Here is a 121896-nt window from a genome sequence, read left to right on the forward strand (position 1 = left end):
TCCGTGGTCCTAATTGCTTTCGAACTTGAATCAACCAGATTGCAGCTCTTTCTAGACGACCACTTTCTTTTTTGCAAGTGGAATGGAGAATGTCCCAGGCAGAGTAGGCTAAGAGAAAAAGAAACTTCTCGTTCACATTTAAGTACAGATATATATTCAGAAATGAAGATGCCGTAGTAGTATCACGGCAAGAGACCATGCAATGTTACACCACTGAATGAATGATCTGTGTAAATTATGAGTTAATAAATCAGAATTGCAACAAACTGTAATTTTTGCGTGCAGAATATCCGATGTTTTTTCCATCGTAACCTTTGTCACTGGTGGTTCTATCCTTTACATGGGTAAGAGTGCTCTAAGACGACTGTTGCGTTGGAGGAAAGTCTCACTGAATTTTGCTGTTCAAATTAGAAATATTCATATTTTACACACTGCTATTTGCTGTTTCATGGCTACAGAGAGTTTAATTTTAATGCGGTTACAGCTATTTCAATGTTAGCAAATCTTTAGCTAGGAAATTACAAACCTGTCACTATATTTGTGCAAGTAATAATTCTGTATAACGTCAGTCTTCACAGAACTGTTAACTGATAAATTGTTTCCTTACCCGACTGTATAGTGGCTGTGCACAATCCTATCCATTTCTGTGGCAATAAACGTATTCATTTATTGTGTGTACTCATTATTCGATGCAGAAGCTCAAATAAACTAATCGTACAAATCCTGTGAACGTAATGTTAAACAAATAATTTCAATTCTGTTTCGTAAATAAAGCTATTTTGCGTTAAAAATTTTCATTTTCTCCCCTAATTAAATTTCATCACACAGATTATTTAAGCTTGAAATCTACATTTAAATTATACGCCAGTAGCGGAATGATCAGCAAATAATTCTTATTTACAAAATATTTTACCAAAAATCATTCTATATGTGTTATCTTTTGTTGAACAAAGCTCGTTAGCCGGATATCTTAAGCAAAACGTGGCTGTGAAAATGGACAACCGTGCAAACAGTCACAGAATCGTTTGGAATGATAATCTGAGAGGAATTGCAGCGAGATTTGCATGTGGGATACTGGAATACAATACACGTCAGGAATGATGCTGGCCATTGCTGGAGATACAGTGACTGTCACTGCCATTTCAGAATACTGCAGAAAGATAGCTAATCTTGAGCCATCAAACTGTTTAGGCCCTAGCGCAAGAAGATTTAACAATTTTGAGAGCTCCAGTTTGCAATAGTAATGTTAGGACTACATCAGGCGCTTGGAGTACAGTAAAACCTTTACAATCACTGAAAAAAGTTAGACGCTGCAAGTCTGATAGCTTCAGTCTGTCTCCAGTAGCTTCAGCGCTTTGTACCTTATGGACAAAAGCATTTAAACAACACAAAGGAGAAACAGTACGACAGTAGACTACATTTGCAAAAGCTACAAGGTAATCCTAACAAGAAAAAAATTCAGATAACCAAGGAAGGGGAATGATACGGGACTCTTTGAGAAGCGATTACTAGATAACCAATATTTGTAAGTCAGATTCACCTTTGACTTAGATTCTTTGGGGAAGGATCTTATCAAAGAGAGTCATGCACCGATAATAAGTGGTCCAGGCTAAAGTTTGGACCGCAACCTTCATTACACTACTGAGTATGATACCAGGCACATTGGCGAGACTGCTCCTCACACTAGTGTGACGAGTGTGTCACTCTTTAAGTGGTATGATTAGCCCTGTATGGCGCATTCTGTCGAACGTGTTTATGCAGAGCTTGAAAACTCACTTATGGTTGTGACTGATACATCGCCTTTCGATCGATCACAGCATACACTGCATGATTTCACCTAGATGTTTGTAATAAGACGATAGTTGGACTTACTAGTTGCAATTACTAGAAAACCGTATACTGCAGCATAGAACTAGCCAAGAATATATATATATATTTTAAAATGTACTCAGTGTCTTCCAACAAAACACCAGAAAACGGGAGGGGAGGGGGCGAGGGTAGGGAGTCGTTTACATCTGGTAGAAAGCGTAAATATCACAACATATGTCATGGCCTGAGAGATGGAGTAGCGAGCTATGAATGCGGCCGGAAATACTGTGGCGTTGTGACGATACTGAAACGGATACAACTGAATTTCCTATGTCAATTTGTATGAGCGCAAATGAATGAGCAGTGAGTCATGCAGATTCTATGGGCTGAAATTATAACACGACCATAATGAAACATTTCGTTGTCTCGCCATCTGGTGTGTTATTCATTCCATGGAATGGTAATTCGGCCGTATCTCTGCGCGCGGTCTCTCTCGCTCTCCCTCTTTCTCCCTCTCTCAGCATAGCTTTGGCCGTCTGCCGTGTTGTTGTGTTTGCCGATGCGGCAGGGGAAGCTGCAGCAGCGGATGGAAGTGACCTGCGGATAGGGCCGGATTTTACAGGCGCCAGCCGGTCGGAGCTTTATACGAGTACAAGGGACTTCTTCGTCACCAGCTCTGTCAGCCTCCGTTTCCACGCTTGGATTCATTGTGATCTGTACCGGTCAGGAGATCAATCAGACTATCTGATCACAAGCCGTGCTAGTTCATTTTGCGCTATCCAGGGTGCACCAGGATGATGCCAGCTATCTTTATAGGACAGCACTGCCCCATTTGGCTTAACAGCTTCCATGCTAAGAAAATAGACAACGAACTAAATCACCCGAGACGAATGATTTCTGGCACATTTAATAGTACTTCCCACTTACTGGCTACTAGTCCTAAGGCATTTACCTCCACTACAACTGCGAAAACAACAAGCACTTCTTAGAGAACTTAGAAATTTTCAGAACATTCAACAACTTCTTTTTTGCTCGCTCTCTGTTTACATAAATATTAAACGCTTCCACTCTAGAAAACCATTATTTCAAGAAACTATATGCTTAACACATGTCAAATGCGTTGCCGCAGCCGTAACACCCGATCCCGTCAGATCACCGAAGTTAAAGACTGTCCACTTAGGTGGATGCCGTCCTGGTTTGCCGAGCGCTGTTGGCAAGTGGCGTGTACTCAGTCCTTGTGTGGCCAGCTGAGGAGCTACTTGATGGAGAAGTAGTAGTTTCGATTACGAAACCTGACAACGCTCAGGAGAGTGTTGTACTGACGACATGTCCCCCCATATTCGCGTCCACGGAAGTCTATCAGCTGAGAATGAATGAATAATGTCCCGATCTGAAACAGCACTATTAACAGTTCAGAGGCGACCCCTGTGGAAAGTTCCAGGTAAAATGGTCTACAGTCCTGACTTCTAATCACCAAACCTTAACTGTTTGCATTAAAAACAGAAAATAATCTCTCCCCTTACCACACAGTTTCGTCAACATTACGGGTGGCACATATACAGTTACTTCCGTGAAATCTAAGCAATCCAAGACGGTGTAAAGTCCTCGCGAGTTCACTTCCTACTTTTACCGAAAATGCTTTTGGTAGCAGCTGGCTCTGATGTCAGCCGAGGCATAGCGCACACAGGCGTTTGACTGACGCAGGAGGATTGATATCTGGATGCAAAGTGTCCCTTCTCACTGCCTCTGTGGCTGTATTTATATATGGGCGCAGCGTACCACCGAACGGAACATCAACCGCTCTAGGCACAGATAGCAGCATCTAAATGGCCCCTCTCTCGAACACGTGTTAATTAATATCATTTAACAGTTTACAATCTTCTTAATTTTTAGTTGCTGAAAAAGTTTTAGATCGACTGCATTTAAACTTTCCCGGCTACAATTTTTAGAATGGAATCGACAGTAGAACATGGCCTCTGAACAGCCTCTCTAAGATTCCTTGTAGTGCTTATTATGTATAATAAAGTCTTGAAACAGTACAGCTTTATTATTTAATGAAGGTAATCATTCCTGTAATTAGAACTTTCTATCACAAATACAAATGATACTTAATCAATTGTGAGTAAGGATGTTTTCATTCCAGATTTGGTTTTTAGTAAATAATTTAAAAACTAATAGACGTAGCTTATTGGTGTCACAGATATAATATTCTTAGTTCAAACAAAGGTTACATACGAATTTTCATCTTTCTGCGCCTAATATGTAGCGCCTTCAATTTTTCGCAAAAACGCCGATTTTGACCAAAATGTTGGTTTGATCAAGTTGGGATTTGTATGTTTTAATTGTGACGTACATTTGCATATTGTGAACAGTTTTTAGCTTTCTAGCTTCATTATTTACCACCACTTATGTTTTTGTTAAAATAATATATTTAGTGAAACATATTCATCTTATCATTCTTAGACTTCGCAGAGTTAATAAGAATAATAATATTTATTCAATATCGAATAATCAGGTACAGTCCTTATAAACAGTTCAATTTCAGGACATCATACAGGTTATTCTTCTGAATACGTCAGTTTATAAAGTAACAAACTAAAGATTTTTTTGTATTAGTAAATTGTACGTTTTGATGCATTTTACATTTGGTACTATATAAATTATAATGTTGCAAACATCGTTGTTTTCAACATTACTTAAAACGATGAACTTGAGGTCTAGTAGAAGGCGCTGATTAACACGGGAGATGTGGAATTTAATTGACAAAAGGAGAAAATACAAAAATGAAGCAAGCGAAAGAGAGTACAGACACCTAAAATAGACGTGAGCATGATGTGCAAAGTAGCTAAGCAGGAATGGCTAGAGGACAAATGTAAATATATAGAAGCTTATGTCACTGGAGAAAAGATGGATACTGCCTTTAGCAAAGTTACATTGGTCGTTGCAGACAAGAGAAGCAGTTGTATGAATATCAAGAGCTCAGGTGGAAAACCAGTACTAAGGAAAGAAGGAGCAACTGAAAGGTGAAAGGAGTATATAGAAGTTCTATACAAAGGAAATGAGCCTGAATGCGAGGCGAAACAATCGCTGTATCGTCGTAAGAGGTGCAGAGACGAGCGAGTGGTCTGGGGCACACCTCAGTTCACCGCTACTAGCGCCACGTCATCGTAATGCGCCTGCGCTCAACAGACACCATAGTGTAAGTGTGAAATTAAAAATTAAAATAACTTTTTCAAACTTTGTAAGTTTATGCTTCAGTATATACAGAATAGACGGTACACACAGCGATAAAAATTGCTGCATTAACGTCATACTAACTGGAGAAATAACATTGACTTACTGTCCAATGACTCTAGCTCTAAAGAAAACTAATGCTAATACTAACTCAATTTAACTTAACGTTTCTCATAAACGAGCCCACTAGAGAGATCAATAGTATAAAGTCATGCATTGACAGCATTATAACAAACATTTACCGCTTTACATACAATTCATGAGTTCTGGAGATTGTGATTTCTGACCACCATGCCATACAGGTGTCTCCGTGTCAACAGCAAAAAGAAACAATATATAACAAAAACAACCACCCATGATGACCATGTTAAAGATCTCAATAGTTTGCTGAAAAGCTTACAATGGCGTGGAAAAAACAGCATTATTTTCAGTGAATTTGCATCAGATTTTTATTATTGCTTCAATGTTTCATGCCCACCTTTTCAATAAATGAGTGCAAAAAGATACAAAAAAGAAGTGGATAAATCATGAAGTAAAAAAACAAAGAAAATTTAGGCTTTTTCAATATGCAGTGCTAAATAATAAAAATAATAATAGACTAAAAGTAGAATTTGAAAACTATCATCATTGTTATAAAGACCTGCTACTAAAAACTAAAAGTAAATACGTAGCTACAATGCTAAGAAACTCTATTAACGCTGGCTTAGCTAGTTGGAATGTAATAAATAGCTTTAAGAATGGTAAGAACAAATCAACTAGTGATCTTGATATAAACATAAAGGACATATCATGAAATGTCAATATAAGACTACAGAAGTTTTAATGAGTACTTTTCTTGTGTTCGAAAATAGGTCAATGACCATTTCAACGTTCTTCTACATAGATATGAGGACATCCTAATGAAACAAACCATATTATTGTCACCAACTAATAGCAAGGAAATAAAAAACGTAGTAATGTCATTGAAAAGTAAAAAAATTTGCAGGCCATGATGGATTGCCTATCAACACACTGAAAAGATGCATAGACAACATATCTGATGCCATGGCCACAGCAGTATATGATGAAATTGCATCAGGTTGTTTCCCAGACACTCTAATGGTAGCAAAAGTAACTCTGATTCACAAGAAAAGTAATAAGTCTAAAACTGAAAACAATCGCCCCATCTCAATTTTACCTGCGTTTTCTAAGGTAGTTGAGAAAGATATTTGTACTATTCATCTCTTGGTCTCCCTCTACGATTTTTACCCTCCACGCTGCCCTCCAATAGTCAATTGGTGATCCCTTGATGTCTCAGAACATGTCCTACCAACCGATCCCTTCTTCTAGTCAAGTTGTGCCACAAACTTCTCTTCTCCCCAATTATATTCAATACCTCCTCATTAGTTATATGATCCACCCATCTAAACTTCAGCATTCTTCTGTAGCACCACATTTCGAAAGCTTCTATTCTCTTCTTGTCCAAGCTATTTATTGTCCATGTTTCACTTCCATACATGGCTACACTCCATACAAATACTTTCAAAAACAACTTCCTAACATTTAAATCTATACTCGATGTTAATAAATTTCTCTTCTTCAGAAACGCTTTCCTTGCCATTGCCAGTCTACATTTTATATCATCTCTACTTCGACCATCATCAGTTATTTAGCTCCCCAAGTAGCAAAACTCCTTTACTACTTTAAGTGTCTCATTTCCTAATCTAATTCCCTCAGCATCACCCGACTTAATTCGACTACATTCCATTATCCTCGTTTTGCTTTTGTTGATGTTCATCTTATATACTCCTCTCAAGACACTGTCCATTCCGTTCAACTGCACTTTCAAGTCCTTTGCTGTGGCTGACAGAATTACAATGTCATCCGCGAACCTTAAAGTTTTTATTTCTTCTCCGTGGATTTTAATATCTATTCCGAATTTTTCTTTTGTTCCTTTTACTGCTTTCTTAATAAACAGATTGAATAACACCAGAGAGAGGCTACAACCCTGTCATACTCCCTTCCCAACCACTGCTCCCCTTTCATGTCCCTCGACCCTTATAACTGCCATCTGCTTTCTGTACAAATTGTAAATAGCCTTTCGCTCCCTGTATTTTTATCCCTGCCACCTTCAGAATTTGAAACAGCGTATTCCAGTCAACATTGTCAGGTATGTCTTCAAATGTTAGAAACGTAGGTTTGCTTTTTCTTAATCTAGCTTCTAAGATAAGTCGTAGGGTCAGTATTACCTCATGTGTTTCAATATTTCTACGGAATCCAAACTGATCTTCCCCGAGGTCGGCTTCTACCAGTTTTTCCATTCGTCTGTAAAGAATACACGTTAGTATTTGCAGCCGTGACTTATTAAACTGATGGTTCGCTAATTTTCACATTTGTCAGCACCCGCTTTCTTTGGTATTGGAATTATTATATTCTGCTTGAAGTCTGAGGGTATTTCGCCCGTCTCACACATTTTGCTCACCAGATGGTAGAGTTTTGTCAGGACTGGCTCTCCCAAGGCTGTCAGTAGTTCTAATGGAGTGTTGTCTACTCCCAGGGCCTTGTTTCGACTTAGGTCTTTCAGTGCTCTGACAAACTCTTCACGCAGTATCAAATCTCCCATTTCTATTTTCATCTACATCGTCTTCCATTTCTATAATATTGTCCTCAAGTACATCTCCCTTGTAAACACCCTCTATATACTCCTTCCACTTTTCAGCTTTCCCTTTTTGCTCAAAAGTGGGTTTTCATCGGAGTTCTTGATATTCATACAAGTGGTTCTCTTTTCTCCAAAGGTCTCTTTAATTTTCATGTAGGCAGTATCTATCTTACCCCCTGTGAGACGAGTCTCTACATCATCACATTGTCCTCTTGCCATACCTGCTTAGCCATTTTGCACTTCCTATCGATCTCATGTTTGAAACGTTTGTATTCCTTCTTGCCTGCTTCATTTACTACTTTTTTTCATTTTTCCATTCATCAATTAAATTCAATATTTCTTCTGTCACCCCAGGATACCTCTTAGTATCTCCAGGTTTCTTCCATGTATACAACCTTTTTTCGTGATTCTTGAACCAAGTGTTAGCTATGGTTAAGTTATGCTCTGTGCAAAATTCTACCAGGCGGCTTCCTCTTTCATTTCTTACCCCCAGTCCATATTCACCTACTACGTTTCCTTCTCTTCCTTTTACTACTATCGAATTCCAGTCACCCATGACTATTATATTTTCGTCTCCCTTCACTATCTGAATAATTTCTTTTATCTCATCATATATTCCGTCCATTTCTTCGTCATCTGCGGAGCTAGTTGGTATATAAACTTGTACTACTGTAGTAGGCGTAGGCTTCGTGTCTATCTTGGCCACAATAATGCGTTCACTGTGCTGTTTGTAGTAGCTTACCCGCATTCCTATTTTCCTATTCATTATTAATCCTACTCCTGCATTACCCCTATTTGATTTTGTGTTTATAACCCTGTAGTCACCTGACCAGAAGTCTTGTTCCTCCTGCCACCGAACTTCACTAATTCCGACTATATCTAACTTTAACCTATCCATTTCCCTTTTTAAATTTTCTAACCTACCTGCCCGATTAAGGGATCTGACATTCCACGCTCTGATCCGTAGAACGCCAGTTTTCTTTCTCCTGATAACGACATTCTCTTGAGTAGTCCCCGCCCGGAGGTCCGAATGGGGGACTATTTTACCTCCGGAATATTTTACCCGAAAGGACGCTATCATCATTTAACCATATAGTAAAGCTGCATGCCCTCGGGAAAAATTACGGCCGTAGTTTCCCCTTGCTTTCAGCCGTTCGCAGTACCAGCACAGCAAGGCCGTTTTGGTTAATGTTACAAGGCCAGATCAGTCAATCATCCAGACCGCTGACCCTACAACTACTGAAAAGGCTGCTGCCCCTCTTCAGGAACCACACGTTTGTCTGGCCTCTCAACAGATACCCCTCCGTTGTGGTTCAACGGCTATCTGTATCGCTGAGGCACGCAAGCCTCCCCACCAACGGCAAGATCCGTGGTTCATGGAGGGGGGGCTGTAGAAATATGGGGTGCAAAACTCCAGCACATTGTTAACACTACAGAAAGAAGTTATCAGTATTATTTGTGGTGCTAAACCTAGAGAACCATTTCGAAACCTATTCTCAAAATTAGGTGTACTTACTGTTATATTAAAAGTTATATTGCTTGTGAAAACAATAAATCCAAATTTCAACTGCGACCTGCACCAGCATGACACAAAACAAAATTTCTGATATCATGTAAATAGCCACAGAACAGCTTTATATGAAAAAAATGCACTTTATGCAGGGCTGAAGCTAGTCAATGCCCTACCAAAAAGTTTCACAGCCTCTTCTACTAAAAAATTAAAAGACCAGCTAAAAAGATTCTAATTGAAAAATTTATAAGTTTGTCAAGTTCATAGTTTTAAGTAACTCACAACTGGCTTATTGTTGATAACAATGTTGGTAACGTTATTATTTGTATATTACACCTATTCAAAAAAGCAGATAAAAATTCACTTGACGCCTTCCTGAGAGACAATTCCAGTACTTCCAGATTAAAAATGTCAGTGTAGACCAGATGCGACTTGAAATCAAAGAAACAGTATCGACAGAAATTGAGAGCGTTACATCAAATAAATTAACAAACGAAGGAGCTGATCCTCAGTGGTACACAAAACACATCAGATCACTGTTACAGAAACAACGAAATAGCTAGCATGTCAAAATTAAACGAACGTAAAACCCCAAGATTGGCCATCATTTACAAAAGCTCGTTATTTAGCGCAGACTTCAATCCGAGATGCTTATAATAGTTTGCAGAACGAAACTTTGCCTTGAAAGAGTGGAATAATAGAGAATTATAGTGAAGGTGGATCGGTGAACCCTCTGCCAGGGACTTAAGTGGGATTTATAGAGTATCCATGTAGATGTAGATGTAGATCGTCTACATATCTGGAAAAAAAACACGCAGGTTTCAATGCCACCGACCCCAGGGTACATTCTTCGATATCTTTCATAAAAAGACTGTCCGAAATAGATGACAACGGATTCCCACTCGCAACTCCATCTGTCTCTTCATAGAACTGGCCATTGAATAGAAAGTAATTGGAAGTCAACACATGTCGAAGTATGTTCGTTAATTCAGCGCCAGGTTTAACTTGAGTCAATCCTGCAAACGTCGTCGAACTGTCCGTGCAGGTGGTTGTTGTCTTGCAAACATCCCCATCTGTTGACTCAGGGATCGAGACGTGGCTGCACGATCCGTTACAGCCATGCGGATAAGATGCCTGTCATCTCGACTGCTAGGGATACGAGGCCGTTGGGATCCAGCACGGCGTTCCGTATTACCCTCCTGAACCCACCGATTCCATATTCTGCTAAAAGTCGTTGGATCTCGACCAACGCGAGCAGCAATGTCGCGATACGATTAACCGCAATCGCGATAGGCTACAATCCGACCTTTATCAAAGTCGGAAACGTGATGGTACGCATTTCTCCTCCTTACACGAGGCATCATAACAACGTTTCACCAGGCAAAGCCGGTCAGCTGCTGTTTGTGTATGACAAATCGGTTGGAAACTTTCCTCATGTCAGCACGTTGTAGGTGTCGCCACCGGCGCCAACCTTGTGTGAATGCTCTGAAAATCTAATCATTTGCATATCACAGCATCTTATTCCTGTCGGTTAAATTTCGCGTCTGTAGCTCGTCATCTTCCTGGTGTAGCAATTTTAATGGCCAGTAGTGTAGTTTCTGTAAAATCGTTTGAGAAAGACTGCAGAGCGTGCGTTATTCTGAAAACCCTTCAATGAAAATAGCCAATTCCACTTTACATGTGATAACTGCTAATTGTCCTTACGTAGTCGTAAGTAATCGTTGATTGTTCGTTATTGTACGAGTAAATTCGAAATATTTTTTGCGACCTAGCAGCGCAGTAAAGTTTAAAAGTGTTGGCGACGTACTGTCAGTAGGCCCGCTTATATACTGGAAGCATATATCGGTTTAGTAATCTTAATGAAGTCTATCAGTGATTCAGTCACAAATTTCTTGATGATAATTCATGTTGACGTGAAAATGAAAACTACGAGCAACAATGTGCAGACCACACTGCAATAAAGCGTTAGCAGGAACATAAGCGCTTCCCGTATAATGCGGTTTACATTACGACAGGCTTAGTGCAGCTGATCACGTGGGTGCCGACACACGTCCCCCTGGAGGAGGAGATTAGTGTTTAACGTCCCGTCGACAACGGGGTCATTAGAGACGGAGCACAAACAAGCTCGGATTACGGAAGGATGGGGAAGGAAATCGGCCGTGCCCTTTCAAAGGAACCGTCCCGGCATTTGCCTGAAGTGATCTAGGGAAATCACGGAAAACCTAAATGAGGATGGCCGGACGCGGGACTGAACCGTCGTCCTCCCGAATGCGAGCCCAGTGTGCTGACCACTGCGCCACCTCGCTCGGTGCACGTCCCCCTGTTCGTTGCCTTGCGTCCCTGCAGGCGACACTGACCAGCCCTGGTGACAATGCCTCAAATCAAACTACATACAAGCGCTGGCGCGCTGTTTAAATATTCAAATATTGTGTAAGGTGGGATTACACCACGCTCATAGCTTGGCAATGATTTAAATGCCGAAACATGTCTGAGTCTGTAGTGAATATCATTACTGTCGGATTACGATATTGGCGATAAACACTGCAAACATAACAGTCACAAAATATGACAGAGTAAGCGCCCAGAGTGACGTAAAGTGGAATGACCGACCATACGGCACCAGTAGAAAAAGCGCCTGCTGGGTTGAAATTCATTAGAAGGATGTAGAGGACATAAAATGTATACACGAAAAGAGTGGTCCACGAAGCACTCGTTGAGCCGATTATTAGGCACCAGTAAACCCACAATCCCTTAAGGAATCGAACCCCCATGTACAAACAGCTTCAGACGTGTGATTTCTTGACAAATGAGGTAATTCGTTAAACATTTGACGTTGCGGATGTAAGCCATAAAAAGGTTGAAATTATACTTTAAGTGTGTCCGGAGTCGTTAAGTGATATCATTATGAAACACTAGATGAATATAGTCTGGGTAATTTGCAATACGGTGTAAGAAAAGCTAGTTTTTCACACATCTCAATGTTAATGAGCTCGTATCTCCTGAACTATGTGTCGTACAGTGATATAATTATGTAGGTACGTTCAGTGATATATAGAGTGATTCAGCTACCCCTACTTTCGCGTTTTATGCAATCCGCAGCGTCTTTAAAAACCACGTGCGAGATTTTCATATTCTCTTGCTCGCTACATGCGAAATATTAGTTCTAAAGAAAAAATAAATAGTATCCGCTTGCTGCCACAGCTTTTGAATTATTCAAGAAAAATGCATTTGAAAGTCACTTTTGTCTTTCTTGGATAATTCGAAACTACAGGCCATAGCGAAAACGCATCCCAGTACAAAAATGTTAAATTTCCTACAAAACAGTTCTGTTAATTTTTTTTCTGTAGGAATAACAGTTTACAAATAGCGAAGTTGATAACATGAAATTCTTGCTTGTGGTATTTGTAAGTTTTGCGGGTTACATAAAACCCATATGTCGGGGCAGCTGAATCATTCTGTACGTGATACTGCCTCCGCAGAGATTTGAGAATACGTAGTAAAGAAATAATAAATTAAAACGCCATACCTGATGTTTAAGTTTTACTACAAGCCATTTTAAGCAGAAGCTAGTTTTCCAGGTATCAAAATGTCTGTGAGGTCATATCTTCTTAACTACGTGCCTTACAGCGATATAATATTGCAGGTACATTCAGTCGTGTACTTGGATACTGCCTGTAATCTGCGTTGCCAATGGATTAAGTAGTAAAGAGTATTAAACTGTAAAGTCACCTCTGATGCTCAAGTTTTACTGCATGAAGAGCAAAAATGTAGTTAGCGATAAACTATTTTAGTTTCGTCATTTTGTGAGTGAGTGTCAGTGCGGAGAAATTCCTGGAAGGTTTGAAACTATGTGTAACATCCGTTGGTAGCAGCAAAGTGCTTTCATTCTTAAATATTGAATAAATAAATGTCTGGTATTTGTGTGCTATCAGGTACGCTGCCCCAATACAAACAAGCAGTTTCTAACTGTAATATTTGTCTTATTACGAGGGTTGCCCAGAAAGTTTTGTTCAACAATTTTTTATTGCAGATAATGAGAATTACACACACGAAAGAATGGTATTTTGTCTATACACCCTATTTTTCCACGTAATCTCCATCCCGTTCTTGGCCTTCCTCCTGTGCGAAACAAAGGCGTGTATGCCTTGTCGGTACCAATCCTTGTCCTGATGTTGGAGCCAATGCATTACAGTGTGAATCACCTCCTTATCGTTTAATGGCCCATACAAGTGGAAGGCTGAGTGGGCTACGTCAGGGCTGTAGGGCGGATAACACTGTCCAACCCAGTTTTGCGATGTGTTCACTAGTCCTCAGACTTGTGGGGGCCGAGCGTTATCGTGTAGCAGCAAAACATCTTATGGGTTGCTGTGACGCCGAAGTCGTCGGAAGCGCTTCTTGAGTTTTGTGAATGTGTTGAAATATGCTTCTGAATTAATGGTACCGCCTCTTGGCCTCACACCTCCACAGTCCCAGAACACGGCGATCATGACCTTACCGGGGGAAGCAGTTACTTTGAAATTTTTACTCTATGGGGAGTGGGAATGGCGCCATTCCATCCACTGTCGTTTTGATGTTTGAACAACATGGTTATGGAGTAGCAGCGATTAGTATAAATTAACGTAGTATTAAGAAAACAGTCTAAATCGCATTTTTTATTTAATAGTGCCGACCGGTTTCAGCCCATCGCAGGGGCCATCTTCAGGGCGAATATATGCTCTACTGATAGTAACGTCACGTCTACCAAGGTGCGGCAGGAGACAGTCTGCGATGAGCTGAAACCGGTCGGCACTAATTAAATAAAAAACGCGATTTAGACTGTTTTCTTAATACTGAGACTATCATTTTGTTTCGGGCTCAAAATGGTGAATCCAGGTTTCATCAGCTGTCACAATCCGGGACAAGAACGCCTCCACATCAGTTTCAAAACGTTATAGCAAACCAAGACAAGCGTTTTTATTCTGTGCGATTTGTGGTCCACCGTTAGACACCGTAGGACCCACCTTGCACACAATTTTGAATATCCAAGAGTACGGATAATTGCATCCAAAGCTCCTTTGCTGATTGAAAGATTCAGCACCAACTGCCGAGCTGTAATTCGTCTGTCCTCGCGAATGACACCAGCTCGCTGCAACACGTCAGGTGTGACCGCCGTGGATGGCCTCCCCAGCCGCTGCAAATCGTGGAGCTCCGCCGAACCGCCTACTGATGACCTCACCCTCCGTGCACAGCTACTAACTGTACTTCTGTCACGTCAGATGCCCCATACACTTTTCACAAGCGTTTGTGAATATTCCCCACAGTTTCTTTCTCTGCAGTGAGAAATTCAATGACGGCACGCTGCTTGTAACGTACATCGCCCACAGACACCATTTTGAAACTGTCCTGCACCTGTGCTATCTGTCGGAACTGATAGAAACTTGGCGAACTCACTCAGGAGACTTCAAATAACACACACATAAGGGTTCGCATTCGTAGCATTGTTTTCTGCTGAGAAAAAAATCCAGTGCATTACTTTCTGAGCAACCCTTGTATGTTAGACTTTTACTATAAAAGTATACTTCTTAATAAACAGATTATGACAAAATTTGAATTCTTTTTACTTCGGTCAATAATTGCGCGAAATATGGAAAATCAAAATTCTGTTGCCCCAAAAAACGTTAGATAAGCAACTTGCAAGTTAGACAGGTAACCTGCAACCTGCAACCTCCGTCTGGGGTCAGAGACAGTCGTTAGTAATACAGGGTGAGTTACTAACTATTGCCACCTAGAATAACTCAGAAAGTATGATAGAAGCTGAAAAGTTTGTGGGACAAATGCTAAGTGGGGTCGCGTCCGAGATATGGTCAACTTTGAAGTTTTTTTTTATGAAACGTTACAGTCTGGTACTTATTTTCTGATAGCAGCTATCGAGACGAATCCAATGATGTGTAACAGTAAGGTCTTTGAAGGTCAACGAAGGTCAAAAAGGTGGCAACAACGTCCATTTACAGAAGGTGTTCGAAGTGATGACCATTGGTATCAATGCAGTTCTGCAATCGTCTTTGATGTATTGAGTGGTATTCCTTATCACTTCGGCACTTATCGAAGCACATGCTCTGAAAAGTCTCTCTCGTATATCGTACAAATAGTAAATATGTAAACACCATTAGGCGGTTTCGCAATACAACACTAATAGGAACGGTAAGACTAGTATCGTCTAATCACGCGAATGTGATGATGTATTCAAAAATGGTTCAAATGGCTCTGAGCACTATGGGACTTAACACCTGAGGTCATCAGTCCCCTAGAACTTAGAACTACTTAAACCTAACTAACCTAAGGACATCACACACATCCATGCCCGAGGCAGGATTCGAACCTGCGGCCGTAGCGGTCGCTCGGTTCCAGACTGAAGCGCCTAGAACCGCTCGGCCACACCGGCAGGCTGATGATGGATTCCTTCGGAGAATAAGTCGATATGCTTCTCATTTACGGAGAATTCCAAGGAAATTCAGTGAGAGCTAGAGACCCATACGCTGAAAAATATCCTCAACGTACTCACCCTACACTTCGTACATTTAAATATGTGTATGATAAATTGAGAACAACTGGATCTTTAACGCGTCGGAAACTTATCCGGAAAAGGGAAGTTACTAACGAGGAAACGGAAATAGGTACTCTTGCCATTGTGGTTCGAGATCCTTGTGTTAGTTAGCGTCAAATCGCAAAGGAATCTGGCATGAGCCAGAGTAGTGTTGTTCGTGTTCTGCATCGCCATAAATATCATCCCCACCACATCAGCCTCCACCAAGAGTTAACTGGTACAGATTGTATGCGTCGCATTGAATTCTGCCGATGCGCTCAACTTTCATTTTATTTACTAACGAGGCTACATTCATGAAAATGTTAATTTGCGTAACATGCATTATTGGGTAACTGAAAATCCATGATGGCTGCGGCAAGTTGCACGCCAAAGACCGTGGTCGGTGAATGTATGGTGTGGGATTCTGGAGGACAGAATTAAGAGCCCCTACTTTATCGAAGTAAATCTTAATGGTAGGAAGTACACCACATTCCTGCAAGAAACATTAGGTCTGTTTTTGGAAGAAATACCTTTAGGAACAAGGAACAGAATGTGATATGATGGGTGTCCGGCACATTTTTCGCTGATGGCTAGAAATGAGTTGCAGAGACAATTCCCAAATCACTGGATTGGACGCGGAGGAATGTGTCGTGGCCGGCTCGTTCGCCAGACTTGACGCCTCTGGATTTTTTCTCGTGGGATTCGTAAAAGACATTGATTATAAAGACAGTCCAACTATACCTAAAGAAATGTGTGAGAGAATTGTCAGAGCCTGTATTTCGGTAAGTGCCGATGTGATAAGGAATACCCCTCAATCCATGATAAGAAGATTGCAGCACTGCATTGATACCACTTCGAACACTTTCTGTAAATTGATGCTCATGCCACCTTTGCGACCTTTGTTGACCTTCAAAGACCTTACTGTTACACATCACTGGATTCGTCTCGATAGCCGCTCTCAGAAAATAAGTACCAAACTATAGCAACCGATTTTAAAAAACAAGGTTGACCTTCATATCTCTGACGCGACCACACCTAGAAACAAAAAACCAACGTCATATTATGGCCCCCGTTGTCCCATGCAACTTCAATCCCATAAACTTTTCAGCTTCTGTCATACTTTCGGAATTATTCTTGGTGACAATAGTTGGTGACTCACCCTGTATACAGGGTGTAACAAAGCTCCCTTTACAGACCCTGAGGACAGGTTCCTTACACCAAAAAAAAAAAGAAAAAAGGCTAGTAAGCATGAGCTCTAAAATGCACACCTTAAGAGCCAAAAGAACTTGTTCAATGGAAGAGATGTGCTTCACAGTATCCAAGATAAGGAAGCACTCGTAGCTCTTAAGGTATGCACTTTAGTGCGCATGTTTCCTAGGCAATCTTTTTCTGTTTTGTTTTTAGGAACCTGTCCTCTAAGCCTGCGAAGGAAATTTCGTTACATCCTGTAGATTGCTCGTCATCTGCGTCCTTACGAGATTAGATTGATAGAAGAGATCTACTTCTACGTACAGACTCTCATAACACTGTGATGTGCTCTACCGACTGAGCTGATCAAGCTGCTCTCAGCACAGTTCTGCACCTGTCGGTACATCCTAGGTAGTCCCAGGTTCGAGTCCCGGTCCGGTACACAGTTTTAATTTGTCAGGAAGATCCAAATGACTCCACTGCAGAGTGAAAAGTCATCGTGGAAATCCGTGATCATTCGTGCCACCCTTTTCCGTATCTGCTCAGTATCGGCCGTTAGGCCTATCTGGTGTGAATCCCACATACTTCATCAATATTGTAAGATGGGGCGCACAAGCTGTTTGTAAGTAGACGCGAAAATCGAGCGAACAGTGGCGTATACTGACAGGTTTCGTTTAGCATGATCGAAAGCATTACGGAGATTCTCATCGAACTCTACTATTATTGAAGAGTCATTTATTACTCACACTCTGAGTACGAACATTCCAAGAAAAATAAGGCAACATACTACCCTCTCCCACATCCGTCTCGTGAAACGACTGCAACGAAAAAGTCAGGCCATATCGGAGGGACACCGATAGTAGTTATTCCGACCCACCGATCGTGAATGGAAGAGGGGAGGGAGGAAACGAAACCTGCCCTCGAAATATCGGTGGAATTTGCATGTAGGAGGCATAATATGCTTATATGTGTATTTGATGATTTTGCTGAAATCGAAAGAGTGTGATTCGTATTCTCACGTTCGATGTAACATCTCTGCAAAAGCTTTAGATAACGGATTTTGTGAAACAAATCTGAGAAAATCATTGAAGGACGTCAGTTTCATGAAATATATCTGCAGTGTTCGTTGTTACTTCTTGCTCCACTTATGTTTCATTCACACTGTAGTTCAGACATCGGCGCTAACATTGTGCAATATTTTGATGCGCATAAAAATACGTCTTTTTCATAAGATGTCTGACAAGCAAGTCCAGTGTTGGCAAAATTAGTTTCGGCCGTCCCTACATGACAGGTGAAAAGCCCCTACGTTCACCTTGGAAGTCGCTACGGACGCAAAAAATTCTTGAGTAACTAAAAAAAATTAATCATATATTAGGTAGCAACATTTCTCCGTTATTAACAATTTTGTACATTGAACGGTCACTGTTTTCAAACAAAATATTCAGAATGTTATTTGGGAAGCTTGCTGCTAGTAGTCTCTGCGCCACGTACACCATTTTGTGCTTCCTACTAAAGGCACCAAATGACGCAGCGAAATGGAGTCTTTCCTTTGGAAATAACGCCCTATTTCCGTTTATTCTTCGGTGGAGATATCTGAAAAGAAATGCCTGACTTTTAGCTTTAGTTTTTAGTGTTTCATAGAAGCGCGTTACAAAGACGTTCATGCACATCTGTCGTAACCTATTAGTCTTATTATGTAAGGTAAACAAGAAAGCAACAGCTGCTTTTTGTAGATTATTTTATTTTTTCATACCACCGGTTTCGGGTCCTGCTGAGCATCTTACGCACTGCGCTGACGTATATCTCGTGGTGAAACAGCAAGCACTTGACAACGTAAAGGTACGTCCACACGACGTATCTTTATTCGAGTGCAACTGCTGACGCACAGGAACAAAAGAGCACGCACAAAAACTAATAGAAAGAAAGCACGTAGGCGCGCGCGGTCTCGTGTCCATACGTTGGCTCTTTGTGCAAGCGCTGTGCTATGCATCTTTTACTTTGCAGGGCAATTTGTGTTGCGTTTTTTGCGATGAAAAGTAACAAAAAATGTAAACGCAAGACGACTATAGGTAAAATAGTATCTACACGGCAGAGGTACTAGAAATACAAAGTGACGCTGACGTTTTGTTCGCGTATTTCTAGGAAAGATGGCCATAGCGAGATTTACGATTTCCTGCTTAGAAAAACGTGGTAATAAGGCTTACTTCCGTGCGAAATTTGTACCTTAGGAGACAGCAGGTCGTCGGCAGGAGGAGCGCTTAAACAACATCACATCAGTCTTTTCCCCCTGCTATGTACCCTCATCAGGCAGTGACTAAAATATTTCCCTTCTGCACTTCTTTTCGTCCCTGAGCTAGGCTCTGATAGGCCAACGTTCCGAACGCAATGATGGCAGACGTACGTAACGTTCAAAATTTATGCAATTAGGCAACTTTTTCTTTTTTAATATCGTATTTTGTAAGTTTTCTTTCTTGAACAAGAAAGTCTTTACTTTTTACAGAGGGATCGAAATCCTCACTACATCCCTACATTTTGGAAAAAAGAGCCAAAAGTCGCTAAGCATAGGGACATGTCGCTATGGTTGGCAGCTAAGCAAGCAACCCCCTTCTTAGTTTTTCGCTGCCAAACGTGGTGCGTATTTCCAAAGTCGACAGAAATTTTATATATGGATTTATTTATGAAGGTCACCGATAATTGTTTAAATGTAGACAAAATCTCAAGCAGATGTTGGCAACTGTAACATCTCCACCTCTATGTAGTGATCAGATTCTATATAAGTAAAATTTAGCATTCCTTTTTTCAATAGCTTTAGCAATTCGATTAGGGTATTGTTGTCGACACTCCTAAATTTGTAATGTTTAATTTGTGATTAATTTATTTAATGATGTATTTTTTCTGTACACGACGTTTTAGGTGTTGAATATTGTGTTAGTGTTACAAAAATCAAAAACTGAAGTTGGTACCACTATTTGTGTGAATTAAGTGTGTTTCTAAAATTAGTTTTGAGACGCAGTTAAATATTTAACACTTGAATTTTATCAACGCTCAACAGTTTTGACATAAACTAAAATGCAATATGTTTACTCTTTCTTCTAAGGTTGTCACTGAGATTAGTGTAACTAACTGAGATTAGCTGTCGCAAGGTGATAACATTTTATAAATCAGTAAGTTTCGAAGCGAAGTTTCTCAACAGATTACTGTGTGTATCAGATTTCATTCTTTATTAATTTCGTTAGTTTTTCTATTTTTTATATAAGATATCGTCATTGTCGAAGTAAATCAAGCATTGGCCACAGTTTAATTGTTTTTAGGGTGTTATACATGGTGATCTAAAAACGAAGAGCAGTTTTCAACTTCTTATTACAGACAAACTATAAAAGATAGAAGTACATTGCGTGAAGCCACTCCATTGCTCCAGTGTAACGTGCATTCCGCCGACGATTCAACAAGCACCTTTGTGACTGGCACACAAAATTCTTGGAAGCTGGTTGCATATGCAGAGGGAAGAGCACATCCGATGAAAATATCAAGCGTGTCCGAGATGCGTTCACACGGAGATCTCCGAAGTCCACGAGGCGGGCAGGTCAGTAACTTCAACTTCCACAACAACGATGTGTTCTGAAACCATGTCTGCATATGAACCCTTACAAGTTACAGTTACTGTAGCAATCGTATCCCGGCGACCATAACAGAAGGTGCGAATTTTACGTTTCAGTTCTTCTGGGTGTCGCAGACGACACTTTTTCCGAACGACTCATCCTTCCTGACGAATCGACGTTTCATGCGTCGGGTAAAGTAAACCGCCATAATGTAGAAGCTGAAGCTCACAAAATCTTAGCGCCGTTGTCGTACTTGAATGAGAATTGCGGAAACTGAAGGTGTCTGGTGTCACTTCTGTTTGTAAAGTTTATGGACCTCTGGTTTTTGCGGAGGAATGTGTGATAGGCATGCCATACTGGACATGCTTGTTTCCCCAACACAGATTCCAATGACCGAGCGAGGCGGCGCAGTGTTTTTCACACTGGATTCGCATTTTGGAGGAGGATGGTTCAAACCCCGCGTCCGGTCATCCAGATTTAGGTTTTCAGTGAATTCCCTAAATTGCTCCAGGCAGATGTCTGGATGGTTCCTTTCAACAGGCACGGCCAATTTCCTACTCCAACCTTGACACAACCCGAGCTTGTGCTCCACTAATGATCTCGATGTCGACGGGACGTTAAACTCAATCTTCCTTCCAAGATTCCAATGATTTCATTTTTGTACATGACGGTCTCACTTTCACCTTGAAGTGCGACGTTATCATGACAACACCATTCAGCAACGTTGGATTAGAAGAGGTGAGGAGCAAGATCTTGTTCACTGCTTTTGACCTCCCATCTCACCAGACCTCACACCTTGCGATTTTTATCTGTGGGGCAAAGGCTTTGTCCCAGCTACGGCAGCTGCTCTTCAAGAGCTGAGAAATCGACTTCATGAAGCTCTCAATTCAATAAACAGGGACTTGTTGATTCGCGTGTGGAACGAAATGGACTACCGTTTCGATGTTTCTCGAGTAACGCATGGTGCTCCTGTTGAGTATACGGTATAAGGGTCTTTGCGAACAAGAACATTGAACCTTCCTCTATCCAGTAACATGTGCAATGTGTTTCTATCTTTCATCGTTTGCCTGTAATAAAAACCTGAAATCTGGTCTTTCAGTTTGAATCACTCTGTATTTATACATTTAGGTGGTCTCGAACGTGACTGTAATTAATAGTGAAGGGACTTCAAAAAATTAATTTATACATCAATATGTCAGGTCAAGTAACTTTTGCCGGCCAGAGTGGCCGAGCGGTTCTAGGCGCTTCAGTCCGGAACCGCGCGACCGCTACGGTCGCAGGTTCGAATCCTGCCTCGGGCATGGATGTGTGTGATGTCCTTAGGTTAGTTAGGTTTAAGTAGTTCTAAGTGTAGGGGACTGATGGCCTCCGATGTTAAGTCCCATAGTACTCACAGCCATTTGAACCATTTGAACCAAGTTACTTTGACTGAATGCTGTACTGAGCTTCAGAGTGACACAGATGCATGACACTGTTTTCCAAAATAGTCGTGTTTTCTGTAAACAATGGTCGGAACGCCCTAACAGTCGTTCAATTCCTGGACAACATAAAACCGCTCATTGGTCAAGATGCCATTCGAGACCCGTTGTGTAAGTGTTCTCGCCATTGGAAAATCTCTTTCCTCCCCATCAATTATTTCAGCTTGCCAAAAAGATACACTACTGGCCATTAAAACTGCTACACCACGAAGATGACGTGCTACAGTCGCGAAGTTTAACCACAAGGAAGAAGATGGAGTGATATGCAAATGATTAGCCTTCCAGAGCATTCATACAAGGTTGGCGCCAGTGGCGACAGCTACAACGTGCTGACATGAGGAAAGTTTCCAACCGATTTCTCATACACAAACAGCAGTTGACCTGCGTTGCCTGGTGAAACGTTGTTGTGATGTTTCGTGTAAGGAGGAGAAATGCGTACCATCACGTTTCCGACTATGATAAAGGTCGGATTGTAGCCTATCGCGACTGCGGCTTATCGTATCGCGACATTGCTGCTCGCGTTGGTCGAGATCCAACGACTGTTAGCAGAATATGGAATCGGTGGGTTCAGGGTGGTAAAACGGAACGCCGTGCTGGATCCCAACGGCCTCCCATCACTAGCAGTCGAGATGACAGGAATCTTATCCGCATGGCTGTAACGGATTTTACAGCCACGTCTCGATCCCTGAGTCAACAGATGAGGACGTTTGCAAGACAACAACCATCTGCACGAACAGTTCGACGACCTTTGCAGCAGCATGGACTATCAGCTTGGAGACCACGGCTGCGGTTACACTTGACGCTGCATCACAGACAGGAGCGCCTGCGATGGTGTAGTCGACGACGAACATGGGTGCACGAATGGCAAAACTTAACTTTTTTCGGATGAATCCAGGGTCTGTTTACAGCATCATGATGGTCGCATCCGTGATTGGCGACATCGTGGTGAACGCACATTGGAAGCGTGTATTCGCTATGTACCCAAATTGCGTGAAAATGTAATCACATGTCAGTTCTAGTATAATATATTTTTCCAATGAATACCCGTTTATCATCTGCATTTCTTCTTGGTGTAGCAATTTTAATGGCCATTAGTGTAGAAATAGCACAGCGCAAAATGTGGACATCCCGATCAGCATCAATTACGTTTGTGCGATTTTCGTGAAATTATTGTCACCACTTCAATACAGTTGGATGAGACACTGCATCTGATCATATACCGCCAGAATTTTACGCTGAATCAGTGCGCAATTCAGGCGTTTCGCCCACGAGTATCGTACTTTTCCACATTCTTCAACTTGGGGTACGTTTCCCGGAGCCTCGCCATTCCAGGTGCACACTGTGGTGCACTTGTTATCCTACGGCAGCAGCACTGTGCGTGCCGGAAACGTGAATAAAGTTTTTGCGGCAGTCCTTCGCTGTTGTTTCACAATGCTCTTAGCGTTGGACGACCTGTGTAACTTACTTTCTAAACTTTCTAGGGACTATATGACAGGATCCTTTCTTTTTTACCAGTATGCGAGAAGATAAAGTGTCTATGTAGCTATTTGTTAGCTTAAATATCTGATGTATATCTGTTTATCTATGGATTTCATTTACAGACATCTGAGCGTACAAAACTGTACTGAAATACTCCGTGCCATCCGCCATCAGATGGCTCCCGGAGCATACGTTAGATGAATTTTTAATTTTGGCAGAAATTACGTATTTAGTCTGTAAGATATTCTTAGTGGCTATACACTGTCTAGTCACATCAATATGACCACCTGTCAAAACCGTGAGTGAGGACCTTTTGCAGGATGATCGGCTGCGAGACGTGCAGTAAGAGAGTCAGTGAGGTGCTGGAAGGTACAGGCAGAAATACGGTGCCCAGCGCCGTGGGCAGCTGCGCGGTTCCTCGGTTGGGGATCCGCGGCGCGAATAGCCCGATCGAGGTGGTCCCACAGATTCTCGATCGGGTTTAAATTCAGCGATTTTAGTGGTCAGGGGGATTATGATAGCCGATAGGTGTCATTGTGCCGAGGAAAAAGAAACTGTATGTATGGGTGGACATGGTTTCCAAAGATGAATACTTCTGTTGATCCATTGAGTCTTCCAGAATGAGGAGATCACCCAGGGAACGCCAGAGAAATGTTCCACAGGCCATAACGCTCCCTCCACCAGCCCGGAACCTTGTCTTCCAGACGTTTCACGCAGTACACGTCAACAGCTCTCTGCCTGATGGAGTGTGTACGACACGATTCAGTCGAAATGGCCACCTGTGGCCACTCAGTGGACGTCCAGATCCGCTACCGGCGTGCAAATTCCGGCCTTCGTCGACGATGGACAACAGTCGGCACGGGTGCACAAACCAGGCACCTGCTGCAGAGGCCCATACGCAGCAACGTTCATAGAACAGTTCTCGAGGGGACCCTGTTTGTAGCCCCTTGCTTCATCAGGGCAGTCACCTGGTCAACAGTTGCACGTCTGTTCCCCCACACACATCTGTGCAGCTGTCGCTCACCCCTGTTATCTACTGCCCCTGGTCCAATACGACTACGACTGCACTCAAACTTCATGGTAGATTAAAACAGTGTGCCCGACCGAGACTCGAACTCGGGACTTTTGCCTTTCGCTGGCAAGTGCTCTACCGACTGAGCTACCCAAGCACTACTCACGCCTCGTCCTCACAACTTTACTTCTGCCAGTACCTCGTCTCCTACCTACCAAACTTTACAGAAGGCCTCCTGCGAACCTTGAAGAACTAGCACTCCTGAAAGAAAGGATATTGCGGAGACATGGCTTACCCACAGCCTGGGGGAAGTTTACTGAATGGGATTTTCACTCTGCAGCGGAGTGTGCGCTGATATGAAACTTCCTGGCAGATTAAAACTGTGTGCCGGACCGAGACTCGAACTCGGGACCTTCGCCTTCGTGGGCAAGTGCTCTACCATGCGAGCTACGCGAGCACGACTCACGCCCCTTCTCCACAGCTTTACTTCTGTCAGTACCTCGTCTCTTACCTTCCAGACTTTACAAAAGCTCTCCTGCGAGCCTTGCAGAACTAGCACTCCTGGAAGAAAGGATATTGCGGAGACATGGCTTAGCCACAGCCTGGGGGATGCTTCCAGAATGAGATATCCTCTCTTCCAGGAATGCTAGTTCTACGAGGTTCGCTTGGTAGGTAGGAGGCGAGGAACTGGCAGAATGGAAGCTGTGAGGAAGGGTAGTGACTCGTGCTTGGGTAGCTCAGCTGGTAGAGCACTTGCCTACGAAAGGCAAACATCCTTAGTTCGATTCTCGATCCGGCACACACTTTTAATCTGCCAGGAATTTTCACATCAGCGCACACTCCGCTGCAGAGTGAAAATCTCATTCTACGACTGCACCGTTTTCCGCGTCCCCTGACAAGGAGGGTGTTACAGAAAGGTACGGCCAAACTTTCAGGAAACATTCCTCACACACAAATAAAGAAAAGATGTTATGTGGACATGTGTCCGTAAACGCTTAATTTCCTTGTTAGAGCTCATTTTAGTTTCGTTCTTCCACCTTCACTCAATGGTGCACGTTATCATGGTTTCGTACGGGATACACTACCTGTGCTGCTAGAACATGTGCCTTTACAAGTACGACACAACATGTGGTTCATGCACGATGGAGCTCGAGCACATTTCAGTCGAAGTGTTCGTACGCTTCTCAACAACAGATTCGGTGACCGACGGATTGGTAGAGGCGGACCAATTCCATGGCCTCCACGCTCTCCTGACCTCAACCCTCTTGATTTTCATTTATGGGGGCATTTGGAAGCTCCTGTCTACGCAACCCCGCTAGAAAATGTAGAGACTCTTCGTGCTCGTATTGTGGACGGCTGTGATACAATACGCCATTCTCCAGGGCTGCATCACGCATCAGGGATTCCATGCGACGGAGGATGGATGCATGTATCCTCGCTAACGGAGGACATTTTGAACATTTCCTGTAACAAAGTGTTTGAAGTCACGCTGGTACGTTATGTTGCTGTGTGTTTCCATTCCATGATTAATGTGATTTGAAGAGAAGTGATAAAACGAGCTCTAACACGGAAAGTAAGCGTTTCCGGACACATGTCCACATAACGTATTTTCTTTCTTTGTGTGTGAGGAATGTTTCCTGAAAGTTTGGCCGTACCTTTTTGTAACACCCTGTATAACCGGGCGACTGCTAGTACTGCCACCAGCTGTCAGTGACGGTTATTGCATATTGACGTCGAACATATCCGGTGGTCACATCAATGTGACTGGACCGTGTAGAACCAGTGTACAGAAAATGTTTGAATGACTTACAGATACATTAATTCTCTACGACCCAATTGAACCGACTGCTGCAGGTACAGGGCACGACGGCTCGAGAAGCTCTGCAAACTACTGTTTCCCTCAAAGGTTCCCACCACCGTGCGGATACATCGGCCGCGCACGGCTAGCCTTGCTTGCAGAATCGCTGTACACGGAAATCTGACGTCAATCGGCGGAGATTGCTTAATTGGAACATACAGTGGCGCGCTGGAGATGTGACCGATAGCGGGTCTGCGGTTGCGACACGTGTATGTCGTGCCACGAGGGGGCGGGGTGGGTCACGCGACGGTGGGAAGCGCCCCGCAATATGACAGCGGCGCGGGCCGGCACAGGCGCACAGCGGCGGATCACCATGAGGGCGACAGCAGCGGCGGCAGTGACGGTGGCGGTGGCGGCGTGTCTGCTGGCGGCGGCCCGGGCCAGCGACGAGGTAACGCCTGCGAGCAGGCGGGCAGCTCGTCAGTTCTCACAAGTCAATACTCACTCATTAATGTTGTTCTTGTGGTTTTCAGTCCTGAGACTGGTTTGATGCAGCTCTCCATGCTACTCTATCCTGTGCAAGCTTCTTCATCTCCCAGTACCTACTGCAACCTACATCCTTCTCAATCTGCTTAGTGTATTCATCTCTTGGTCTCCCTCTACGATTTTTACCCTCCACGCTGCCCTCCAATACTAAATTGGTGATCCCTTGATGCCTCAGAACATGTCCTACCAACCGATCCCTTCTTCTAGCCAAGTTGTGCCACAAACTCCTCTTGTCCCCAATCCTATTCAATACCTCCTCATTAGTTATGTTATCTACCCATCTAATCTTCAGCATTCTTCTGTAGCACCACGTTTCGAAAGCTTCTATTCTCTTCTTGTCCAAACTATTTATCGTCCATGTTTCACTTCCGTACATGGCTACACTCCATACAAATACTTTCAAAAACGACTTCCTGACATTTAAATCTGTACTCGATGTTAACAAATTTCTCTTCTTCAGAAACGCTTTCCTTGCCATTGCCAGTCTATCTTTTATATCCTCTCTACTTCGACCATCATCAGTTATTTTGCTCCCCAAATAGCGAAACTCCTTTACAACTTTAAGTGTCTTATTTCCTAATCTAACTCCCGCAGCATCACCCGATTTAATTCGACTACATTCCATTATCCTCGTTTTACTTTTGTTGATGTTCATCTTATATCCCCCTTTCAAGACACTGTCCATTCCGTTCAACCGCTCTTCCAAGTCCTTTGTTGTCTCTGACAGAATTACAATGTCATCGGTGAACCTCAAGTTTTTATTTCTTCTCCATGGATTTTAATACCTACTCCGAATTTTTCTTTTGTTTCCTTTACTGCTTGCTCAATATACAGATTGAATAACATCGGGGATAGGCTACAACCCTGTCTCACTTCCTTCCCAACCACTGGTTCCCTTTCATGCCCCTCGACTCTTATAACTGCCATCTGGTTTCTGTACAAATTGTAAATAGCCTTTCGCTACCTGTATTTTACCCTTGCCACCTTCAGAATTTGATAGAGAGTATTCCAGTCAACATTGTCAAAAGCTTTCTCTAAGTCTATAAATGCCATCAACGTAGGGTTACCTTTCCTTAATCTATCTTCTGAGGTAAGTCTTAGGATCAGTATTGCTTCACGTGTTCCAACATTTCTACGGAATCCAAACTGATTTTCCCCGAGGTCGGCTTCTATCAGTTTTTCCATTCGTCTGTAAATAATTCACGTTAGTATTTTGCAACTGTGACTTATTAAGCTGATAGTTCGGTAATTTTCACATCTGTCAACACCTGCTTCCTTTGGGATTGGAATTATTATATTTTTCTTGAAGTCAGAGGGTATTTCGCCTGTCTCATTAATCTTGCTCACCAGATGGTAGAGTTTTGTCAGGACTGGCTCTCCAAAGGCTGTCAGTAGGTCTAATGGAATGTTGCCTACCTCCGGGGCCTTGTTTCGACCCAGGTCTTTCAGTGCTCTGTCAAACTCTTCACGCAGTATCATATCTCCCATTTCATCTTCATCTACATCCTTTTCCATTTCCACAATATTGTCCTCAAGTACATCGCCCTTACATAGACCCTCTGTATACTCCTTCCACCTTTCTGCTTTCCCTCCTTTGCTTAGAATTGTGTTTCCATCTCAGCTCTTGATATTATTTAAGAAGTGCCTTGAAAGCGACTGGTAAAATGTGTATGCCGGACCTCGAACCCTGAACTGTGCTTTTCGCAGCAAAGATACTACTGAATAAGCTATTTCTTATATTTTTTCCATTCTTCCTCGCTTTGCGAAATGGTGGAACCGGGTTACCTTCTGTGTGGAAGCAAACACCTAGAGTCCGTGCAGAATAACGTGGACTGTAGATGCACAGACCGCAAGGTGTGCACAGGGGCAGCAGTAGTGGTGGAGGTTACCGGCAGGTGCTGTAGGTGAAATACTGAGCGGAAGAGGGGAAGTGGCTTATAAACTAAAGCCTATTCTCAAATTTTTTGTACATATTAACTAGAAGCCACCCCCCTCCCACCCCCTCCCCTCATGCCCACACTTGCATGGTAACCATTCAAAAAGATATTTCACCTCTGGATTTGGATTGGATTGTTTGAGGGAAGAGACCTAACTGTGAGGTCACCGGTCTCATCGGGTTAGGCATGGATGGGAAAGGAAATCGGCAGTGCCCCTTCAAATCAACCGTCCCGGCATTTGCCTGGAGCGATTTAGGGAAATCACGGAAAACCCAAATCAGAATGGCCGGACACGGGATTGAACCATCGTCCTCCCGAATACGAGTCCAGTGTGCTAACCACGGCACAACCTCGCTCGGTATATGTCACCTCTGCTTTGGTTAGTATCTAAATACAATTCTGCTGAAAATGCAGCGATTTATTTTCGACTGGCTTATTAACCATTGGTAATATTCAGAGAAGCATCACGAGTGGCCAATTTTGAGTAAAACTTACACGTCACTCTTGCTGCCATTTTAAAATTTGCATACTTTGCCAAAACGTAGCGGAATTTACACAGTCTTACCTCATTTACATGTTGTGCAGAGGCAATTGCAGGAGAATTCTGAAACAGTGCTTCATTAAGTTTATTAAATGTGGCGCTGAGGAAAAACAAGGTCAGTAACTTACGAAAAAGCACATCATCAGTACAAACTAAACGAGTAGTGCCTTGACTTTGGTTGTTTCAAAATCCATAGCATTTCTCGTTTCACCAGCTGTCGATGGACCTTAAAAATTACATTCTTGAATCGAAAAAGTCTGTAGTTGGTGGAATAACGCGGTACATAAAGAAGTTTTGCATAATAAACAAATGGCAAGGTACTCTCCTCTTTGAGTGCTATCATTTACCAAAACCTCATATCGGTATCTCAAACGGTTTATGAAATATGAGGGCCGTTGCGAACATTTGGCTCTGGTTTTATCGCTGTCGCACTGCGATCGCAAGTGAGTGTGCTGCATCAGATTAATTTTCTCGAGATTAGATACAGACAGAGACAAAAATTCAATATGTTAGCTGAATTTCATATTTAACAACATCTTATGTAATATGCATCAAACGCAAAATCGTACTGAGCCCTACTTTTCATTGTAAACTTTTTCGAATTTCGTGCGGTGTCTTACTTCCACATAAATATCACATTAATTATTGCCATTAACGATAAGACGGCACATCATCAATAACCTAACATATGATAAGTACCACAAAAATGGAAGGTTTTTCCTGAACAGTTTTTGTAAAATCGTTTGAGAAAGACTGCATGGCATGCGCCTCGATTCTGTCATCGCTGACCAGCCGGAAGATGGCCTCCCCTTTCGAACAAAGAAATGAACTCGCCCAGTGCCTTGGGCGAAAATTTATCTCTGCGTATCCATCACCATACCCCTCGCAGACTCTACTACCCTCCTCTCTGTCTTGCCTGATCTTAAAGCAACGAATTCAGTTCTCACTACAGACGTGATTCGACAGTGATTTTAATAATTAATTACCATTTAGAGAATAGACTTCATTCTCATTTTTTATATCCAGAATTGTCACCAGACTTGGTTATGGGTCGAAAATGTATGTTTGTCAACATAACTGTTGGACATTCTATGAATAGAGATAACATAGTAAAATCAATTTATAACAGGCTTTGAAGAATTTCATACATCTACATACATATAAATGTATACACATATATGTATTGTATATAGCTATGTATGTATACACGTACATATACACACACACACAAACATATCCATACAAATTATAAAAATAAATGTTTGTATGTATGTATATGCATACGATGTGCTATCCAAAATTTTCGGGATTGGTGCTGCCGATTGTTAAAAACCTTACCTTTGGACTACTGGTCACCATCACCCTCAAAGTAGTTCCCATCCGCACGTACACACCGATCCCAGCACTTCTGCCACTGGTCAAACATTTTTTGGAAGTCCTGTACTTTGAGGTGTTTATCACTGCCAGTGATGCTTCTGGAATCCTTTCAACTAGATTTTCAGTTTTGGGAATAGTGCAAAGTCGCAAGGGGCCAAATCTGACGAGTACGGTGGGTGGGGTACAACAGCCATGTTGCTATTTGACAAAAAGGTTCAAAAATGGCTCAGAGCACTATGGGACTTAACGTCTGAGGTCATCAGTCCCCTAGAACTTAGAACTAATTAAACCTAACTAACCTAAGGACATCCTAAACATCCATGCCTGAGGCAGGATTCGAACCTGCGACCGTAGTAGCAGAGCGGTTCCGGACTGAAGCGCCTAGAACCGCTCGGCCAGCCAAAAAGGTCCTGGTGAGCAAGGACATCAGACAGGGTGCGTTGTTGTGATGCAGCAGCCAGTTCCCTTGATGGTAAAGTTCAGGCTTCTCCGCACGTTTTCACGGAGCTGTCACAAAACATCACAGTAGTACACAGAATTCACTGTTTGGTTGTGGGGGACGAATTCTTTGTGCACAATTCCCTTGGTATCAAAGAAAACGATGATCATTCTCTTCACTTTGCTCTTCATCTGTCTCCCTTTTTTGGGTCTTGGAGAGCCCAGGCTCTTCCACTGGGACGATTGTTGCTTTGTCTCTGGGTCATAACTGTAAATCCAGCTCTCGTCACCAGCGATAACCTGTGATTGGAAGCCTGGATCATCAGATGCCGTCTGATGAAGGTCTGTGCACAGTTCAACACGCTGTGCCTTCTGATCCGCAGTCAAGATCCTTGGCACATGTTTTACGGTGACATGATGCATGCCCAATTCATCAGTCAACAGTCGTTGACATGTCCCACAACCAATACCCAATTCATGCGCAAGATCTTGAATGATTCACCGTCGATTCGCACGAACCAACTGTTGAAGTTTGGCAACAATGTCTGGCGTTGTGTGGCTAACAGGCCTTCCAGTGTGGGTATCTGTATGGCCGGCCCTGAACCGAGGATGCTACTCAAACACAAGCATCAGGCTCAGGCTCTGCCCTCCAAACACTTGTTGAATCATTGCAAGAACTCCGTAGCACTTTTCCCGAGATTTGCACTTAATTTGATACACATGCGCTGTTCTGTTTGCGGATCCATCGTAAAATCGCCACATACCAAACACAGAGTATTACGGAAAGCACTGTGGGCACACAGGAATATCACTCCGCACACTGACTCATTAGATATGCAGCTCTCGCCACCTAGTGGTGCAAAAATCTACTACTCCTACTTTCCAGATGGCAGCACCAGTCCAGAAAATTTTGGATTCCACCTCGTATGAATACTGATGGCAAAAAAAAAAAAAAAAAAAAAAAAAAAAAAAAAAAAAAAAAGAAAAATACGCAACGCCAACAAATAATTAATGAAGAGCAATGAAAATTTGGGAACACATTTCTCTAGGTAACATACGTAACTTATTAACATTGCAATATTAGAGGTTACTCTAAGCATGAGATACGCCACTGAAAATGCGAAATGCTGGTACATTAATAACTGGCGAAATTGCCAGGATGTTGAATACAAGCATTCAAACATGCATGCATTGTGTTGTACAGGTGCTGGACCGCAGTTTGTGAGATGAAGTTCCATGCCTGTTGCACTTGATTAGTCAATACCGAGACAGTTAATGCTTTTTGTGGATCAGATTTGAGTTGTCGTCCGATATGTGCCATATGTGCTCGACTGGAGACAGGTTTGGTGATCGAGCAGGCCAAGACAACATGTCGACAGCAGCAGTACGTGGGCGACCGTTATCCTGTTGGAAAACACCCCCTGGAATGCCCTTCATGAATGGCAGTACAACAGATTGAATGACGGGATTGACGTACAAATTTGCAGTCAGGGTACATGGGATGACCACGACAGTGCTCCTGCTATCATACGAAATCGCACCTCAGACCAGAACTCAGCGTGTAGGCTCAGCGTGTCTAGCACGCAGACAGGTTGGTTTCAGGCCCTCAACTGTCCTCCTTCTAACCAACACACAGCTGTCACGCTTGGAGCTGTCTGTGAAGTAACTGATTGTAACAGTTCATTGTGTTACTGTGGTGCCAACTGCTGCTCGTGTTGCTGCTGCAGATGCAGTACGATGCGCCAGAGCCGTACGCCGAACACGATTGTCTACCTCTTGGTGGTGCCACGTGACCGCCTTGCAACATTCCTGGCGATTCTTTCTGCAATATCGTAGAAGGAACATGCAGGTTCTTATGAGCCGATTACACTGCCTCGTTCAAAATCAGTGGGCTGTTGACAACGGGGTCCTTGTCCCCTTTAAAGGCATTCTACATTGACATCAATTCCTGAATCTCAAAGGTAACTAACGCTCACGATCGTTGTAGTGCGTTTTTAAAACAAACCTGATTTGCATTTTCATAGTGGCGCTGTCTGGAAAGAATCACTATGGGGGTAAGAACCACCGACATGTCAAAGGGAGTGAAGTTGGACTGTAAAAGCAGTTTAGCCCACGATGCGCGAATACCAACATTGTGGTTATCCAGTATTTGAGAAAGAGAGCACTCAGAGAGTTGCAACAAACTTTACACATAATTTCAAATCTTTATGAAAATTTTTCTTGCTGACAACCCTCACAAAATGACGAAAGGAAAAAAGTTTATTGCTTACTAAACTTTCACTGTTCATGCAGTAAAACTGCCATATGAGGCATGATATTTTAATTTACCAATTGTTTACTCCTAACTGTATAAATTTTGAATGTACGAGAAAAAATTCGTCATTGTAGAGGCGTAATACAAAATTGTTAAGGCTTTCGTGGCCACTTGTTGACAAACTGCCTATTGGCTTCTGTTTCGGGTTTTACGCCTCTACGTGGAGGAGATTTGCAGATAGTACCGACGTCTTGACCAACGACGGAAGAAGAAAGCACGACTGATGTCCTCTCTTGCCGTTCTGTCACGGTGCCGAGATGAATGTGCTACACCGAAGTTCTTGAGATGTAGGCGCCTATTCACCACCGCCCAAGCACATCGTATCTACGACAGAATGGGACGCGCTTTTCTTCGTAAGCGAATACATACGACACGGAGAGACTTGGCAAGAACGGATCAGGAACTTCTGGGCATTTTATATCAACTAAGTAGCGGAATGCATCGAGACGACTTGGACAAGATCGATAGCATCACTCACAGGAGCATGCAGAACGAACTCGAGCGCTGCACCGCGCGACAGAAGAAAAAGTTTGAAAGATGCCGGAAGCAGACCGAGAAGGCGTTTCCCGACATGTCACACACAGTGGTCAACCTCACTGAACGACAATTGACCGAAGAGGAAGTGTCTGTTCTTCAAAAAGGAGGGACTTTCGCTGTCATCCCGAGAACTATACCTATAGAGGACATCATTGCCAACACCGGAGCAGCCATTCGGACCCTTCCTTGTGAAAGGGCAGAGGAAATACGCACTGAAACAACCAGGATACTGCGCCGAGCAAAACCACCAGCTTGCAACCTGAAGAAAGGAGAAGTACAAGCCATTAAGAATCTCAACGCCGACAAGAGTACATTGGTACTGTCTCCCGATAAGGGGAATGCGACCGTCGTAATGAAGACCGAAGAGTATGAGCAAAAGATCCGAGACCCATTAGATCCGACGACGTACCGAAAACTAAGCGCAGATCCGACGCAGCGTGTCACACGGAATACGAATCGATTAATCAAGGCGTCTTCTCTGCCGGCGGACATACAGAGAAACCTGCGCAACACAGAAGCCCTACCACCTCGGCTGTATGGATTACCCAAGATCCATAAGAACAACGTTCCACTGAGACCGATCGTTAGCGCTCCTGGCTCACCGACATATAAACTGGCAAAACACTTGGCCTCTCTGCTCCAGCCACACGTGGGGAAGACCGACACATACATTAAGGACTCAGGACATTTCATTGAGAAGCTGAAGAAACTAAAACTTGCACCTAACGACATCCTGGTCAGATTTGATGTTGATTCGTTATTTACGAAAGTGCCAATCAGTGACGCTCTGGAGCACATCGGTTCCATTTTCACGCAAGACATCAGAAAGATCTTCCATGCATGCCTCACCGCGAGCTATTTCACGTGGAATGGCGATTTCTACGAACAGCTAGATGGCGTCGCCATGAGTAGTCCTCTCAGTCCAGTGGTGGACAACTTCTTCATGGAACAATTCGAAGCATAGCCACTGGACTCGGCGGCTTGCAAACCTAAGGTGTGGTACAGGTACGTCGACGATACTTTCGTGGTGTGGAGCCATGGTGAAGAACAGCTCGGTGGCTTCCTAAGACACCTGAACAGCCTCCATGCCAACATAACATTTGCCATGGAAGTAGAAAAGAACAAGATGTGCTGGTCACAAGGGACGGCGAAAACCTGGTACACAGCGTGTATCGAAAACCGACACACACGGACCGATACCTGCACAAACTGTCAAACCACCACCCGAGTCAGAAAAGAGGCATGATTAGTACGCTCGTAACGAGAGCAGGACGAATATGTGAGCCGCAACACCTCAAACGAGAAATGCAACACCTGGAAACTGTCCTGAGGAGCAATGGGTACTGCACAAATGATATTAGAAGTGTAACAGAGCCAAACACTCGGCGAAGTAAGGAACCAGAAAAAGAAATGTCGGGTACGGCCTTTCTGCCATACATTCCCAGAGTGACGGACAGAATCGGCCGTATAATGCGCAAACACGGCGTAAAGACGATTTTCAAACCGACGAGGAAGATCAAAGAGTGTCTTAGATCGGCGAAGGAGAAAAGAGACCCACTTGCAATGACGGGAATATACCGTATACCATGCAAATGAGGAAAAGTTTATGTCGGAATGACTGGACGATCCATTAACACCAGGATCAAAGAGCATAAGCGACATTGCAGATTGGGTCAGGTAGAGAAATCGGCCGTGGCAGAGCACGCACTGAATGAGACCGACCACGTAATAAAATTCACCGACACGGAAGTTCTGGCTGTAGAGAAGCACTATCACACGCGCTTGTTCAGAGAAGCTGTAGAAATACAAAAACACGCGAATAATTTGAACAAGAAAAAGGAAAGCCTTAAAGTAAACGGATCCTGGCTTCCCGTACTGCAGCGAGTGACCGTCGCAGGCAGCAAGAGGAGAACCGCACCGGAAATGACAGCGGAGAAGACCTCGGACGTTGGCGCGCCAGGTACATATAGTCTTCGACCGCGAGCTCGGCTCCAGTTCACCACCGGCAGTGGAAGGTGAAGCTTTGACACTGCCAGCCACTCATGCTGGCGAAACGTCAGAAAATTCATTAGATGAACGTTGGCCGAAGAACCCGAGACAGAAGCCAATAGGCAGTTTTGTCAACAAGTGGCCACGAAAGCCTTAACAATTTTGTAAAATACAGAACGTAGGTACGTTTGAACATTTTATTTCGGCTGTTCCAATGTGATACATGTACCTTTGTGAACTTATCATTTCTGAGAACGCATGCTGTTACAGCGTGATTACCTGTAAATACCACATTAATGCAATAAATGCTCAAAATAATGTCCGTCAACCTCAATGCATTTGGCAATACGTGTAACGACATTCCTCTCAACAGCGAGTAGTTCGCCTTCCGTAATGCTCGCACATGCGTTGACAATGCGCTGACGCATGTTGTCAGGCGTTGTCGGTGGATCACGATAGCAAATATCCTTCAACTTTCCCCACAGAAAGAAATCCGGGGACGTCAGATCCAGTGAACCTGCGGACCATGATAAGGTGCTTCGACGACCAATCCACCTGTCATGAAATATGCTATTCAGTACCGCTTCAACCGCACGCGAGCTATGTGCCGGACATCCATCATGTTGGAAGTACATCGCCATTCTGTCATGAAGTGAAACATCTTGTAGTAACATCGGTAGAACATTACCTAGGAAATCGGCATACATTGCACTATCTAGATTTCCATCGATAAAGTGGGGGCCAATTATCCTTCCTCCCATAATGCTGCTCCATACAGTAACCTGCCAAGGTCGCTGATGTTCCACTTGTCACAACCATCGTGTATTTTCCGTTGCCCAACAGTGCATATTATGCCGGTTTACGTTACCACTGTTGGTGAATGACGCTTCGTCGTTAAAAAAACGCCTGCAAAAAATCTGTCATCGTCCCGTAATTTCTCTTGTGCCCAGTGGCAGAACTGTACACGACGTTCAAAGTCGTCGCCATGCAATTCCTGGTGCATAGAAATATGGTACGGGTGCAATCCATGTTGATGTAGCATTCTCAACACCGACGTCTTTGAGATTCCCGATTCTCGCGCAATTTGTCTGCCATTGACGTGCGGATTAGCCGCGACAGCAGCTAAAACACCTACTTGGGCATCATCATTTGTTGCAGGTCGTGGTTGACATTTAACATGTGGCTGAACTTTTCCTGTTTCCTAAAATAACGTAACTATCCGGCGAACGGTCCGGACACTTGGATGATGTCGTCCAGGATACCGGGCAGCATACATAGCACACGCCTGTTGGGCATTTTGATCACAGTAGCCATACAGCAACACGATGTCAACCTTTTCCGCAATTGGTAAACGGTCCATTTTAACACGGGTAATGTATCACGAAGAAAATACCGTCTGCACTGGCGGAATGTTACGTGATACCACTTACTTATATGTTTGTGACTATTACAGCGCCATCTACCACAAAGCAAAAAAAAGTGGTCCAACTGAAACATTCATATTTCTTTACGTACTACACGAATATGTAATAAAAAATGTGGGTTCCTATTTTTAGAAAAACGCAGTTGATATCCGTTTGACCTATGGCAGCACCATCTAGCGGGCCAACCATAGCGCAATCTGGTTTCCCCCTTCAAGCTAGACGAGTTTCGATATTTGTAGTTTTTTCGTTTGATGCTTGCTTTCTCTGCAGCTGCCGCATCATAAGCAGATGGAGGAGGGGATAAACTCGACATTTTTTTCCGAAAGGAAGTTCTGTTACAGCACGGGAATTAGCATCGAAATTGTTTAACGATAAGCAGGTTTAATTAGCGATTTCTACTGAACCTTGTGCAACTGAAATTAACGAAGGAGGACTGTTGATGAAAAAGCAATTACACCCTCTGTGAAGTTATGAGCTACTCAACGATTCCTTTCTAGTAGCGAATCCAGTTACCTGTATATTACACAGGCTTCTCCCATCTGTCAAGAAGTGTCCAGGAAACTAAATCTGTCAAAAACATACTTTTAGTTCGTTCACATTCTGATTTCTCTTTGAGCCCTCAGTGACAAATCTTTCTCGGCAGTACTGTAAATGCAAAGCAAATAGCGGAGGGAGTGAAATAGGATGATGTTACACTACCTGTACGTTGAACAAGCAGTAAAGGAAACTAAGGAAAAATTTGGGAAAGGATTTAATGTTCAGGGACAAGAAATAAAAACTTCGAGGTTTGCCAGTGACACTGTAACTCTTTAAGAGACAGCAGAGGAATTGAAAGAGCAGAGGTTATTAGATGGAAGTCAGTCGTGATAAAACAAGCGCAATGAAATGTAGTCCAATTAAATAAGATGACGGAGAGGAAATTAGTTTAGATTAGTTTAGGAACTGAGACACTAAAAGTAATACAAGAGTTTTGCTTTTTGGGCAACAAAATAACTGATGAGCGCGGAAGTAGAGAGACTGTCTATAGCAAGAACAGCATTTCTAAAAAGAGGAATTTACTCACAACGAACATAAATTTAAATTTTAGGAAGACTTTTCTGAACATATATGTATGGAGTGTAGTGTTGTACAGAAATGAAACGTGGATGATACACGGTTCACACTGAATGCAAGTTGCAGTAGTTATTCAGAGATGAAGTGGCTTGCATAGGAAAAGACTATCGCGGGCAGCTGGAGAATACCAGTCTTCGAAGCAAAGACCACAACAACAACAACGACAACGTTCGTTAAAATGTCAGGAGTAATTGATGTTGGAATCGCCTTATGGATCTTTAGACTCATTAAAAAGTGTTGTCCACTGTCTAAAGTTGATAACAAACGGAAAGGAAATTTCAGTCCACAGCTACTAGCATCAGTGACCTCTAGTAGTTGTACTTTCCTATATAACACGCGCGTCCGTGTCATCGTAATTTATATTTTTCTGTCTGGCACATAGATAGCTAACACATACCTACGAGAAAAGTCGCGGCCATTCTAGTGATCTCGATAGGTTATTTTATCTGACATTTGTTCGAAAAAAGTTGCGAATATTCTACTGTTTTCTTGTACAGAGAACCTTCGATACGTAGCGTTATAAGTACGGACCATTTGACGAATAGGAAGTTAGTTTACATTCAGAATCAGAAATATTAAGACTGAAGATTAATAAGTTAAAAGTCCTAGTTGTAGCAAGTGCAAGTGTGAAGATTAGTCAAGAGTAAGAGTGATCATTTGGTTGTGAAGTATTAATAATAGATTCATAGTAATTTCTCAGGACAAATATTGTTACGAGACTCGTAACAATATTTTTACTAATAACGTTGCAGCATACAAAGACATGGCTGAGGTCGACAATGAAGGATCGACTTAATGGCTTAGCTGTGTTGAACACTTATCCTGACATTGATTGTCCTACTGACGATGTAATTAACCAATTTGCAGGAAGAATAGTCGCACAGAATTCATCATCTAAGGAAGAGAACCACAATTGTAACTTTTTTTATATCATAAGATGGCATTGTCTTGTATATCCGTATAATCAGTTTAAATAAAGCTTTCGTAAACTTTGCATGTGACGTGATTATTTTTTATTACAGTAAAGTAAAGGTAGCTCAAGATATCTTTGGCGCCCCCTCCTTGAGGTTTTTCTGTATCCGCCATTGAGCCAACCTAAGGGTTATGAGTGCACACTTTCCTCGAAAGGACATTCAGAAGGTAACCTGGATATCACCAGATGGAAGAACAAAAAAACCAAACAGACCATATCCTGGTAGATAAAAAACGTAAAAACAGTATAATGAATGTGAAAATCATAAGAAGAGCAAAGGGAGGCACAGACCATTATCTAGCCGTAGCAGAGGAACGCCAAAGAATAGCCACAGAAAAGCCAGGGGGGAGGGGGGGGAGGAGGAGGTTATGGCATAAAATATCATAACATTGTCGTATACGGATTGAAGGATAACGGCAAAGCACAGGAGTTTGTCATGAAGCTGCAAAACAAATTTGATGTTCTAACAATGGAGATTACCTTGACATTGAAGACCACTTGGAAATGATAAAAACAAATGTGGAAGAAGCGGAACTAGAAGTGTGAGGGAAAAGAAAAAGAAGGAAGAAATATTAATGGTTTTCAGAAGAACGTGAGCAAAAAGTGAAAGGACGAAGAGCAGCGAAGGAAAAACACTTACAAGAAGATTCCAACGAAAGCAAAAAAGCTTATGAAAATGTTAATAGAGAAACTAAAAATCTTCTCAGAAGGAAAAAGAGAGAACATATGGATCGTTTAATCAAAAGAGTAGAGGAGGATAAAAGTGCAGGGATTGCAAGAGATTTTTACTGATCTGTCAGATTTTTTGTGCAAAAGATATATACTACGGATGTACGGCAATAAAGATAAAAGTGCCAATACAGATCTGGAAAGATCCAAAGGTATGGAAATTTGGAGGGAATATTTTGAAGAGCTTCTAAATGTTGAAGATAGAAGTGCAGAAATGATTATCAGAGTGTAGATCCCTTCGTGGAACCGCCAATAATGAAAGAGACAGCAGACTCAATCAAAATACTAAAAAACAACAAAGCTCCAGGGAGAGATGGTATAACAGTTGAAGTGTTTAAGAAGGGAGAAATAAACATTGCAAAACAACTACAGAAACTTGTTATGGACATCTGAAGTGAAGAAAGAATTCCAGAGCAGTGGACAGAAGCCATATTAATACCAATTCATAAAAAGGGCGACAAACAATGCAAAAACTGCAGAGGCATCTCATTAATTAGCGCCGCCTATAAAGTGTTCTCTGAGATCCTCCACAAAAAATTAGAACCATATTTAAAAGAGATGATAAATGGGAAGCAAGAAACAGAGGCGAGGATCAAAGCTGCATCCAGAGCATCATACTCACTCAACCAACTACTCTCATCTAAAAAAAAAATCAAGAGGAAAAAAAAGGTAAGAATATATAAAACCATAATCAGACCAGTATTACTATACGGGGCAAAAACACGGTGAGAAAAATAAAAACTTTTGAAAACAAAATCCTGCGAAAAATATTTGACCGAATCTGTGAGAAAGAAAAATGGCGAAGAAGAATGAACAGGGAGCTCAGGGAGCTATACAATGAACCAGATGTATTAGCAGAAGCCAAAACAAGAATACTAATATGGGCAGGCCACGTCTGTAGAAAAGAGCAGGGATATTTACTGAGAGGAGTCTCAGAGAATAAACCGGAAGGACGAAGACCTCTAGGCAGACCGAAAATGAGATGGAGAGACGACGGTACCAAGGATTTCCAGGTACTGCGAGCAAGGAAAGAATATGCCGAAGACAGAATACTGTGGAAGAGGCTACTTGATGAGGCCCAAAACCGACTGTGGTTTGTGGGGCCAGCAGAGAAAGCAAGAGTATGTACTAGAATATTAAAGATTTCGTACAAAATCGACTGTGTCACGCATACTAAGGACTATGTCCTCGATAAAAACGTGGGTGTTGATGTTTCCAAAAACATCTCTTGCCTTTCAGACGAATGAATATTTCCGCAAAGCTTTTCCTGCGACGGAAACAAGCGCACCCGTATACTGTATAGCACGACTGCGTTCTTCTGCGTTCTCCAGCGTAAAACCTTACCACAAGTAAAATTATCAGCCTCCACACGCCTGATCTGTACCCAGCACTAGCGGCCATAGAGAGCAATCGTTAAAAGATGGGGACTCTTGCTTCAGCACAGTTCTACAAAGGTTCACATATGCCTTGAGTTTAGCTCAGCGCAAAACCGCAATTGTACTGAATGGCGTAATTTTTCATGAACACTTGGACTACCAAATCAACATAAGTTATGCAGCGGTTGCTTAACCCAAAGTCGCCTAAGATATGTTAAAATTTCCTAAATCTGCGATTTAGCGATGTCATAAACAATCGTTTCCGTAAGTGTACGAGAATTTTGTAATGAATAAAAATAGTATTCAAGTGACGGAGGGGATGGGGGGAGCACAAATTCCCCCTATATCGTACCTATCCTGCCTCCCCCCTCCCCCTTGCATACTATGGCATTCATCATCGCTAAGAATAACATACTAAAATTTAGTGCGTGATTCTCTTCTTTGAGTTGCAACTGGTGGAACGCAACTGTCCTCATTTGTACTGGTACTGGAGTAGCAGCACATTCAAAGAGTTGTATCTTGCCACGTTTAAGCAAGACACAGAATTTGCAGTAGATTCACCAACTTGGCATCGTCAAATGATATAGTCACCCTAGTGCAGTGGTAATGTGTAAGGAGTTGAGTCTGCTGTTATTGCTGCGAGGTGGCAAGCTACGGTACTTTCTCACAAAAATAATGAATTCTGTAGATTATAGGGATACTAGCTACCTTCTTCAGATAAAATAGCAAATTGAACAACAATGTTGCATAATCATCATTACTCCTACAAGAGTCACTCGGAAGGCTACCAGTTATTCTTGTTGGTCAAAATAAAAATTCCTTTTCACTTTCCAACTGACTAATAAGTACTATTCGGCCCTAAAACCTCACAAGACAGATTGCACATTCCTAAACTCAACAACAATCTGCGCTGGTCGCAGCTAAACGATCTTAAAGGAAACGTCACCATCTTGACCTCATATTTTAAGGCGAAAAAAGCACACATGCATGATACCAGCCCCACTAATCGATCTCGGACGGAAATTTGAATCATAGTCCTCATATAACTCAGTTACGACCTTCTGGAAACACAGCCAACTAATGCCCGAGAGCGAAGTGTACGTTGGAGCGGCAACTGGAGCCCTCCTGTTCGCAGGATGTTGAAAGCTAGGAAACAGGAGGAGGAAAGTGGACGCATGTGCCCAACGTGTTCTGAACTCTTGTTCGAGAACACACATTATTTTATGCAAAAAACAGCAAGTACGAGGAGCAACCAAACGAAAACGAGGCAGATGGAAAAAGCAAGTAAACTTCATTATTCCAAAAGTAAAGGCCATAACTGTTAGTACATTTATCCCACTGTGAGACAACACGGTCAATACCTTCGTGAAAAAAATTTTGCGGTTACCTACCGCACCATGATTGTAGTCAGGCGTGCACCTCTTCGTCTGAAGCAAATCGACAGCCACGAATATCTTTATCCAGGGCTCCAAAAATATGGAAGTCGCGCGAGGAAAGATAGGGTCTGTATGGAGGATGTGTAATGGCTTCCCAGAGTAATTTATGCAGTGTAGTCGTAACAGTCTTGGCAACTTGTGGGCCCCATGTGTGACTTTTCAGAGCTACAATCGGGCGTGGTATGCTCCTCACATGTGATAATGTACACCTGCATAGAGCCTGTTGTGACAGATTAATGTCTCTTATCTGAATACATCCGTTGAATCGACTGGCGAATGAGGCCTACGAACCTGCATCCTACAGAGAATAACAGGAGTGTGATGGTGATTGGGGACACGAATACGGCCCGCCAGCTGAAACCAACTCTTCTACCAGATCTATACACAGCTTTAAGTCAGAAATACTGTTAACGGCAGTTGTCTTGGTTTGAAGCTTTTGTTACCCAAATAGTCTGATGGCGTGTTTTGCATACACAGAGGTGACGAAAGTAATGGGAGTGCAAGGTGTAAAAGGGCAGTGCATTAGCGAAGCTGCCATTTGTACTCATGTGATTCACGTCGAGCTATGGCCGCACGACGAGAAGTAACGGCGCGAAACGGCAGTTGGAGCGAGACGCAAGGGACATTCCATTTCGGAAATCGTCAAGGAGTTCAATATTCCGAGATTCGCAGTCAAGTGTGTGCTGAGAATACTAAATTCCAGGTATTACCTCTCACCAGGGATAACGCAGTGGTGGCGGCCTTCAGTTAACGACTAAGAGCAGCGTGATTTGCCTAGAGTTGTCGGGGCTAACAGATAAGCAACAATGCACGAAAAATTCAGAAATCAGTTAAACTACTACCGTATCCTTTAGAACAGTGCAGCGAAATTTGGCGTTAATGCGCTACGGCAGCAGAAGACCGACGTGAGTGCCTTTGCTAACAGCACGACATCGCCTGCAGGGCCTCTCCTGGACCCGTCACCATATCGGTTGGACCGTAGAAGACTGGAAAACCGTGGCCTGGTCAGATGAGTCCCTATTCCAGATAGTGAGAGTTTCTGGTAGGGTCTGGGTGTAGCACTGACCATAAGAAGCCATGGGCCCAAGTAATCAACAATGCATTGTGGTGGCTCCATAATGATGCGGACTGTGTTTACATGGAATGAACAGCGTCTTCTGGTCCAACTGAACGGATCGTTGACTGGAAATGATTATTCACAGCCATCATGTTCCCAACAACGAAGGAATTTTTCTGGATGACAGGGCGCCGTGTCACCGGGCCACAATTGTTCACAACTGGTTGAAGAACACTCTGGACAGTTGGAGCGAATGATTCGGCCACCCAGATCGCCCGACGTGAACTCCATCGAACATTTATGGGACATAATCGAGGTTAACACTTTCTTCTTTCTTCCACCAACAGAAAGCGGAGTCCTTTCCCTCCACACTTTCCTATCACTCTATCTGCGCGAAATGCTTTCCAACGTTCATGCCCTATACTGCTGAGACTTATTTTTTCATTTTGGCCATCTGAGGACCACGTCAATTCGTGACAACGTCGTTTCTTCTGGTCTTTCTCTTTGTCCAGCATTCTTTCCTTTTCATACGTTACAACCTTCTTCGCTCTTCTATCGATAATGATTTCGTTCTGGGTCTAATTCTATCCTCGAAACCTGTGGAAGCCTGAATTTTTATTTAAACATCATCTTGTTGTATATCCCTGGTTCCCGTATTCTCATTTCTTCTACATACTTTGGTATTACTTGGATCCAGCGAAATTTGGTTCTCTTGTTCACCAGGTACTGTATTGTTTGCTGCGTTAATCTCCTCTGATCCACTCTAAGGACGTGTCTGAAGAAAATGCTTCTCCTTTTCCTGACGATGTCCGAGATTCTCTCTATTTAGGTACACAGTTCTTGGTTCTCTCATCTACTAAACCCATTATCTTCTGTTCTTCGAAGTCCCAATGCCCTTCTGGGAATATTTCATTCCACCAGTTCTAGTCTGTTACGTACTCCTGTTTTTATTAGGTTAGGAGTTTCCGCTGCGTATAAGGCTTCAGGGCGGATCACTGTCTGGTAACGTCTCACTTCTGCATTGATCGACAAATTCTTCTCATTGTGGGTGTTCATATTTAATTCGTATGCTAAATTCATTTTCTTTATTCGTGCTCCCATTGCTTCGTTTTCTGTCAGCCCAGCTTCTATCCATTCTCCCAGACATTTAAATCTCTCCGCCTTCAGAATTTTCCCTCCTTGTATTGTCATCCATGTACGAGCTGCCTTGATGTTTATCATATACTGCCTCGTTCGTTTAACTGACTTTTCTAATGATGCCACCAGTACCACAATATCGTCTGCGAATGCTAGACAATCTTCCAGTATTCCTCTTTGCTTGCACCCGAATCGTATTCCATCCATTCCTTTCAATTCTCGTCATCACTGCCTGATCACCTTTTCAAGTACACAGTTAAAGAGCAAAGGGGAGAGTCCGTCTCCCTGTCTCACTCGGTTTTAATTTTAAAGGTCTCTGAAACTTCTGTATTATTTAAAGTCTGTTTAATCAGTTCACTGGATTCTGTGTCCAAGCTCATCTCCTCTAAAATTTGGAACAGTGTTTCGTCTAACCACTGAATCATAAGCTTTCCGTAAGTCTACGAATATGAGCACCAACTTTCTGCTTCTGTGTTTTTTGTAAGCGATCACCAACTTCGGGTTCAAAATTTGTTCTGTGCGTGATCTGCCCGTTCTGAAGCCTCCTTGGCGCTCACCTTTTTGTGAATTTAATTGTCTTGACTATCTGTTGAGTAATGCTTTTCAGAATACCTTATAGGCCGCTGGTATTAATGATGTCCCTCTGTAGTTCTCGGGCCCCGACTCATCTCCTTTTCTCTGTATAGGATGTATTAGTGGCGACGTCCGTCATTCTGAAATCTACTGTTCTTCCCAAATTGTACTTATAATAAATACGTGTCAATTTCACGATCGTATTCTCATTCACATACTTCAAGAGTTCCCTAATGATCCAGTCTTTCCCAGGAGCTTTGTTATTCCCCAAGGTATTCGTGATGCTCGTAAACTCGTCTACAGTTGGTGGTTCTGAGTATGGAGTTGGTTTTTTTTCGTTTTAGCTGTAATTCTCGAACGGCGCTTCACTGTTCAGGAGTTCTGCTGACACAATGAATATTTTCTCCTTTCCTTTACCTTTGGTTTATTGAACCATGCTGTCCATTGCTTGCCACAAATACAAAACATCTATATACACCACTGAAAAATGGTTCAGATGGCTCTGAGCACTATGCGACTTAACTTCTGAGGTCATCAGTCGCCTAGAACTTAGAACTACTCAAACCTAACTAACCTAAGGACATCACACACATCCATGCCAGAGGCATGATTCGAACCTGCCACCGTAGCGGTCGCTCGGCTCCAGATCGTAGCGCCTAGAACCCCAGGCCACTCCGGCCGGCTATATACACTACTGGCCATTAAAATTGCTACACCAAGAAGAAATGCAGATGATAAACAGTTATTCATTGGACAAATTTGTTATACTAGAATTGACATGTGATTACATTTTCACGGATTTGGGTGCATAGATCCTGAGAAATCATCACACAGTACCCATAATAACGGCCTGGGCATTGAGTCAAACAGAGCTTGGAGGGCGTGTACAGGTACAGCTGACCATGCAGCTTCAACACGATACCACAGTTCATCAAGAATTGTGACGAGCCAGTTGCTCGGCCACCATTGACCAGACGTTTTCAATTGGTGAGACATCTGGAGAATGTGCTGGCCAGGGCAGCAGTCGAACATTTTCTGTATCGAAAAAGGCCCGTGTAGGACCTGCACCATGCGGTCGTGCATTATCCTGCTGAAATGTAGGGTTTTGCAGCGATTGAATGAAGGGGAGAGCCACGGGTGGTAACATATCTGAAATGTAACGTTCACTGTTCAAAGCGCTGTCAATGCAAACAAGAGGTGACCGAGACGTGTAACCAATGGCACCCCATACCATCGCGCCGGGTGGTAAAGCAGAATTGTCGATGACAAATTCACGTATCCAATGTGCATTCACCACGATGTCGCCAAACACGGATGCGACCATCATGATGCTGTAAACAGAACCCGGATTCATCCGAAAAATTACGTTTTGCCATTCGTGCACCCAGGTTCGTCGTTGAGTACACCATCGCAGGCGCTCCTGTCTGTGATGCAACGTCAAGGGTAACCACAGCCATGGTCTCCGAGCTGATAGTCCATGTTGCTGCAAACGTCGTCGAATTGTTGGTGCAGATGGTTGTTGTCTTGCAAACGTCCCCATCCGTTGACTCAGGGATCGATACGTGGCTGCACGATCCGTTACAGCCATGCAGATAAGATGGCTGTCAGCTCGGCTGCTTGTGGTAGGAGGCCGTTTGGATCCAGCACGGCGTTCCGTATTACCCTTCTGAACCCACAGATTCCATATTCTGCTAACAGTCATTGGATCTCGACCAACGCGAGCAGCAATGTCGCGATACGATAAACCGCAATCACGATAGGCTACAATCCGACCTCTTATCGAAGTCCGAAACATGACGGTACGCATTTCTCCTCCTTACACGAGGCATCACAACGTTTCATCAGGCAACGCCGGTCAACTGCTGTTTGTGTATGAGAAATCGGTTGGAATCTTTCCTCATGTCAGCACGTTGTAGGTGTTGCCACCGGCGCCAACCTTGTGTGAATGCTCTGAAAAGCTAATCATTTGCATATCACAGCATCTTCTTCCTGTCGGTTAAATTTCGTGTATGTAGCATGTCATCTTCGTGGTGTAGCAATTTCAATGGCGAGTAATGTAGAAAAATCACAATATAAAAAGTGTGAACTTTTCAATTAAGTACAACAAGTACAGCCAAGAAAATTGGGTGTTTTAACTAAAGACAAAATATTAAATAGAAAGAACTCAACAAGGACTGGGAAGCATATATCTGGAGATTACACTACCGTGACAAAAGTCATGCGATACCTCCTGATATCACGTCACAACTCCTTTTGCCCGGCGTAGTGCAGCATCTCGACGTTGCAAGGACTCAACAAGTCGCTGGAAGTCCCGTGCAGAATCATTTAGCCATTCTGCCCCTGTAGCCGACCGTAATTGCGAAAGTGTTGCCGACGCAGGATTTTGTGTACGAACTAACCCCTCGATTATGTCGCACAAATGTTCCACGGCACTGATGTCGGGCGATCTGGGAGGCCAAATCATTCGCTCGTATTGCCTAGAATGTTATTCAAACCAGTCGTCAACAATTATGGTCCAATGACATGGCGCATTGTCATCCATAAGAATTTCATCGTTGTTTGGGAACTTGCAGTCCATGGATGGCTGCAAATAGTCTCCAAGTAGCCGAATATAACAATTTACAGTCAATCATCGGTTCACTTGGACTCGAGTACCCTGTCCATTCCAAATAAACACAGTAAATATCCTTACGGAGCCACCAACAGAGTAAACAGTGCCTTATTGACATCTTAGGTCCATGGCTTCATTGGGTCTGTGTCGTTCTCGAAGCTTGCCATCAGCTCTTACCAACTGGTACAGGGGCTCATCTAGCCATACCACTATTTTCCAGTCTTTTTGGTTTCCAACCGACATGACACGAGCCCAGGAGAGGCGCTGCAGGCGATGTAATGTTTGCAAAAGCACTCGCGGTAGTCGTCTGATGTCACAGCCCAATAACGCCAAATCTGCCGCAACGTGCCACTTTGATCTCTGCGGTTCTCACGTACTGTTGCTTGTCTGTTAGCACTGACTACTCTAAGCAAACGCTGCTGCTCTCGGTCGTTAAGTGAAGGCCGTCGCCCACTGCGTTGTCCGAGGTGAGAGGTAACGCCTAAAATTTGGTATTCTCGGCACACTGTTGACACTATAGATCTCGAAATATTGAATTCCCTAAATATTCCGGAGGTAAAATAGTCCCCCATTCGGATCTCCGGGCGGGGACTACTTAAGAGGATGTCGTTATCAGGAGAAAGAAAACTGGCGTTCTACAGGTCGGAGCGTGGAATGTCAGATCACTCAATCGGGCAGGTAGGTTAGAAAACTTACAACGGGAAATGGATAGGTTATAGTTAGATATAGTGGGAATTAGTGAAGTTCGGTGGCAGGAGGAACAAGACTTTTGGTCAGGTGAATACAGGATTATAAACACAAAATCAAATAGGGGTAATGCAGGAGTATTTTTAATAATGAATAGGAAAATAGGAATGCGGATAAGCAACTACAAACAGCATAGTGAACGCATTATTGTGGCCAAGATAGATACGAAGCCCACACCTACTACAGTAATACAAGTTTATATGCCAACTAGCTCTGCAGATGACGAAGAAATTGAAGAAATGTATGATGAAATAAAAGAAATTATTCAGATAGTGAAGGGTGACGAAAATTTAATAGCCATGGGTGAGTGGAATTCGGTTGTAGGAAAAGGGAGAGAAGGAAACGTAGTAGGTCAATATGGATTGGGGGAGAGAAAGGAAAGAGGAAGCCGCCTGGTAGAATTTTGCACAGAGCACAACTTAATCATAGCTAACACTTGGTTTAAGAATCATGAAAGAAGATTGTATACAAGGAAGAATCCTGGAGATACTAAAAGGTATCAGATAGATTATATAATGGTAAGACAGAGATTTAGGAACCAGGTTGTAAGACATTTCCACGGGCAGATGTGGACTCTGACCACAATCTATTGGTTATGACCTGTACATTAAAACTAAAGAAACTGCAAAAAGGTGGGAATTTAAGGAGATGGGACCTGGATAAACTGAAAGAACCAGAGGTTGTACAGAGTTTCAGGGAGAGCATAAGGGAACAATTGACAGGAATGGGGGAAAGAAATACAGTAGAACAAGAATGGGTAGGTTTGAGGGATGAAGTAGTGAAGGCAGCGGAGGATCAAGTAGGTAAAAAGACGAGGTCTAGTAAAAATCCTTGGGTAACAGAAGAAATATTGAATTTAATTGATGAAGGAGAAAATATAAAAATGCAATAAATGAAGCAGGCAAAAAGGAATACAAACGTCTCAAAAATGAGATCGACAGGAAGTGCAAAATGGCTAAGCAGGGATGGCTAGAGGACAAATGTAAGGATGTAGAGGCTTATCTCACTAGGGTTAAGATAGATACTGCCTACAGGAAAATTAAAGAGACCTTTGGAGATAAGAGAACCACTTGTATGAACATCAAGAGCTCAGATGGAAACCCAGTTCTAAGCAAAGAAGGGAAAGCAGAAAGGTGGAAGGAGTATATAGAGGGTCTATACAAGGGCGGTGTGCTTGAGGACAATATTACGGAAATGGAAGAGGATGTAGATGAAGATGAAATGGGAGATATGATATTGCGTGAAGAGTTTGACAGAGCATTGAAAGACTTGAGTCGAAACAAGGCCTCCGGAGTAGACAACATGCCATTGGAACTACTGACGACCTTGGGAGAGCCAGTCCTGACAAAACTCTACCATCTGGTGAGCAAGGTGTACGAAACATGCGAAATACCCTCAGACTTCAAGAAGAACATAATAATTCCAATCCCAAAGAAAGCAGGTGTTGACAAATGTGAACATTACCGAACAATCAGTCTAATAAGCCACAGCTGCAAAATACTAACACGACTACAGACGACTGGAAAAACTAGTAGATGCCAACCTCGGGGAATATCAGTTTGGATTCCGTAGAAGTACTGGAACACGTGAGGCAATACTGACCTTACGACTTATCTTAGAAGAAAGATTCAGGAAAGGCAAACCTACGTTTCTAGGATTTGTAGACTTAGAGAAAGCTTTTGACAATGTTGACTGTAATACTCTCTTTCAAATTCTAAAGGTGGCAGGGGTAAAATACAGGGAGCGAAAGGCTATTTACAATTTGTCCAGAACCAAACGGCAGTTGTAAGAGTCGAGGGACATGAAAGGGAAGCAGTTGTTGGGAAGGGAGTAAGACAGGGTTGTAGCCTCTCCCCGATGTTATTCAATCTGTATATTGAGCAAGCAGTAAAGGACACAAAAGAAAAATTTGGAGTAGGTATTAAAATCCATGGAGAAGAAATAAAAAGTTTGAGGTTCGCCGATGACATTGTAATTGTGTGAGAGGCAGCAAAGGACTTGAAAGAGGACTTGGAAGAGCAGTTGAACGGAATGGATAGTGTGTTGAAAGGAGGATATAAGACGAACGTCAACAATAGCAAAACAAGGATAGTGGAATGTAGTCGAATTAACTTAGGTGATGCTGAGGGAATTAGATTAGGAAATGAGACACTAAAAGTAGTAAAGTACTTTTGCTATTTGGGCAGCAAAATAACTGATGATGGTCGAAGTAGAGAGGATATAAAATGTAGACTGGCAAAGCGTTTCTGAAGAAGAGAAATTTGTTAACATCGAGTATAGATTTAAGTGTCAGGATGTTGTTTCTGAAAGTATTTGTATGGAGTGTAGCCATGTATGGAAGTGAAACATGGACAATAAATAGTTTGGACAAGAAGAGAATAGAAGCTTTCGAAATGTGGTGCTACAGAAGAATGCTGAAGATTAGATGGGTAGTTCACATAACTAACGAGGAGGTATTGAATAGGATTGGGGAGAAGAGAAGTTTGTGGCACAACGTGACGAGAAGAAGGGATCGGTTGGTAGGACATGTTCTGAGGCATCAAGGGATCACCAATTTAGTACTGGAGGGCAGCGTGGAGGGAGACCAAGAGATGAATACACTAAGCAGATTCAGAAGGATGTAGGTTGCAGTAGGTACTGGGAGATGAAGATGCTTGCACAGGATAGAGTGGCATGGAGAGCTGCATCAAACCAGTCTCAGGACTGAAGACCACAACAACAACAACGATTCCGAAATTGAATGTCCCATGTGTCTAGCTCCAACTACCATTTCGCGTTCAAAGTCTGTTGATTCCCGTCGTGCGGCCATAGTCACAGCGGAAAGCTTTTCACATGATTCACTTGAGCACAAATGATAGCTCCACCAAGGCACTGCCGTTTGGTACCTCGTGTACGTGTACTGCCTCCATCAGTATATGTGCATATCGCTGTATAATGACGCCAAAGCCCTTGCCGCAGTGGTAACACCGGTTCCCGTCAGATCACCGAAGTTAAGCGCTGTTGGGCTCGGCTAGCACTTGGATGGGTGACCACCCGGTCTGCCGAGGGCTGTTGACAAACGGAGTGCACTCTGCCCTTGTGAGGCAAACTGAGGATCAACTTGATTGAGAGGTAGTGGCTCCGCTCTCGTAAACCGACATACGGCCGGGAGAGCGGTGTGCTGACCACATACCTCTCCATATCCGCATCCAGTAACGCCTGTGGTCTGAGGATGACACGGCGGCCGATAGGTACCGTTGGGCCTTCCAAGGACTGTTCGGGAGGAGGTTTTTTTTTTTTGCTATACAATTACTTTTGTCACCTCAGTGTAGACTGTGTTACTGCAACCACAGATAGAACATCAAATTACGTATACGAATACGTCAATCTCGTAGAATACAGAAAAAGACTTTGTGTATTTGAGGATCTATGTGACGTAATAAAACAGAAGAACTTGTTGGAAGGGGAGGTTCAGTTTCACAATACTTTGCAGTAAGTGATATTTTTGTGCTTCGGAGAAACTTCAGACAAACAGCAGGTAGTTAATAGCGCCTTCTTCTTTCTTCTGACAGTCGAAGCGAAAGCTATCCTCGGTGCCTACGCGTTGTAAGTGGCAAGGAGTTGAGCCATAGTTGTTACACATTCACACAAAGGTAGTAGTTGCCAGCTTCCTGTTTGCCTGAAATGTTCGAAACCAGAGGGCGCTTCTAATTGCTAGACGCATTGGAAGACGTCCAGTTGCCGCATCCAACTTGAAATCGGTGGATGGTAGACTGACGTGCATCACAGGGCCAGAGGCACTGATCTGCTCCGCTAGCTGGTCGACCTCGTCATTGTAAGCCAGTCCTATAAGAGCCGCAGCCCGTAGAAAGGAGATTCTCACACCTCTTCGTTTATTTTGGTATGACTGTCGTATATAAATTTCCATTTTTTTTTCGCTTCGCCTTTTCATTAGAGTGCAATACACTTTTTGAGTCTGACACTATGAGCAGGTTCTGGAACCTTGTATGACGAGAAAATCTGGAAGCCTTTCGAATCGCTATTGCTTCCACTATACAGACTGAACAATATCAGGTCAGACGAAATAGTCTGGAATATTTCAGATTGGGGGACAAGAAATGCACATCCTACTGCTATAGTCTCTTGATGTCGAGAGTCATCAGCATATGCATAGAAAAAGTGTGACTAATAAAAATTAACCCTACCACGGAGCCATGAATTGATTGTGCCAAAGCAATTCTTCAGACCGCTGTAATACACTACTGACCATTAAAATTGCTACACCACGAAGATGACGTGCTACAGACGCGAAATTAACCACTAGCAAGAAGATGCTGTGATATGCAAATGATTAGATTTTCAGAGCATTCACACAATGTTGGCGCCGGTGGCGACACCTACAACGTGCTGACATGAGGAAAGCTTCCAACCGATTTCTCATACACAAACAGCAGTTGACCGGCGTTGCCTGGTGAAACGCTGTTGTGATGCCTCGTGTAAGGAGGAGAAATGCGTACCATCACGTTTCCGACTTTGTTAAAGGTCGGATTGTAGCCTATCGCGATTGCGGTTTATCGTATCGCGACATTGTTGCTTGCGGTGGTTGAGATCCAATGACTGTCAGCAGAATATGCAATCGGTGGGTTCAGCAGGGTAATACGGAACGCCGTGCTGGATCCCAACGGCCTCCTATCACTAGCAGTCGAGATGACAGGCATCTTATCCGCATGCCTGCAACGGATTGTGCAGGCACGTCTCGATCCCTGAGTCAACAGATGAGGACGTGTTCAAGACAACAACTATCTGCACGTACAGTTCGACGACGTTTGCGGCAGCGGGTACCCTTGACGCTGCATCACAGACAGGAGCGCCTGCGATGGTGCACTCAACGACGAACCTGGGTGCACAAATGGCAAAATGTCATTTTTTTCCGATGAATCCAGGTTCTGTTTACAGCATCATGATGGTCGCATCCGTGTTTGGCGACTTCGTGGTGAACGCACATTGGAAGCGTGTATTCGTCATCGCCATACTGGCGTATCACCCGGCGTGATGGTAGGGGATGCCATTGGTTACACGTCTCGGTCACCTCTTGTTCTCAATGACGGCACTTTGGAAAGTGGACGTTACATTTCAGCTGTGTTACGACCCGTGGCTCTACCCTTCATTCGATCCCTGCGAAACCCTACATTTCAGCATGTTGCAGGTCCTGTGCGGGCCTTTCTGTATACAGAAAATGATCTCTCACCAACTGAAAACGTCTGGTCAACGGTGGTCGGGCAACTGGCTCGTCACAATACGCCAGTCACTACTCTTGATGAACTGTGGTATCGTGTTGAAGCTGCATGGGCAGCTGTACCTGTACACGCCACCCAAGCTCTGTTTAACTCAATGGCCAGGCGTATCAAGGCCGTTATTACGGCCAGAGGTGGTTGTTCTGAGTACCGAGTTCTCAGGATCTATGCAGCCAAATTGCGTGAAAATATAATCTCATGTCAGTTCTAGTATAATATATTTGTCCAATGAATACCCGTTTATCATCTGCATTTCTTCTTGGTGTAGCAATTTTAATGGCCAGTAGTGTATCTGAGCATTCCCGCAAGTGTATTAATGTTCGCGAGCATTATATTGAAAAATAAATTGGTTCAAATGGTTCCCTGAGCACTATGGGACTTAACTACTGAGGTCATCAGCCCCCTAGAAAGTAGAACTACTTAAACCCGACTAACCTAAGGACAACACACGCAGCCACTCCCGAGGCAGGATTCGAACCTGCGACCGTAGCGGTCGCGCGGCTCCAGACTGCAGCGCCTAGAACCGCTCGGCCACTCTGGCCGGCAATAAATTGGTGTTGTGGAATTTCTGTCGTTCTCTATTTGTTAGGTAGAAACTTTTTGACCCCCCTCGTATCGTTGTACGACACTCAGTTTTAGGGATAGGACGTCATAAACACTGATACGCATGAAAAAATGCCGCATCATGCGTTAAGTTTTAATACCGTGCATTTACTCTTTACAACTGCTCCTCTCCTACAGTCAAATCAACTGAAGGAAACGCCTGACACCCGCTAGCGCTTTTGACAGTATTCAACGGCAAAACACAAACGCTATTAGCCAAACGATAGCCGTCTATAGAGCTATGAAGAGGTGTTGCCATAGCGATGTTTACAAAATTGCCCTGTAGACACGCGAAGTAGCTGCTCCCAGCGTACAGAAATTGTCCAGAACCATGTTTCTTAAGTTTGATATTGCACTTACACGTTTGTACATTGTGAATTTTTCTTTATATGACTGTCTGATAATTTCAAAGATGTTTTGATGAGTAAATGGAAATGAAATTCTTTAGATGCTATACAAACACAGTTCATTTTTCGTTTCGAATAGAAAACTTGCAAAATGAATAACCGGGTAATGCCAGGTTTATCAGCTAGTTGGGTAAATTTTATAAACTTCATCAAACTGTGTAAGACTTCGATAGTCACAATAGAACATACATATTTCATTTGTTATGTTGTGCAAAAGCGATCTGTAATTTGTACGGCGAACCAAGAGAACAAATCGGAGTTATTTTCAGTATCTGACTGTAGCAATCCGCTACAGTTAGAAAAAAAAAACCGACTTCAATTATGGTTTTTACCACACCTTCGTCTAAGTTTTCTCCGCAAAAAGCCACTAGAGGAACCCATTTCCTTACATAGAGAACAAAATGCTTTACCATATTTTTCGTCGCATATCATCCACTTTATATTTGTCTTTCCATTGTTTTTGAAGAGAATGACTACCAGTAACATGGCCCGCCTGGTTAGCCGTGCATAGGGTGACCAGATGCAATTGTTTAAAAAGGAGGACAAACAGCTTCAAAAAGGAGGACAAAGGAAGAAAAAAGAGGACACATGAAACGGGTCAACTGCAGATGAGGATACCACCTGTCAGCTTTGGACAAGTCACGTGACTGCCAGGACTTACCAGTAAAACTAGTAGTTAATTGTTACTGATAGTCGGGTGGTGGTTAACTGAGCAATATAAAAAAATTAAAAAACATTGATTGTGGTGGCAGTGTGGCGTCAATTGTTTTTTTATGTCAACAACACGGAATTGTTTACAAGCGAAAAACGTAAGACCATTTACCTCCCTTCATTCGACGCACCGCTACCAGTATCTACAGTTCAAGTAGTGGCTGACGACATGTAAACTGCAAATAAATTAAATGACTATGAAACAATAAAATAAAACCATGACAGTTAATCTGTTATGTTATTTCTTACCTTATTGGCCACTGAGACGTAGTTACAGCTCCACATATCTTACATTCCGCTTCGAATTCCTTTCTCCCTTTCTTAAAGCCGGATATTTGCAGGAAAGGACATCAGAAAATGTACACTTTCGTTTATGCATAGCCAAATATTTTACGTAACTCACTCAGTTAAAAATTACACTCACAAAACACACGCGCACAACAGGAAGCCAAGCCAATACAAAGCGAAGATATGAAACGAAAATTTTAAATAATCGATATTTGCTTTCGCTTATAAGTAGATCAACGGTAACATCGACGGTCCTGGTGCCACCTACTAACACCGCCTTCGTGCGTGTTTTTTACAAAGGCTGTGCCAATAGTTAAAGTATTTAAGAAAGGAGCAATAGAACGGGACGAATTGCAAATTTAACTGTATTACGCTCAACTTTGCGAAAAAGCCGGACACTGTAAGAATCCGCCCGGGACCCGGACAAAGAACTAAAAAGGAGGACGTGTCCGGATTAATCCGGACGTCTGGTCACCCTAGCCGTGCGCTCTTAAGGCCTGGCCAGACAGAATCCGGCCTGCCGCTGCGACGAACGGTGCTGCCCGTCAGCGGCCAGGGACGCCACACAGGCAACGGCCGGCCGGCCTCAGCGACTATTGATGCGTCAGCTGTTACACTGTGGAAGGCGCCGAACCCCATTATTAAGCTTGCAGGCGTAGCGCGGTTGTCTTGGCGTTAGACGATTTGGAAGCTTCACGCGGGACACGTTTTTTTTTGTGCGAGTTCATTTTTTTGTTTTGTTTTTTGTTTTTTAAGTGCAGAAATGAGTAGCTCGTACAACGAAGAACTCCTCGCATTAGCGATACGAAATGGACCACGAAGAGGAGACGTTGGGTGCACGACATTAATAGCAAGAGAGAAAGCTCAGGGAATACCATCGTCTGTGTATTGAACTAGAGGCTGACGAAGTTAGGTTCTTCAAATATTTTCGTATGTCGCGAGAATGTTTCGAGGAACCGCATCTTCTGATTAACGGGAGCACCGAGAAGTGCACAACAAACTGGAGAAAGCCAACTGATACAAGGCAAAGACTTGCCATTTTAAGTTTTACCATTCGTGGTATCTTTGTGCTTCATACAGAAGTCATAAATTATTCCATTTCAGTTTTGCTGTGTCATATGAAAGGTTCGACGGAAGAAAGTGCTATCCCACAATGTAGTTAGGAGTGGAGTGAAAATTTATCTGCAGTTTTTACGAATACAGCAAACGATGGTAACATCTAGTACCGCTAGAGAGAACTTCAAAAAAATGGTTCAAATGGCTCTGAGCACTATGGGACTTAACATCTTAGGTCATCATTCCCCTAGAACTTAGAACTACTTAAACCTAACTAGCCTAAGGACATCACACACATCCATGCCCGAGGCAGGATTCGAACCTGCGACCGTAGCAGTCGCGCGGTTCCGGACTGAGCGCCTAGAACCGCGAGACCACCGCGGCCGGCTAGAGAGAACTTTCTACTGAGTAGATTGTTTTGTTTCATTGTATTTATAACATTACCATTGAATTTAAACAAACATATATTTGGTCATTAACTTATTTGTTCGTTCTATCTGAATAATTTATTTTAATATTTCCCAGATAGCCAGCCATGGTGACCTGCGGTTCTAGGCGCTACAGTCTGGAACCGCGCGACGGCTACGGTCGCAGGTTCGAATCCTGCCTCGGGCACGGATGTGTGTGATGTCCTTAGGTTAGTTAGGTTTAAGTAGTTCTATGTTCTTGGGGACTGATGACCTCAGAAGTTAAGTCCCATAGTGCTCAGAGCCATTTGAACCATTTTTCCAGTTACTTGGCTACAGGCGACAGTTACTGGACCATAGTTAATTTTCTTTTCGGTTAGGACGTTCAACAGTCTCAAAAATTGTGAAAGTGTGCCAGGCAATATGGACTGTTCTACAGCCCAAGTATTTACCTATTCCTACAACAGAGATGTGGAAGAAATCTGAAGAAGGATTTCTAGAAAGTGCATGGCACCTCTGGACTCTTAGGCATTTTGCAAGCACGAAAATTACACCGGGTATAGCAACATCTAGCGATGGGCCAACTCTGCTGTAAGCCAGACCTAGTTAACCGAGTCGAAAATACGCGTGACTCGAGTTCAAACCGAGTTGGGACGAAAAACCCGAGATAACATTCAACATCATCCCCTCTTTCACGTCTGCGCAGTTTACCATTCAGTTCAGTAAACGAATCCGATATTCGTGGTTTCCCAGTCAGTGATAATGTACGAGTATCCAGGTACAAGCCTGATCCTGTTACGCAGGGTCAATCTTTGGTCTTTCGACTTGACGTTCTGAAGAGAGACAACTGAAACACCTGAAGCGTGCTGTAAAGGTCTCGACGTATATCGGGCGGTCGTAAGGTAGCCAATTTCCTTTTCATGAGCATGACTGCGTACCATGATACAGGCTACAATTTCGAGTCTTTCGACATGACAAAAAAAAAAAAAAAAAAGAAAAAGGTTCAAATGGCTCTGAGCAATATGGGACTTAACAGCTGAGGCATCAGTCCCCTAGAACTTAGAACTATTTAAACCTAACTAACCTAAGGACATCACACACATCCATGCCCGAGGCAGGGTTCGAACCTGCGACCGTAGCGGTCGCGCGGTTCCAGACTGAAGCGCCTAGAACCGCTCGGCCACCCCGGCCGGCAAGATGTAGCCAAAAGCATCGTCATGGGCATCAGTGATTGACGCGCTATAGGCCACGATTAAAAAATGCACTGATGAGACACTCAAAATTTGCTGCAAGGATTTTGACTATGGCCGGACGATTTTAAGGCAGCCAAATACAGCAACTCGAGCTTGAACGGTGTAAAGTAACCACTGCGTCACCATTTCCTTCAGTGGCTCTATACTCAGAATTTTAATACTCCTAAGAGCCGTCAGGCTCATTTTCTCTGAGGCGTCTTTGCAACTTCTAGCTAGAGTCAGCCCAGTGACGCCTACAGAAATACCTCGGAGAGAGGGTGCTAAAGATATCTAGAGCCACCTTTACATGAGTATGAGTTCCCTTTCATACTTTATAGCCCAAAAAAAGCCATGCGGACATTGCAACATTTTACCAATAAAATTTTAAAACATTTTTCTTTTTGACATTCATACCTTGACAACAATTTGATTTTTTCATTATCTCTGGCAGAACATGAGGTGTATCTCCACTCTGTGTTTGACATCATTGATCGTCATAGCATTGAGATCAATAAGGACAAGTGCCAAGTACACCAGGAGGGAGTTACATTTCCAGGACACACGCGTAATGACTGTGAGGTCAGACCAATCACAGAAAAAAACAGCACTGATTCACGCTCTACTTTATCCATCAATCTACCACGAAATAATGTGATTTTTATGTGGTTTTTGGGAACAATCAACTGTCATAGGTGATGTCTACCATAGGCTGCAACAATTCTAACTCCTCTCACGTAACTCCTCTCACGTCTGCAGAGGTAGGCAAAAACAAACACAGTAGGCAAACGCTGATGTCGGCTACGGTAATTCTCGGGGCCTTTGATAACATTGAACTGTCCTTCCAGCACGACATAATGTATGTGATGCTCCCTTATCTGTCAATACTGATGTGAGCAATATGCCTGTAGGTCCAATGCTCTAACAATTAGTTGCTAGGGTGCAACAACCATTGCAGTTCTTTTCTCAGGAATTTGTGGTGTTGCAGAGAAAATGGTCTGCATTTGCCAAAGAACTATTAGCAGTGTACGAGACAGTACATCATTTCGAAACAGAAATGGAGGGAGACCTCTCACAAATTTCACAGATCACAATTTTTGCCATATGGACAGTGTAAGTCAGTTTACAACTGACATGCAGCACATTAAAGGGGCTGACAATATGCATGAACCAAGATGACTTTGTGTCAGTCCAGGAGATGAACAAAGAAAATCAAAGTAGTTTTGTGGAACACCTTCGCCAGCCTTTGGTTCCTGGATCAGACAGACAAGTCTGGTGTGACATATCATGACAGAAAGTCAACCATTGGTTCCACTAAAAATGAGAAGATTTATGTTTAATAATCTCCACAACCTGTCACACCCCAGAATCTGTCCTATGACCAAACCTGTAGAGGTTCAAATGGTTCAAATGGCTCTGAGCACTATGGGACTCAACTGCTGTGGTCATTAGTCCCCTAGAACTTAGAACTACTTAAACCTAACTAACCTAAGGACATCACACACATCCATGCCCGAGGCAGGATTCGAACCTGCGACCGTAGCAGTCCCACGGTTCCGGACTGCGCGCCTAGAACCGCGAGACCACCGCGGCCGGCAAACCTGTAGAGGACCACCTTGTTTGGCGGGATGCGAAGTGTGGCCACAAGTTGTGGACTTGTGACTGCATTGCTTCGAATGCTACAAAACAGGCAGTTTTGCTAGCACAGAGCTCGGCTACTATGACATTCTGGTGGGCAGGTGACAGCATGTAAACTTCGAATTCATTAGCCTTCTGCCTGATTCTGGTAGGTACAGGTCTATATTGTCCACTGTAGATCGTGTGGTGTGGTGGGTTGAGTCAAGTCCCTATAGTTGTCATTAGGTCTGAGATGATGGCTAAGGCCTTTCTTCATTTATGAATCACACAGTCTGGTTGTCCTGTAGCCCTAATGACAGACAAAAGTATGCAATTTGAGTTGGCACTGTTCAAAGAATTGTGCAGCCTCTGTGGAGTACAACATTTTCGCGCCATCACTTACCATCTGCAGAGCAGTGGACTGGTGGAATGGTGGCACTGTGTCTTAAGGAGTCACTGATGTGCTTTGCAGATAATGGTTAAAGGGTGCTTCTTGGTGTTCACAGTGCTTTCAAAAAAACCTTCAGGCTTCATTGGCAGAGATTCTATATGGTGAAATATTGAACCTCCCAAAGGCATTCTTCGACCCTGTGGCATTAACTGACACAGATGAACTGCTGGCAATGATTGAACAAGTCAGACAACATATCTCCAACATCAGGACATCTTTTCTGCAGCATCACAGATTTTCTGGAGGCTTTTGTGCACGAAGACATGGTGATGTGTGAGTATGTGATGTTATGTGATGACGTTATATGGACATCACTTCAGCCACCTTACTCTAGTTCTTACAAGGTCCTGCGGCAGTGTGACCATACATTTGATATCATCCTCCATGACAATCACACCATGGTTTCAATATACAGGATCAAGCTCGGCCACCAGGACTATGACACGCTTAACAGCACTGCTGATTGATCGCAGACCCTACACTTCTATGTAACATTAAATCTGGTGTTGTCTTAGGTAGCGTCTCTAACACTATTGCTACTAGACACAGTGTTTACATCCCTGCAGTGATGCTGAAGCTGCTCTCTCCGTTTATCTTCCCACCTCTAGCATTTCATCCTGGAGTAGGAACAGCTCTTACGCCTTCCCCAGTGCTCTGCAGTACTGAGAAAGCGGGTTCTATAGGAGCTTCACTCTAACAGGACATGACTGAATGACAAAACAGTATCGATACAGACAATATGTAACCTCAGAGCAAAGAATAGTGACGTCTGTTATATCTTATTTAAGCAGTCTCGCCTTGGGCTAGCATGTGGTTAGGAGCTCATGTGTGTGTTGTTTATTTAATAGCAATAACACAGTATTCACAGCATATACCCAGTTAATGCTTCATTTTGCACAAGTCCTGCTACAGATTGCCCACAGATATGTATTTGTACTTGTTTACTTCCATGGAAACAAATTATGCCTTACCTTTGTAATAAGATGATTTCCGAAGTTTGAGCTTATTCATTGTGTTTCCACCTGGAGCAAGCATCTAATGAATTTACTGTCTTTCTCATGTCCTCAGATGGATACTTGAGTGATTCAGAAGTTTTTCCAGCCATATTTCTTTTCCTTCAGTATTTGTGCTGTATGATGTGTGTTTCATCGATCGTAGAAGCATGTACTGTATCTGAATTCTTCTATCAACAATATAACATTCTCTGCAGTCCATTCCATCACTCAGGGAACTCTACAGCTACATCTGTATCTATACTCTGCAAACCACTGTGAGGTGCATGGCAGAGAGTATGTCCCATTGTACCAGTCATTAGGATTTCTTCACATTCCATTCATGTATAGAGCAGGGGAAGAACGATTGTTTGAATGTCTATGTGCATGCTATAATTATTCTAATCTTATCCTCATGATCCCAATGTGAGTGATACATAGCGAGTTGTAGTATATTCATAGAATCATCATTTACAGCCAGTTCTTGAAACTTTGTTAGCCGACTTCCTTGGTATACTTTACGTCTACCTTCAAGAGTCTGCCAGTTTAGTTTCTTTAGTATACCTGTCATATGTTCCCACAGATCAAACAAATCTTTGACCATTTGTGCTGCCCTTTTCTGTATACTTTCAGCATACCCTGCTAGTCATGTATAGACTGATAGCACTTCCCCAGTACTCTGTCAATAAACCAAAATCTACTTCTTACTTAATCCACAACTGAGCCAATGTGATCATTGCATTTAATATCCCTACAAAGTGTTTCATCCAGGTATTTGTATGAGCTGGCTCAATCCAGCCACAAATTTAACTTGATACCCCATGTGATCTTGTTGTATTGTATTGTATGTTAACCGGGGACCTAGAAACGACGGAGAGGCTCTGTCCCCGCCGCAGTGGTCCACAACGCCATGACGACTACAGCAGTTCACTTCACCTCTCTGCTGCCCCACACTGAACCCAGGGTTATTGTGCAGTTCGGCCCCTGGTGCCCCCCCCCCCCCCCCCCCCGGGAACGTCTCACACCAGACAAGTGTAACCCATATGTTTGCGTGATAGAGTAATGGTGGTGTTTGCATACGTGGAGAACTTGTTTGCGCAACAATCGCCGACATACTGTAACTGAGGCGGAATAAGGGGAACCAGCCAGCATTTGCCAAGGCAGATGGAAAACCGCCTAAAAACCATCCACAGAGGATTCGTGCCGGGGACCAGGTGCTCCTTCCAGCCAGGAAAGCCCTGCATTAGACAAGAAGTGCAGGCATAGTAATGAGTCAAATATTTTTCAGAAATCAAGAAATCTACCTGCCTGCCTTGATCCAAAGCTTTTAGAATGCAATGTGAGATAAGTGCGATTTGGGTTTCAAAAGATCGATGTTTTCAGCACCTTTGCTGGTTGGCATGGACGAGATTATTCTGTTCAAGATACCTCATTATGTTTGAGCTCAGCATATGTTTTAAGATGTCAAGGATACTGGGTGGTAGTTTTGTGGATCGCTTCTGCTATCCTAATTGTAGATGGTTGTGAACTCTGCTTTCTTCCAAGAACTGGGCATGGTCCTTTGTTCAAGGGATTTACAACAGATTATAGTTAGAAGAGTGGCTAACTCAGCTGCAAATTCAGTATAGAATCTGGTAGAGATTCCAGTGGGCTCTGGAGCTTTGCTCAATTTTAACAATTTCAGCTGTTTTTCAACACCACTGATGCTAACACTTATTTCATTCATATTTTCAGTGGTATAAGGATTAAATGGGGGCAGTTATCATGGGTTTTCCTTTGTAAATGAACACATTAAAATGGAGTCAAGCATTTTAGATTTTACTTTGCTACCTTCAATTTCAGTTCCTGTCACATTCCCTGGGGACTAGACACTAACTTTGGTGCCACTAATGGCCTTTACATATGACAAGAATCTCTTTGAGTTTTGTGAAAGATCATTTGACAATATTCTGTTATGGTAGTCATTGAAAGCTTCACTTTAGAAAGCAAAACATGTTTCAGTCAGGTTCTCCCTATCTAAACCCCATGCTTTGTTTTGCACCTGTCATGCAGTAATCTCTGTTTCTTTAGAAGTTTCCTTAGAGTAATTGTACAACATGAGGGGTCCCTCCCATTATAAACTGTGCTACTGGATACATATCTATCCAGTGCATGGTCAATTATTCTTTTACACTTGAGCCATATTTCCTTTACATGCTCTTGCCCTGTGCTGAAACTTTCAGCTTCCTCATGGAGATGTAACACTTCTAACTTTTTGTCTACTTTACTTAACATATATATCTTTCTCTTTGTTTCATTTGTCCTTTGTATGTTGGTGATCACTGTTACTGCAACTGCATCATGGTCACTGATACCAGTTTCAATATGGACATTCTCAAAGCAGTGAGTTCTGTATAATTTATCTTGCTGCTTGTTTTAGTTGTTCTTTGTACTTTGGTAATCATTGTTTGCCATAACTGAATCATGGTCACTGATATCAGCTTGGATGTGGATATCCTCAAAGAGGTCAGGTCTGTTTGTTACCAGATCCAATTATCATTTTATGCCCACCCTTGATACTGATTCTTACCCAGACAGTCTCACATGCAGCTTCAATTTCTGTCTTGGTGGATCTGAATTTTTTGATTACTGCAATAAATACACCACCTCCATTTCTCATTTGCCTTACTTTTGACATGCACTTAAAATTTCCCCAAAAATCTCACTGCTGTCAATTTCAGGTTTCTACCAGCTTTCTGTACCTAGTATTATGTGAGCTTCATTGCTTTTGATAAGCACTTTAAATGGCACTTTGTTACCGATGCTTCAGCAGTTAACCATTAGGATTTTCATATTCTATACTACTTCTTTTGATATTACGCTGATACTTCACGGTTTCCTACAGCTATCATTATCTGGATTGTATTGAGAATTGTCTAATCTAAAAAACGCTTGTGAGCACTCCACACAGAATTAGCCACCTGAGTAGAACCTTTTGATGTGTAACAGACCCCTACCTTTTTGTGTTTGCTTCCTCTTGACACCGAACAAAACAGGTTTCCCAAAACATCATATTTTACTGCCCTTATCTTCCGTGTATATTAAAATCCTTGCAGCACCTTGCATATGTCACTGTAGACATTAGAAATTATGTCATATACAGAAGCTAGTGAAATGCAAAACAATCACTGATGTAAATGTCTCCAGTTCCTCATAACCAGAATGTTAATATCAGCCTTTCTTCAGGTTATGTTGGTTGCCAGTAATTACTTCTCCATTTTTAAATTTGATCCTTAGTTGTAATGAGAAGCATGCAGTAAGTGTTAACCTACATACATGCAGTGCTAAGATGGAATTGCAGTTCAGTGTCAACATTCATATTCACACATTTCATCATCAAATGCAGTGGCACAGAGTTTAGCTACACAGTCCAAAGACAAAGAACTATTAGCAGTGTACGCGACAGTACATCATTTTGAAACAGAAGTGGAGGGAAAACTTTCACAAATTTCACAGATCAAAACCTTTGTTTGGGAGGACGATGGGTGAAATCCCTCCTAGCCATCCAGACTTAGGTTTTCTGCAATTTCCCTACCAGGAAAATGCCAGGATACTCTCTTTGAAAGGGTATGGTCAATTTCCTTCCCGATCGCGGAAACATTTCAAGCTTGCATTCTGTCTCTAATGACCTCAATGCTGACAGGATGTTAAACCCTAATCTTCCTTCCTTCTTTTTTTTCGTGTCTATGTACATTTCATCACACTTGGCAGAAAAAATTGTACTAAAAAATGAGGCAAATTTGGAGAGATATTGAATGTGGTGTACCACTGAAACTGCACATTTTCATAACACACAAGTGTAAATACGAAAACCACCAAATATGGCATGTCAGATTTGCACAAGGTTGAATACAAATGTGAATGATGGTCCCAGAATCTGTTACAATGCTGAAAAAAATATTAGCATACAACAGAATACAAACCAGCATCCTTCAAATCCATAACTCAGCATCTCCAACCACACAGCCATACTATTTTCATGCAGTATGTAACATCATTATTATTGATCTTAGTATCTTCGGAAGGTTGTACCATAAACAACATTTACTAATATAAACCTGAATGTGGGGGGAACATTGCTCATTTTGACTGGCCTTCCAGTTCTGACTTTTCTTTGGTCACTTGGTTAGGGGTCAGGTAGTGTGGCAGGGATTTTACTAGATCCAGTGTTATTTTCATTCTCGCTTACATTATCGAGAGCAGAGATTACTATAATCATAGATCATGAAATTCTACTCTTGAGATATTACAAATCCATTTTGTAACTGTAAGTTGCAGATATATTTCGTTTGTGGAATTCTCTCTATTACCACACACTCTCTATTGGCTATTACTGAGTGATTCACTACAGTATCCTGTAAACCATAATCCAAAATAATGCTTACAATGCTGTTCCTTGAATCTGTGGTTTCCAACTCTGCTCTGGTAAAGAACTGCGCCATGACTGATCATGCAATAGAGGCTCTCAGGCCCAGTATTAACCATTTAATATTTCCAGGCTGACAGAATGTGGCCCCACAATTGTTATTACTGAGCTGCAAATATTTTCTGTGAATTGATTGCGCCACCATTTGTCTGAGTGACTGAGGGTTGATCTGAAGGACAGTAGGGCTTCCAACGTATACTGCCAGGTCAATGGACAGTGTCAAACTACCTGAGACTGGAATCCATTAAGTCTACTAAACTGCCAATCTACTGGTCGCCAAATAGAATTTTGGGTCTGTAAGCTGAAGACCTAGTGCTTTATTTTTTTATTTTTTATTTATTTATTTATTTATTTTAAGATACTTCTGGGAGTTGGGTCGAATGCTAAACATTTTCTGTGCATGGATCTGAGAGGGAAGGTCTTTGAGGTATCAATGGGAGAACAGAAACATTCTTGCTGATGAACAGGCTGTCAAAGAGGAGGGAATGAGCTGTAATCCTGTATGTCAAAAATATCAAATTGAGCTCAAGAACTGAATTTATATCTATAGTTATTGTCAGTCAGAAGACCTCCTGTGATACCTGCATTGGTATTTGCACTAAGTGTGACTGTGTCATCTTTGAATGATATATTGTTGAGTATAGCAAACTTGTTCTCTTTACACTTCCTGAGCAAGACAGGGGAGTTCTTATCCACAGTGTAGTGACCTTCACCACGATACAAATATTTTAAATTAGTAGAAAAACAATTAACTGATGGATGTCAGCCATGAAATTTACTACAGCAGTTGAGACTACGCTACTGGTGGCTGATGCGTCTGAACTGGAGGCATTTGTAACACTGATGGACAAGTGAAAATTTGAATATACTTCACACTCAGTCACATGCCGATATATTTTCTTGGGAAGCAAATGTGAATCAGACGTTAGGTTTGGTCTTTAACAACAGTTGGTTTCTCTTCACCAAGTATTTTCTTGGATAATCTCTACTTCAACAGCTGATTCAGTTTCATAAAGTATTTCATGTTCATAAAATTCTAAATTTACTCCTTGAATAACACCTTGCTTATTCACTGTGTGAGTAGATATGAAAGAAACTGAGTTGTGCTTTGCAGATAAATCTGACTGCATTTACTGGTTGGCTGTGATTGCATTTGTTACTTCAATTTTGATCCAGAGTTACTATTAATAATTTTACCTTTATTTTCAGGATGATTCACTTGTATTAATTTCCCAACAGATATTTGATGAAATTTGCTCTCAATATAAACAAATTGACAAAGTTGGTTTATATCAGTTGTTTTTAACTAGAGAATGTGTTTCATTAGCAGTTGTACTAATAGCAGCACTGTAATTATTTCCATCAGATTATACAGAATTATTTTGAATGGAAACACCTTGTGTTGTGCTCCAAGTGAGGCCATTTACCTTAAAAACAAGCTGACTGTCTACCTCACTGGCTTGTTTCCTGTTTACAATTACTTGCTGGACATTCATACTTAATAAAGCCTCATGATGACTTCCTGCAGCATAAAGTGCTCTGGCAACTGCTATGGTAACAGTGCCTTGGTCAATGTCCACAATCCATGACATGGGTGGATTGCCTCCTCCTCTGCATATGCCTTTGCTCATGGTGCATTGCAGAGAGCAGCTGTGAAATGGTATTTGGCTGGTGAAAAGCCAAACAGCAGACAAACATACACAAACACTGTGACAACACTTTAAAAAAATATATAGTGAGAACTGCAAAAAGGTGGGCATTTAAGGAGATGGGACCTGGATAAACTGAAAGAACGAGAGGTTGTACAGAGTTTCAGGGAGAGCATAAGGGAACAATTGACAGGAATGGGGGAAACAAATACAGTAGAAGAAGAATGGGTAGCTTTGAGGGATGAAGTAGTGAAGGCAGCAGAGGATCAAGTAGGTAAAAAGACGAGGGCTAGTAGAAATCCTTGGGTAACTGAAGAAATATTGAATTTAATTGATGAAAGGAGAAAATATAAAAATGCAATAAATGAAGCAGGCAAAAAGGAATACAAACGTCTCAAAAATGAGATCGACAGGAAGTGCAAAATGGCTAAGCAGGGATGGCTAGGATGTAGAGGCTTATCTCACTAGGGGTAAGATAGGTACTGCCGACAGGAACATTAAAGAGACCTTTGGAGATAAGAGAACCACGTGTATGAACATCAAGAGCTCAGATGGAAACCCAGTTCTAAACAAAGAAAGGAAAGCAGAAAGGTGGAAGGAGTGTATAGAGGGTCTATACAAGGGCGATGTACTTGAGGACAATATTATGGAAATGGAAGAGGATGTAGATGGAGATGAAATGGGAGATACGATACTGTGTGAAAAGTTTGACAGAGCATGAAAGACCTGAGTCAAAACAAGGCCCCCGGAGTGGATAACATCCCATTGGAACTACTGACGGCCTTGGAAGAGCCAGTCCTGACAAAACTCTACCATCGGGTGAGCAAGATGTATGAAACAGGCGAAATACCCTCAGACTTCAAGAAGAATATAATAATTCCAATCCCAAAGAAAGCACGTGTTGACAGATGTGAAAATTACCGAACTATCAGTTTAATAAGACATAGCTGCAAAATACTAACATGCATTCTTTACAGCCGAATGGAAAAACTAGTAGATGCCGACCTCGGGGAAGATCAGTTTGGATTCCATAGAAATACTGGAACACATGAGGCAATACTGGCCTTACGACTTATCTTAGAAGAAAGATTAAGGAAAGGCAAACATACGTTTCTAGCATTTGTGGACTTAGAGAGAGCTTTTGACAATGTTGACTGGAATACTCTCTTTCAAATTCTAAAGGTGGCAGGGGTAAAATACAGAGAGCAAAAGGCTATTTACAATTTGTACAGAAACCAGATGGCAGTTATAAGAGCCGAGGGGCATGAAAGGGAAGCAGTGGTTGGGAAGGGAGTGAGACAGGGTTGTAGCCTCTCCTTGATATTATTCAATCTGTATATTGAGCAAGCAGTAAAGGACACAAAAGAAAAATTTGGAGTAGGTATTAAAATCCATGGAGAAGAAATAAAAACTTTGAGGTTCGCCGATGACATTGTAATTCTGTCAGAGACAGCAAGGGCCTTGGAAGAGCAGTTGAATGGAATGGACAGCGTCTTGAGAGGAGTATATAAGATGAACATCAACAAAAGCAAAACGAGGATAATAGAATGTAGTCGAATTAAGTCGGGTGATGCTGAGGGAATTAGATTAGGAAATGAGATACTTAAAGTAGTAAAGGAGTTTTGCCATTTGTGGAGCAAAATAATTGATGATGGTCAAAGTAGAGAGTATATAAAATGTAGGATGGCAATGGCAAGGAAAGCATTTCTGAAGAAGAGAAATGTGTCTGCTTGTGTCTGTGTCTGTGTATGTGCGGCTGGATATGTGTGTGTGTGTGTGTGTGAGTGTACACCTGTCCTTTTTTCCTTTTTTCCCCCTAAGGTAAGTCTTTCCACTTCCGGGATTGGAATGACTGCTTACCCTCTCCCTTAAAACCCACAACCTTTCGTCTTTCCTTCTCCTTCCCTCTTTCCCGAAGAAGCAGCCGTCGGTTGCGAAAGGTAGAAATTCTGTGTGTGTGTTTGTGTGTTTTATTTATTGTGCCTATCTACCGGCGCTTTCCCACTTGGTAAGTCTTGGAATCTTTGTTTTTAATATATTTTTCCCATGTGGAAGTTTCTTTCTATTTTATTTAAATTATTGCTTTAGGAATACATAGGAATATGACTGTCAAACTATGTTCTGTATTTAAAAATGTATACCTCCATTTACAAAGATGTGTCATATTATTTGTGCTAGTGATATATTCAATGAAACTCTAAATAAAATTCTATTTCACATTTCAAAGTGAATGAGCTAAAATTACATGAGAACTTCATAGAGTAATTCCGACTTTTTATGTGTTACACATATTATTCACTTTCAGTTGTTTTCACAGTTGAAATATATGTTGGTGTATGTTCCAGAGAGAATATTTCTTTTACATTGAAGAAATGGACAGCACAACTGCAGAAGATTATGTAAAGATACCAGAGATGGATGTGGTGAAGTTAAGTAAAGAGTGTTCCTACTTAGATGGATCTCTCATTATACAGAAGGATCTACCAGACAACACAATGGTGAGTTACAATCAAGTGTACATAGAAGTAGCAATGGGGCACATGGAGGAAAACCTGCCAGTTATTTGCACTTTGTGATGGCCTGGGACACAATCTCAACATCTTCCATTCACAGGTGATGCTCTGCCATATGACACACTGCACACATATAATCTACACAGAATTCTCATTAGAGCATGCACTTTTTAATTTCTTTACTAAAATAATTCTTCATTCTGATAAAAGGTTGAAATCACTCCTCGGCCAATCTTAGTTGCTGAGAAATGCGTAAAATAGGAGAAAGGTGACAACTCATTTGTAGTAAACTGGTGCATGGAGCATAGAAACATGTAACAGAGTATAGTATTCATACTAGTTTTTGAGCTCTTGCTCTTATTCTTGTAAAAGTACACATCCACACACACCACCATACAGACATCCAAACATATACTCCCATGAAAAGACTGATTAGTGCAAGCAGTTACCTGATGGAGGTGGAGAGGAGGTAGGAAATGATGTATGAGACAAGGAGGGGATATAGGATAGAGAAAGGTAGGTCATTTGACAGATGATTCAATGGCTGCACAACAAGACAGAAGGAGTTAAGAGGCCAGAGGATATAAGACGTATAGAATGAGGGAGAGGGTGGGCAGGGAGGGGAAGGGAGAGAGGGAAAAAAAGAGTGGAAAGTGGAGATGAAAAGTATTATTGAGATGGAAGAGTGAAAGTAAAAGGGCTCAAAAATGAGGGTGAGAGGGGAAGGAGGGAGGATTAAATGGAGGGGGGAAAAGAGAGAGAGAGAGAGAGAGAGAGAGAGAGAGAGAGAGAATGCTCCCCTGAAGGAGGTGGGAGGAAGAGTGATGGGAGAAGGCAAGGCAGTACATGATGTGGACAGGAAGAAGTGGTGTATACAGAAGAGGGAAGGGAACAAATAAGGTAAGGCAGTGGGAAACAGGCTAGTGGAGGTTCAGACCAGTTGATTGCAGGAGCAAAGGGTAATGCTGGAGAAACAGGTCCCACTTGTGAATCCTACAGGAACTTGTGATGGAAAGGAGCGTCCACATGGCTTGCATACTGATGCTTTTGAAATCATTAGTATTGTGGGCCACAGCATGTTTGTAACTGAATGGTCAAGTATATCGTTTGCCACGGTTTGGTAGTGGCCATTCATACGAGTACAGAAACCACAGCACAGCTGATAGAGAATTTGGCTACTTTCACATGATGCCCTGCTTTTTATAGAGTAGGGGATGAATGTGACTGGAATGTGGTAGGAGGTGGTGGGTGGGTTACTGGTCATGCACCTGGGTCAGCAACATGTGAATGGCCCATGTGGTGTATGACTGGGAGCAGAATTGGAATCCAATCCTACACTCCTTATGTCATTCCCTTATCATTGACCCAGGTGCAAGATCTCACTCATAACCTACCCCCCACCTCCTAGCACTTTCCAGTCACAGTCATCTTCTCTATAAAAAGCATCATGTGAAAGTAGCCAAGTTCTCCAAGTTCTGTATCAGCTATGCTACGGTTTCTGTACAGTGGTTTATGTTAGTATGACAGTTAATGAACTGTCTACTCATATGAATGACCACTGCCAAACTGTGGCAAACCATAGACTTGACCATTCAGTTCTGGACATGGTCTGCACCACAACACAAATAACTTCAACAGCTGCTTCATTATGCAAGCCATGTGGATACTCCCAGCACAAGTTTCACTGAAATTCAGAGGTGGGACTTGTCTCTCCAGTACACCTCTCTCCCTTTCTCTGTTCTTCCCTGTCTCTCCCTGTCACCTCCACCTTCCTCTCCTTTACTCACCTCCCTATGCTCTCCCTCTCTCTACCTCTGATATGCTCTATCCTTTAAACTCCTTTCAGTTTGCTCTGAAGCCACTAAGTCACCTTGAGATGACTGGGTATTTGTGTTGTCCTCATAATTTCATCATCATTCATGAAAGTGTGGGACTGGACTGAGGAAAAATTGGAATTTGTATAGGTGCTGATAACTGTGCAGTTGAGTACCTCACAAACCAAACATCATCATCATCACTATCATCACTAAATCACCTGATGAAAGAGCTGCCTCACACTATCCCACTACCAGCTCCTCAACTTGCACATCATTCCTCACCCCGTGCATTATTCCTCACCCCCTCCCCACCTCCTTCTGCAATAGCACCTGCTATCAAAAATCAACAGTCAGTCTCACCATGACCATGGGTGTGTGCATTTTGGTGTCTGTGTGGTTGTGTGCATGAATTTGGATACTTCTACTAGAGAAAGGGCAAAAGCTCAAAAACTAGTAAGCTACTGTTTATGTTGCATGTTTCCATGTTCCATACATCACTCAGCTAAAGGTGAGTGGTTGCCTCTAATTCAGATATTGTTCTCTTTTGTTGGCTGGGGACTAAGCTAGTAAATTCCTCATAATGCTTAACATCAATGGCAGCAAGTCATCTTCTGGATTCCATCCTATTACAGCTTGTACTGACACCAAATTTTAGATTCTGTGTCCAAGTTCACAGCTCATTGCTTATTTATTAATCACTGCAATGTAAAGGATTCCATCCTATTACAGCTTGTACTGATACCAAATTATATATTCTGTGTCCAAGTTCATGAATCATCACTTATTTATTAATCATTGAAATGTAAAGTGTGTTGTATGAACCAGTTGTTAGATAAGAATTATCAGCTGTTGCATAAGATTTCTGTTGTAGGACAGATGGTAGAATTATCTATAGAGAAGCAATACGAGTCAGTTTTCACTGGCATGATGCTGTCCAGAAACCATTGGTTCTCAGAGTGACTGCACAACATTGTTTACAGTGGTATAAACAATGTCATCATTTGTCTGAGGAGCTACTTCTGAAGGTCAAATTGTTGGTTTTGCTCTTATGGATATCAAGATAACAGTATTTACCTGACAGTTGTGGCAACAGAAAAGGTTTTGTGCTGTTCTGAGACTATTATTTGCTTGGAGTTTTTGGTTTTAGTTACAGTATATCCCTTATTATGTTTATGTATGTATGTGTGGATATATTGTACTGAAGGTGCAATTAATCAAGAAAAGAAAACAATTGAACTTGAAGTAATTATAGCTTGAAGCTAATAGAGGTGCACCAGTGTCTGAATCTGTGTCTACTGCTGTACACTAAAAAAGTTTGTGTCATGAATAAGCAAAAACTGTCTTGCTAATGTTTGCAAGTCTTAATTACTAGAGCACAAATTACTGTTCTTACTGTACCTCCAGTCTTACAGAACATGGGCATATACCATTCAGTCTTCACCAAATATGTCTAGCAATAAAACTTTAAACTAAAAAGAATATTAAATCTGTAGTGATGAAATCTCATTGATCTTGTAGAGCAGGAAGCAACTGCCGATACCCTCCAGTTGCCTGTAAACTGTTTACTATTCATAAATAGGAACTTGTGTAGGATCCTTGGCCACTGATTCTGTATAACTCAGTGCACATTTGGTTATATGATGCACAGCCATTCACAGATTTCTGTTAATAACAAGAAACACTTCTAAATTCCCTTGACAATGCTTGCAGATCCACCAGAAAACTTCTTCAACCAACTATCTGAAGTTCCGATAGAAGCTTAGTGCAATTTACTTCCTCAAAATTCAGTTTAGAAAATAATTGAAACAAATTGAATTACCTTTTTTAGAATTTCCATATATTCTTACATAGGTTTACAATGATAAAATCTTAGATCTCTCTCTCTCTCTCTCTCTCTCTCTGTATACAACTCTGTACCAGTTTACTTTTTACAAAACGGTGCTCAACAGTCAGCAATTATGTGCACCTGGTATGCATAGGTCCATACATTTACACTCCTCTACAGTGAGCCCTTTTTTTGATTGCAAAATTTTTACTATAGCCAACAGCATGCCGGTGCCCAACTCTATTTTTCAAAGTAATGCATCTCTCCCACAGGCAAAATGTGATGACTCGACATTTTTTACCAATTTTAGTTTTAACAATTGACCTGTCAGCTAACAGGGTTGGCTTTAAAAAGATAAACAAATAAAATATCTCAGACTGGTACAGATTTGGCCAGAATATTATATGATCCCTTGTGGGAGTGAAAATATTGTTTACAACTTTTTACAAACTCACTCTGCACTAGCCAGCAATTTAAGGAAAGTTGTATTAGTAAGATGCTCTCATCAAAAATAGCATGTATCTTACTTAATTTTTAGTAGCAAGTTCTGCCCTACTTCTCCTCTCAGGTTGGAATGTAATTACCAAACATCTTTTACAATTTCCAATTGGTATGTCCAGGGCACTTTAAGATTTCTGACCATCTGAGCTAAGACTCTGAGGAAAACCATGGAAAACCTGCAATAAGATCATCCAGTGTAAGTTACATTCATCCTTCATTAATGATTAATCATTTTCAGTCATTATTAGATTTTACAATTACATGTAAATTTGATCCTTGAATATTAAATCTCAATGTAGCTCAATATTCTTAATTACAACTGTTCCTGTATTTTTAATCTTTTGAACAAATATGTTATTCTCACAGAGAAGCTAGGTGATGCATGATCTGGTCGATGTTGAAAAGTGTCTGTTCGCCTCAGCACTGCAACCTGGGGGGGGGTTGTCAATGGATCAGGATTGGGTTGGCTCGTGCACTGGACCAGGTGATTATGGTCTTGCATTGGGATCAGGAATGGGGTACGGTGGACATGCAAAAAAAAAAAAAAAAAAAAAAAAAAATGAAAAGTACAGTATTTCGACCTCTTACCCATTACACTCTTGTCTCTGAATGAATGGGGTTAGTGGATTGTTGTGCAAACATGTCTCTGCCCCGATATGGTAGATTCGGATTGACCTTCACTTTATATCAGCTGGTAGATTTGTGTCACTCATAGAACACTTGTTTTATGTCAGTGTAGGTACCATTTCCAGTCAGTAGTATCCATTGTGTATTAATCCCAACATGACTTAACTACTAGAAACTTTCTCTTCAGTAATTCATATTGCTTGTACTCGACAGTCACAAACTGTCCTCAAGGCACTCACAAATATACCTCAGTTCTTAATCAACTTTTTGGAAAAGGTAACAACATTCATATGTACTTACTTTGCCTGTCCGTTTTGTTGTTATTACAATGCAATTATGCTTTAGACTCCTCTTTGTGGCCTCTGTGGCTATTTTAAGTTAGGCTATTTGTAGTCTTCCTTCCCAATTTGGTTTCACATTCTGTAATTTTGGTAAACTAGTGGACCATTCATTATTATCTTCTTTTTTAAATATCAGTTCTGCAGGGGTAAATATTGAGGTATGAGGTAGATTATTCACAATTTAGTCAAAATCTGGCAAGTAATCTAATCAGTTCATCTAGCAATTTGGACAGTGTGCCCTCATAAATCTATTGAGCTCTTGAAATATACTCTCTATTGGACATGCCTGCGGCAGTATCTTAATATTAATATTGGCTTAATTTTGTTTTGTATATCCCAAGTATCTTCCTTTATTTTTGTTTCTTTTCTTTCTTTTGGGCACTTCCAACATCTTTCCTGTCTTACAAGTTTGATTCCATGCCCAGGACAGTACTTCCTTTGACTTCATTCCTCCTTGATAAGATCCACTTGTGCTACTTTCTCCTGGTCACAAAAACTTACTTTACCCTCTGAGAAATCTGTTTTCAAGTCCTTCTCTCTCATTGTTTCCAATCCAGTGATAGAGTCTTCAGTTAATTTGTGAATCACCAGGGACACACACCAAATCACTGCATTTCCCGTTTTCACTTCTAATGTGGTCTGTATCAGGACAGTTTGCAAGTGGGTACATATAGCTTCAATGATCTTACAGATGTATACTGGAAATATTGGAAATTCTGTTTTCTGGGATAATCCTTTAAACAAATTATATGATATGGCATTTACTGAAGCTCCAGTATCCAATATTACTTTAATAGGGATCTCCAAGATTTCTGCACTTACAGCTGAGACCGGTACTGCATGAGAAACTGACTCACATGGATTCACATCCTCAGTTAACTCTTCTATAATAGTCTTACCTCTGTTGTATCTTAAACAGTTTACGCCTTATTGTTCACCCCTTGTATGTTCTTCATCAAACGGATATCTGGGGCATGACCCGGTAATATTCAGTTTCAACTTCTGTGTCTATTTTGCTGTTCTGCTTCAGTTATTAAAGAGGTTTGCTCCCTCCATGATTGGTTATTTGTTGGTCTTGGCTCTGGAAAATTTTGGTAACATTGTGCCTAGTTATGGTTAGCATTATATACTGAATTATACCTCATATTATATCTTCTCTGCCTGTTCTTATTGGATCTGAAACTGTTGTTGCACCATGCTGTTCTCGGCTGTTATTCAGTCCATTAACACAACAATTATTACTGTTGATCCTGTTACCATTATTCTCCTCCCTTCCATTGTTTCTTCCATTACTACCATTATAAATTACTTGCCTATTCTCTTGTGGGTGAAAGTCATTATAGTTTATACTTCCTCTCTGGTCTTCTTGCAACCGATCTATTGACTCCACAGCCAACATAAAGTCTTCCAAATTTTCCTCAGATACATGTACCGATTTAGGTTTTCCATGATTTCCCTAAATCGTTTCAGGCAAATGCCGGGATGGTTCCTTTGAAAGGGCACGGCCGATTTCCTTCCCAATCCTTCCCTAACCCGAGCTTGCGCTCCGTCTCTAATGACCTCGTTGTCGACGGGACGTTAAACACTAACCACCACCACCACCACTATCAGATACATGTAGTAACTTGTCCTGCCTCTCCATCAGAAGCTTGGACGTAATGATCATTATAACACTTTCGTGATCAGTTGGTTCATCCCAATATCATGCCTTGTTCAAATACTTCTCACGATACCTTCTTGGGTTACCATTTTTATACAAGAATGATTCTGGATTATGAATTTCCTTTTCAAAACCTCTCTTGAATCCTGCTTGACCAACTATGATTTAAGAATGCTTTCTCAAATCCTAGATATGTTCAGCACTTATCTATCACATCCATTACACATAAACTTCCATCTCCTTGGATGTATCCTGTTACTTATTCAATCTTTTGTCAGTCTGACTATGCTTGTGGTAACACTCCAATAAATCTCCTTATAAATACCACTGGATTCAATGTCATTTTCTCAGGGGAAAATATCTGAAATTGCCTGTGTTTCAGCATATCTTACTCCAAGATCGATTTTCCATAATCATTGGATGGTGACATGCTTCCAAAAGTATGTTCATTTGAGCTTATACATGGGTACTGCTCCACACCTGCAAGTCACATATGGATCTGTGACTAGGGGATTGCGGTCCCCATTCTGGGTTAAATTCATTCCTACCTTCCCTAATCGCCCATTGCATTTCCTTGCAACCTCGTGGACATGCTTGTACATTTTACATAACTTCTCTTTTCCATTTATCAAATTCTGTCCATAATTGATCAAGCACTTCCTCCAGTTCCTGATCCATTTAACTAGATGTGGGTAAACCTTCATTTACTACATTCTCCATAGCTTCTTTGATTCCTTTATCCATTCAAAGTAAAACTTGCTGCTCCTTGTTTGACACCCAGTCTTCTAACTGTTGATTAAATTTATTGTTTTGTGCTTGGAACTTTTATTCCAATAACCCTTCACATCTTGAAACTATCTTCTTTGACATTAAGGAAAGATTCTGAACTTCTGCCTCCATCATCTGTTGTTGTCTTCCCTATATGGTCTGGAATTCCTTTTTTATCCTGTTCATCTCTATCAGAAACTGTTATTAAGTTTGCTCTGAGCTCATTATCTCCATCTTCATTTCTGCTTGTTTCTCTGTCAGAGTACTAATTTCATGTAATACTTTGGTAAAATCTTCCTTCATAGGCAGCCCATCTACCTTTTCTGACAAATTCTTCACTTTGGTAGACAACTCTACTTGTTCTGGTACTAAATTATCCACCATGGTTGGTACATTCACCTTGTCCATTTGCTCCTTAACTATGTTGTTCACTGTTACTACCATATTTGCCTGCTCAGTGGCTAAATTTGTCAAGTTGTTGCAATTTTTGCCTGCTCAGTGCCTAAATTTGTCACAGTTGTATAAATATTTGTCTGTGTAGCTGACATATTTGACTGTTCTGTAGCTAAATTTGTCACTGTATCAATTAAAAGTTTCATCTGCTTCAATAATTCTGCCAAAGGATCACTGCCCTCTCCTTGTCTCATCCCTACTGCTTACTCTAAGTTGGGCTCCTCACCATTTCAGCTTCTCGTTCCCTCTTCATTTTAGAATATGATCTAGTCTCCACCATAACAAGTAAAAGTTCCTTTAGTCCTCACCTAAGTACTTTCAGATTGCACAAACCCTGATCTTATTGCAAAAAATATCACTGACACATAGTTTCCTACATACATCACAATTATCCCTTTTCCAGTCACTAATATCTAAAGACTGTATCTACATATAACACCTTAATAATTAATTATTAAAAGCAGATATTGCAATCTAGTTCATATCTCAGAAAAATTCTCTACAAAGGACAGATTGGTGTAGGCAATGAGCTAGCAATTCATTCTTGTGATTGCCTTAACTACAGACTTGATAAGTATGAAATTTGTATGTGATGGACCTACATCATTATGGCTGACTGTATGACTCAGATGCAGCTTACACAAAATTAGCAGATGTCCACTTTGAAAGTATCCTACTCTTCAGTTAGTGAAAAATCTTCATCACATATGAAACAGTGTAACAGTTGCAAAACAGGGCTGTACATATTAATAGTTTTTTTGATGTTTTTGGAACAAACAACAATGGATGGCTGGAGACTTTTGATGAGTAAATTCTTCCTTTAACAGATATAGAGCATAATAACATATTCTGTACTCTACTTTTTAAAAGATACTAATAAAAGATTCATTGTTCTAATGTTAGACAATAATTATTTTATAAACATACATATAAGGTAAACAGGTGATTCAAAAGCAGTCCCTTCAGACCATTGTGTGGAAAAACAGTCTGACAGCAGAGTTACGCAGACTGTCAGTAATGTGTTGTAAGTATAACATGTCATGGGCCAGGTGGCATTCCATCAGGACAAACTGTAACAGGAACAGCACAGTGTACAGTGGGCAATAAAATGTGGTCACAGATTGAACCACTATGTGAGACACAAATTACTGAAGTGTTTGGGAATATAGTAGCAGAACAGTGTATTGCAGCTAATGCTGGTAACTATCAGAGCACAGAAGACAAAAGAAGGAAAAGAATTTAGGAGGTGAGACTGCTCAGTGATTGAGTAAAAAAGCTCCCCAGCAATTCTGCATATCAGATGAAGAAATACAGCAGGACATGATAAAAGAGCAATCAACTATGGATGTGAAACTTCCCTGCAAATTAAAAGTGTGTGCTGAACCAGGTCTCCAATTCAAAACCTTTGTCTTTCACAGACAAGTGTCCTACCTCTCCTGGTGCAGCTATGAGGATGGGTACTGAGTCATAAGGTCAGTCACAAGGTCCTGTGTTTGAGTACAACTCTGGCATACAGTTTTAATCTGCCAGGAAGTTTCATATCAGTGTACAGCCTGATACAGAGTTTAAATTCATTCCAGAAACAATCCCCAATGCTGTGGCTAAGCCATGACTCCACAGTATCCTTACTTCCAGAAGTGCTAGTTTTGCAAATTATGTGGCAGAACATCTCTGAAGCTTGCAAGGTAGGAAAAGATGTACTAAAACTATGAGGATGGGCCATGAGTCATGCTTGGATACCTAACTTGGTAGAGCACTTTCCTGTGATAGGCAAAGGTCCCAGGTTCAAGTCCCAGTTTTGCACACAGGTTTAATGTACCAGGGAGTTTCATATCAGTGCACGCTATGCTGCAGAGTGAAATTCCATTTTGAAAACTATGAATATATTTACAGCAGATGAGATTTGAAAACTGTTACATGGCCACAAATAACACATACAACATACATTATAATGTAGACTGTATCAGTTAAACAAAAGCTGCACATATGTATGCTATTTGTATGGGTATATTCAGCTGTTTATTGTTTTGTAATTGAATGCTAGGAATTGTGGATAACATTAGAAGAGGATGAACATACGAACAGTTGAAAAAGATGCTTGATCAGAACAGGACATGATGGAGAGCCTCCAATTGAAATCTATCATAAGACAGTTTTGTTAGTGGTCAGTGTATTAAGTCATCTGTGAAATATTTCTAAATGCCTTCTCTGCAAACTACTTAGAATGAATATTTTGAAACCCCACTCCCGAGAAACATATTTGATCTAATGTAACAAACAGACCTGACCTCTTTGCGGATGTCCACTTCAAAACTGGTATCACTGACCATCACACAGTTGTGGCAACAATGATTACCAAACTGCAGAGGACAACTAAAGAAAATCAGAAAGATATATATGTTCAGTAAACTAAATAAAAATATCAGTAGTGTCAAATATAAACAAGAAACTTGAAACTTTCAGCACAGGATTGGAACATGCAGAGGAACTATGCCTCATGTTTAAAAAATAGTTCACAATCTATTGTACAGATATGTACTCAGTAGAAAAGTTCATAATGAGAGGGACCCTCCATGGTATACAGGCACAGTAAAGAATCGTCTAAAGAAACAGAGACTACTGCATGCAGATGTAAAAGAAAGTGTAGGACCACAGAGAGATACTGAATAAAATGCATTTGCTTATCAACAGAGCAGTGTGTGAAGCCTTCAATGACTACTGTAGCAGAATATTGTTAAAGATCTTTCACAAACCCAAAGAAATTCTGGTCATGTACAAAGACTGTTAGTGGCACCAAAATTAATGTCCAGTCCCTGGCAGATGAGACAGGAACTGAAATTTAGGATATCAAAGTAAAAGCTAAATTGCTTAGCTCCATTTTCAAATGTTCCTTTACCAAAGGGAAACCCCAGACAATTGTCCCAGTTTAATCCTCATACCACTGGAACAATGAATGAAATAAGTACCAGTGTCTGTGATGTTAAGAAACAGCTGAAATCATTAAAATTGAACAAAGCTCCAGGTCCTGATGAAATCCACATCCGATTCTTTATTGAGTTTGTGGATGAGTTCACTTCTCCTCTACTTATAATTTATTACAGATCATTCAAACAATAAACCATGCCCAGTAATTGGAAGAACAGAATGACCTCCTCTTGGCCAAACAGCATGGATTCTGAAAACACCAGTCATGTGAAACACAACTCACACTTTTCTCACATGACAGGCTTCTGATCTATGCGGTCGGGTAAACACAGTATTTCCTGATTTCTGAAAAGCATTTGACTCAGTACCACACCTAGATTTATTGCTGAAGTGTGATCATATGGGGTATCAGGTGAAATAGTAACAGATGGGCACCTTCCTTTAAATGTTCAGAAATGCAAAATTGTAGACTTCACAAAACAAAACAAAAAAATGCAATATCCTATCACTATAGTATCAGTGAGCCACAGTTGGCATGTGCCAAGTCATACAAATATCTGGATGAAAAACTTTATAGGAATACGAAATGAAATGATCGCATAGGCTCAAACATTGGTAAAGCAGATGGTACAGTTCAGTTCATTGATATAATAGCGGCGTAGTGCTGTCTACAAAGGAGGTTGCTTACAAACTACTTATGTGACCCATTCTAGAATGTTGATCAAGTGTGTGGGACCCATACCAAATAGAAGTAACAGGGAGTGATTGAGTGAGTGAGTGAGTGTGTGTGTGTGTGTGTGTGTGTGTGTGTGTGTGTGTGTGTGGAGTATCACAGGATGTTCTAACAACTATGCTTCCTCACTCAGTATATACAGGGTGGTCCATCTGAAGTTTCAGATGAGATTATCTTGAAAACTATACATAGAGTAAAAATAGTGGGTAAGACAAGTCCGTAAGCTCAAAGGGGGACATCAAATGATGCTACACATGACCTCCAGCCCCTGCCTCTTTGAGTGGGGCGGGGGCAACTTTTAAATCTTAAATGGAAACACCCATTTTTAATTGCAGATTCGGATTCTCCGTAAAGTAGTAATCAAGTAGGTTACAGTACGCTTGTTCGCCCACTGCTTGAATACTGCTCAGCAGTGTCGGATCCGCACCAGATAGGGTTGATAGAAGAGATAGAGAAGATCCAACGGAGAGCAGCGCGCTTCGTTACAGGATCATTTAGTAATCGCAAAAGCATTACAGAGATGATAGATAAACTCCAGTGGAAGACTCTGCAGGAGAGATGCTCAGTAGCTCAGTACGGGCTTTTGTTAAAGTTTCGAGAACATACCTTCACCGAAGAGTCAAGCAGTATATTGCTCCCTCCTACGTATATCTCGCGAAGAGACCATGAGGATAAAATCAGAGAGATTAGAGCCCACACAGAAGCATACCGACAATCCTTCTTTACACGTACAATACGAGACTGGAATAGAAGGGAGAACCGACAGAGGTACTCAGGGAACCCTACGCCACACACCGTCAGGTGGCTTGCGGAGTATGGATGTAGATGTAGATGTAGATGTAGATGTAGATGTTTTGTCTGAAACATTTTTTTAAACCATTGACAGAGGACACTGAAATCGAGAAAAAAGTAAAATTGGGGAAGAACTCTGATTTATTTAGAATTATCCAAGAAAGACGCATCAAATCAATAAAAATTGTGCACTAATTCTTTCATTATGCCAAATTAAGCTATTTTTGTACAAAATGTACTGTATGCTACTTTTAGCAATACCCAGGAACAGCGACATGGACGTAGTAAAATGATGTTCCCATGGGGTGCTTCATTAGTGTGTCCCCCCTTGCCCTCTCACAATTTGGGGTGCTTAATTAATGAAATTAGCCACGAAAAATTGTTCAAAATTATCCCCATTTGCTTCAATGCATAAAGTCAATCATCTGCAAAAGTTGTCCATAATTTTGAGGAGCACATCCCGTGGTATGGCTGCACACGCTCTTTGAATGTGTTGTTCCATATTGTTTCAGGGTGTGGACTGTCTGTCAGAAATAATATTTTTTAAATAACCCCACAAGAAAAAATCAGAAGATGTTATGTCTGAGAACGTGGAGGCCACTGAATTGGTCCGCCGCATCCTATCCACCAACCGGGGGTACCGTCAATTTAAAACATTACACACATTTTTAGCATAATGGAGAGCTGCTCCACCCTGCTGGAACCACATTTGTTGCCTAGTTTCTAAATCAATATCTTCCATTAGTTCCAACAAAACATTTCAGAGAAGTTGTAAATAAGATTCCCCAAAAACATTTTGGTCAAAAAAATATGGTACTATCAAGTAACTGTTTAAAATTTCACACCAGACCATTAACGACCATTTGTGTTGATTGTCAATGGACTCGTGCCAGTGTGGATTGACAGGGGACCAATAATGACAATCATGACAATTTAATTTGCCATTGCTTTTTAATGTGGCTTCATCGGTGAACATAACATATCTAAAAAAATCACTGTCACATCTTATCATTTCCAAGGTCCATTGGCAGAAATGCATGCGTATTTGCATATCTTTCAATGTTAATGCCTGTGTCAATGAGATATGATACGCATGATATTTATGTGCCTCCAAAACCCTCAAAACTGTTGATTTCAGTATTCCAGTTTGTCTCTGAATCATACGACTACTCATTTTGGGATCCAGTTGAACATAGGTGAGAATGGTAAGGGTATGAGCGCCATTTTCATTGTATTCACGATGCCGAGGTGGACAGTGCATGTATCCATTTCGAGTTTCTTGAGTGCATTTTCGAATAATATTTTTGCTTGGATGTCGTCTGTTTCAGAAATGATCCACATACAATTCTGCAGCTGCAGTGTAATTATTATGTCATTCACCTAAAATTAACATCATATCAACAATCTCTGTTGGAGGATAGTGAGCCATGTTTTGCTAAAGAATAATTTACTTTTGTCAGTTAATGTTTATGGCTCACAATCTGAAAGTGAAGTGATGTCTGATCGCATTGCACTGACCTTTATACTGAGTCATAGTTCACAGTTTGGGCACAGTAGCGCCACAGTCAGGTGAGTAATGCAACTGTGAAGAGTTCCCTATCCCTAACAAGATTTTAATATCATTCCCTATCATTCCCCCTCCCTCCAACAAAAACTGTGGTGAGTAGGATAAAAAAAATAAATAAAAAAGGTGCTTAATTTGGTATAATGAAAGAATTTGTGCACATTTTGTATCAATTTGATGTGTCCTCGGATCATTCTAAATAAATTGGAATTCTTCCCAAATTTTAATTTTTTTTTTTATTTCGGCATCATTTATCAATGGTTTAAGAAAATGTTAATGGTTTAAAAAACTTGATCACTTTTTTATGGAGAATCTGAATCTGCAATGAAAAATGGGGTTTTCCATTTAAGATTTAAAAGTTGCCCACCAAAGGTGGCGGGGCCTGGGGGTCACGAGTAGTACCATTTGTTGTCCCCCTTTGAGCTTACAAACTTGTCTTATCCACTATTTTTACCCTATGTATAGCTTTCAAGATAAACTCATCTGAAACTTCAGATGGACCAGCCTGTATATACCAAGAGAGGAAGCATAGTTGTTACCACATCCTGATTTAGATTTTCTGTTACTTCTCTAACTGCTTAAGGCAAATTCCAGGATGGTTCCTTTGAAAGGGCACAGCCAGTTTCCTTCCCCATCCCTCCCTAATCTGAGCTTGTTCTCCATCTCTAATGACCTTGCTATTGGCAGGATGTTAAACACTGATCTCCCCCTCCACCATTTCCTCCTCCTCCTCTTCTTGGACATATACAAGGGTTGTTTTTTAAGTAAGGGCCATTTTTATTTTTTTTTTAAATACAAATACTTTTGTAAAAATAATTTTATTTTCTGATTCTACACACTTTTACATATTTTTCTACATAGTTGCCTTGTTCATTTAAGCACTTGTCATACCGTACAACAAAGTTTTTAATTCCCTCTTCAAAGAATTCGGCCACCTGCTCCGACAGCCAAGAGTTCACGGCCGCTTTCACTTCATCGTTGTCATTGAAGCGCTGCCCACCAAGATGGTGTTTCAGGTACCGGAAAAGGTGAAAATCGCTAGGAGCAAGGTTGGGGCTGTATGGTGCATGGTCCAAAACTTCCCAGCCAAAAGAATCAATGAAATCCCGAGTCTTTTGAGAGGTGTGAGGCCTAGCGTTATCGAGCAGGAGCCAAACTCCTTTTGTCAGCATGCCGCGCCTTTTGTTTTGAATTGCTCTGCGGAGCTTCTTTAGAGTTGCACAGTAGGCATCTGAGTTGATTGTCGTTCGTCAGGGCATAAAGTCCACTAGCAAAACACCGCACCGGTCCCAGAACACAGTTGCCATAATCTTGCACTTTGACAGCTTTTGTTTGGCTTTGACCTTGACGGGTGAGGTTGTGTGTCCCCATTCCATCGATTGTCACTTGCTTTCGGAAGTGATATGGGATACCCATGTTTCATCTCCAGTGACAATTTGACTCAACATGTCATCCCCTTCTTCCTCGTAATGAATCAAAAAGTCCAATGAAGTGGCAAATCTCTTCCCTTTGTGGTCCTCTGTGAGGAGTCTGGGTACCCACCGAGAACACAGTTCTTAAAGTTTAGGTTTTTAGACACAATTTTGTACAAAACCATTCCTGAAACTTGTGGAAATTCCAGAGAAAGGGTGGAAATTGTGAATATTCTGTCCTCACGATTCTTTGTTTCGACTGCAGCCACCAAATCATCAGTGATCACAGAGGGCCGGCCTGAGCGTTCTTCGTCATGGACGTTTTGACGGCTATTTTTAAACTCTCTAACCCATTGACGCACTTTAGCTTCACTCATTGCATTCAAGCCATAAACTTCTGTTAACTGACGATGAATTTCTGCAGCTGAAGGGCTTTTCGCAGTCAAAAAACGTATCACTGACCGTATCTCACACGCGGCGGCCGATTCAGTAATCGTAAACATTATGAAGTAGCACAGCGATGCGTACATGTCAGCTACAAAGCTGCAACTTGCATCAGTCTGAACGGGAAGGATGCCAGCAAGGGGCCCGGTGGCTTGTTGCGGCATCCGCTAAAACTACGGGACTATACGCGCGAACAGCCCGTACTTAAAAAACAACCCTCGTACAAGGAAGGGCAACACAAATGGTCTCGGGTTTGTTTGACCCATGGAAGTGTGTTACAGAGATACTGAAGAAACTGGACTGGTAGACGCTTGAAGATAGACATAAACTATTGCAAGAAAGGCTACTAACAGAGTTTCAAGAATCAGCTACAAATGGTGGCTCTACGGATATATTACAGCCCATTACATATCACTCACATAGGGATCATGGGGACAAGGTTAAAATAATTATAGCATCCACAGAGGCATTCAAACAGTCATTCTTCCCATGCTCCATGTGTGAATGGAATGGGAAGAAACCCTAATAAATGGCACAGAGTGTAATCTTACCCTCCCACACATCACCACAAATTCCTCTTAGTCTGTTCATTATTTTCAAAAGCTTCAAGAGGTGTAAGATATCTTCTCTAAAATGTATCATTATTTTCTAAATTAATCCAGAAATAAATTTAATGATGAGCATTAGATTGTACAGTTCATAATATGAATTTTAAATGTGGCAGAAATTTCGTAATTTCAAATATTTTTAAAAGAAGAGTGATTTTAACAGCACATACTGGATACTAAAAAAATTAATTTCTTTTTACATATTTTAGCCCGAAACATAACACATCATATACAAAATCATATGAAGTTCATTCAGTTAGGCAGCTGATTAATGTTCACCTATACAAGAATTGATAGTATAAATGGTATCAGTTATTTCTATAGAAAGAGATAATGTTAGAGGAGGGTGTCCCATTACAAGTGGGACATATCCTCTGCCATACACTTCACAGTGGTTTACAGAGTATAGATATGTAGATGTAGATATACATTTGATTTACTTTCAAGAATGTCTCTGTTGTACAGAAAGAACATAAATTTTCATTTTAAAAATATTATTTGAGAATGCAGGCTTTCTTGGCGAATCTTGAAGATAAATTCTTCTCGGGTTGACAGCCGAGTCAATTCGTTGTTCTCCAGCAACGTTTCAGCAAGTTTCTTACTTGCCATCTTCAGGCGAAGTGTCGGGTTCACGTCTCGTCCGGGTCTTTATAGCCGCTGGACCACAGGCATCTCTGCATCCTGGGCGCGGGTCAGGCCAATCAGGCGCGAGCGGAATCGGTGCGGCGGCGCGTGGGGGGGGGGGGGGGGGGGGGGGGGAGGGGCGGGGCGGGGGGGAGCCGCGGGCGCCGGGTCCTGGCGTCTCGTCTCAGTGCGGCCTGTTTGTTCCATACGCCGCCACCGACCTACCTCCATCGGAGCGCTCTCGTCTCATTCTTGATAATGTTGTATTCCACGCGCTGCTGAGTTGGAAGCCACTGTCCCGATTGACCAGGTTGTCACTAACCCGTATCTCCACTGCCTCTTTAATAACTGAGTCCCGGAAACCTTTCGCTCTACACAGTCTCTTGGTTTCATCAAACTGAAACGTGTGTTCTTCACTGAGGCTGTGCTCCGCTGTACCTCAACGCCAACAGCTGCCATCACCCAGCACAACGGAAATCCGTGCTCACTACCCTGGTCCGCAGAGCTCATGACATATGCGACAAAGACAGTTTATCTGCTGAGATTCAGCACCTGAAGAAAACCTTCCAGATGAATGGATACTCCGACACGCAGATTAGACGCGCTCTCCATATGAGCAAGAAGAAGAAGGAGAAGAACCTTCAGAAAGATGAGAACAACAAAAGTCTGGCGTTCCTCCCGTACACAGGACCACCCACGGCCAAGATTGACAGGATACTGGAGAAAAACAAGATAAAAACCATCTTCCATCCTCCAACAAAAATCAGTAATATGCTGGGCTCAATGAAGGACAAGTTGGGTCTAAGAACTCCGGGTGTCTACAGTATTTCCTGTGAATATTGGGCAGACGCAGTGTTGCATAACGCAACGCATCTCTGAACATGTGAGAAGCGTCCGCCTCGGACAAAAAGAAAAATCCGCGGTAGCGGAGCACAGCCTCAGTGAAGAACACACGTTTCAGTTTGATGAAACCAAGAGACTGTGTAGAGCGAAAGGTTCCCGGGACTCAGTTATTAAAGAGGCAGTGGAGATACGGGTTAGTGACAACCTGGTCAATCGGGACAGTGGCTTCCAACTCAGCAGCGCGTGGAATACAACATTATCAAGAATGAGACGAGAGCGCTCCGATGGAGGTAGGTCGGTGGCGGCGTATGGAACAAACAGGCCGCACTGAGATGAGACGCCAGGACCCGGCGCCCGCGGCTCCCCCCCCCCCCACGCACCGCCGCACCGATTCCGCTCGCGCCTGATTGGCCTGACCCGCGCCCAGGATGCAGAGATGCCCGTGGTCCAGCGGCTATAAAGACCTGGACAAGACGTGAACCCGGCACTTCACCTGAAGATGGCAAGTAAGAAACTTGCTGGAATGTTGCTGGAGAACAACACATTGACTCGGCTGTCAACCCGAGAAGAATTTATCATAAAAATATTATTGTACCATACATTTTATTACTGTTAAAATATCATAATCCACTTTCAGTAAAAGGGCTTTTCATTTATCAAAATCTTTGCAATAAATGATACAAGTGACTTGTTAAGATGTCCATTTGTCAACAACAACTAAAGAGCCAAAGATTTTCTACTTACTAGTTCACACCTTAAAAGCTCTTAAGATATAACAACCTCGATTACACAAATCTTTTGACACTTTGCAACAATGTCTTAGATCATGAAGTAGACACTATGCCAGAGAGTTTCTTCACTGCCTGTAACTTTGCAGGTGGTAATCACTTAGTAACAATGTCAGTTACCTGCATACTGACTGGTATATTACCAACTCTAATCTTCTTCTCATTAATTAGTTGACAAATGTAATATTATCCTATCTCTGCATGTTAAGATTGCTCATTAAAACCTGATCTGTTAATTAATCTGATGGCACTTTGATTATTCCAAAAACATTGTGGGCAAACAGTAATAGTTAAATCTGGATGAAGATCTTTTCTAAGATGGAGAACAGAGAAAATTACAGAGAAATGTTGTACTTTTTGATAATAGTTTAGCTAAGCTCAAATGTAATTTTAAGCAATGCAATAGCTAACCTGTACAGCTGAACAAGATCTTATCAAAATATAAGAAGTCTTTTAAATAATAAAAAAAAATCTGCTGCTTTCTCTGCTGCTTTCTCTTCAAGCAACAATTGATATAGATGAAACAATTGCTCATGTGCTCTGCTTACCTTAATATCACCTATAAATTATGGAAATTAATGAAATACATTTAAATAGCTATGGAATTGGTTCTTGGTACTGTAGGACCAGTGTAAGACAATGTATGTTGGCTATCGACATGCAGTCTCAGATCATAAGTCATGGTTTTAGATCACTACTGTATTGAACAGCATTTTGAACTCTGTGCTATCAAATTAGAACTGAAAACTAAATAACTCATAATGGTAACAGTTTACAGGACATCTGCAGGAAATATTGCAAAGTTTTCCCACCTAGAATCAGTTTTTATAAACTTTATAGGAATAACAGTAAGATTATAGTATGTAGTAGTTTTAACACTAATTTTCTTTCAAATAATAACAATCACTAACAATTTGAATGATTATTGTCCAGTTTCAGCCTACTCCTCATGATTTCATTCCCAGCAAGAGTATACTGGCTTAGCAAGTCCATGAGTGATAATGTTTTCCTGGACTCCACAGGTCACAGTGAAGTAAAAGTGCAGACTGTAACAAATTACTTGCATGACCTTGATGGTCAAATGACAACCTTAAAACTTGCCAGAAGAAAAATCATAAATGGGCATGCTTAATTAAGACAATATTATGAAATGGATAGATTACTACTCAACATACAGCAGAAATATTCAGTCACAGATAGATGCAACGAAAAGACTATTAACAAGCTAGCTTTTTGCTGAAAGGTCTTCTGAATTAGACAAGAAACACACACACAACTGCTGTCTCTGGCTGCCAAAGGCAGCTGCGCATGATGGGAGAAGCAGTCTGGGCAGTGGAGGTAAGGAGAAGGCTGGGGCAGGTAAGGGGGCATAGCAGTGATTGGGTGGGAATGGTAGTGTTGCTTGTGGAAGCATACAGGGGTGAGATGGAGATAGGGTGCGGCAGCTAGATAGCTAGATGTTGTCGGGAGACTGAACAGAGGTTGGGAAAGGAGGGGGGGGGGGGGGGTAAGGAGTGGTGTGTTGGTGAAACAGAGGGTTGTATGGTGCTGAAGTGGGACCAGGGAAGGGGATAGGTGGGTGAAGGACGACGACTAATGAATGTTGAGGACAGAAGGGTTATGCAAACATAGGGCCTATTGCATGGAAAGTTCCCACCTGTGCAATTCACTAAACCTGGAGTTGGTAGGAAGGATCAAAAAGACATAGGCTGTGAAGCAGTCATTAAAGTGAAGAATGTTGTGTTGGGTAGCATGCTCAGTAACTGGGTGGTCAAGCTGTTTCTTGGCCAGAATTAGCTGGTGGCCATTCCTGAGGGTGGATGGCTTGTCGGTTGTCATGCTCATGTAGAACACAGCACAGTGATTGCAGCTCAGTTTGTAGATCATGTGACTGGTTTCACTCGTAGCCCTGCCTCTGATGGTGAAGCTTGTGACCAGACTAGAGAAGTGTGCCATAGGGTTGAGAACTGTAGGGTCCCCCTAAAGGGTCATGTGTGCACTACACATCAGAGGCTGCAACTCAGGTAGCACATAAATCCAATCCAGATAATGACAGCTGTAGGACACACAAAAGTATCAGTGTAAGTTTTAAAGAAATGCCTTCTGTAGGTGAGAGTATTAAAATTCTAATGGTAACCTGACAAAGCATTCGTAACAAAGTGCCAGAGCTTGAAGCACTCATGAAAAGCAGTGAAGCTGACGTAATACTAGGTACAGAAAGCTGGTTCAAACCTGAAATTGATAGCAGTGAGATGTTTGGAGAAAATTCAAGTTTATATTGAAAGGATAGGCAAATGAGAAATGGAGGAAGTGTATTTGTTGCAGTAGACAAGAAACTCAAAACCACTGAGATAGAAATTGGAACTGCATGTGAGACTGTTTGGACAAGACTCAGTATTGGGGGTAGGCGTAAAATGATAATCAGATCCTTCTATTGGTCACCAGACCTATTTCCTGACATGACCAAAAACTTTAGAGAAAACCTCAGTTCATTTGTATGTAAGTTCCCCAATCATACTTTAATCATTGGTGGAAACTTTAATCATCAAACAGTTAACTGGGAAAATTACAGTTTTGTTAGTGATGAGCATGATAAGACATGCTGTAAAGTAGTACTCAATGTCTTCTTTGAAAACTAACTAGAACAGATAATTAGTAACCCCACTCACGATGGAAATACTTTGGCTCTAATGGCAACAATAGACCTGACCTCTTTCATGGTGTCCACATCAAAACTGGTACCAGGGACCATGCCATGGTTGTGGCAACAATGATTACTAAAGTACAAAGAACAACTAAACGGAGCAGAAAGATATAAATGTTCAGTGAAGTAGATAAAAAATCAGTAGAGGCATATTTCAATGAGGAACTTGAAACTTTCAGCACAAGGCAGGAGCATGTAGAGGAACTATGATTCAAGATTGAAAGAATAGTTGACCATGCACTGGATGGATATGTATCCAGTAGAACAGTCTGTAATGTGAAGGAACCTCCATGGTTTACAGTCACTATAAAGAGATTTCTAAGAAAAGTGTAGGGCTATAGGTAGGTAGATGCTGAATGAAATGCTTTTGGCTGTCAAGAGAGAAATATGTGATGCCTTCAATGGCTACCATAGCAGAATATTGTCAAATTATCTTGCACAGAACCCCCATGTAATTCTGCTCATACATAAAGGCTATTAGTGGCACCAAAGTTAGTGTCTGGACCCCAGCAAATGAGACAGGAACTGAAATAGAGGGTAAACAAAAGCTGAAATGCTGAACTCCATTTTCAAATGTTGTTTTACAAAGAAAAACCCAGGACAATTTCCCCAATTTAATCCTTGTACTATTGAAAGGATGAATGAAATAAGGATTGGTGTAAGTTGAGAAATACCTGAAATCATTAAAACTAAACAAATCTCCAGGGTCTGATGGAATCCCTATCAGATTCTAAACTGAATTAACCCCTCTTCTAACTATAATCTATCATAAATCCCTTTCACAAAAAACCATGCCCAGTTCTTGGAAAAAAACACAGGTAATTCCCACCTACAATAAGGGTGGTACAAGCGATCCACAAAACTGCCATCCAATATCAATTTTTTGTAGAATCTTAGAACATATTCTGAGCTCAGACATAATGAGGTATCTTGAATAGAATGAGTTCCTCAATGCCAACCAGCATGGATTCCAGAAACATTGATCATGTGAAACCCAAGGCAATCAGGTACACGCAGTATCCTTTTATTTCCAAAAAGCATTTGACTCAGACCCACATCTATGCTTATTGTCAAAAGTTTGATCGTATGGGGTATCAACTGAAATTTGTGTCTGGATTGAGGAGTTTTTGGTATGGAGGACACAGCAAATTATCTTGGATGGAGAGTCATCATCAAATGTAGAAGTAACTTCAGTTGTACCCCAGGAAAGTGTATTGGGACCCTTGCTATTCATGATGTATATTAATGACCCTGCAGACAATATTAATAGCAACATCAGGCTTTTTGAACATGATGCAGTTGTCTATAATGAAATACTATCAGAAAGAAGCCACATAAATATCTAGTCAGATCTTGATAAGATTTCAAAGTGGTGCAAATATTGCCAACTTGCTTTAAATGTTCACCAATGCCCAGTGCACTTCACAAAATGAAGGAACATAGTATACTATGACTATAATATCAATGAGTCACTGTTGGAATCGGCCAGCTCATACAAATACCTGTGTGTAACACTCTGTAGTGATATGAAATGGAACGGTCACATAAGCTCAGTTGTGGGTAAAGCAGGTGGTAGACTGCAGTTTATTGGTATAATACTAGGGAAGTGCAATCTGTCTGCAAAGGAGATTACTTACAAATCTCTCATGGGACCCATCCTAGAATAATGTTCAAATGTGTGGGACCCGTACCAAATAGGACTAACAGTGAGTATTGAAAATATACAGAGAAGGATGGGACAAATGGTCACAGGTTTGTTTAATCTATGGGAGAGTATCACAGAGACACTGAAGGAATTGAGCTAGAAGATGCTTGAAGATAGATGTAGACTATCCCAAGAAAATCTATTAACAAAATTTCAAGAACTGGTTTTAAATTGTGATCCCCTATATATCATTCACATTGGGATCGTGAGAATAGAGTATGTGAATCAAACAGAAAGAAGCCCTAATAACTGGTACAATGGGACGTACCCTCTGCCATGCGCCTCACAATGGTTTGCAGAGTATAGACATAGATGCAGATGTAGATATAGAGTATTAATTAAACACATTAGAATAATAAATGCTGAATTAATTAGTGAGTCACTCCAAAAGAAATGCACATTGTTTTTATTTATTTATTTATTCATTTTGTTTTTAAAAAACATCCAATTAATTTTCCATACCTTTGATATGTTGATACATTCTTGAGGGACAAAATATCATTTTTCTATCAAATCTCGCTCCATGAAGGTGGTCCAGTTTACCAAAGAGATGGTAATCACACAGTGGCAGACCAGGGTTGTAGAGTGGGTGTTTCTAAGTTCCACTCAAGCTTTCTGATCTTAGTGGTGCTTCTCTCACCAACGTATAGCCATGCGTTACCATGCAACAGCAGATCATCATGTTTTTGCTGATGTCGCCCAATGCAACACATTGGAGCATGAATCTTTTTAAGGGTTGTCGCATACACGTCATTGCAGATGATGGTGCTGTGTGGAATTGTGCCCACAAGCAACAGTTCTTTTCAATCAGTAAACATAGGATTCATCACTTTTCCCGCAGAAGGCACAGTTTTGAATTTCTTCTTCTTTGATGATTTTGCATGATGCCATTTTGTCTATTGTTTTTTCATCTCCAGTTCAAAGTTATGCAACAAGGTTTCATTTTCCATCACAGTTATTGCAAGGAAGTCATTCCAGAATTCTCATATTGTTCCACCTTGCACACTCACTTCAGCTGTCTCAATATTCAGCTCTCACTTCTCCTATTGCCACTCAGAGTGACAGTTTGTTCATTATTATGCATTTGTTAACCAAAATGAGATAGTGAACATGCTATACACTGTCAGAACTCTGTGCAGAGCTTTGTCTGTTGCTGCACAAGAGGTTCCAAGTATTGGCATGTCCACTTTCAACAGATAATCTGATTGCCAAATGACTAACTGAACTGTGATCAACTGTCTCATTCCCATACACCTTCTTCAACCTCTTGTGAATATTTGTCTCTATCTTGTTCTCACAACACAGGAACTTTATAACAGCATGTTGCTTCAATAAACAACAGGTGCAGCAGCCATCATGATGATGGGCTACAACAGTACAGCTTGTGGAAACAGATTTAATTGAATCTGAATACAAACAGGAAAACTGTTTCTATGAAATCCATGAATAGGAAAGATATACAGTGTGTCCATGACTTTTCTTTCAAACTTAAGGCTTTACTACCTTTAAAACCATACTAGATAGTAACAAATGGTTTTTCAACATGTGATAAAATAAGGCATAAAGTTTTATTTCCTCATTTATATAGATCAAGTTATGCACATTTAGTGGCATAGATAATATCTTGTTGGCTTTCCATTTCTTTCCATGTACGTTTCAAGATCTTCATGGTGTCATGTTCAAATGCGTTGTGAATGCATGCCTTCAAGTCCTGTAAGTCTCTAACCTTCATTCGGTACACCAGATCCTTTACAAAACCTCACAGGAAGAAGTGTAGTGATGTGGGGTTAGGGAATCATGACAGCCATTGAGTTGGACCATCTCGTCCAATCCACCTATTCAGAAACTTTTCATCCATAAACTGACAGACGTTTAGAGACCAGTGGGGTAGTACTGGAATATGACATCAGGTTGCAGATGTTCCAATTGTGGCAAAGCAAGCTCTTGTGACATAACCAGGTAAACACCACCATTCATGACAGACTTGATGAAAAAGAATGGACCAATGATGCAGTTATGCATAAATCTGCAACAAACGTTGAACTTTGGATTGCCCCTTTCCATTTCATGTGTAACATGAAGATTCTGAGAACCCCAAACATGAAAGTTATGATGGTTCAGTTTGCCAGATACATGAAATGTTGTCTCACTGGAGAAATGAATCTTTTCCAAAAAGTCATTGTTTGTGTCAGCCTTGTCTAGCATATCCACTACAAACTGTCCACATTGAGGTTTGTCCATAGGCTTTAAAACCTGAAGCAGCCACAACTTGTAAGCATATAGCCCTAACCTCTTATGCAAGACATTGTGCACTGTTGATCGTCTCATTTCCAATTCTCCATCTGCAACATGCCCCAGTTTTGTCAGACTCCTTGCAGACGCCTGCAGTACCTTGTCCACATTGGTGTCTGAAAGAAGATGGGTGATCCAATTTTAAGTCTAAATTGCATCACTTGGAAGGTAAAAAAAAAGACTTCATGTGTTACCTTATCACATGTTGACAACTGTTTGTTAATATCTAGTATATTTTTAAAATTATTAAAATCTTAAGTTGTAAAGATAATTTATAGGCACCTTGTAGAAAAAAAAGTTGAATTTTTGCAACTATTTTGTGCATTTCTTTTGCAGTGACCCTCACACATTGTTTAGAAATAGTTTACATCAGGAACAATGGGAAGAAGTATAAAGTACACAAGGGGCTTACTGAGTCAGGAATGGAAGTATATAATAAGCTCCCCATCAGTAATAAAAAAGAAATTAATAATGTTCAGGCATTCAAAAGGAAACTAAATACATTCCTCATAGGTCAAACGTTTTATACAATGAATCAACTCAGAGTTATAAGACTTCCCTTAGTGTAAGAATAGAGGAAATAATCAGGTGAAAACCACACTCTTGAAAGAAAAAAGTTGTATTTTTACTTATGTCATGAAGATAAAAAATGTTTTATTTCAATATTATTTATGGTGATAAAAATTTAAATGTATTTAGTTATTAATTTCATTAGGATAAAAACATGTATTTTCATTTATTCTCCATTTTTAAGCATTCACGTAGACTTATGCCAGTAAACTGGTGGTTGCATTGTTATATGCAAACAATTGTTCTTACAGAAGTTACTGTTATATGCAACCAATTGTTTTTACAAGAAAGATAAAATAGTGCATATCATGTAATACTGTATTCTGTCACTTGACTTATACTATACTATACTAGTACAATACTTACACAATACACAATCTACAGAATAAGAATAAAAAATCAAATAAAATCCAATATAATACAATTGTAAATTAGGAACTAAGGCTCTTGAATAGCTGTAACTACTTACAGAGGCCAATCCAACCACATAAGCGATTCAGAAGCATCATTTGCAGCCACATACTCAGTCTCCATTGAAGAAAAAGCAGCACTTTTTTGTAGTTTACTTTTCCACATAATCATACCTCTTTGAAACTTGAGGGTAATGCCACTTGTAGAAACTTCCTAGCAGATCAAAACTATGCACTGGACTGACCCAGGACCTTTGCCTTTTGTGGGCAATTGCCCTACTGACTGAGCTACCCGAGCATAATTCATGACCCATCATCACAGCTTTACTTCTGCCAGTACCTCATCTCCTAACTCTGAAACTTCATAAAAGCTGTCCTATGACACTTGCAAGGCTAGCACCCTTGGAAGAAAGGATCTTGCAGTAATGTGGCTTGAGCCAAGCCTGGGGGATGTTCCCAGAATGAAAATTTCAGTTCTCTTCATGTATGCAGACTAATTTAGCTGAATATAGCTACTGAATTTCTTGATTTATAATCTTAGTCAGAAACCAGTGTCATCTACAATAATCTGATGTCAGATCTTCACTAAATTTATTCAATGAATCAGCAAAGATCATATTTACTCTGTCATCAATGTGAAAAAATAGTATCAATATTATGAAAAAGGTAATTGCTACTCACCATATAGCGGAGGTGCTGAGTCGCAGATAGGCACAACAAAAAGACCGTCAGAAAGTAAGGTTTTGGTCAATGAGGCCTTAATTGGAGATAGTCAACATACATACACACACTCACATAAATATAACCCACACAAACACGACTGATGTCTCTGGTAGCTGATGTGACACTAAAAGCAGAATTGCATGATGGAAGAAGAGGGGGAGGGATAGCAGTGTAGAAATGGAGAATGGTAAAGTACTGCTTGTGGGAACATACAGGGACCAAGGGAGGAGAGGGTGTGGCAGCTAGGTGCAGTCACAAGGCTAGACAGAGGGCAGGGGGTTAGTGGAAAAGGAGAGAAGTAAAAAGGCAGTGGGTGCATTGGTGGAATAGAGGGCTGTGTATTGCTCGACTGGAAACAGGAAAGGGGCTAAATGGGTAAGGACAGTGACTAACAAAGGCTGAGGCCATGAGAGTTATGGGAAAGTAGGACATATTGCAAGGGGGAGTTCCCACCTTGCAATTCAGAAAAACTGGCGTTGGTGGGAAACAACCAGATGGCACAGGCTATGAAGCAGTTATTGAAATGAAGAACGTCTTGTTCAGTAATGTGCTCAGTAAATGGGGTGCTCCAGCTGTTTCCTGGCCACAGTTTGTAAGTGGGAATTCTTGCGAACAGACAGCTTGTTGGTTGTCATGTCCACATAGAATGCAGCACAGTGGCTGCATCTTAGCTTGTAGATCACATGACTGTTCCACAGGTAGCCCTGCCTTTGATGGAATAGGTGATGCTTGTGACTGGAATAGAATAGGTGGTGGTGGGAGGGTGTATCGAACAGGTCTTGCATCTAGGCCTATTACAGCCATATGAGCCATGAGGCAAGGGGTCGGGAGCAAGAGTTGTGTAGGGATGGACGAGGATATTTTGTAGGTTCAGTGGGCAGTGGAATACCACTGTGGGAGGGGTGAGAAGAATAGTGGCTAGGACGTTCATCATTTAAGGACATAACGAGAGGTAGCTGAAACCCTGGTGGAGAATGTGATTCAGTTGCTCCAGTCCAGGGCGGCACTGAGACACAAGGTGAATGCTCCTTTGTGGCTGAACAGTGGGACTTTGGAAGGTGGTGGGTGACTGGAGAGATAAGTCATGGGAGATCAGTTTTTGTAAAAGGTTGGGAGGGTAATTTCAGTCTATGAATGCCTGACTGAGACCATCGGTATATTTCGAGAGGGACTGCTCCTCATTACAGATGGAATGGCTGTGGGTGCATCTGAACCAGGTGAGGAGTGTAGGATTCTGGGTGTTTAGGAAGGATTCCTCTAGGTGGTCTGAGAATAGGTTAGTGTAGGATGGTGCGATGCAAGTGGGCATAGCCATACTCCAGATTTGTTTGTAGGTAATGCCTTCAAAGGAGAAGTGATTGTGGGTGAATAGGAATGAGGTTGTAAGTTGGTTATCCATTGGGCATTGGGAAAGCTAGCGTTCAGTGGCAGTAAGGCCATGGTCATTAGGGATGTTAGCGTAAAGGGAGGTGGCATCAATAGTTATGAGCAAGGCACCATATGGTTAAGGAACAGGAACATTGGAGAGTCGGTGGAGCAAATGGTTGCTATCTTTTATATAGCAGGGGAGGTTGAGGGTAATAGCGGCCACAGAACCTGGTCATGATGGGGTATCCCAGGTGAGTGAATTATAGACTTTAGGAGACATGTAGAAGGTTGGAGTGTGGCAAGTGGTAGGGGTGAAGAGAGAGAGGGACTCCAGGGTAAGGTTCTGGGATGGAGATAAAGATCTGAGGAGAGTCTGGGGATCCTGCTGGGTTTTTTATCCTTCAATAATGGATCCTTGTTCCTTCCATCTGCATCACTACAGAAAAGTTTCCTTATTCCCACATAGTGTGTCTGCATTGTTGCTTGGCTTATGGAATCCCACAAAAAAATGGTTCAAATGGCTCTGAGCACTATGGGACTTAACTTCTGAGGTCATCGGTCCCCTAGAACTTAGAACTACTTAAACCTAACTAACCTAAGGATATCACACACATCCATGCCCGAGACAGTCTTTGAACCTGCGACCATAGCGGTCGTGCAATTCCAGACTGTAGCGCCTAGAAATGCTCGGCCACTCTGGCCAGTGGAATCCCCTCAAATGGCCTTACAATCAATTTCTCCATCTCAGGCTGCCACCCTTCCTTCCACAATGACCTCCATCTGTTCAGATTCTGCCATTCCTTAACCCTCACCAACATAGTCCTGCAAAAACACATCAGTTAGGCCCAAACCTCCTTGCAATACCTCCTCTCCACTGATAAAATTCTCCTGCTATCTCAAATGCAATGCAATCTCAAATTCCTGGATCTCATATCACACATTGAAACTCTTGCCCTCCAGGAACTAGAGCAGCATGCACCTCAGAAAACTGTCCACCATTTTCACTCCTTACTCCTGCCTTGGACTACCACTATCCATCACCTATGTAACAACCTCCAAACCTCCCACACATCCCCTCATAGCTGACAAACCCTGCCCCACAGATCTACTACATTTACCTCACCCTCAAAAACTCCCTCCCACCACCATACAGAATCCAGAACCTAAACAAATCCAAAACACATTCATGAACCTATCCTGCAAGAGCCTAAGCCATGCGGAAGTATCTGTCCTTTCCAAAGGCCTCACCTTTTGCCCCATTCTCAAATTCAGTCATCTAGGATCTGTTAAAGGCTTTCTCTCCTTCTCCTGGTCCCTACAGTGGAAATACTTTTTCGACACCAATCCTTCCAGTCAGACTCAACCAAAGACCAATGTCGAACCCTGCCTGACTCACTTCACTCCTCTATCTAACTGTGATGCACCCCTCTGCCCCCAAATTACCCCCTCCCCTAACTTCCCAGAATTTCTTATCCTTGAAAGTTGCCACACAATCATTCCCAAAATTCCTCAACACACAAACTAACCTTACATCTTCAGGAAGAACCACAATCCACCACCTAAAAACTGATCCCAACCTTATGATCCTACCTGCTGACAAAGGCTCCACCACTGTTATTTTGAACAGCAAGGATTACCTGCCAGAAGAACTTCACCAGCTGTCAGATGCATCCATCTACAGTTACCACATTCCAGAAGTTCAGCGGAATCTACTGTCTGTCCTCAAATCCTTAGGCCCATCCCAAAACCTCTCCCCAAAGCCCATCTCTGTCCTTACCCTTCCTTTCTACATGCTTCCTAAAACCCACAGACCAATGATCCAGGATGTCCCATTGTGGCTGGTTACTGTGTCCCACTGAGAGAATCTGTGCTCTCATAGACTAACACCTTCGGGCTGTTACTTGCAACCTACCCTACTATATAAAAGATACCAACCTTTTCCCCATTGACTCTCCACAGTTCCTGTTCATTTACCACATGGTGCCCTGGTTGTCACTATCGATACCACCTCCCTTTACACTAACATCCCTAATGCCCATGACCTTACTGCTACTGAACACTACCTTTCCCAGTGCCCAATGGATTCCAAACCTACTACTGCCTTCCTAGTCACCATGACCCACAACTACTTCTCCTTTGATGGCATTACCTACAAACAAGTCCATGGTATGGCTATGGGCACTTTCATGGTGCCATTCTATACCAGCCTATTCATGGGCCATGTAGAGGTCCTATTCAACACAACAAGCCACCTTCCTCGATGGTGACCTTCACCTAGAAGATAGCTACATTGCTACCTCCATCCACATCAAACCCACAAACCACTAGTAATACCTCCACTTTGACAGCTGCCACCCATTCAATACCAAGAAGTCTGTTCCATACAGCCTAGCCACTCACTGAAAATCTTACTGAGGCCTTCACAGACCGTAATTACCCTCCAAATCCTTTACAAAAACAGATCTCCCATGATTTATCCCTCCAGTCACTCACTATCTCCCAGAGTCCACCTTCTGGCCACAGAGTAGCATTCCCCTCATGACTCAGTACCACCCTGGACTGGAGTAACTGAATGACAGTCTCCTCCAAGGAAGGTTTGGACTACCTCTCATCATATCCTTAAATGAGGAATGTCCTACCCACTATCCTTGCCCCCCCTCCCCCCCCCCCCCCCCCCACACACACACACAGTGGTATTCAACTGCCCACTGAACCTACACAGCATCCCCATCCATCCCCATACAACTCTTGCTCTCAAACCCTTGCCTCATGGCTCATATCCATGCAACAGACCTAGATACAAGACCTGTCTCATACACCTCCCAGGACAACCTACTCCAGTCCAGTCATAGGGATTCCCTGTTCCATCAAGGACAGGGCTACCTGTGGGACAATCATGTGATCTGCAAGTTAAGGTGCAACCATTGTGCTGCATTCTATGTGGGCATGACAACCAACAAACTGTCTGTCCACATGAATGTCCGCATGAATGGCCACTGAAAAACTGTGGCCCGCAAACAGCTGAAGAACCCCATTGATGAGCACATTACTGAACATGATGTACTTCATTTCAATGCCTGCTTCACAGGCTGTGCCATTTGGATCCATCCTACCAACAACAGCTTTCCTGAATTGCACCGATGGGGACTCTCCCTGAAATATATCCTATTTTCCTGTAACCCTCCTGCCCTCATTATTTGTTAGTCATTGCCCTTACCCATCTATTCCCTTCCCTGTTGCCATCCCAACAGTAAACAGCCCTCTGTTCCACCAATGCATCGACAGTCTTTCTTCTTTTTTTCTTCTCCGCTAACCCCTCCCCCTCCCCCTTCTGCCTTCAGTCGTGTGTGTGTGTGTGTGTGTATGTGTGTGTGTTGTCTATATCTGACGAAGTGCTTGTTGGCCGAAACTTCACTTTCTGAGTCTTTTTTGTTGTTCCTCTCTGTGACTCAGCACCTCCGCTATATGGTGAGTACCATCTTCCATCTTTCCGCTGTAGAACACACATAAATTATATTCACTGCATTCACTGAAAAATTTAACAAAACTTTTGTACCAGCATTTTAAAGACGTACTTCCAACAATAGGACTTTTCACCGTATTGCATACATGTTGTGTATTATTAAAAGAGTCCTTTTGTCAACATGTTAAATTATCCCCTTCAACATACTATTGAGAAAAGCAGTCTGTACATGAAGCTGACTTGCAATATTCAAAATAGCTCTCATCATTTCATATTTTTTCAACATTACTTTTCCAAACTGTTGTGTGCATCCCATTTGAAACTAATTGGGTCTTATATTGAATCACTCCCTTATTAGAATTTGATTTTATATAAAATGCCCACAGATTTTCAGTCAATTTACTTTTTTCAGGTGTATTAATTAGTTGCCACACTTCATTTTTCTCCACAGTGACATCAAGGGACCACTAGAGTGCTGACATATCTGACTGGCATGATGGGTCAGCTGCTCCCAACTGACAACCATCACAAACAAATGCCAAACTTTGTGGCCCACCTCTACACATGGCATCCAACGCTGCTCAGCAAAAAGATTGGGCCCAAACAGTAGCCATGCAAAGAAAATGCAGCAGGCCAAAATGGCCCAGGACACTCAAGCTGAGGTGCAACAAATCCAAAAGACCCTGGAGCTAGTGCCCATCCAAACATTCTACTGTACTGCATCCATCACCTGGTACACAGCCAGAAAACTAGTCAGTGCATCACCATAGAATGAGGCTGACATAACCTTCTTCGTAGGAGATTTAAATGTTCACAAAAATTACTCCACCTCCAAATTAGAAACCTGGCAAAATGGGGCAGTAGTCAGATGCTGGATACCATTGCAAATGCAAAAATCTGCAAAATATGGCAACATAAATTGCCAATAGTTGTTGGAGATGACAATCTGGGGAGAGTCCTTGATAACAAAAGTTACTGTCAACAAGTCCTGGCTGCAGGCCACACTAGCCTGTAAAAGATGTTCACTATCACAATTCATCCAGTGGCCAGTAGATGTGATGCCATGCAACACACACACACACACACACACACACACACACACACACACACACACACACACACACACACTCCAGTGTGATGCATACTGCAAATGAAGTACACAAGGACACAGTGCCAGAAGTACAACCACTTGATAGCTTCGCTTCTCTGTGACAATTGTAGGCATCCCTTGAACAACATAGAGCTGATCCCACAGTATAGAAAACGAGCACCACACCAAATCTGCTCCTGAAGGACTATACTCAGGCCATCCCACCTGAACCACTGAAATGATTTTCCAGAAAACATGTTGTGGCTGCATTTACCCATGCTGTCAAAGACAAGTCTAACAATTCCTGTTGCAAGGGATTGGTCAATGGAGAATGAAAGCCTCCTTTTGTTCAGACCCCAGATTGGGCCCTGCTGGTAACCGTGACAGGGCATCTGCACTAGCATGAGGAGCAGTGGACTGGTAACAAATGTCATACCAATAATTACTTAGAAAGAGGGTCCAACTCTGCAACAAGCAGGCAGTCCAGTATGATAGTGTAGAGGGAGGGCTGAATAAGGAAATCATGGGATTGTGACTGATGATGAGTATGAACTTTGCTCCATACATAAAAAACATGAAATTTTCTAATGCCAAAAATGATATCTGGCACCTCCTTTCCCATCTGTGCATAGTGACATTGCACTACAGAAACCATCTTTGATGCATAAGTGATGGGATGCTCAGGGACATCTGGGTTCTGATGCAGTAGAATGACATCATTTCCATTCTGGGATGCATCAGCAGCCAGGTTTAATAGTTTAACCACTGTGAAAAAAGCCAAACAGAGAGTGAAACACAAGTGCTACTTGATGGACTGGAAGGCCAGTCAACAGACCTTACAAATTTGTCACCTTTTTGGTGAACCCTCTTATGTGGATGGCAGATGTATACAGCCTGGGGAATAAACTTAGCATAATACAAAATATTGCCCAAAAAGGACTGGAGCTCCTTCAGGTCCTTGAACACCAGCAGGTTGATGATGGCATTGATGTGCTCATCTGTAGGAATGAGACCATCTTTGTTAAGCATGTGTCCTCCCAAAAAATGTACCTTTGGAGAAAAAACTACAGTTTTACAGTTTGCAATGAAGGTCATTCTCCAGGAAATATTGGAAAACCATCTGCAGATTTCGAATTACTTTCCTTGCATGAAGTCCTGGTCCTAGATGCCACTGAGGCAGTCAATACAACAGGGAATATTCTGAATCAACTGCTCCAAGTGTCGCTGATAAATTCCTGGCATAGTCAAAATTCCAAAGGGCAAATGATTAAAATGGCAAAGCCCAAAGGGGGTGTTGAGCATTAAGAAAGTTGGTTGGTTGGTTGGTTGTTTGGTTGGTTGATTTGGGGGAGGGGACCAAACAGTAAGGTCATCAGTCCCATCGGATTAGGAAAGGATGGAGAAGGAAGTCAGCCATGCCCTTTAAAAGGAACCATCCCAGCATTTGCCTGAAGTGATTTAGAGAAATCATGGAAAACCTAAATCAAGATGGCTGGATGCATGTTTGAACTGTTGTCCTCCTGAATGAGAGTCCAGTGTGCTAAGCACTGTGCCACCTCACTTTGTATTAAAAAAAGTATGAGAAATGGCATCCAAAGGGAACTGTAAGTATAGTGCACTCTAGCTGATGTGTGAGAAATACTGGCCCCGTGAAACTCTTGCCAACATTTCCTCCAACCACAAAATTGGATGCAAGTCTATGACGCATTGCATGTTGATACCTGCAAACATGCCATCTGGCTTTTGAATCACCACAAAAGAGGTGGATCACTGACTCAGTATGATAGGAGAAATGATGCTGAGGTCCTGCTGATGCTGCAACTCAGCCTTGACCTTTTCACAAATGGCAAAGGAAATGGGGCATGGGCAACAAAACTTAGGTATTGCTGATGGTTTAAGGAAGATGTGCACCTCAAAAATTTTCTGCTGAGCCAAGGTATTCTCAAACAGTTGGCTGTATGACCTTTGAAAGAGTCCAATCCTTGAAAGGGGACTGACTGAAATACTATCAGGATGCCAAAGACAGAAAAGGTTTCTAAATAAAAATATTTTGTGTCAATAGTGAATTAAACACTAACAACATAGGCTGCTATTATACATTCTTATTACCTGCAGAGACAAAGAACAGGCCTCTCAAAGAAATGCATTGTTTAACTGTAAGACACAGTCTGATGTAATGACCATTACAATGAAGGATAGCCTAAGAGCCTGTATGTATCTAAGTTGATTAGGCTTATTGTCACTCCCATGCCTACTTGAAACTCCATTGGTGACTCATACAATACCAATGTTAGCAAAATGTGCTGGAGCAATGCTTGTGCAGCATCAGGGACAGCGTCTGACTCCACAAAAAACACTGCAGCCTCCAACAACCATCCATGGACTCACTAGTTGTCACAAACTGTTGAAAAATTGCGTAGTTTACAGCACACCCCACACATGGCACCTACATTTGGGTACTGTTGAATATGCTCCAAATGAAAACTGGGATAGGACTGCCTGCTTGTCCATTGAGCAGAAAGAGGTGCAGAAAGGGAACATTGCTGAGGTCCAAAAAATGTCATGAGCAGGGATTACGACACTTTAATTTAGACATACCTACCAAGTCTGATGTGATGAGACAGGCAGTACTGTAATGTAATTGCACTTGAAGAGTCCTTGTATGTAATGTCTTTGTAATGTGACGTATTGCTCCAGTACTGATGTACCACTTGTCAGAGTTCAGTTTGTTTATTTCCATAATAGAATTATCATTCATCATCATTAAAACCTGCCTTTCACTGCTACATGTTTCTGTATTGTTATGATTTCTTAAACTTTCCACATGTGCTTCATGACCTGATTACAGCAAACGATTCTAGATTTTGTTTACGTCAGGAACTCATTTGACTTACGACCTTTCAACATGCATTTATAGCAAACCAAGTGAGTTTTACAAAATTTTAGTAAGGGTCCTATCTTGCCACAAAAAAGCATTTTCTGTCTTTATTATTCTTAAAACTGCATGTTTTTGGCAGATCACATTCAGATATTGTTTGTCTGTACTATCGTTGCTTTTTATTTGAGAATGATTAAACATTGTGTTTGACGTCATCACTGTATGATTAAAAATTTTGTTATTTGTAACTCATAATTTGAATATCATTTGTGTGGTTTATTCTTTGTCTTATCATCATCAAGGGAGTCATACCATTTAAGTTAAATGTAATCGGACTCTTTTGGCAAAGTACGCAAAAATCATACACAAAGGTCACTAAAGTCAACTGGATTATTGAACTAAGGGTGTTAATTTTTATTTCATTAAATCTGGCTAAAATGATCTTGTACATCACTGGGAATGAGTGGAAGAAGAAATCTTTTGTTGTTTTGAAGGGAGATGCTATTCCGTCTGCTTCACCAACCACTCCAAATCTGTGTGAGAAATCTTCTTCCAGCAAGACACTTTTTGAAAGCAAAGACAAATTTGAAAACTATGAAAGTGACAGTAATGATGCGAATGAAATAATTAACATTTCCTTGCTGTCTAATATTTTAAAACATAGTGTATTATGTCAAGTTTGCAAAGAAAGAGGCCTCAAATTGAAAATAATTTCACATGTTGGTTTGGCATATAAAATGTTACTGAAGTGTGACAAATGTGGTGGAGAGGTTTCGTTTTATAATTCTTAAGGTATTCCTCATAGTGGTAATAGTGGAAAGCAGGTGTGTGACATAAGTGTTAGGCTACTGTATGGCTTTTGTTGCATAGGAATGGACAGTGGAACAGGAACAATGTTATAAGGACTATGAACTTGGCAAAACCACTAACCAAGTTTGGATTTTATAATGAATTGGTGGGATCTTCTGCAGATGTTGTGCAAGCTACAATGAAGAAAGCAGTTGAAGAGGCTGTGAATGATAATGGCAATTGTAGTGATTTAACTGTTGCTTTAGATGGATCATGGCAACGTACAGGTCATAAATCTTTATATGGAGTTGTGACAGCTACCAGTGGAGACAGTTGCAAAGTTATTGATGTTGTTACTCTCTCCAAACATTGTAGATGTAAGGGCAATACCAAGGAGGAACATAATGAAGGATGTGAAGCAAATTTTTGTGGCACAAGTGGAGCGACGGAAATAGAGGGAGGAAAAAGAATTTTTTCCAGGCCAGAGGAGTGGTATAATGTACAATATACTGACATCTAGGGGATGGTGATTCTAAGAGATATAAAACTTTAGAGGAACTCAGACCTTATGGCAATGAAATTCACATTAAAAAACAGGAATGCATTGGACATGTACAGAAGCGCATGGGGGCTCGCTTGAGCAAACTGAAGTAGACATTAGAATCCCAGAAGTGTAGTGATGGTAAGACCCTTGGAGGAAGAGAGAGATTGACAGATGAAACAATTGACAGATTGCAGAGGTATTAAGGTTGTGTAATTAGGCAAAATACAGGAAGTACTGAGTATATGAGGAAAGCAGTATGGGCATTTGCACTATGTCCCAAAGGTGATGACTCACAGTATAAGTACCAATCAGGAAAGGAATATGACCATAAAAACACTTTGCCAAATGCAGTAACTGATGTAAACAAGTCCATATTCAGAGATTTGTCACAGCCAGATTTCTTGGAAATGTGCCTACATGGGAAAACACAAAATCCCAATGAAAGTGCGAACAATTTAATTTGGATTAGGATTCCAAAAACAGTGTTTGTACAGATAAAAACATTGCACTTTGGAGTGTATGATGCAGTTGCAACATACAATGCTAGAAAAATTATAAAATGTGATGTGCTGAAAGGTTTAGGTTTTCAACCAGGGCACAACACCATTTCCACACTGTACTTAATTGATGAAGAAAGACTAAGAGGTGCAGCAAGAAGAGACAAAAGACTACAACATGCAGCAAAAGGGAAGAAGAGACCTATGAAAAGAAAACTAACACTAGAAAAAGAAGAGGCTGATGATGATCCGTAACATGGAGTGGGAATGTATTAAAAACTTTTGGAAGCCATTTCCCACAAGTTTCAAGTTTTCATATTTAAGGAACATTTTCTCAAAAACTACTAACAGTAGATGAATCAAAATTATACACAATAGTGTTTATTTCATTTCCTTCCTTTTTATAACAATTTTTTTTAAATTGCAGGATTAAGGAGTTATACAAGAAAAGATGCAAATTTTTTAGAGAAAAAATTGGCAAAATTAAAAAAAATTGTAAAACAAAACCCAATAAATATTTCTTGATGTGGCAGTATATCTTTGTAGAGAATTACTTATCGAAAATATTGTCCAAATTTCAGAGCCATACGTTAAATGGTTTAAGAAAAAATGTTCCTTGTGTTTGCTGAAATTAACATGGAGGTAGAACATTCCGGCTCCCCTTGAACACCTCTGTGAATTATTCAAATCTTGTCTTCACAATCCTTATGAGAGCAATACATATGGGGTTTTATTGTGTTCCTGTATTCATCGCTTGAACCAGGTCCCTTAAACTTTGTAACTATGCGTTAATGGGATGCTTTGCCTCTATCTTCAAGCATCCACCAATTAAAGTTCTTCAGTATCTCTGTGATTTTCTGTCATGAGATGAAAAAAACCGAGAACATTTCTTGTTTATGTTCAATATTTACTGTTAATCCTATTTGTTAAGGCAGCCACCCATTCAACATCAAGAAATCTGTTCGATACAGATTAGCCACCAGTGGTCCTCACATCTGTAATGAAGAGCAGGCCCTCTCCAAATATGCCAAGGGTCTCACTGAGGCCTTCAGAGATCAAAATTACCCTTCCAGCATTGTCCAGAAGCAGGTTTCCCATGCCTTGTCTCACCAGTCTGCTATGATCCCCCACATTCTTTCTATCAAGCCACAAAAGAGCTCCTCTCTCATGGCCCCATACCACCCAGGACTGGAGCAACCGAATCACATTCTCTACCACGCTTTCGACCATCTCTCTTCCTACTCTGAAATGAACAATATCTTCCCATCCCTTCCACAGTGGTACTCTGTCACCCACCCAATCTACGCACATCTTTGTCATCTCTACTCCACCACTGCTCACAGCTCTTAGCTATACCCCTGCAAAAGACCCAGATGCAATATATGTATCACACATCTTCCCACTAACACTTACTCCACTCTGATTACAAGCATCTCCAGTCCCATCAAAGTCAGGAACACCCATGGAAGAAGCCAGGTGATCTACCAACTTCCCGGCAACCACTGTGCTGCATTCTGTGTGGGCGTAACAATTAACAGGCTGTCTGTCCACACGAATAGCCACTGCAACATGCTAAACAATGTGCTTCATTGTAATTAATGCTTCATAGCCTGTACGTTCTGGATTCATCCCAACAACATCAGCTTTTCTGAACTGCTCAGGTGAGAACTCTCCCTAAAACATATCCTCCATTCCAATAACCCCCTGTTCTCAACCTTCATTAGTCCCACTCCTCTGCCTGCCTGTCCCCTTCCTTTCTCTCACCCCACTTCAGTACTGCACATGCCTTATATCCCACCTCTGCACCTAGATTGTCCTTCCCTCTTTTCTACTTCTCACCCTCCCCTTCTCAACCCCCCAGCACAGCCTCCCTATGCTGTATTTAGCTGTCCTACCCTGCCTCCATGAGGTCCCTGCATGCTCCCTCAGGCAGCACTAGTACCCCCCCCCCCCCCCCCCCCTTGTTCCGACAACATCCTCTTCCGTATTCCCACTTCCCATCCTAGCTAGATGGGTGCTCATGTCGGACACAGTCACAGTTGGACCTTAGTGCTCCAAGACAGTGGCCATAGGGGTGTGAGTTCTTGTTGTTGTTGTTGTTGTTGGTGGTGGTGGTGGTGGTGGTGTGGTGATAGTGGTGTTGTGTGAATGTTTTCTACTTCAGAAGGAGGACTTTGTTCAAAAGCTGAAATATTTCTAGCATTATTTTTCATCATTCCTTTGTGCAACTCAACACCTCCTCTATGTCGTGAATAACAATCTATCTTTCATTTATTGTTGTTATTCCATTCTGGACTTTCCACTGTTTGGACACCTAAGCAGCTTTTTTCAGACTCTTCTTTGTTATAGATAACTGCATCACTTGTGAAAAGCCTGAAGTTACTATGCTTATAGTTAGCCAGGTCATTTACATACAAAATGAACAACAATGTCCCAAGACATTTCCCTGGGGATTGCCTGCTGTTCCTTCTACATCTTTTGATGGCTATCCATCCAAGTGTGTCCTCCCTACTAACAAGTCATCAATCCAGTCACAAATTTTGTTTGATATCCTGTATGGTTATACACTTGATAAGAATTATCAGTGTGGTACTGAGACAAATCCTATTCAAAAGTAAACAAATTTGCATTTACCTGACTTCATTGGCTTTTGGTATGTCATGTGAGAAAAGCTGAAGTTGGGTTTCACTTGACCAATGTCTTCAGAGTCCATGCTGGTTGACAAGGGGGAGGTGAATCTGTTTGTGGTACATCATTATATTTGAACCCAGAATATGTTCTAAGAGTCTACAACCAAAGGATGTCAAGGACATTGAACCATAGTTTTGTGGATCACTTCTGCTTCCCTTCTATTGGAAAGGTGTCACCTGTGCTTCCTTCCAGTTACTGGGCATGTTCGTTTGTTCAAGGAATCTACAGTATATTATAGTTAAAACAGGGGCTAACCCAGCTGCAAATTCAGTGTAGAATCTGATAACAACTGTACTTCCTTCTCATTGCCACATACACTAATTTCTATGTGATTCCATCTTTGCATGGCCTGATGACTGACTGCCTTTATATATGACTAGAATTTGGTTTTGTGAGAGGTCTTTTAGTAAGATTCTGCTACAGCTGTCATTGAAGGCTTTAGCCATTTTGATAGCCAAACACATTTTATTTAGCATTCCTCTATGAAAAGATATATGCTGCTATTTAAACCTATTGGCAGTAATCACTGCTTCTTCAGAAGTTTCTTTACAGAGACTGAATACCAAGGAGGGACCCTCACATCACAGTCTGTTCTAATAGGTGCTTTATGTTTTTTTTAAATATTTTAGCAATGACAAACTTTTTATAATATGCTGTTTTGATCCACTTGACATCTTGTGTGTAGTGTCAGCATAAAATGAACATGATACACAACAAAAACACTTTAAGACTTGAAGATGACAGCATAGATTGTTGAAATTTTGTTTCCTTGTGGACACAGTTCTTCACTACCAATCCCTCTACCCAGAGCCAACTTAACCCCAATATTGAACCATGCCTTTCCAAGATCATACCACCATCCGGCCATAACCGCCACCCCCCCCCCCCCCCCCCCACTCCTTTCCCTCCCAACTGCCCATCACTTGGTCACATTCCAGGTATTCCTAAGCTCCAAGTTGGCCTAACTACCCTGCCCCAGGTCCCTTCCTAGAAACATTAACCTCTCAGTAGAAGACAGGAGAGCCATTCACATCAACACACATCCTGAGATTCCTTCCTGCAGGCAAAGGCTCCACCACTGTCATGATGAATCACAGTGATAGTCTGACAGAAGACTTCCATCAACTGACTGACCCTACATAAACAATCTCTGCCACAGTGATCTCATTCTAGTAAAGTAATTTTGAGAACCACCAATCCCTACTGAAATCATTAGGCCTATCACAGAACTTCTCCCCTGAGTCCATCTCCCACCTCACACTAATGACACCCTGCACAACCACCTTTTACATGCTCCTGAAAACCAATAAACTCAACAATAGTGACTGCCCCATCACTGCTGGTTATTGTGCTGATACTAAAAGAATTTCTGATCTTGTTAACCAACACCTGCAATCAATTGTCTGCAACCTAGCTTCTCACATCAAAGACACAGCCTCCACTGACTCTCAATCATCCCCATTCCTTTACCTCCTGGATATCTACTCTTCACTGTTGATGATACCTCTTTATACACCGAAATCCCTCATATGCATGGCATTGCTGCTATCAACCACTACCTCCCCCAATGGCATTCAGACTCCAAACCCTCTACGTTTTATATGAAGACAGTAACTTGTTCTCGAAAGATCAGTTACTGTTGATGACCATGCAGCTTTTCCCTGGAATAAATTATGACTAACTGACAACCTAAGCTGCCAACAGGTGTTGTTGATATACCTTGATGTGGACAGCTGAAAATGTGTGCCCCGACCGGGACTCGAACCCGGGATCTCCTGCTTACATGGCAGACGCTCTATCCACCTGAGCCACCGAGGACACAGATGAATAGCGTGACTGCAGGGACTTATCCCTTGCACGCTTACTGCGAGACTCACATTCCCAACTGTCCACAATTCAACATATGTTTTGTACCTTATAGACATTTGCCCACCCGCCCATTACTCGCGCATGCATTGGCAATTCCCATAAGAGTTTGGGCAACCTGTGCGCATTCGCACAGATGAACATCAATGGCTGGGTAGCCTTTAACTATATATACGAAGACAGTAACTTGTTCTCAAAAGATCAGTCACTGTTGATGACCATGCCGCTTTTCCCTTGAATAAATGATGACTAACTGACAACCCGGGTTCGAGTCCCGGTCAGGGCACACATTTTCAGCTGTCCACATCGAGGTATATCAACAACATCTGTCGGCAGCTTAGGTTGTCAGTTAGTCATCCTCTACCTTGTTTTGCATATGCCTTATTGACTATATCCTATCCTATCATATAACTACTTCTCCTGTGAGGGGAAGGTATATAAATAAATCAACAGTGTGGCCATGGGCACACTTATTACATTTTCCTACACTAACCTTTCTATGGACTATCTAGAAGAAGCCTTCCTAGCTCTCCAAAACCCTTTTCTGATCCAGGTTCATTCTGATACCTTCATGCTCTGGGCTCAGGACCAAGGCACCCCATCCTCATTCCTCTGCAACCTTAACACCTTATCTACCATCTGCTTCACCTGGTCCTCCTCAGACCAATGTGCAACCTTCCTGAACATTGACCTCCATCTCTCTTATGGCTCCATCTACACCTATGTACATATTATACTCACTAGCCACCAACAGTATTTGTATTTTGACAGCTGTCATCCCTTCCGTACCAAAAAGTCGCTCCCACACAGTCTGGCTGCCCATGGATGATGTATCTGTAGTGATGGGAACTCCATTTCCCAGTATATTGAAAGTCATAAGGGCCTTCAGAAACAGGCATTACCACTTCCCCCTCCCCTCCCTCCCCTCTCCAAGCCAAATGCATAAACAGATTCCCTGTGTCATATCCTCATATACCGCTAATCCTCCCACCACTCCAAGAATCAGGTACAAATGAGCAACCCCCCATCACCCATTATCACCATCGACTGAAACAAGTGAAGAATATCCATCACCAAGGCTCTGATTATCTGTCATCATGCACAGAAATAAGGGACATCCTACCCAAGATCCTTCCCGCACTTCATAAAGTGTCACCTACCCAACCCACATAAGATTCTGGTCCATCCTCACGTCACTTCCTCTCCTAATCGCTTGCCAAAGCAATCATATCTCTGTGGAAGACACATGTGCAAGACCTGCCCAGTTCGCCCACCTAGCACTTTCTACTCCAGTCCTGTCATTTGTTTATCCTACTCCATCAGAGGCAGGCCTAACTATGAAATTAACTGCCTCATACACCAACTCTGAGGCAATCACTGCACAGCTTTTTATGTCAGTAAGACAATGAATACCATTGCCAAACTGTGGCGAAGAAGAACATGCACCTGGACACAAAATGCATAATTTCACTGGCTGCTTCACAATCCAGGCCATCAGATTTTATGAGCTATGCTAATGGGGTTATCCTTGCAACACATCCTTCGCTCTTGTAACCTTTCTTGCTTCAATCTCTGTTGACCACTGTCCCCACACCCTCCACTCAACAGTTTCCCAGTTCCCAGTTTCTCCTGCCCCTGCCCTGTCATGATCAGCCGCACAGCCCCCCCCCCCCCCTCCTCTTCCCAATCCATTTCTACAAGTCAACTTCACTGTGCTTCACACCCCACCAGCTCTGGTTGTGCATCACATGGCTAGTTTGTGAAACGTTTCTGCCGTTTGGTGGGAGTTCATCTTTACTCCTGAACACAGTGATAAAATACAATTACGGCAGAAAAAATCAATTGACTACGAAAAGTTTTGCACAGTCATGCTGATCATCACTAGCAGGGAAGAAAAATCATACAAAAATGAAAAAGGAAATTTTTATTCCCAGTAATGATACAGTTTAATAGCTGTGGACTGGTCAAGCAGTCTGACCATAGACAGGTACATCAGTATTGTGCTTGGAAGTTATGTCAGTCGTAGCTGTAATCATATAAAACAACACAGAAGTATGGTAACCAGTGAACCAGCAGAAAAGTGAATGATAGATTAATGAGAGAGTGGCCCACTGGAACATAAAGCAGTTGGCTTAATAATGCAGCAGTGTGTCATATTAGACACCATGGTTGGCATGTGATGGCACTAGTAGAGTGAAACACATGCTTTAGCAATAGAAAAAATGTTTTCTTTTTAAATTAAAGCACTGATGGCGATTTTTTCTGAAAAGCCACTCTTGTGTTTCAGATTGAGATCTCTCCAGAGAAGCTCGTAAGCAATTCATGGAATGCATTGGCACCTACTGGTCCTATGAAACTGTGCGAGTATATGGAGCAACAGAAGTCAAAGATGGAGATGATCTGGCGCGCCAGCAATTTTACTAGGGAGTGTCCTGTTCTCAAGGTACGTATGACTTTTCCCAAATTACATTCTCCTTAGTCACCCCTGTTTTCACTAAATTAGGGGTATTCCAGTCGTCTTTTAATGTCTCTTCTTCATTTGCACCTCCTCCTTTCATTTTTTGGGGCACTAAATGACAGTTTGTTCTGTATCTCCATAGAGCATCATGATAATTTATATGAATTTCGTATAGTCAGTCTGCAGATATCTGTTAATCTAACTTACTGATGAAGCCTAAAAAAGTTTCTTCAAGGAAATTGCTCAGTTATAAATCTTTAACGTATCTATAGGGTGTATGGATCAAAATACTCTAATTTCATTGTGCTCTATAAGCCAAACTAATTATACAAATATGTATGGCACTCACTGAACTCAATGGGGTCTCAACTTTTTTTCCCAACAATAACTATAATACTTCTATGTGCAATGTGGTTGCACAAGGATGCCTAGACTATATTCAGCCTGTAGCCATATTTACTCCAACATTTCTAAAGTAATGCTCTTCATGATGTCAACAGTCCAATCCCTGGGATCTTGAAGATCAAAAACTTTAGTGGCATAAATGTGATTCTTGATGTAACCTCATAAGAATAAATTGAAAGCATGATGGCTGGTGATGATGGCAGAAGTATTTTTGGAGTAACTCATCTTCCTACAAAAGTTGACTTGTTTCCTGGCTTTATGTGCATACAGCCTCAGTTGTGTTTTGAGGACTTCATGCAAATTTGTTTTAAGCATCAGAAGTTTCTGTGTAACCTGGAGGACTGGCTTACTTTGGTTGTGCAGGAGCTACTGGTGAAACTAGAAGCATGCTGTCCTTCTTAGTGTATATTACTATTTTTATTTATATGTCACAACTTTAATTATTGTCTTTATTTTTCAGAATGATGTTATTCTCAATCAGTTCACTGTAATGGAAACTGTTTTCCCAAAGAAACTTGATGGAGATGAATGGAGAGTAGTTATAGCCCTTACAATTGGCAATGAAGAAATACTAAGTCTTAAAATCCATGTTATTAAGCTTCCAATTGAAAAGAAAAAAAAGTGTGAAGAGTTGGAGGATGAGGATGAAGAGGAGGAGGAGGAAGACGAATAACATTACTATACTGAACAAAGATACACAGTGTACATTGTATTGAAAATAAAACCATAATTATTAATATGTTTTATTATTATCATTTTAATTAAGAATACTAAAATTCTATTAACTGAACTAATTGCTTCTCTTTTGTATTTTGCCATTTATGGGTTCAGAATGTGGCAAATTCCATATAAGACAAGCATGTGCTTTTGTTCAAAAGTAATCATGGGGCTCAATGGTACTCAATGATGTAACAGTTGTTACCAATGACACTTAAGTAAATGATGCAACTTGTTTTCAGGCAAATGGAAAAATTATACACGTAATTGTATTTAATAAATAAAATTACTGGTACCTAAAATTTGTTAAAAGGTGAAATAATGAGGAAGCATTTTATTACCTTTAGTATAAATACCCTTTGTACCTCTTTTTGTTCCACAAAACTGATGTGTTGTCTGTTGGAGCTTGTCTCATGATCTTTAGTCGATGATCATTTAGTGCTTTTTCTGACTTTTGCCACCACAAGTGGCTAGCAATATCAAATACTTACCATGTATTGCTGGTGGTCAACTGGTCAGCTTCTCTCCCTGAGCCTGAATATAACCTCTCAGACCAAATTTTGGTGAAAAAATATTTTATTTGATGTCAAATATAGCTGTTTCAGTGTGCTGTAATGAACCATATCTAGTTCTGCAGTGGTGTCATGAGAGGAAGTCCATATAGCTTGAGTTCCTGATACAAAGAAGAACTGATTGTAGATCTCGTCATTTTTACAGTTACAATTAAGATGTTATACTGCAGAGTCTTGTTTATCAAATTTAGCCAGTCCTGTTTGCCTTGGCACAGGTCCATTTTAGCAGTCTGTTTTCAGGCTTTTTTTACAGGTAAGTACATTATATTGGTAAGTAGTCACTGATGTGAATTTCCCTCATCAGGACTCAAAAAGAAGCCATAGCATCTGAAATAACCACAGAGCAGGTGAGATCAACGGAATAATTCAGATGGTATGTTGACATGCATCATTTCATGTGTGTTTCCTGACAAGAGGCTCTTCTCAATTGTGAGGCATGTGATGGTTATGTCCTTAATGTCAAGAGGTTCATTTGGTGATGGTCTTACGGAGCATACTTAAATGTAAGATAGCAGCAGTGCATGGCATCGTGGTTAAGGAGATAGGGCTTAGTGAAAGGATACATTGACAAAGACAACTACTCTGCCTTTCACTGTTATCGTAGTCTTTTCTGTGGGGCTTATACACTGGTAATACAGGTGCCCAGGAAGCTTTAAAATGTATCTTTTGGAGAGATAGATAAAGTAGCTTCTCCTGGAGTAGAATCTTCAGTTTATCCGCCTGAGACAAAGCCATTTATATATTCCCCTGTATGATGACAGTCATTTAATGTTGGGATATTTGTTTCTTCTACCTTTCCATTTTGATGGAGAAAGAATCATCAACTACAGAGGGTTGGTGTGGCTGAGTGGCTCACTCATTATCATGAGATAATCATCAGTATCAAACATCACTAGCATATTGGAAGATAGGCTGTTCACTTCTTTCTCTCTATTACATTTACTGAGATTTCCTTCATCTTATTTTGGAGGAGATGATTCACTGGGTGCTGTCTTCTTTCAGTATGAGAGATTTAGTGGTTAACCTATTCTCTCACACACACTTGTAAGTACAAGGAGAACTGACTTCCACAGATGGTTACGTCTGTATTGTGGCAATTGCCTTAATCACTGGAGCTGTCAGTACTGTAGCAGAGTGTGTTTTATATATAGGGGTCTGTGTTATCCTAAAATGCTTCTTTGTTTCAATATAATGTAAATTGCATTCCTTTTACAATTAATTACTGGAATTCTTGTTTTCCCAAGAAACAAAGGCTGTTATTTGCTCTAAGCTGGAATGGTTATTAGAATAATTAACATCTTTTTGAGCTGCACATGTAACAGTGGGTTTATGAACTGTCATTGTAATTAATGCAACAAGTGAACAGATGCCTTCTAGAACAGTAGAAGTGTAATTTGCAGTATTTAGAGGGAGCAGTTGTGTGGAATATGACACTACACAGTATTATAACACCAACTGGATGTAAATGTAGTAAGCAATTTCTTTCAGGCATGCATAAGATGGAAAGCTTTTAATTAATATAATTAATCTTCTATTTTCTTTTTTAGAGTCAAGTATATGCCTTTATTCTATAAGTCCATAATGATGTCAGTTACTATGAGTAAGAAATTTGCATATTTTTGGTAGACAAATTTTTATCTCTATTAACAATAAATAGCACACAACCATAACTGCATACAAGCTTTTTCCTCGTCATAACAATAATTTGGTAATATTTTTAATATTGGTAGTGAATCACATGACTACAATCCATTCATCTGACTTAATGTCATGCTTTTTCTCTTTCTATCATAAAAAATTAAAGCTGTCCTTACATGAAGGTTATTTAGAAAAGGACAGAATTTTACCAGGTGTCATCCTATCGGTTGTGATATGTCCTTGCTTTTCTGGTACCTCCTGTCAGACTTCATAGCCAGTTATAGAAGACCCCATGGATTCCACTTGCACAGTTAACAGGTGTTTTGCGTGCACACAGGAGCAAGCTGGCCACCTGCTTCTCTTCCCTCCCCACCATACCGTCTTCTCCGCTCCGTCCTCTGTAATGTGTTTTGTTTCCTAGCTTGCTTTATTGACTGAAGGAATAAGGTTAGTAGGAGTGCGTGAAAGAAATCACGGTTTGAAAGAGTACCTATTAGGTACGAAACATTGTATTTAATTATCACAAGTGGAGTTTACAATACGCTTAATGTCTGGAACAAAATTTCTGCATACAGATAAAAACAAACAGTTATGTAAATTTTCATCACTAATGTTTGCTCTTAACCGAGACTTATTGATTTTCATAACAGAAAAAAATCTCTCACCAACGTATGTCGAGCCAAACATTGACATTATCTTCATGGCTTCACAATGGAGACGAGGAAACTCTTGCTGCGAAAAGTCATGATAAAAGTCTATTACACGTCTTGCCAAAAGGAACTTGTCTCTCAGGTGGGTATTACACTGTAGATCTATTAATTCCATATGCAAATTGGGATGAATGTCATCTACAGTAAGAGCAAGATATATCCCCAAATTTCTTGAGAAATTCCTCTTTAATGCACTAAGTATGGAAACATATTCTTTGCAATTCTTTCCTCGCACAGTAGACAGAGTAGGGAAATGCACTGTATTCCCTGACGAGAGCTGTTGTTCCCACAGCTCAAGCTTGCTAGTGAAAGCTTGCACCTTTTCAGCCATTTCACAAATTATCTGACTTTCTCCCTGCAAACTTGTGTCCAATGCATTCATGTGTCCATTAATGTCCACTAAAAATGCGAGGTCAGCAACCCACTCTGGAACTTCTAACTTGGGGTCATACCTTCCTTTGTCCTTTAAAAACTGATTTATTGGTATTCTCAGCTCAAAAAATCTTTTGAGTACATTACCACAGCTAAGCAAGCAGACTTCACTGTGGTATAGTATGTCACCGTGCTCTTCCCCAATTTCAGCTAATATGTGTGAAACTGTTTATGTCTCAAATAATTAACTGCCTGAATAACCACTTGTATGACATTCCCCAGTTTTGCTGCTTTTGCACAGTGTACTTCTGGGTGCAAAATGCAGTGGATACTGTACAATGATTATTCTGTATGCCGCAGCTTTTTTCTTAGTAATCCAACACATCCCACTAGTTACTCTTTCATTGCGGGTGCTCCGTCTGTTGTCACTGACACCAAACTTTCCCAGTTTAAGACAGCTGAATCAACAGCTTCTTCAATGGCTTTTAGGATGTCTGCGCCGGTGGTCGTGCTTTTTAAAGTTATAATATCTAAAAAATCCTCTGTTATGTGCAGAGCAGTGTCCACGCTGCAGACATAAATCCCTAATTGCACGGTGTCTGAAATATCTGTGGACTCTTCAAGTGCAATGGAAAATGAAATTAACTCCAGCACTGCACTCCTTAATTGACAGTAAACGCCACATGCCATGGCACTTATACGACGACTTACAGTCCGCCGAGAAAGAGTGATAGCTCGAAACTGATTTGCATTCAGTGGGCAAAGTAAATCACTAATGCAATTGATGCGCTCCTTTATAAACTCACTTTCAGCAAATGGTTTTCCAGCTCTCGCTATATTAAGCACAATCTTATAACTTGCACGTACTGCTGGGCTATCATTGTTGTCACCGGAAAAACTGAAACCAGTGCTCCATAAAATGTTAAATCAGTTAGATGAGAGACATGGCGAAAGAAAGTCGCAGATCTCTCATGACAACAGCAACTTACGTCAGATTCATCTAGTATTGTCAGGTCGTTCTTCTTAAGCTCAGTCAGTTTCCCCATCCACTCAGAATCTGACAATAAATTCTACTCGTCCTTGTGAAATTTATTATAATGGTGTTCAATACTAAACTTCTGCTGACCAGCAAGTATACTGCCACATACTAAACATTTCGAATTTTCATGTTTTTGCACAAAAGAGAGAGAGAGAGAGAGAGAGAGAGAGAGAGAGAGAGAGAGAGGTAGCAAATCTCCACTTCTCTGTTTCCTTGATTCACTCTGTATTTTCTGGTTCTTGAAATACAACGTTCACTACATAGTGGTCACTTCGCATCAATGTCCGCAGCTTAGCTTGGTACTACACTTCTGCAACCTGCCGGCTGTCGCCACTGCCCCTGTCGACGATTACATGCAAGCAGCATAAGTGCAACACTGTGCGCTCATGAGCCGCGTGCAATGATTGCCCGTCCCTGATCTATACATTAATATTTACAGCTTTAAATACTCACCACGTAGCCAATGGCTTCCCAAACCCCAGTGTGAAATAACTATTCTTGGCATACTGGACAACAAGAAGTAGCACACAACTGCACATTAATATATCCAAACACTTTCAAGCGACTCAGACAACGATTTCCAGCCTGCCAGTCCAGCAACTTATTATCTTCATACCATTCTGCGACTGCTCTTGTTTAGTGGACAGGAGCACTATCGTGGCCATACAGCAAAAAAGAACTCTGAACTGTTCCACCGTGTCAGAAGCCTGCCTAAAATGTTTTCAGGAATAGTTATAGTCATTTTGCTATCAAAGCACGCTAATTGCCTGAGCCTAACCAAGGAAACAGTCATAGACCATGGACCATTGCAACACCAACTCCAAATGTCACTGTCACAAACACAAAC

At 41.7% G+C, this 121896-nt stretch overlaps 1 protein-coding gene and 1 non-coding gene across 2 annotated transcripts; one reads left to right on the forward strand and one right to left on the reverse strand.

Moving 5' to 3' along the window:
• Positions 1–26621: 26621 nt before the first annotated feature.
• On the forward strand, positions 26622–116738 carry LOC126334608 (uncharacterized). The gene is made up of 4 exons (XM_049997011.1): positions 26622–26758; positions 70656–70808; positions 115426–115581; positions 116462–116738. Exons 1-4 carry the CDS (start codon positions 26636–26638, stop codon positions 116672–116674), a joined length of 645 nt encoding a protein of 214 aa, XP_049852968.1. The 5' UTR covers positions 26622–26635; the 3' UTR covers positions 116675–116738.
• Trnat-ugu (transfer RNA threonine (anticodon UGU)) lies at positions 113017–113090 on the reverse strand. The gene has a single exon. It is a non-coding gene; the product is annotated as a tRNA-Thr (tRNA).
• Positions 116739–121896: the final 5158 nt, after the last annotated feature.

Source organism: Schistocerca gregaria, chromosome 2 (assembly GCF_023897955.1).
Source record: "Schistocerca gregaria isolate iqSchGreg1 chromosome 2, iqSchGreg1.2, whole genome shotgun sequence".
NCBI classification, from domain to species: domain Eukaryota; kingdom Metazoa; phylum Arthropoda; class Insecta; order Orthoptera; family Acrididae; genus Schistocerca; species Schistocerca gregaria.

What these genes read in the sequence shown, in the direction of transcription:
- LOC126334608 (XM_049997011.1), top strand. Translation starts at nt 26,636, where the DNA reads ATGACAGCGGCGCGGGCCGGCACAGGCGCACAGCGGCGGATCACCATG. An exon ending in CGGCCCGGGCCAGCGACGAG is followed by an intron (nt 26,759 to 70,655) that starts GTAACGCCTGCG and finishes TGTATGTTCCAG; the next exon opens with AGAGAATATTTCTTTTACAT. An exon ending in ATCTACCAGACAACACAATG is followed by an intron (nt 70,809 to 115,425) that starts GTGAGTTACAAT and finishes CTTGTGTTTCAG; the next exon opens with ATTGAGATCTCTCCAGAGAA.